This window comes from Phalacrocorax aristotelis, chromosome 8, assembly GCF_949628215.1.
Source record: "Phalacrocorax aristotelis chromosome 8, bGulAri2.1, whole genome shotgun sequence".
In the NCBI taxonomy this organism is placed as follows: domain Eukaryota; kingdom Metazoa; phylum Chordata; class Aves; order Suliformes; family Phalacrocoracidae; genus Phalacrocorax; species Phalacrocorax aristotelis.
In genome coordinates this window covers 46,348,930-46,483,738 of record NC_134283.1, presented here as the reverse complement: position 1 = coordinate 46,483,738, position 134,809 = coordinate 46,348,930, and the positions used below count along the sequence as shown (strand labels likewise).

Below are 134,809 nucleotides of genomic sequence, written 5' to 3'. Positions count from 1 at the left end.
GAATTGCTGGTATCTCTGTTTAGACTCTAGGTGGGGATGACAAGTCTGAAAATCTGATAGGTTTACATACATTTATATAGCACCAGCCAACAGATGAAGTTAGCAGATAGCTCTCTGTAAGGGAAGGCTACTCAAATTCTCCCTTTTGGACGTTTTTATGGCAGCTGAGGGTGGCTGTTTTCAGAGAGCGACCAGGGCTAGGATGAATTCTATCCTGCTGCTTTCTGCCACGCCAGCAGTTTGGCATGGGTTCTGAGGCTGTATGTAAGAAGAAAGAGCATTATCAAGGTAAAGAAATACTGATGCCAATAGAGAGTTAATCATCATACACAATGAGCTTGTATTGTCTGCTTTACAGCTAAGCTGTCACCAGAGGTCCTGACAATTAAAAAGGCATGAAATGGGGGTGATGACAGTATAGTTAAAAAAGAAAATACTGCTTTTCTGTTAGAATTCTATTAGCTGCCAGAGTAAAATGAATTGATAGCTGCCAACCTTGTACATTCTAACTTTCTCCTGCGCTTTGAAGTAATAATTTGGCGGCTACGATTCTCAGAAGTTGTGGCCATTTATCGGTTCTTAGCTAACAAAACTAACCTGAGAGCAAGAGAGCCTGAAGATCATGCTCGCTAGGAAGAATGTCACCTTTTCTGCACGTCCTCTGGAGATAGTAGAAATAAACACAGCACTGTCCCTAGCTGTGTTTTCTAGACACTGCTCAGTGTCTGCATAAGAGGTGAGGTGACCGACAGTGCACCCGTGCCGTGCACTGGTGAGGCTCTGTCCCAGGCTTCTGGGCATGGTGTGAAGACAGGACCCACCAGGTGGCACTCCTGCAGCACCACCAGGGACCCCGGCCACAGCCTGGTGCAGCCAATTGCTTTTTCCAGTACATCTCGCTCCCAGGAAAAGGGGATCAGGATTGGTCTCTCCTGAGAGAGAGCACAAACATAAACCACAGAGCCCTGCAGAATATCTAATGTTCCTGAGCTGCCTTAGACCTGCATGAGGGGATTTTTTTTTTGTCATCCCGGGGCATTAGGTGGGCCACAGACTCCAGCATAGCAGCCCCTGTGATGTGTGTTCACTGAGAAGAGATGGTGCTGTACTCCTTTGTGTTACTCCCAGCTATCCTGCCTCCTCAACCATGCGACCTTCTACCGAGCAGGGCCCTGGGGATCTAGCTAGAACATATTCCATTTTATTACAAATTAGCTAGATTGTTGGGGTGAAAGAGGTGCATGAGCGTACCTGTGATAGTGCCTCAGCTATTGGCACAGCTTCCCTTCAGCATGGGTTAGTTAAAATAAAAACAACAACAACACAACAGTGTCTATATACTGCTACTAAAAATAAAAAAGAAATTGCACAGCTTTACTGGTTTGGCTTGCATGCAGACTCTCAAGAGGCAAGCCTCACCTTCTCACCAAACAGCCTTACTGTTCTGGAGCACATTGCGTATGGCACATGGAGTCTCCCTCTACATTTATGCCGACTGACCTTCACCTCTGTATAAAAAAAAACTCAGTTAAAACCTCTTTGAGCAGAGTGAGGTATCCTCCTGTACTGCCAACAGTATCTTTGCTGATAGCTCTTAAGGCAAGTACTTTGCTGGATGCTTAAAAGGAACAGGAGGTACAGGAGGGAAGAGGGGGGTTTCTGAGGACAGGCAAATAAATTAGATATCCTAGAAACCTCGTTGCCAGGGGCAGACCCAGTAGAGAAAGCCTCATCCATCTGGACATAGCAGCTCTCTGTTGTGGTCCAAAGTCCTGCCATGTGGGAGCGGCTCGTATCTGGGTCTTTCCTGGTAGTCTCTAAAGCACCTAATGCTGCTGATAAGATCCCAAGTAAACAGCCCCTGTGCTGCTGCCTTGTGATGTGCCCATCTCTCTTACAAGCAAGGAGGAGAAAATGTACAGGAGTGATTAAAATAAAAACCCACTGCAAGCAGCTGGAGCCTGCTGCCTCCAGTTCTGTCTTCCACAGCACTCAAAGGCAGCGAAGGTGGCAACAGGGTGGGACTGCTGATCTTTGCTGCGTAACGTGCCTTGGAAGTCCTCCGTCTCATGGCTTGAATGAATGGAAACCAAGTCCATTTCACAGTGGAAGGCAGCTGCAGGGCTGCTACTGAATCAAGGAGAAATAATCTATTTTATGTTCGGTAACTTGATTGCTCTCATACCTGTTTAAGTACCTTGCCAGCCTACAGAGCAGTAAAATCTTGCTTTCAGTTCCATTATTTTTCTGTCTGTTATCATGTTCAATATAGTACATGCCCCTGAACAGCTGCTACCGCTGAAGGCCTGGGTCTGTCTTGCCACTGCCCGATCCACATCCTAATTTCGCTTCACTTGAGACAAGCAGAGAGCAAGTAGCTGCTCTAACAATATGCATCACGGATATATCAGGATCAGAACAATGAGCTCACAGTGCATCCCTTAAATATCTTTGAATCAAAATCTAGTGTAATGCATTATTAAAGCTACTTACTTTTTCTATGTTCTTGCCTCTGAAAAAATGTAGACTTAACGTAATAGAGCAGTGCTGTTCCAAGGAGCTCCTCCTTTCTTTTCTTGAAGAAATACTTTGGCTTTCCTTTTGCAAATAATTTTTCTTCTGAGCTGCTCATGACTTGGATTGCTTCTGAATCTGTCATCCAAGCATGCACACGCTAACCATTGCCTTTTCTAGTTGGTGGGAAGGGAATTCTAATCCAAAACCTGCGTGCTAGGCAGTACTACCACCAACGCAAGACCAAGTCAGCTGTGGCTTTTTCTGCAAGTTTGGATACAGACTCCAACACATCTCTGGATAACCTGTTCTAGAACTGCACCAACTTCTTAGCAAAATAGTTTTCATCGTATCCAGCCTGAACAACCCAAGCTACAAATTGGGGCCATCATCACTTCTTATATCGCCTGCCATTGCCAACATGAGTTTGGGTTTGCTGCCTTTGCAACTCACATTCAAGTAGCTGTAGGCCGATAACAGATTGCCTCTGAAGCTCCTCTGCCAAGCAAACAAGCCCAGCTCTGTTAACCTCTTTCCAGGTCAGATGATCCATCTTGGGAGCCCTCCACCACACTCTCTCCTGTTCCTCCACAGCTCTCTTGAACTTCAGGGGTAGGGGACTGTACACAGCAGTCCAGGTGTGGCCACACCACTGCTAAGCAGACAGGAATAGTTTATTTCAGTCTCTGGTCATGTTCTTCCAAATACAGTGTGGTGCGTGGGTTGTCTTATTCAGGATCAGAGTCTACTGGTATCCATGGCAACTTCCAGGTCCTTTCAGAGGGGCTGCTCCTCAGCCAGTCAGTCCCCACCCGGAACAGGCGCATGGGGTAACTGCGCCCTCTTGCAGACCACCACTCTCCTTCACTAGGTGCCTCTTGACCCAGCCTGCTCATTTCTCAGCATCCCTCTGGATTGAAGCTCTGTTGTTCTGCTTGTCAATTCCTCAGCCTAAACAGTTGTCATCGTAAATTTGCTAGTTCCTTTTTCCTGTAGGATGACTTATAGACAGTTATTCTCACCAAAGATAGAGTCTATCCATTAAGCTATATAACTTTGTCCCTATCCAGACAGACACCTAAATGTCTCTGATCTTCCTGCTGTGAACCACACTGAGGCTAAAATACAGGAGCAGCTTTGAATGCTTTATTCACAGGAACAAAAGGATAAAACTATCTGAGCCAGAAGTGGCCAAATACCATGGACACTGAAGCAGAAAACTATGGGTAGCTGCTTTGGATGTCAAACTCCTGAAACTTCTTCGGCAATGAGCAGCCAGGACTGTTTAGGACACTAGCAGTCATGCTAGGAAATGAAAGGGGTTTTTATTTGGTTTTCTATGAATATAGACATTAACTTCTGCTGGACTGTTTGCATTAGGTTAATATTTCTGTAGTGTACAGGTGTTAATATGAGCCGTGTCTGCTGTCTGTCTCTAGCCCTGTAAAGAGCGGAGTGTGGTGCTGTAAATATTAGCCCAGGCAGAGAAGTGTTTGCACAGCCCTCCTCTGTGCTGCCTCCTGCAGCAGTACTCTGATAGTACTCCTTACAGATGCCCCAGGCTCAGCTGTCAGAGCGTCAGCATTTTCTGTATTGTGCAGTAACATGCTCTGGCCTTGACTCGAGAAGGGTTGTAGTGGTCAAATCCTGCAAAATGCAGCAGAAGCACCAGTGTGCTGTATCTTCATGAGTACTACACAAAATAAGGTACATCTAAGTAACTCGGCACATACTGCAAACAAAATATTTGCTGGGTCAAACCCACACTTCACTGGCTCTGGCAGTTGCAGATGTAGAGAAGAAATGCCTAGCATGTCACTGGAGATGCTGCTTGCTTTAATGTAGTGATACACAGTCATTTCAGAGGGAAACTAATGATTTGTGCTCCTGGTTTGTTCAGAAGGGCTCCCCAGTAATGGAAACGACTGTCCATTGCTGTTAATTTGAAGAGAAGAGGACCTCCTGCAGATACTGTAGGGATCTCCCTGCCACCAAAGAGATGAATAACTAATGAAGGAACAGCACCGGCATGGTGAATGGAATCTTTGTTCCACTGTGTGCACCTCACACAGTCTATGATAAGACATAAGATAGATGTGGCCTGCCATGTGTCCAGATCTGCTGAATGAGTTCTTAATGTGTTAAAGGAAAAACTTGCATGCACTGTATCAAGTACTTCATAGCCTGAAAGCAATATGAAGATGATGAATTGTGATGGCTCCAATGAATGTCAAGAATATGAGGTTTGGTGCTAATATTTCCCATTAGAGGCAGATGGATTGTGATCTGCACTGCAAGGACCAGAGGATCCAGACTCATGAATGATAAAACAAAAATGAAAAGCAAAGTAAGGCAGTATTCCAGGGAGCGGAGATGGGGTGGTAAAGGGAGGAAATGTGCAAAGCTATACTGGTCATGCTGCCTGTAGTGTACTGGCTTGGAGAGAAAGTGCCTACAACAGCTGTAAAAGCGGTTGCTCTCTTTGGCTGATGAATTTCAGTGTAACAGTCAAAACCATACAACCTCCATGAGGATGAAATAAGGATGAAACAGGCAATGCAAACCTGATGTCGGATCACCTTGCATACAGCTGTTGTCTTCAATCTCGGTGCACATCAGGAAGAGCAGCGTTTACCTCAGAGAATAAAAGCAGAAGATGGTTCACTCCAGACTCAGAGCGCAAATTCTGTCTTCATGAGATTCAGCAGAAATGAACTGCAGCTCTGTAATAACGTTGGCTCTGGTTCTGTAAGGTAACTGATTGCCTACCTGACCATGAGGGGCTACTTCACTGAATGTTTCCCTCGGCTCTTTTGAAGTGACAGCTCATCGCTCATATATGTGCAGGGATGACACCCTCCAATCAGCTGCTGAGAAGCAAGCTCTCTTTACAGGCTATGAAAAGAGTGTGACCACATGAATGTGACTGCATACCTCTGGACTCAAGGAATTCGCATGCAAATTGGCTTCCTTGAGGAGTTTGGGCAACTCTGTGCCTCCAGGGCTCATGGTTAAATGGCAACAATTTTCACGAGCTTATGTTTAAATGAATGTGTTTAACTACTTAAGTGATGATACACTGTCCAGGTACTGCTTAGCCTTATGAACAGAATGGTGCTTACTGCAGTAGGTGTTGACAAGACGCTATGGACAAATCTGCCAGGGCAAGGGGGAAATGAACAAGATGTCCAGTTTTTGCATGTGTTTAACCCCTGTGCAACCTTGATGCACAAGGTTAACATTTCAGTTTTGGGTAAAACAAAACACTGGCGAAGATCTGACAAGACTTTACTTGCTATAAGCCTTAGTCACATACCTGTTTCATCACAGGACCTGCTGACATCGCTATCCCCAAATCAGCCCAGGACCCTTATGAACCTGCAAAGATCAACAAAGATAACATAAACCAGGGAACTCATGCTGAAAGCTGAAGCAATCAGATCAGAGCTGATCACTGTTCTTGCAGCTCTTTGAGAAGGTCAAAGGCCTGGACCTTGCATGGAATTAGAGAAACTGATTCTTGAGATATTATACATTACGCTGGTAGATGACCCCCATAGGTCAGAGTTGGCCTATACAATTTCAAAAGGAAAGAGCGATGAAAGCTCTGGTCATGAGAGATTGGTAATTATCCAACTCTCTGAGACCTGTAATGAGGTTACAGTGCTGCTCTGCACGTGTGCAGCAGGGGAATAACCAAATAACCTTGTCCGTCATGGGTCCCAGGCAAAGACACATGTAAGTATGCAAAAATCAAGACAGGGACCATTTCGCTGCAGTCATAGGCTGTGCTGACTAGTGAAGTGTAGTGAATTGGCCAGCCCTCCACCAGACGTTGAGTCAGGTTCCTCTACTTGGCCACTTGCCAAGGCAAACTTGAAAACACGGCTACAGCATTCAGCTTTAACATGGAAAGAAGAATTTTCCCTTTGCCTTTTTATCTACTGCAAAGCATAATTCAAAGCTGAGTTAATGAATCATTTCAGTGGGCTTTTGGTGAAGATTTGTAATCACAGAATCAGAGAAACAATCTGTAAAGCAACTTGAAAGATCCTCTGAAGTATTCTCTTGTACCAAGCTGACTGAGCTGTCTAGAGGTGTTCTTAAAGATCCCCAGTACATACTATCTCTTCTTTTTTTTCCCTCCCCACAAAAGTTGTTATCCTGTTGGAGAAGAAATTGTATTGGTCTTTGACAAATCCATCTGGGAGACAAATAGCAAGGCTGTTATTTTCCACACACTAACAGATTGTTTATGTGTTCCAGAATTTTCTTAGAGCTTGTAGTTAAGTTTAATTGTTTATGTTCTTTCGTTTCTCAAGGCACATACACTGTTTAATCTTTTTCAGGCTTTTTTTCCTGTGAGATGTTGACTAACAATTCACTGAGTTTACTGAACTCTGCCTTCGCTTAGAAGTGTAAAAACAGCAAAATAGAAACGACAGACTAAGGATCAAAGACTGACAACCACTACCATCCAAATTTCCCTTTACATTCATATTCTCAAAGAAGCTGTACCTGTCAGCTACAATCAGGTCCAGCAGAGCTTCCTCTCCTGTAGTTGTCATCACCTTCTGTACCAAGAAGGTAACATGTTCCACAAACTTCCTGTGCCACCGGCACTCCTGTAATGGATGCCTGGGCAGCTACAACCTCCCGCTGCTGTGCACTGGATGATTCTGCGTGGTTTTACAGCCAGGCATCCTGGAACATAAATGGTAGTGCCCAGTTTCCTTCCATTTTAACAATCAGTCAAATTGCTTAGAGAAGCTTCTCCTACAGTCTCAAAGCAAGTATACAAATCCTTGAAATAGAGGGCAACCTCTCCTGTTCTTCTCCTGCCTGTTACTCCTCACAAGTTGCACACCACTGTATTAATATTCCAGCCATAGTAATCATCCAAACAGGTCCCTACCGTGCCACAGTTACAACGGAGATCATGATTAAAAACTTTCAGCTCCACTTGTTTATTCTTATAATTTCTCACGAAAACCATAGAGAATTTCACAGGACCAACCCACTTCTTGTTTTTTTCACATGTTGTCATTATAAGTAAACCTCTTTGCTCCTGGCTTTAGTTCAGTCTAACTTCTCTGCTTCCTCCTCCTGAATGGTAACTGCAAACAGCTCACTACAAAGCTAAAAACACTCTGTCCCACCCACCATTTTCCCTAAGCTCCTCCAACCGTTAGACTTTGATTAGCCTTTGAGCCGTGGTGAGAATGATTTTTCATTCCTCCAGTGTTTGTGGACAACTTGTTCACATTCAGAAGAATTTTCTCACAGCAGCTCCCTGCAGTAAGCAGGACTAATCTTTTCCAAAACCCAGGAGGAGGAAGGCACCACTGAATTGGATTGTGAATACTTGATGTGTTTGCACAATTACTGCTTTTTGGGGAAGATGCGGTAGGTCTCTCTACTTGTGCAAGCGATCAACCTACAAAAGGTTTGCCTCATTTTCATATAGTAACGTTTGATGCGCACATGTTGGATTGTTACTTTTTCGCATTCGTTAATTTGACCTGAGGGTGCTAACTAAAAAGATGGATCTGTTCAAAAAAGAAGCACAGCTGCCTAAACGCCAGGCGGAGACTCAGAAATGCGTTGCTTAGCCTGGATACAGACATATAGCTCAATCTAGGCAGAGCCAGCAACGGGTAAGATACTGAAACAAGACCCTTCACGATAAAGCCAAAAGGAAGGAGCCAGAGGTTCACCCATCTCTCCTGCAGACCAAAGAAGCACCGAGATCACTTATTCAAAAGGTAGCCGGCGTCTGTCCCCTCCAAGAACACTCCCTCCGTTTAAGACTTACTTTCTTTTATCAAAGCACACCCCCGAGGGCGCTCCGCACTGAGCAATCACAGCTTCACCCTCAGTCCTGGGTTGTACTGCGAATCGAAAACCAAGCAGAAGTCTTCCACAACTCCTTTCAAAAGCGCCCCTTTCGTAACGTCCTTGCAGGTCTTGCCCGGGAAGCACGTCCCCGCACTGCCTGCGTCGCGGGGCCCAGCAGCTCCCCCGGCCGCTCCGGGGGCGGCTGCAAGGGACTGCCCCGCAGCTCCGCCCGCCCCGCCACCCACCCGCTGCCCGCCCGACGGCCGCCCCCCGCCCCGGGCCGGCTCCCCGGGGTGGGCCGGGCCGCGGGGCGGCGCTCGCCGCCCGCTGCGCGACGGGGCGGGCCGCTCGGGGCCGGACGGGCGCGCAGAGCCGCGCAGAGCCCAGCGGAGCCGCGGCCGCTCTCACGCCGGCGGGCTGCGCGCAGCATGTGAGCTGCGGCCCCAGCGCTCGGAGCGACCACCGCCGGCGCCGGGCGGCAGCATGGGGCTCGCCCTGCTCCTGGGGCTGCTCCTCTCCCGAGCCGGTAACAGCGCCCGGAGCGCGGGGCGGCGGGCGGGGCGGGCGCCGGGCTCGGTCGGGCTGCGGAGCGTGGCGGGGCAGGGCGGCGCGTCCCCGGTCCCTCCGTCGGCGAGCGGGTCCGCGCCGCCGCGCCGGGGGCCACCCGCGTCCCGCGCCCGCCGCGGGCGGCTGCGGCGGCGCCGGGGACCCCCGCTGCTCGCGTTCGGGCGGCCGGCGCCCCCCGAGCCCGGCGCTGCCGGCCGCTGTCCGCCTCTCCTTTCCCCGACCACCGGCTCCGGCTGCCGCCCCGCTGCCCCGGGCACACGCGGCGCGGAGGACCCCGCTTTTCGGACCGGGAAAGGCGTGCTGCTTCTTTGAGCTGAAACGTGAATTGCAAATGCGGCTGTGGAGGGACGCGCTAGGGAGGGGAAACGGTTGTCCTGGAGGCAAGGCTCGAGGGGGGGGGACGGCGGACGCCGGGCTCCTCTCACGCCAGGGGCCGATCCCTCAACGCGGCAGGAAAGGCAAAGCGAGCTTCTGCTCTAGCTGGACCTGCCTTAACAGATCCTTGCTGTACCTCTCTCACGCTGACTCTGCTTAGCGCTTTTCTTGATACCTGCCCTCCACGCACTCCCTCTCTGAAATGCTTCAAGCTGATAGTTTTCTGAGATGAGGCTTAGTTTGCAAAGACCAGTCCAAGGAGCTCCTGCAGAGATGCAGCTGTTCTACTCTGCCTTCTACTACTGCCAAGTCACAAAAGCCGAGGATAGAAAGTATTATTCCTCTTTCCAGTTCATCTCTTATGCAGTCTTCATGGCTGATGTGACTAGAAACACAGAAATTATGGAACTGCTCTGAAGCATTCCCAGACCCTGGCTATGGGATGTCAGTGCTTCACACTCAGAAAAAGCTGCAGCTGCTGAATATTACAATGACTTCTATAAAAACAGGCTGTTGCGCTGAGACCTCAGTGGCACTTGCAGCCACAAGATTGCAGCAGATTTCCCATGATTTTCCATGTCCAAATACCAGTGCTTCTTTGATACCTTTCCTTTATTAAGCACAGTTATTTCCTTCTGCAATCCTCCTCTCTTTCAACAGCATGGTGCACCAGGGGCATAAAGATAATACATATATGTATATGACAGGATGTGGAGCGAAAAGGAAGATGAAAGGGATATTGTATTACTTATCACTTTTTTCTAAGGTATAAATAATCATAGTCTGTGACTTGACTAAAAAAAAAGTTAAAAGGTAATAAACTACAGAAGGACTCCCATACACATGCGTCTTTAACATGTTCTGCAACCTAGACCATAGGTCTAAGAAAGAATTAGCTTTCTCATTTGTTCACATTATTATCTGGAATACTAAGATGGGTTTTAAAAAATGAAACAACTTGTCAAGTATTAGGGCTTCAGACAATGGATAGCTATTAAATGATGTCTGTAGAGGAGGACTGTGTTAAATTTGAGGTTTACAGCATCTTTGCCTGAAGCATCTGGTACAGGCCTGTGGTAGAAACACAGTCTATCCGCTTACACCCAGCTCTGCTTTACCCTGGCAACTATCATACCACTTTAAAGCTTTTAAAATGTCACTTCAAGCTCAGGTGCTTGCTGAGCAGAAGTCTTAAGGCTAAGAAAGAGCATCCTGTCCTTTTATGAACTTCCCACAACAGCTACTGCAAGCCACTGTTGGAGGTGGGATGCTGGGGGAGATGGTACTTTGGTCTGGCCTGGTAGAGCAGATCAGTTCACACGGTTTAGGGTTCCAAAAGCTACTGGAGAGAACGGACCAATTTGCTATTGGGAATTTGCACTGATTGCAACCCTACAGTATGTGATCACACTCGTAACGTTCATTAAGGTTGTGCCTAAGTGTAATGCCTAACCAAAACCCACTGTGCTAGGGTCAAAGCATTTCTGATGAGATACGTGCTTTTCAGGGAGCTTACAAAGTCATATGGTCTCTACGTAACAGCCAGATGAACAAGAAAGTACAGTAAGTTGCTAGAGAAGCAAAGAAATTTGTACAAGTGAGACAGGCATGCCTAGATAGTATTACTGGACTGTAGGAAAAGTAGAAAGTTTGAGAAGCAGACTAACATAGAATTATGCAGCCTACTGCTTACAGGAAATAAACTGATGAAGGCAGCAGAAGTGAAGGAAGTGAGAGAACAAATTCGATGGAGAAGGTGATATACCAGGTCATGTGACCTGTACCAAGATTTTTTTTTCTGATCTGTAGTGAAGGCAGACTGAAATGCTACTACTGCACCTGCTGAATAAGAGAATGATCGGTAAGATCATGTACCCAGAGAACACTGAAGGTAGATGTAAGGCTCAGTACAGTCATTTCTTAAAATCAGCCAAGCAATATTGTCCTAAAGGAAAGAAACAGACTAGCCTATATATAAATATCATTACCAGTCTTGTTCCAGGTCTTCACTGTACTTGTACTGTAAACACAGATTCAAACACTACGGAAATGAAGGAAGAGTACACACTGAATCCACCTACCTGTGACAGCATAATGCTAAGTATTGCCCCCATATTACCCTTAGGAGACAACAGTCCATATAAAAATTTTAAAAGCTGAAAAAGAAGTCTAGTTTCAAAGATTATATTGTTAAAGTGAGACTATTTAGTACTTCCTCTAGGTGGTGCATATGTATATGTGTGTGTGTATATATATATAAAATCATTGCATGTGTTACACAAATACAGACAGACACAGATATAGTCAGAGTTCACAATCAACCGGCAGATGAAAGCTGGCAGACCAAGCCTGCATCCCAGCATTTTTGGCAGCTATTTCAGAGACTGGGTTCTAAATACTTAAACTTATTGCATATCAGCACTTCTGTATGAAGCTACTTGCATCTTACATTAAGGATTTATTCTATTGTGCAAAAAATACGCATTCTTAAGTTTCCAAGTTCGGTAAAGTAGTTGTTTTTACACCCTACAAATGGCTTTCTCAGTTCATCTCTTAATGACCAGCATATACTTTAGCGATGGCAGCAGCGCTGACTCACAGCACACAGTATGGTGTTACTATGTGCTTATTGCACTGCGGTTTTCATTACCCAGATAGAAGAGCTTCTTCAAAGCAGGCTCAGCAACCCTGAGGTTTCCACAGGGATTTACTACTCCATAAAATACAGAGCCATCCCGGATCCTGGCCAAGTTGAAAGAGTTAAGGGTGATTTAAAAAAAGGTTTTATTAAACAAAATTATGTTTGAGACTTTTCTTTAACCTTTTGTTACCTCTTTCATACATTAATACTTATCCTTTTGTTTCTAAATGGAGACAGCTCTTGTTCCTTACTACTCCATATGAAAGACCCGCAGCAGTTCTGCCTCCTGAGAGGAGTCCTTACTGAATATTGGATGCCCACAGAGCAATGACAAGGTGCTTGTGTGGCATTCATCAGGGCTGCAATCCTAACAATCTTTTCCCTACCTGTCCAGGAGACCTCCTGGCTCTGCCGAGGAGCGACTGCATAGCAGCAGAACAGTTGTGCCTCTTGGACTCTACCTGCAATGCCACCTACAGGATCCTGGAAAACTGCGCCCTGGCTCAGACCCGCTTTCTTCCACTGGATCATGATAGTAGGGTCAGGTGTCTAAACGCAGAGCTAGACCTCGGAAACAGCTCTCTGCTGCACTGCAAGTGTCACCGGCGCATGAAGAGACAGGAGCACTGCTTACGTGTTTTCTGGACCGTTCACTCCAGCATGGCAGATGGTGAGATGAAATAATATGAGTTTACAAGGTACTGGTAAGGCTTACCCCTGCCCCACATTGGAAAACAACTGCAAAAGGCCACTTCCCAACACTGCAGGTATCACTTTGGAACCACAGCTCCTAGAAGAGAATTCATTATTGCTCTGTTTGATAAGCAGAGAAAACTGATCTGGTCTGGGACAGTGCCTTCAGAATCACCAGGGACCCTGAGAGACAAAGGTAGCTACTCTGAGGCAGTTAGATTTAGTGCTGTGAGGAGAGACTGCTGTGAAAATCACCTCAAAATGGTCAATGTCTGTCCATTACTGAGAATGGATGTGTGATTATGACACACACTGCAATGGCATCCTTGAGCACGCTGCTTCTTTCCAGCATCAGTGGGATGCTTCTACTTGGCTTCCCGCTAAAGACTGCCCATGCTACACATCTCCTCACTAGTATTGAGGCAGGAAAAAAAAGGAAAAATCAAATGACAACATAGACCAAATTCCAGCCAGTGAAAATTTGATGACAATATGTAATTGCTGTTTTTACACAGTAACACCTTTGCATCTCCAGCAGAACCATTCTTGGCATTTGTCTTTGAGCAGGACAGGGCATCTCTGAACTCCAGCCTGAGGAAACAGCCAGGGACAAATAAGAGGAAAAAAAAAAAATTTAAAAAAAAGAAAGCTGTTCACAAAACGTTTCTCTCACTGCATAAAATATCTTGTATCTTGCCTAGGTTATTTTAATTTGGAGGCCTCTCCCTATGAGAATCCAGCAAATGAAGAACACTGGAAGACAGATTATAATAAACTGGCAGCTCTGTTATCAGGTAAGGATTGTAATGATTACATGATATAATGCTGCCCTTTCTTATCTTTTCGTGGGCTGAAAATTATTAAGAAGAACAATTTGGGGTAATGGCCCATTTAATCAGAGGAATGCCTGCTCTGGATACCTGCCTAAATTTGTCTCCCCTACCAAGTGTAAATACAGCCACAGATTGAGGCCCATGAAACAGGGAGTAACCCACAATGATGCATTTTCTGAAGCAAACTCCCTAACACAAACAGAAAAAAAACCCTGATTTTCTAAGTAGTATAACTACAATGACATACTACAGGCACATAGCAGGACTAATTTTCTTTGTTCTTTTTGATGTTCCCAATCTGATCATCAAATAAGGGCTACCCCTATTTCCACACAGAAAGTCTTCTGGAGACTTGCATCATTGTTCCTGGGTTTCTTTTGGCTTTATAGGCTCACAGTTAGCAGGAGATGCAACAAATCCATGCCTGAAAGCAACTCATGTCTGTAATCTGAGCAAGAAGTGTGTTCGTCTGCGCACAGACTACGCCTCTATCTGCACCAAGGGAGCGGGAAGCGAGGACATGTGTGACCGTCGCAAATGCCACAGAGGGCTAAGGAATTTCTTTGAGAAAGTCCCTGAGGATTTCACCAAAAGGATCCTATTCTGTCCATGTCAAGATGAACTTTGTGGAGAACGGCGCCGGAAGACTATTGTCCCCGACTGTTCCTTCCAATCTAACGCCAAACCCAATTGCCTCTTGCTTCTGGACTCCTGCTTAGAGGACCATATCTGCAAGTAGGTCCAGCAGCAGCAGACATTAGCCAAGAGAAGAAAACAGCATAGACACTGATAGTCTCATTTTCCTTCCTACAGATCCCGACTGGCTGACTTCCAGCAAAATTGTCAACCTGCAGATATGTCTCCAGATGGTTGCTCTCAGCACAGCCATGCTGCATGCCTGCAGGCTTACATGGGCATGATTGGTAAGTGATATCCACAGGAATACACAGGGTGGATGCTTTCAGGCCACAAACTTGCAGGCACACTCTGATGCTGTGAAGGACCATCTTGCTCTCCTGCAGGAGACAGTGCTCAGTATACCAATGAATATGACTCTAGTGCTCCCTCTTGCTTCTGAGGTTAATGCAGCCCAAAGAGAGCTCTTCCATGGCATTTATCCCTCTACTTTGTCCCATCTTCTGCTGTCAAATCAGCAGCACTTGCCTGAGATTTCTGAACGCCTGTTTGCATCATCAGCTGTTGCAAAGTGCTCTAAATACCTGACCAACAGGGCACTCTGGGCCTGTATGAACTAAGTCATCCCTGCTGCGGGAGTTATATCTCATCACAGCAGCGGTTAAACCTGACATTCCCTCTCTGCCTTTTAGACTCCTGATGGTTTGTTACTGTTGTACACACTATCTTCTCAGAGCCAGCCAGAACCTGGCACTGCCAACTATTAGAATGGAGGTTGTCCTTGGTTTTAGACATTCACTGCCAGCCTGCTAATACTTTTTCAGAGTAGCTCAAAAGAAGAGCTGTAAAGAGCAGCAATAGCTCAGAAGCTGTAGATCTACACTATACTTTCTCGTTTTCCAGGTGTCTTTGCTGGTTTTATGCTAAATGAACTCTGACCAAGTGGCACACTACAGGTGTGCAGTATTTGTTTGGCAAAAGGTATTTGGCCATACAGTGTTGCAGCTACACAAGAAGAGTGCCTTTTGCTGCCGTATGCAAGTACTGCAGTTGAGTCCTTGCAGATGCTGCACATCCTTCAATCTAATGCTTGCACCAGCTTCAGTTATCAGTATACCTCACCATCAGATTTCCTGAGTCGGGGTAGCAATCTCCACACTTTCTCACAGCTCAGCAGACTTTACATAGATTCACCAGGCCTGCGTCACCTTGCAGGGCTCCTGACCTCTTCTGTGTAACATGCATATCACAACGGAAGGCTTCTGCCTCTAGGGCAGCATTCCCTTAAGTATAACAGGACTCGTGATGCTTCTTTCATCTGATGAAGTAAATCCTGATTCCAGTTTCTGGGGGTTTGGGACAGGCACACCCATGACACCTAACTATGTCAGTAACGCCAGCGTGGAGGTCTCCCTGTGGTGTACATGTGAGAGCAGCGGCAACCAGAAGGAGAAGTGTGACCAGATACTCGGCATGTTTGAGAACAACAAATGCCTTGGTAAGCATCCATCATACCACAGAGAAACAGCTCAGGGTAGGGAAATTCATATCCTGTTGATTTCGAGGTCCTACTTTGCATTGCTCTTGCGTATAGTTCTTCTAGTTCTTCTGCAGTGTCTCCGTGATCACCTGTCCAACGTCTGGGACCAGCCTGGATCTGCTCTCAGAAGTGTTTCTGTATCTTCTGGCAACACTTCTGTTCACCTCAAACACCACAAAGTTATTTCCAAAGAGCATTCAAATGAAGGGGTTGGCAAAAAAAAAAAAAAAAAAAAAAAAAAAATCACAAGGGGAGGTCAGACATGCTGTAGCCACAGGCTGCTGAGTAAGCACATCAGTGCACCAGGGTTATGGGGTTTGGGTTGCCCACCTCCCCTCACCTTTGGCCCTCACTCAGGCAGGATAAAGTAGCTCCTGACACAGCCCCTGTTATTAGACTCAGCAGCATAGCAGTTACAAAAATCCTGTTACATGCAACTATGTAATCAATCCTAAGTCTGTATTTCTTTCATCTCCCTAGCATTTTAGCAACAGACCTTAATAAGATTTAAATATTTTATGCTTGTAAAAGCTTCCAAAGGGTATCAAAGAAACCAGCATCATTAGATAAACGATTACTATTTAAACCTACCTCCTGCTGTATAGATAAGCCTTACACCCAGCAGTATAGATACACTTACAACCTAAACATCCCATCTGAGATACTACTACCTGCCCCTTACAAAATAAACAACTGGGAAAGTCCCAGAGGGACCCAAAGACCCTCAAGTACCGTGCAAATTGGCTTTGCAGTCTGCTCAACCTCACCAGTAAACCCAGAAACTAACAGGCCATTCACTGAGCACAGAATATGTATTTTCTAAATCAAAGTCACACAGCCTGTGAGTGCATTTCCTAAAATAGCTTCCCTGGGCTTCTGCTCACTAGATTCCAAGGTGTGCACAAGAAAAGCGCAATAAGACTTTTGCTTTACTTTTGTTTGCAGAAAATACCATTTGGTCTCAAATGCACCTGAAGCAGACAACTCTAGAGAGACAGGAAGACTTATTTTATTCGTCCTCCCTAAGCTTCCAAGGAGACAGTGCCAGCACATCTCTGGCTTCAGAAATGTCCCAGGTATGCACTGCTTTGCTGCCTTTGCAAAGCAGCAAGTCACACGGCCTAGAGACAGTAGTTGAAGAACCTTGGATCTGGATGGGCGATTTTGGACATCAAAGTGAGGGATATCACGTGCATGTGGAATCCTGGACCGCTTTGAGCTATTCCTTTGAGAGACAAGCAGAAATAGGAGGCTGTGCTGCCTGGCCACAGGAGTTTTGTATAGTCTCACATTAGTGCTCAGAACTGGAGGCTCTGCATCCAGACGTTTGAGCATAAATGTGTCTAACTGGGATTTTTTCCTCTTTTCTGTTTCCTAGGTGGCTGAAGGGAAGACACAGCGAGACATCTCCGAACACAGCAGTATGCCTATGGCCTCCTCTGTATATTCTGGAGCTGCTATTTCTTGGCCGTCTCTGGCTCTGTTCCTGCCCCTGTTGTTGAGCCCGTGTTAACTTGGTGCAAATGGCATCTTTCCTTCCCATATTATTAATCTAATTCCATATCCAGGCACCTCCCACTAATGGTTTACCTTTGGGAAACAGAAGACTTCCCAAAAAGATGAATGGAACAGCCTTAACCCAGAATGGCAGTCACCGAAAACCTCCCTGCAACTTGTGCCCCACTTTGCCCCAGTTAGTTTGCCCTGGGCTCTGCAGATATGGTACCCACCACTGCTTCTGCCATGTCAGCATTTTGAGTAAGCATCACGCTGATAGTCCAGAACAATATTTTAAAACAAGGATCCAAGTTCTGTCAGAACTTGTACAGGGTTCTGTTTCTGACTGCAGGGGGGGACCTGACACAGTGTGTCCTACCACCCCATGTTCTGGAACCCTTCCTCAGGCATGTGCCTCAGCCTCAATCATTGAATGGCTTGGGTTGGAGGGGACCTTTAAAGATTGTCTACTCCAACCCCCCTGCCATTGACAGGGACATCTTTCACTAGACCAGGTTCCTCAAAGCCTCATCCCACCTGACCTTCAACACTTATAGGGTTGGGGCATCCACAACTTCTCTGGGCCACTTGTTCCAGTGTCTCACCAGCCTCAGAGTAAAGAATTTCTTCCTTATGTCCAATCTAAACCTACCCTCTTTCAGTTTAGAACCGTTGCTCCTTGTCCTGTCATTACAGGCCCTGGTAAAAAGTCTCTCACTGTCTTTCTCACGATCCCCCTTTATATATAGAAAGGCCACAATAAGGTCTCCCTGAAGCCTTCTCTTCTCCTGGCTGAACAAGCCCAACTGCCTCAGCCTTTCTTCATAGGAGAGGTGTTCCAGCCCTCTCATCATTTTCATGACCCTCCTCTGGACCCTCTCCATCAGGGCCATGCCTGTCTTGTGCTGGGCACCTCAGGGCTGGACGCAGGACTCCAGGTGGGGTGGGGTAGGGTAGAGGGGGAGAATCACCTCCCTTGACCTGCTGACCACGCTTCTGTTTATGTAGCCCAGGATATGGTACGGCTTTCTGGGCTGCAGGTGCGCATTGCTGGCTCATATCTAATTTTTCATCCATCAGTAACCCCAAGTCCTTTTCCACAGGGCTGCTCTCAATGCCTTCATCCCTCTGTCTGTATTGATCTTAGGGATTGTCCCAACCCAGGTGCACTTGGCCTGGCTGAACTTCATGAGGGTCACATGGGTCCACTCCTCAAGCCTATCAAGACATCGAGTACAACATACCATCCTGAAGTCTGGAAGTCCATACTCCAGGGTGGGTTGCAAGTAAAGCTCAATAGACATACACATAAAGTTCCTGGTAAACACCAGTTCTGGATTACTTTCAGTTCCCTTTTCAAATCCATTCTTGCACGTATATGAAAAACAACCATCCCAGATCAAGGCCACGATACTACAATGTATATATTCTTGCTTCTTTCTGTTTTGCCCCTTGCAAAATAGGTAGATACAAATATCATCCATTATCGTGGCTAGCAACAGACTTGGGTTTTGTGGGTTAAGATGGATTTCTGTGCTCAACCCCAGTAAATTTGGTCTTATCAAGCAAAGGATAATCTTGCCTGGCCGCAGGAGGAACCTTCTAAGTGATGCTTAGAGAATGCATATAGCTCATTGAAGCTGTATTGACCACAAAACCACTGGGATAGTCAGTTGCACAAATCTCTGGGAGCTGCAACTACCTTGTACCTCTCCACATATTCAGGTTGTCATTGTCCCCTTCCACCCTGCCTGCCCAATCTCCTCCTCTGCCAAGCTCTATTTCATGACCTTTTTATTCTGAATTTAAATGTGTGCACTGTGTAACTGCTGTTATTTTGTACTGCCTTTGCCTGTTAAAATGTGGTGTTAAGTGAATATCGATTTCTGAGCACAGGTTAATAGTCTACAATCAATTGTGTGCAAGTGTTGCCTCATCAGCCATCCTACGCTTTCAGGATAGCTAGAAACTCAGCTCAAAACAGCTCCTCCATGCATAGAACAGGTGGGTATTTCTTTTTACCCTGTGCTTTATCCATTGCCAGGGAAGCACCAGCTAGGTCATATGCTGTGGTTCCCAGTCACTGTCAGACACCTTATTACAGAATCTCACATAGTCATGTGTATTAGGGTAACTGTCCTTCTGCAGTGGTAATATTTCCATTTCAAACTCCAGCCTTCTCTTTACTTCCTGGGCAGGTAGGGCAGGGAAATTGCTGCATGGAGCAGAACCATCTCCTCTGTCACACAGAGAAGCAACATCTTATTTCCATGCAGTAGGAACAAATATAATGTCTTTTTAATAAAGGGGAGTATGAATGCCGGTATTTCCAATTACCTACTGAAATATGTCTACTTGGATCAAGAGACGGCACTGTTCCCATATGTTTGCTACCATTCTTTAATGAAAGCAGAGTCCATGTTAATATCCATTCTAATATCTACATTCAACCATCATCCTTCATATGGTGGGACTAGAAACATGTCAGACTCTTGACTGTAGTGTAACAGCACCTCTCCAGAATTTAGTGGAGAGTGACAGGGAAGAAGAAAATGTTGTTCTTTCCCATATTCCACAAATCAGTGAGGATATTTGTGAGAAAATGGAGCAGGTTTCCCTGAGCGGGCTATACCACACACACACTGTACTGCATTCCTCTTCCACCCATCTGCACTGCAATCCTTCTTCTTTCCCCACTTCAGTGCTCTAAGACAGGTTGATATGGAAAAAGGTATTAGAATTTTGTGGTTCATATTCAGGGCACAGTAGACCTTTAGCCCCTTACCCCTACTAACAAGGTTATTGATTGCGATTGCAGCCTCCTGTCATGTCCTGGATTACACAGGAAAATGCTTGACAGTCTGAAAAATCCAGCTCTAGACTGAAATTCAAGCAAAACATCTCAGTTTGGGTTTTTCTCCAAGTGTCTTCTGTCCCTTTTGCATGTACATACGCACCTTTAATACATGGCTGCTTCTCAGGCTTGTGCATCAATAACTGCAAACAAAATTCACCTCTAAATACACCTGCATTCACAGGCACTCACACTGCTATGTGTACAAACCCATTTTCACCTAGCCTTTTGTAACGCTTGGTCTCCAAGTATCACAGTTATTCAACTACACAGCATACAGGCACACATAAGTGTAATTATGCTAGAAATGTTATGCTAATATCAGCTCAGTTCAGTTCAGTTCTGTTAGCACCACCGATGTTCGAAGACTGGCACAGTTATGTAAACCCATTCAGAACAGTTTTAACTAACCAAATTGCAGATCAATTTACAAGAAACCCTCAGCTTCTATTCCCCAGAAACTAGAACATAAAATCCCATGAGTACCTTTGGTCTAAATACAAAAATGTATCTAATAAAAATTCTCTATCCCAACAGTCTTATGATTGAGCTCTCAGCAAGCATATACAAGGAGAGAACCTTCTAATTGTTGTAATGTAGATTATTTTTAAAAGTGTAAGATAATGCCAAATCTCTCTAATAAAATTTATCTTGCAACTCTAAAAGTCTCCTGCCTTCCTTTGCATTTAACAGAAGCTACACTTGTCGTCTCCTACTGCCGGAGGCATTATGGGAAAGAAATTTAAAGAACAGAGTTAGACAGAATCTCTTACAAAGCAATCTTAACAACTTTTACAGACATCACCCACTGTCAGGTACTTCAGATGTGGCCCTGAATTTGGAAATCCAAAATTATTGTGTCCTTGCCTCATTAAAATCATTCCTACTGCCTCCAAGAAACGCATATGTTCCATAAAGAATCAAGTGGCTGCAAGTTTTCCTTTTAAAGGAGGGCACAATATGCATTGCAGATGAAGAAAAGCTAAGCTTTCCTTCAAATGGTAATTCCTGGCTACAGATCCCTAGCATGCCTCTTAAAATCTGCGGACAATAAAAGGTAACTTCGAGTTCACAACACAACACTACAGGTTCAGCACCTATAAAAAATGAAAGGATCTTTTTCAATACATCCTAAAAATCAAAAGTCACTCTATTTGCTAAAATGGTAGGCAACTTCGCACAAGAACAAGAAGGAAAACTTTCAAAGTAATCTTGGAGGTCTCCATGAACCAGTCAAAGCTTTTGGGGCCAACAGTGGAGAAGCAGGAAACCAACCAGCACTACTGAGCTCAACAGGATCATTCAGCACTGCTACAGAACCGAAACCAGCCACTATTCTCAAGTTGCTTCCCACTTCAGAACAGATACTGGTAAATACGATTGCAGGCTAATCGCTTCTACCTCAGGGATTCTGTGGCCGAACCTTCTTTCAGATGAGGGAGGGTCGGTTGAGGCTGAGCTTGGTTTAGTCTCTAATGGAAGCTCTTCTTATAGGTGACTAGCTCTCCTCCAGGAAGTGACTTGGTGTTTGGGTTTCTTGCAAACCCCAGGGTTAGCAGAGGTCAGGGGATGCAGCACTTTCTCCAAGTGCCTTCATGAAAATAGCCCCACATGCTTTCCATTTACAGCTGATCATCTCCATTATCCCCAGGCTAGGAGGAGATGATCAGCAATTGTTAAGTGCTTGTATCAGACTAATAGCTCACTGCTAATTCCCCCAGTAATGTGAATCTAAATTCCTGGTAAACAAACCGACTGCTTTTCACACACAGGGATGAATGCCAAAAGCCTAATATTAGAGCTCTGGAGCTAAAGCTTTTAGAGCAATCCTGTCCACTCAAAGATGTTTAATGACATTATATTATGTACTAAATAATTAGAAAACGAAGGCCCACTTGGAATCAATGGGTTACTGTCTAATTAAGATGAAGAAGGGGCTCTACCCTGTTTTAAACAAGTTTAGACTAAAATGGTGTACCTGATAAATGGTGCTGATAACAATGGCTTTACCTTTGGGCAGAACAAGGCAGCCATTAAGCGAGCACAAAATAATTGTGTGATTTTTGGCTCATCTCTTTTCTTATTGGTCCCACCTGTTTTCCTGTAAGGCATAAGATTCAGCTGTTCTTCCCCTCCCCCCATCAGATGACAATATTTATGAAGCAACATTCAAATAGTTTATCCTGATAGGGAAAAGATCAGCTTTGCTATTATTTTACTGTGTGGCCAGAATCACAGAGTTCACACTATAGGTGCTTGAAGAGCGAAGAGGTGTAGACTAGACCCTCTAGAAGAACTTTGCAAGACGAATTGCTGGTGATCTTGAGAACAGGGGAGAAGATTACAGTTATCTCTGTGTGTAAATAAAAAAGACTGATAAATGTTCTACTGATTATCTAACTGAATTAAAATTAATTAGTAAATTAGCCATCAACTCAATTCTATCTCGGCAACCTCTGATCAAAATGAAGAGCAAAATTATAGACAAGCACTAGACAGAGTGAGAGCAACCAGAGCTATGTACCTAACAATTTTTATCCTACTTCAACTACACAACACACACACACACTCTGTTGCATATATCATCTCCTTGAAGACAGTGCAAGAGTAGAACAGTTGCATGAGACTTTGGTTTTCTTTCTCCTGCCACAACCATCTAGAGTTCCACGTTCACATCCAAAACTAAAGATTTTGATCTTTATATTCTCATCTTCCTCCTTCCAGTATACTGCTCGGGTAAGGAAAATAGGAGTGTTTTCCCAAAACAATGCCTCTTGGTCTAAACTGTGTCCATTCCTACTCATAACTTCTTGGCATTTGGTCAGGGAGGAATATTACATGGAAACATCTGCATTGCAACACATAGAGAGAGCCAAAATTCAGATTTTGTTTTACAGTGACATATTCAGCAAGAAAAAGCTGCAAGCTGTTTTATAATGCTGGAATTGCTGTTGCAGATAAATTCCCCTGGCATCCTCAAGTGACTAATTTAAACTCCACTGAAATAAAAACATTTATTCCGTTACTGTGAGACATATAAATCATGACACATTTGCTCTCAGAAAAAAAAAAGTATTATGTGACAGATTATATATGAACTTGTGACTGTGATAACAGGAGATTGGTCCTGATGACACAGGAGGTTCCTTGCTTCTTAAGCCCCTAAACAAAGCAAATGAAAACTTCTCAAAACTGTTTTTCACAGTAATTGTCCTATTTTAGTTATTTTGGCTTTGTTCTTATAATATCAGGCATTCCAATGGACTATAGAAAGGCTGATTCCCTCTGGATTTCTTTTAAGACATCTAGCACTCAACAGTTATAAGCAGAACAGAATCAAATGTGTTTTCTCCTAAGACAAGGACACTATTAAAACCAAACTGACTTCAAACCTAAATCCCAGTTTAGAATCTCGCATCAGAGATTTCACCGTGGGCTTTTCAAAAAAATGCCAAGGACTTTCAAGAACTGTGGGGTATCAATTATAATTCAGTGCTTCCTTTTACCCAGGACTGCAGGAAAATGGCACGAGTCAGAATAATGGCAAATGTTTCTTCATAATGGGGCATGTTAGTATTCCAGATTATGCATGCTGGGTAATTCTGTTCTCTATGCACCTATTATTGCTGTAGTCTCTTAAGTGCTTGCAGATTCATACACAACCCGCTCAAGAAATGTTTTAATAAAGAGTGAGCAAAGTGCCACTGAACTCCCCTCCATTTCACTTTTTTCCCCACCAGCCTAGCACTTAAATTACTTTTTCTTCTATTTAAGTTTGCCCATTAGGTACTGTCATTATAGGTCACTGAGCCCCACTGCAAGGAACTGAAATTTCTTTACCCATCTACACACAGTTACTTGTTCTGCATCTTTCCAAACCAGCAGCTTTTTTTTCCCCTCTCCCTAAAGAATCTTTTGATTAACTGAAGTCAATTTTGCTAAGTGCTAGTGGCTCTCAGAAGCTTGTTGTATCAGTGATCCCCAGGGCTCCATTATGTTTTCAGGGCTATAAAGCAGGAATTGCTCAGTCTTTCTGTAGAAATGTGAGATTAGCAGCTAATTCTTCTGGCCTCAAGCTCTTTCGATTTCACTCCCATCATTCCAAATCAGAGCATGTGTGTCTTTTATGACAGTTCTAGCACAAATTAGTTAAGAGATTTCCGATCTTTTTTTCTCAATTTCAAACCAGCCTTGTGCAAAATTTTTAACGCACAAGTAGTCCAGGCCCTCAAACACACTATGCAACTGATCGCTATTCTACATCTAACTTGGAGCTGCAGTGGTATCACATCAGCAGTGCATTTTTAGTGCACTGAACACTTCATTCTTAATATGCAAATACAAATCACAGTGCAAATGGAACTAATATGCCATGGCAAATCACAGTGCAAATGCAAGTTTATATATAATTTTGAACACAGAAAGGCTCTTAGGCAAAGAGAGATTATGACTTGTCATGACGGAATTTACTAAAAAGTTGGGAGTAAAATCTCAGTTGTTTTATTGATACTGCATAGGACATACCTTCGCTCTACAGGGCTGAAATGCTAACACTAGAAGCTCAAGGCTGGCCTCTGTTCTCAAGCATCACCAAGTTACATCTTCCATCTGGTAAATCAGACACAATAAAATAGTAAGGAAAGGGAAAAGATGATGAGTTAATCAATTTACTAGATTATTATTAATTTCATTTTGATCTTTTGATTAGTTTTGTTTTGATTTGACTAACTTTTGATTAGTTAGCAGATCTCACCACAAATCTTCTACTAGTCATGACAACATAGTACTATTCAGGTATTCATCTGAGTCTGTATTTTAATTCCGATTTTCAGGCATTAACTTTTCATTTCAGAATCCAGTTGCCTATGTTAAGGCGTAACATTTCCAAGACGCAGTCTAACACCCTGTTTTAATACCCAAATATTTTTTCTTCATAGGTCTTTTATGTTTTAGTTCTGATTATGTCCTCAATCAGCAATGCCCCATAGACACAAGTAAAAATGGTCTGCACACTTGGTAATCTAGTAATTCACTTCTGCTCTTGACATGACTAAAGTTCATATTATCTGGTATGTTGTAAAAAAATACCAACACAACTTTTCAAACTAAGCTCAATCATATCACGCCCTGCTACCAGAGAACTTGGCTAACTAAGGAACATGTTCTGTCAAAGGCTGCACAACCTTCTGCAACAGGCTATGGCTATTCTTCAGTATTCCTCAAGTACAAACTCCACTTAAGTAGAAGCAGCATCAGCTGAAGTGCCTTTAGTGTGTCAAGACTTTCCTGCATGTCAGGCCCCTACCCAGCAAAAGCAGCAAAGCTTCCTGAAAGAACAGATCAAAACTCTGTTCCAACAAAACACCTCTCTTGTACTCTTCTGTTCCCAGCTCTTTACTAAAGCCAGATGCCTGAAGGAGGAGAGAGGAATGAAAAAGATCCCTCCCTCTACATGTGAATTAGAGCAGTGATTTTTGGAGAAAAGGCAAACTGAACCGTGGATCTGCATCAATTAGTCTGCAATATTCTCCTTTTAGGCTGCAAGTGTCATCTCTACCAACTGCCCTCATCCCCAGAAGAGGCTGGGCTTTCTAGCTAACTGGAGACTGCATGAGACTCTTTTTTCCTCCCAATTGCTCCATGCCAGCTACTGCAAGTTGCCGTCAGGATTCAGTACACTGGTTTGCCCAGTATCAGCCAGGAACACAAAGGTGGAAACCTCAATTCAGACACTTTCTCTGGCCTGTTTTGTTTGCAATTTAATACTGATGTCTGATTTGCTTTTCCTCTTCACCCCTGAATAGAGTAGTTAATAAGAGAACGGCAAAGCAGATTAGTGAGGCCTAGCGGTTTGGAGGCCCCAGAGCTGGGACCACCAGAATCATGTTTTAACACAAAATCTTAAGATGGATATTTCTCTTCTAACCACTGCTATTGCTCACAGAGCAGAAGTCTTTATTATCTTGGCCATAGTGATACCTGGATCTTTTTAAGTAGTTATAAGCAATATAGAGTCCCACAAGCATGAGTATTCCAATCATTCCTTCTTGTATGCATTCTCTAACACCTGCCAACACCAGATTTGATCTGTAATCGTGTTGCCTACTCCTTCATCTTCATTAGATCCCTTTGATGGCCATGGATCTCAAGCACCCTATCTAATTTTGGGTACTGCTCATCTCCTTGCCAATTATCTCTCTTAAAATTTCTGATAAACCCACGTTTTGGGACTCACTGACATTAACCATTTGCCACTGTGAAAAATTGTTTACTATTCCTCTGTTTTCTGGATTGTGCTATCTCCTCGTTCCTCTATTTGCCACTCACAGCTACTGGCTGAAAAGAAACCAGATTATGCAAAAGCAATGCCATGACCTAGCAGAATATATCATCATTGCTACTACAACATGTACAGACTTTCTATTAACAGAAGGTGACAGCCCTAATTACACATGCAAGCCTCTGGCAAATCAAAAGTGAAGGATCAAGAACTATATGAGGACTGGTTGCATTGCTTCAAGTAAAATTAATTACCCAGTACATGCCTAAGAGCATAACTAGGAATCAATAAGACTTAAAAAATAAAAAGAGGTGTAGGCCAGGTGTTAAGCACAGTTCCCTGAGATCTGCTTGCCAGTGAAATAGAACCAGCAGTCTAGGAAATTCACTTCTGCCCTCTTTCACCAATACTTAGGCACATATTTCATTATTAGTATAATTTAAAAGCCATCCTAGTTGACCTCTCCACACTGAATAACAACCGGAAAATTCATTGTGTATTTGTTTGTCAGCACTGAAGCACTGTTCCATTAACGCTTCAAGGGGAAAAAAAAAAGCCTCCTCTTGGAAAGGAAAATGCCTGCTTTCTGATCAAAGAATTCCAGTTCTCAGACAAGATGGTGACCTTCAGATCCTCATATACTCACGAAGTACAAGCCACTCAGCTTCTGTTGAAATTCTTCTGGAAGACAAAAAGAATTCCAGCATGGAAGTTGGAATGCGATGTTGTTACATCCAGTAATTCTCAGTCTGTGTAAATGAAAATACAACGAAATAACAAGACTGATACGTTACATCCTACTTAACCTGAATTTTCTTGTTTTTACATTATCAGTATACTGAACTTCAGGTACTGATTGTATTTTTGCTCTAGTAACTTTTGTGAAAGGCCATGTGTACTGTGCAGTACAGTAGTTAACTAGTAGAGAGGAAGTAAAGAGAAAGGAGGGGAAAGGCTTGGAATCTGTAGAGTACTGAGGGAGAGAAAGATTATTACTTCCATCATGTAGTTACCTCTCTAAGTACGTCCTGAGATGCACGCTAGGAAAATAATATAAAAATGATGTTGTTGGTTCTTATCAAATACGGTACAATAAGGAAAAAAGAACTTGCTGTGTATAAATACTTAAATTACTGAAAGCTCTACATTTTCTTAGCAGAAACTGGAATAAGACCATAATTTTAGTATAACTAAACCAGAACTAGAATTATTTTATTACACACAGATTAGAGTAAGAATTTTTTTATCATTACATTACTAGAATAACTTAGGAAACAACTTGATCCCTAAGCAAAGGAAATCATGAAACCTGCTTTCACGGATCTATTGTTATCTTTGAAGTAACAGTGTGTGTGCATATATAGAGTTATATATTATACATATATTGTGGGTGGGGTGGTGGTGGTGTATGTATATATAAATAATTATACATACACACACACACCTGCCCTCCCTCCCACCACAAGCCTGTATTCCTAACAATATCCCCCATCAGGCAAGAAACAGAAAATGCTGCAAACCCACTCAGGATGATGTACGTGCTGACCATTAAGTGACATAAGCACATGCTGACTGAAGAAGCTGGTAGCTGCTAGCTAAGTTCTGTCAGAGTCTTCCCTCTCAGCACTGATTTTCATCATAGCTACTAGCTTCAGAAGTGCACAGACACAGAAATCTTTAAACAGTTATTAGCTGTCAAGTTTGGCTGCACAGCCACCAAATGAGCGCTGGAAATGCGATCGTATACACCTCTATTTCTTAGGAGATGGTCTAACCTCACAAACAACATAGAAAAACAAGTGGCTTAAATAGTATTTAAAGGAAGAAAAACAATGCCATTCTATATCCAGAGCAAGAGAAACCAGCTTCCTGCAGTGCCTATCACTGAGTATGAAGCTTCTATAGAGGTAAAAACATAACAGAATCCTGGCTTCACATCATCTTTACTAATGAGACTCACAACCTTCTCCCAAAGCAAATGTGTAAAGACATACGTGGCAACAGCACACGTAACAAAACAAAACAGCTGCTTGTGATGAACTTCTGCATACTAGTGGCTTTAACTTACTAAGTGCTGTACAAACAATTTTGCACTAAAACTTGCATTTTATTTTTCAGATGCTGAAATCACAATTTCCCAATCTGAGAACTGGCAGTTTGTAGATTTGGCAATATGGTTTCTTAAACAGATTACCCCTTTCAATCTAGCAATGTTTTTAGCTTGATTTAGTAATTTACATCTGATGGTTGCTTCATGACCCAATACATACAAAATGCCCCATTTATCCTCAGGTCTTCATACCCCATCTTTATCTAAATTTACACCTTTCTTGGCAGCCTCAAATCAGTCAAAGGAGCAAATAATCTGTCGAGAAGGATTATAAAAGCACCCAGCCAGTGAACCAGCTCTGGCCAGGCTCACCAGCAACATAAGCCCTGGACACGTAGGCAGGAATGTAGACAGAAGAAAGATAAGCTTGCTTTACAAGACACTTAAAGTCAATCCTTTAGACGATCTATTTTGCACAGACTGAGCTAATCTAGACAAAATCTAACATAAAAGGAGGACACATTTCATAACACAAACAGGCGGACAGCTTCAAGCAGGGGGCTCTTGTTCAGCCTAATGCAGATGTCAGTTAATTAGAATAGAAGGTTATATCATTAGCAGCCAAATCGATATAAATGGAATTAAGAGCTTGGACAGCAAGCTCCCTTGCTTTCCAGCACAGCACCCGGGGCTGTGTTTAGCTAAAATTCAATACACATTAGTGAACAATCAATGTAGTCTTGTATGGGGATGTCTTCTTGAAGTACTTTAATTGGACTCTCTAGTGTTATCAGTGCTAAACAAGATGTCAGATTAACATAGAAGGGTTCCCAAATGGGACTGGCAGCCCGCAGTCTGGAGAAGCCACGTTTACTTCACTGGCTTTCCAACATGTATTAATAGTACTATTTTCACAATTACCTTAAGAAAGAGTGACAGAAAATCATCTTTACATACAGATGCTCCATCCTGTAAAAACTCTGCCATCTCCATACCAGCAACAGCAGATCCACCCCTTTTTGCAATTTCGGTCCTATGCTTCATTAACCAAGAACCTGCCAGTCACACTAGACTGACAGTTTCTACCCTGAATTTATAACCTCTGCAGAGAATACAAATCGATACTGAAATTAGCAAGTGTAAAACATTCAACTGACAACTCCCGTAACTGGTATGAAATTTGACACGGCAATATTATACCTAGCAGCATACACTTCCATGACAAAAATTTAAAACACTTTCCATTCTGTATATTCCCTAAGTAAAACTGCAATACTGTCTTATCACCTAACCGGGAAGTTATTTTTTACTCTATTGAACGTTATCTTTGTTTTAAAGGCAGCCCACAGCAGCTATATTACAAATTTCCTGCTCAACAGAGTGGATGCTACAAAAGAAAACCAAAACTTTCCTATGAAATGTTTTATCTCAGTAGGTAAGAAACAAGCAGATCTGTAAGAGGACAGAACTAAAGAACAACTGTACTAAAAGAAACAAGGATCACCTTCACATGACGCACAGGTGTACAACCTAGGGCTTTGACATGTCAAACAGAACAGAAGAAAACTAACTATATCTAAAATGCCACAGAATATTAGTTCAAGTCTTTTCTGAAAAAGAAATTTAAGTTCCATAACCAACTAGGAACAAGCAGTACCGCAGCTAGTACGGACTGGCACTGTAATCTGGCAGGAGCGGTTACAACACCCACAACGCGCTAAGGGAGACTCGTATCTGTAAGGCAGAGAACAGCAGTAATGGAATTTTCATCCTCTCTCTTTAAATGGGTAAGCGTGGTAGCATGGAACATTATAGCAGACTGAGCAACACGTTATCAGAGATATTACAGAATACAAAAATCAGAAATAGAAGTGAACTCAGGAGTCTCACCTACACGTGAGAATTAGTGAGTGCATTCAAAGCAGACACGCCCAATGTCCCAGCCAACTTCTGATCATCTCAGAGCAGAGATTCCTTCAGAAAGAAGGAAGGTCTGATAGATGCCCTTTTCACTATAGAGGGTAAACCAGTTTTGACCATACGGCTTCTACAACCCCATCGTAGAGGTTCTGGGGGAAGACAAAGACATGAACACAGTTCTGGCATCCTACCTCCCTTCTGTCCGTGACACTGCACAATGGGAGGACAGCCTCGAGCACAGTGCTTTGTCTCAGTGATTTGGATACCGCAGGTTTGATTATAAGAGATTCCACTGGGGCAGCCCACCCACACGCTAGTGTTTTGTCAAAAGAAGTGATAAAAAAACCTTCTGATGCTCTAAAAGTAAGTAGGTATCTGTCCCCATGACTGAAATTTTCCTTTCTTCCAGATCGAAGTTTCTTTGCTCCATTTTGTATAGCCTGAGAAACTCAGGTGTCACAAAGGAAATGGACTCTTGACAGCAGATAGTCCTGCAAAGGACTTAAGAATAAATGTAAGTGAACAGGAAAAATTAATTGAACATGTCTTTTCTACAAATGTTGCATGTCACAGTATTTAAAAAAAAACAAAACAAAAAACCCGACAGCCTGAATTAATGAGTCTTCACATCATCCCCCTCAAAACACCCTCCTTCTAAGAACTCTCTAAAACTTAGTGCTTCAGTTAACTTTTTATTGTTTAAAGGTTGTTTCAAGACCTATATACTTAAAATATATGCCTTTTTTTACTTCTCCTCTAACACCCCCCGTTTCCAGAAGCTTATCATAGGACCTTATTATATAGTTTATTTTCTCACATTTCACTCAAGCATAAAATCTTAGGAGGATAATTGAGTTTCTCAAGGTACAGAAAACGAACCAACTGCAGGAAGTTTAACTCTTCCCTCCTCTCTTCTCATACTAAGTCTCCATGCTTCCATGCTTAAAACAGGACATAAAGTTTGCCTCTATTTTTCAGTGTCTTCATCAAAGAGGCTTCTTGAAACTGGCAACTGCTTGTGCAAAAGTATTCATATTACAGCACAGGTAAGTATTTACGTGCCGTAAAAGTTCTACCTTTGGATTACAACTACTACTACAACACACTTTTAATTGGTTTAATATACTGCACTCAAAATTTTTGGATACTGCAGTCTATCCAAACTTTACCAAAATCTGTCCTATTGTCCCACCCCTACACAATTCTTAATAACTTCATTTATAAGAGACTGTAATCTCAAAATACATGCTCTTTCACAAAGTATCATCTTTCCCCAGCCTTAATTTTATGCATGGGGTCAGCATAGTAAGGTGACTTCATGGTCAAAAAACAGCAGAAAGGTTTCATGAGGAAAGCCCACATACTGGAAAACGGAAGGTATGAAGGGTCATTCAAGGTCTGGAGAGAATATGTTAATTACTACGCAGTGTAAAATAGAGCTGTTTTCTATTGGACTTCTTGAAGCCTGTGTACAGGACAGCATCTCTTTAAACGAGCAAAATATTCCTAAAGTAAAGGATCAGCAGTGCTCACTGCACAATGTGACTGTCAGGAGAAGGCAATTTCAGTTGGAAAAAAACCACAGCCTAGTCTAGGAAGAAAACCAACATTCACTCACTGCATGGCACATTATTGCTGTGTAAACTTGAGGGTATTGCTCCGTTAACCCCCAGCTACTACTGTTTTTAAAAATTACACCCCTGAAAAATGCATTGCAAAGATCAGCTTCCCCTTATGCAACTTGTATAGAATACAAAGTACGTAACTGCCCAACAACACAAATATGCAGTGCTCTCGGCTTCCAGCTGCCAAGCAGCACATTCACCCAAGTCCTCTCCATCAAAAAAACCCAAATCACAGAGAAAAAAAAAAGAAAAAAAAAAAGGGAGGGGAAAAAAAAAGGATGACCTGTCTTTCCAGGGAACCATAAAAGTATTTTAACAGACAACATACTATAATACAACAGAGTATGTTAAGGAAGTGTCATGCCTATCAAGACTGGCCATCAAATCACAAAACACACTGACATAAGGAATCAGATTATAAATATATGGCTCCACTACTGACTTTTGTAGTATTTATCAAATGTGATTTTTAAATAACAGTACCCCAAACTCTTCACATGGGCAACCAGAATTTATTGCTTTTTGATGTACATCCAAAACCCAACTCAGCATAATAAAAATTCTGAAGGTTATAGCAATGTAATCTGTGTAGCCTTCAAATGTTACGTAGCACTTTCATACCGTGTCCTGGAAAAACATGAAGCCATTATTTCTCTCCAGTAATAAATCATCTACACAACGTAGTACTTTCTATAATGGACGAGCTACACACTGTCTCTTCCATTACCTTCCAGTTTAATTAAATGTTCCTTGAATAAATCTTGTGCTTACACCCTTGTGACATGCTACCAATGCCGACTTCTCCATTTATAAACTGACTGGATTCAGTCCAATCATCCCTGCTTATTGTACCTGTCACTCACAGAAAACTCCAGGCTCTTACAGTCAGACCTCTCTGGGTCCTTCTTTGCTAGTTACTAATTTGATATGTCTGCAGAACTGAATTAATTATACGAGCTAGGTACCAACAGACCTCTTTTGGATTGCTTATTTAGAGTGGCCAAGAGGCTGAAGGAGGGCAGGACACCAACATTCCTTGAAGTGAAACTACTAGAAAAAATTCAATTTACTAAGGACGAGTACATGCACTTGATTTAGTTTCAGTTTTCAATTAGGCAGAAAAGCATTGCTTCAGGGAGCATGAAAAGCCTCAGCCTCCTCTTTGTCTCTGAATACAGAATCTTCTTACTTATCTACCCTGACAGCATAATAGCAGTATGGGAAGCTGAATTCAGACAAGGTAGAACAATTTTAAAACATGAGTATCCTTCAAATGGCTACACATTTCTAGTCCACTGAAACACCGTGGTGATTTAAGCTACCTGTTTCACTTTCAGTTAGAACGTATGGGAGGAGAACGCATGTTCAGCTGTCACCTATCAGCAGATGAAGGGATATCTTTCAAAGGAGATGCAGTAATAGTTTAAATCACTATTAACTTAATCATTAACAGTCATCTGACCAAATGTTACTATGCAACCTGGGAAGAGAAGGCATCAAGAGCCGTAAAAGTTCTTCCAGATCATGTCAGCACTTAATAAAACAGAATGAGGCTAAGCAGTAAATCACATCCACTGGCAGTAAACCTATTTAAAGTGGTATTTTCCTTTCCTGAACGAGGAGTTACCAGGAATTTTTATAATGTTGTATTTTAATATGCAGTCCATGATGATCAGGAGCCATCCTAACTTTTCACGATAATAAGAAAAACAAGTAATCTAATTTTCATTAAAAACATCCCTACAAATTCCCTTATATTGCGTCTCCATGGTATTAATCTAGTGGGGTTTGTGGGGTTTTTATATTCCTTGCTCTTAAAAGGGAGGAGAAGAGACATCTTCTGTATATATCTTTAAAATAATTTAACAACCTGGGCATCTAGATGAAATTCACAAATCTCTCTCAGAAACTGTTCAAAAGCATGAATTACAGAAATTATTAAATGAAGTACTTCAATGGCTCAAGTTAACATATCAGTGTTGGAGTTAAACCACCAGTTAAAGTGAAGGTCCTTAATTCCCAGTTTCTGTTGACCTGTAGAAAACTGACTGGAAACAAGCTATGCCACAGAAGTCACTATTGTGTTTCTTGGACTTTCTAACCCATCATAACGTGGCTAGCACCAGACAACTCAGATGCACTAAATTCTATTTCAGAACGGCATCACTCTCAATTAAAGAAAATAAAGTCAATTATGTGCAGAACATACTTTAGTAATATTTAACTTCATTTTCCGCAGGATGTCTAATATGATACCCTGTTACATCAAGGAAATAAATTTTGCATTTGTATCAGATCCAGTGACAGCAGAAACCACTTTTGCAGCAATTCATCAACATGGTAGAAGTCTACATGTGCAATACTTTATCTTCCATCTGAATCAGTACAGCTCAGTTAACAAGCTAGGAGTTGTAATCTAATTAGCACAGGTAATAAAAGCCCTGTAACGTAGCGTTGCTGCTTACTTGGATATTCACTCACTCAAGCAAGGCTTACAAATCATTAAGGTCCAGAGGAACTGGTGAAATTCGAGGAGTCATTACAACTATACTGAAAAGCTAATTAAAATCCATTTTATCACCACTACAGTAGAGCCTAACCTGCTAAAAACATTTTTAATTTCATTCTAACACCAGGCCTATGAAGCAGAAAGAAAATTACTGTCTTAATGCATGCACCAATACATGCTGGGGGCCACCCAGCCGGGAATCTGGGTCCTGGTGGACACGAAGCTGAACATGAGCCAACAAGTGTGCCCTTGCCCCACAGAAGGCTAACGGTATCCTGGGTTGTGTTAGGGAAGGCGTTGTCACCAGGCCGAGGGAGGCGATCCTTCCCCTCTGCTCAGCGTGCGGCCAGTTCGGGGCTCCCCAGTGCAGGAGAGACACGGACATACTGGAGAGAGCCCCACAAAGGGCCACAAAGATGATGAAGGGACAAGAATGTCTCTCCTACGAGGAAGGGCTGAGAGAGCCGGGACTGTTGAGCCTGGAGAAGAGAAGGCTCGAAGAGGGATCTTACCAATATGTACAAATACCTGAAGAGAGGGTGCAAAGAGGATGGAGCCAGGCTCTTCTCAGTGGTGCCCAGTGACAGGACAAGAGGTGATGGGCACAAACGGAAACACAGAAGATTCCCTCTGAACATCAGGGAAGACTTTTTTACTGTGAGGGTGACCAAGCACTGGTACAGGTTGCCCAGAGAAGTGGTGGAGTCTTCCACATTGGAGATATTCAAAAGCTACCAAGACATGGTCCTGGGAAAGTGGCTTTAGGTGGACCTGCTTGAGGACTTGCGGAGGTTGGACCAGATGATCTCGGGAAGTCCCTTCCAGTCTTAACCATTCTGTGTGATTCTGTGAATTTTGCACATCTACAGCCACAGCATAAATTAAGCAATTTACCCAAATCCCAACAAGACTATGCACAGAATCAGTACTCAGACTCATGTCCTGTGTTCCAGTCCAGCGCCTGAGCCACATGAGGGATCACACAGGTTTACTCATTCCAGCTACAAAGATTTGTCTACTAGAAAAAAGCTAGACTACTAAAATACCACACTGTGACATGTCTTGCACAACCCCTGCCTTGTTCATCAAGCCTAACTGTTCTCGGATTTTTTTCTGAACCAGAGGTATTTCAGAAATCAAGAAGGTTTTCCTAGTAGTCCAAAGAGCCTTCTAAGGTACCATTTTTGTAACACAAGTTTCTTCCTGTCACATTCTCTTTACTTTTTTCCTGTAGGAGTAAAGGACAACACACAACCTGAAAGTTCTATTTTAAAACTCCTCAACTACTCTCTGTTTTCTTACCTGCTGAACTTTTATTTACTCTGGCTATTAAAAATAAAACCAACTAGACAACAACAACAACAAAAAAACAAACCCCACCCCAAAATGAAAAACAAACCTCAAACCTAGATGAGCTTTTCATTCTATCATCTTGCTCAGACACTACAGTTAAGATTTCTGCTCCTGCGCAGTGATGATGCTTATCAACTCTCACAAGCTGTCCGTAACTGCCAAGATAAGCTATTTTTTCAAGGTAAATTCTACAAGGGTATCCAAAATACTAGTACCTTCAGCATCTTAGGAACTATCACACCCTTTTGACAACTATCCACCTCTGTTTTGTTTTTGTTCTCCAATACATACAGTTCTACTTTGTACTACACCTTCATTAGCCCCACAGAAACTGTTATGCAGAAACCAGTCACAACATTCTTGTGCTTGGAAGTGGGGTTTATAGCAGCTATTTTAAAAACTTTTTTGTCTTAATGAAGTGTGCAGAAACCATTAATCAACACTAAAGTTCAAAAGAATATTAGAGAAATACTGCATTTTATTTAAAAAGATCAAGCTGATGATGACATCCTTCCTATTAAATATATCCTCTCAGTAATACAGATGCAAAACAGCAATGTTACTAAGCATTCGGATTTGGTCGTGCACTGAGCAGCCACAAGTGCCTCTTACAATCAGGAGGAGCTGCGGGTATCGGTCATTTATTTATTTTGTAAGGTCAAAATTACTGCTCCAATTTGTATCAAATGCTGCTGCCTTAAAACATAGCAATGGATTGCTGATCACCATAAAACATTCTCCTCTTTTCTCAAACTGAGAGTAAGTATAGTGAAAAAGCCGGGGGGTTGGGGTGGGTGGGGTGGGAGGGGGACGGAGAATGCCTGAACAGGCCAAATATGAATAAGGATTTGCAGAAAAAACTTTAAAAAGTTTTCTGATGTTAGAAATCTGCACTGACTTGCTCAGTAACAAAGCCCTGACATATAAGGAAATTACCAGCAGCTTTGACCACTGTTTTTCTTCCATGGTCAGTTCCTATGGGGAAGTGAGAAAAAAATCATTGGATATGAATAACTCCTACTTCTTCCAGCATAAACTTTCACCAGTAACAAAAGGGGCACTTCTGCCTTCCCACACTCACTTCCCTCATTCTTATGTTGACTTCAGTGGCCCCATGAAAAAAACAGTACTGGGTTTTCAGCCCAGTTAGTTCTTTCATTACTATCGAGGTGTACAATCATTAGCATCAAAACGAGGATGTATGGTATAGGGCTAACCTCTTCAGCATGCAGCACAGACTTAGGTCAGATAGCAGTGCCAGGGGAACCAAAGCTGCAGTATCTCTGCACTGATTGGGGTGCTCATCAGTCACAGATCACTACTGCAAGGGGAAGACCACCACTCAATATAGTGGCCAGTCTCTCTTCTCCTCAGTGACTTCTAGGGTGCATAGCAGCACACTAAATGCAATCCAATCAACTGATCTAGTTCTTAAAATTCAGCCTAACCATAATTTTTGAAGACTGGTTAAAACAATTGTCTTGGTGTCTTGAAAAGGAGCAAGCCTATTCTCCATTAAGTCAGGAACTGAAGTTTAGCAACAATCTGAAGGCTCTTGAATAACAGAATCCTTAAGAACCTGCAGTTTCACTGTGATAACTAGGGGTCTGAGTGGGCAATATGCTAAGCAAAGAGTGCATGCTCGTTTCCTCAGAGCACTTGGGCTAGTTACGCATGTGTAGCTGATACTGCATTCAAGCTCATCAGAAGGTGCAATTAAATAAAATCTCTTCAAAACAGAAAATATATGGCATGAGTCAATGGATTTCTCAGATATAAAGAAGTGATTCAGACACAGTAAACACTTTTGCTGCATGACTCCAGAGTCCTCAGAGGCATTTTATGTCACTTCATCTCAATTAACCTCCCAAGAAAGCAATTCAGACCTGAGCAAGAGAGAGGAAAAAAAGACATTACTGACAACACACAAAAGCCTACTCTGATGTCATAATGCAGTATTACTTGAGTCATAGGCAGATTTCCTGGAATTCAGTTTTGAAGCAGGAAAGCAGGCAATAAAGAGTATAGAAAGAACAGCACCTACCTGCTGTGAATCAGAGGATAAATTAGTTCAGGTGTCAATGAAGTTGTTATTACAGCTGAACGTTAGAGAAGCTTTCCGAACTGCACCGTAACACATTATTCAGCTTCCAAATGTTCCCCATCTCAATTTTGCACCTACCACAAGCAAAGAATACGATAGTTCTAACTCTCTTACAGTAGCTTCTGGGTCACAAGATGGTCTTCTGTCTCCTTACTTCCAAAAAAGACAATTTACTGTGAACTCATAACTGTCACTACCTGTTCCGACATTGCTGTTCCAGCACCACGCTGTACGTAGCAGCACGGACAGAAATAACTGTCAGTACTCCGCTACATTATTTTAAGACAGTTTTTTCATTATGCTACACTGCATTCCACGGAGACAATTCAGTATTTCCTTTGGAGCAGGAATAGTTTTTGTCTGCATGCAGCTAGCAGTCTGTGATAATGGATCAACAGCAAATCGCAAGGATTGTTGTAGCTACATGCAAAGGCCTGTAAAGCTCTAGCAACATGAGAAATTCTTATTAGTAGAGAGACTACCTTAAACATAAAATACGTTCATCATAAAATGACTAACCTTAACAAAACCAAGCCTTACCGGTGTTTGGACCAAATGATCAAAATACCTAAAGCAATCCAGCATGATAACACCAGCACTTTCAGATAAAATTAAAATAACACTGATGTGATCAGGATACAAAACCACACACATTTCTGCAGTTCTTATACAGATCTTTACAAATAATAATTGTAGGAAGAAAAACATGGTTTTTCATGTCAAACCATTGGGTCAACTCCAGCAGGAAGGTGTTTCAGCTTGACTGCCACCTGGTACCTCTGGCCATAAGACCCCAGCACAGAGGCGTCCACGCTACAAAACTCTCTTCACAGCTAGTGCTGCCTTCTGACTAGCAGATGAAACACACAGATTGCAAACCGCCTGAATGCAAACTAAGCCCAAACTGCTGCTGCAAAGGACAGTCCCATGCTTCCCAGGCACTCCTGTAGCCTTTTTGCCATCAAGTGAGCAGTCCTACAGCCTCCCCACAAGGTGGACAAGGCAATTCAGCTGAAAGCTGAAGTACTGTTTCACTCAAAATTTGTTTAAAGCCAGATCAGTTTCCCAATCCAGTTGATTCTACGGCTGCATAATTCCTACCACCAGCACGGCAGAGGCATTAGGATAACGCAGCCTGGAGTGGATGAAGAAGGATCAGGAAACTGTAGCCTAAGCAACGTGGCAAAGGAAACTAAAGGTGTTCAGATATTTTTAAGGTTTCATTTCAAGATTTTTGCCCACCAGCAATTAAAGAAAGTACTGTCCCTCAACTACTCATTTTACCCTTCTAGAGCAGACAAGCAGAAAAGAACATACACCCACAACTAATCTTTTGCAATATATCTAGCTGCTTAGTCTACCACCAACAGAAGTGTCGCAAGGGGGCAGAGCAAATTTTACCACAGCCACATTAAACCCAGGGCTGTGGTAGCCAACAATTTGTCCTCTTGGTGAATCCCTGTAACACAAAACATGGGTGTATGAAAGCTCGCTGCGCTGCTATGCACGCTATAACATTGTGGACAAGGACTACGTGCTTTCCAGGACTATCTGCACTGTACCTGTCATTTAACTTCTGACGAAAAGAGTAAACAACTGTTGCAGTGAACGATATTATTCTATCATGTCTGTAACGAAGACGTGTCTGTTTTCAATCAGGGCAGTTATAAACTTCCCCTGCAGTGTATTCTATCACCGTTTGTCGCCTAAGGGCAAAGGGTAGATAGCACTGCATCAAACAGCCAGGAAAAAAGATTATATTCTGTGCTCCATTACTCATGTTAACACGGTCTCTGGACATCAGACATTTTAGATTGTACTGGTCAGCGCTATGACTGTGGACTATAATGCAACTTTGTCACATGAGATATCCTGTAGTCAATTCCCCATAATTAATAAATGACTCCCTGGTTTTGTTATGCAGCATATATAATTTACAAGATTAACAATCGGTATATACATGAAGAAATAATGGGGTGGGGGAAAATCCCAAACTGAAGATAGAAAAATCGTATTAAAAAACACGGCTTCTATTCTGCCCAAAGATTGCAAACCCTAATGTCCCTTTTTTCAGTGCATTTCAAGTGTCATTTCACAGCATGGGATGTCTATTTTTTGCCCCAACAATATCACTGTCCACACCAACAAAGTTTTGCTCTGCTTTTTTCATAGCATTCTTAATTTCACATCACTTGTCAGACCTCCAGTTTATAGTAAACAATTCTTCCTCCTCCTGTGGGTTTGTATTCTTTTCACGCTTATTCACAGAGTTCCCACTTTGTCCACTCACAGATCTGTCTTGGAATTAAAAGATTTACACTACCTGAAACAATTGCTAATGACTCTGCCAGTAATCACGTCCAGAACTACTGCGACCAGTGTCAGATTGTCACTTGTCTGCTCTAATAACCAGGTCAGAACCAGTATGAAAGGAAACCCAAACATGTAGGCTTCACCAGGAACACGAAGCTGCCAAGTCAATGGTTCCTGTAGTCCAGTCTCTGCCAGCTGGTGCTGACAACTGTTCCTCAGATTGTAGAAAATCCTACAGTGAGAACTTCCTAATAGCAGATATAGACAGTAGAGATACCTGCTCCAGCTCACTCACTACTTCATATTGACCTTACTGAAAACCCCACAGTACCCCAAAGAAGGACGACAGAAGATGGCGGCTGTTTTCCACATACATGAAACGTCCACTCCGACCTTCCTACCACTCTCCACACCCTGCAAAGTCCCCATCCCAGCTGCTTGGGTCCCCCTAGTCCCATGGTCTAACAGCATTCTGTAAACCTGAGTTGTTTAAGCATTTCTGTACCTTCTGTACCTCCTACCCCTCTCATCTGCCCTGCCCCCATTTTAACATCCATTCTGAAGAAAATGGTGTGGCAATGAGAATTGTGGAGGTTATTGACATCAGAAATGCTCTACAAGTATCTAACCAGGACAAGTGTAGCCAAACCCCACCCCCTGCTAAGATTAAGAGAAAGCTGAGCTGGTAGTGTCGGCACACCCTCTCCCCAGCGGCTCCACTTCTCTGTGGTGCTCCCTCCCTCACAGGCACCGTCTACTGCGATCCAAGAGATCCCACTCCTCTCTGCTCGTGTTGGTCTTACTGACCTTTTGCATATCCTCCCAACTCCCTACCAGCCTCGCTCGCGTTGCCAGTCTTCCCTCTCACATCCCAAGAAAGGCTCTGCTACTTCTCTCCAGTACTGTACCACCCCTAAGCAACTATACCAGCAATTCAAGTATTACCAGTACTCTGCAGAGGAACTAGAGACAGGCTAAAGTGTCCTCTTTCTACACTGACTATTGATAACTTCTAGCCTATACCAGGGCAGACCCACTCCTGCCAGAGAGGCTCCATGCTGCATTTCTTCATCCCAGTACCAAGACTGAGGCGGTGGGGGGCGGGACAGGTAAGAAAAAATAATTTTAAAAAGTCACACCTTGTTAAATGAGGCAGGAGTACAGACAAATCTGAAGTTGGATCTTGCTTTACAGTTGGTTCTACTTTCTGCAGGGGGTTAGACCTGATGACCAAAAAATGCCCTCCAATGTAAATTACTACAATTCGGTGCAAAAGGAACATGTAGCTTAAAGTTGTCAGAACTCTGCTCAGAACAGTTAAAAAGTATGGCAAGTACCTACCAAGTTCTTGTTTTCTAACAGAGAAAGAATTCATACTGCTTTTTTTTTCTCTTTTTGAGCCAAAGGTCATTTAAAGAGGTCTAACATAGCACACACAGAGTCCAGAAATAAAAATGATTGTAATTTCTGGGAGTAATAACACTACTAGAAAGGATAAAGGATACTGGAAAGAAAAGCTTGTCTCCATTAGAAGTTTGACAAGAGTTCACTTAAACAAATAAAAGTAATTCCATGCTCAAGAATTCAGTAACTGCGTCACTGAGCTGATACAAATGTCTGGGTAACCTTCTTCACTTCTGATAGGCAATCTCCTGCCTTTTGAAACTATCCAGCTTGTGAGAATTTATTCCTCAGTCTTGATGTGAATCAAGAATAAATGGTTTCCCTCCCATCTTCGGGTCACATGGTTTCCAGGCTCTAACCTCAATGATGTCCTGGCAGACTGTACAACAAGCAGAAGTAAGAGTTGCATGAACAGTGCTAAATAGAGAACACAACCAACAGTAGAAAAGAAGTTCTTATTATGTCAAATTTCTCAGTGTAAAATTATACAAGAACCTGTGATCACAGCTGATATTTAAACAAGTCTGACAGCATCATCATCATAATTATAAAGAAGTTGAATTCAGATAATGCAAAAGTCTGGATTTTCTCTAACTCTGTCAACAGATGAAATTTCCTGTATTGGCAAGGCACTTGGCTTGGTGAAGGCCACTTATATCAGATTTCATTGGGCATCAGCTGAACGTTTTAAGATCTTAACTTTGGGGGGGAAAAAATCCTTTTAAAGTAACTATCCTTTTAAAGTAACTATCTACACACCCCATTTGTGTGATGGACTTATTTCCCCCGCACTGACCTTCACTGGTTTTGTCACCATGTTTCTGTGAGGGACTAGAGAAGTCACCCAGGTAGCTGTGCAATGACATGGTGAACAAACGCCTGCTCTTCCAACAGCACACAGTTAGTACGGCTAAGTTAATCCATATCTCCCTAAGATATTATCGGTTTTCATGCAGAGACGATATAATTAGTCCCCTGCTCTAAAAACCAGCCCTGGGTGTCACTTAAAAGACGCATGTATTACACAATGGAATGACAGGAAGAATTATGAGTTCTCATTATGAAGCAAGTCTCGAGCAATTGAATTATTGAACTCTCGGCCATCATTAAGTACCCTTTCATCCTCTTCCTGATGCTTCAAGACAGAGCCCAAAGCGCCACCTTCAGCCGAATAGTTGGAATCACAAAGATCAGCAGCCGGCGAGCTGCTGCAGGGACAACTATTCACACACCCAGACCCACCTGGCTGGGTACCAAAAAATAAACGTTTTCTCACTAAACAGCCCAGTATGCCATAGCTGTCAGAACTGCTGCTCTTCTAGAAGAGCAATCGTATGAACAGTTAGAGCACAGCTGCCTGAGCGGCACACATTAGGAACCCCACATAAAGGGTATTTTGCCTAGATTTAAGCAAGCATCCAAATAAGTAGCATTTGGTGCATTTTTGCAGAAGGTTCTGTATTTCTTATTGAAACCTCACAGAGCACCTCAAGCATATTGTCACAGTTTCCAGCCAGGAAAACAGTACGCAATACCCAGTGGGCCCAAAGCTGAAGGTAAACAGACTTTGATAAAATTACTTCACAGACCTCACACCACAGACAAATAAACACTCATTGGATTCTTCAAAACCTGAACGCCCTTAAATTAGAACAATGTAATTATCGAACACAGGATTTAGGAGTACAGAACAGCCCACTCTAACAGCTGATTCCCAGATATAGAGAACACAAAAGAGACTGTAAGGACAAAAAAAAATTTATTTTCAGAAAGAAAAGTTCCAAGTCTCTCTTCATCTGTGTTTTGGGGCAGGGCAAGGAGAGGGAATGAGTCAGGCATTTTTTGTTAACTAGACCCATCTCTGTAATACCAATAACAACAAAGACGTTTTTATTTACATCTTGCACATACAGCCTGGCAGAGTAATGGCAGTATTTCCCGTCAAAGCCACAACCGAGCTTGCAACGTGTTTGCCTAAAATTAAGAGAGGAAAAAACCATGCACTATTAAAACCAAACCTCTAACAATGGGCTAATTTGCTTTGTCTATTTGAAAGACCAAGAAAGACTATAAATAACCCAATATACTGGGCAATTTCTGTCAACCTTGATTTCAGCAGGCTGCTCCAAATTGAATGGTTCCAATAATTCCCGCTCCCCGCTCCAAAAGGAGATACTTCCCGGCAAGGGCCTCGGCCCCCGGGCGACCAGACCGAGACAGGGGACGAAGGAGCCCCAGGAGAGGCCGCTCCTCACGCGGGCCCCGGCGCCCGCTCCCCGTTCCTCAGGCCGCCACCCACGCTCGGGCGGCAGCACCGAGGGCCGCAGCACGGGCCGCGCCGTGCGGCCCGGCAGGACCAGCCGGCCTCAGCCCCGAGAAAGGCCGCGCGGCGCGGTACGGTGCGGTACGGTGCGGGATGGGGCGGGGCGTGCGGCGAGAGGCGGCGGCCGCACGACGCGGCAGCGGCGCGTCGAGGCCCCCCCCCACCCTGAGCGGGCGGATAGGCGGGCGGGGCCGCCGGGCCCTCCGAGCCCCGCTGGGCCGAGGCGAGGCAAGCCCAGCCCAGCCCAGCCCAGCCGGGCCGGGCCGAGTCGAGCCACCGCCCTCCCGGCCCGCAGCGCAGTCCCAGGCTCCGCTATCGCGGCCGCTGCACAGCGCTACGCGGCGAGAGCGCGTCTCCGCGACAACCGGCCAATCAGGCGGCAAGGCTTCAGCGCGCCTCCTTTGATTGGTAGCGAGGCCTCTCGAGCTCGCCCAAGGAGAAGGCTGCGTCTACAGGGCGGAGGGCGCTGAGTGTGCGGGGCTGTGGTTGGCTGGGAGGCGCGCCGGCGGGATGGCGGCGGGGCTGGGCGGCAGCGGCGACTTCTCGGACCTGCGGGAGATCAAGAAGCAGCTGCTGAGCGTGGCGGAGCGGAGCCGCGAGCGCGGCCTGCAGCACAGCGGGAAGTGGTGAGCGCCGCGGGCGGGCCGGGCCCCGCGCCGCGCCCCGCGGGCCCTGGGCTAACGGGTCTCTCTCCTCGCAGGGCCTCCGAGCTGGCCTTTGCCTTGGACCCGCTGCCGCTGAGCGAGCTGCCGCCGCCGCCGGCGCTCACGGAGGTACGGCTGGGGCGGGGTGGGGGCGAGCCCGGCCGAGTGGGGCTGACATGGCCGTGGTTCCCCTTGGAGCGAGCACCGCGGGCCGGCTTTTAACCCTCTCTGCAGCTATTAAGGGAAAAAGGCGACCGTGGTCTTTTTAAAAACGTACGTGCCGGAGGCTGCTCTGAGTGCCGATGGTTCTGTCAGGCGGCGAAGTGCCCTTCCGTCCTGTGTTCGGTGGGGCGGACCGAGCTGGACGTGCTTTCCCAGATGAAAGCATTCCGTTTTACGTGTGCTGTGCCCTAAGTGAGGGACTCTGTAAGCAAAGTTTGAAATCACACTCCTTAATTTAAATTTTTATTCGTCTTTACTAGGGCCAGAATTTCTCGTAATGCAAATTACGTTGTGCCATTAAACTTGTGCTCCTTAGGACACAGGAGGAACAAGTTGTATTGCCATCCCATCTCCGTAGGTGTACAGAGGACTTGGGTTCTATGCCTGTTTTGTTAAATTACAGCAGTGTGACATGTCACAAATGCCTTTCAAGGCATAGTTACCAAGGAAATGTTTGCATTTCACTTAGTGGATTAGTATTGTTTGATATGGAATTCCTGAGTAGGTTTCTCATTTATGGTCATTCATGCTCATTGAACAGCTAATCCACGCCTTCTAGCAGCTTGCTGCATCATGTTTTCTGGAATCTGTTTATTTTAAATGTTTCTAACTAGTTTGTGCTCATTATTTGAGAACTAGGAATTGGATCATGTGAGGGAACGGAAGGACTTCTTTAATGGTACTTAAACCATCTTTGAGGACGAATAAACTACGTTTTTAGCTTTCAGAGCAGTTTCACTGATATGTTTATAACTAGGCGTTTTTCCTAAAGCATGTCAGAGCTTCTGAGGACTTAAACTCTTCTGTGTCCCTGCAGGAGGATGCTCGTGATCTGGATGCCTATACATTAGCCAAGTCTTACTTTGATCTGAAGGAATATGACAGGGCTGCCTATTTTCTACGGGGCTGCAAGAGTCAGAAAGCTTACTTCTTGTATATGTACTCTAGATACCTGGTAAGATAGAAGGAAAAGTTGCCTTTTGGCATTAACCTCCCCTGCTTCCCGCCCCTCCCTGCCATACCTTTTTCTTTGCCTATTCTGTTCCAAATGACCACCTAGAAATCCAAATAATATGTTTGGGGTGGAGGGAGATAGGGGTGTTCATTTTAGAACTGTGATATTTGTGAAGTCTCAGTTTGGCAAACTGCTGCTTAATGATTCTATGATTCTGTAATGAATGTGCTATTGTAATGTAATCTTGGGTTTCCTCTGTTTTCCACAGTCAGGGGAGAAGAAGAAGGACGATGAAACAGTGGATAGTTTGGGTAAGTCTCTGGTGTCAGAGAACACAAGACAATGTAGTGAAGCTTCCCGTAATGCCTCTTCATGTAAATCATCTTGATTTTATGGCTTTCCCCTCAATTTTTGGAAAATAGTGTGCTGTAACACGTTTTCTTTCATGTTCTCTTAGTTCATTGGCTTAATACAGGTTACATATTTTCATCTATTAGTTCTTCTGATTAAGCAGGCGATCAGATGAAGTGATTTTCTTTTAAAAAGAGGAAAATAACCACATACTGGGAGGCCTTGAGGTCACATCAGTGACGATTCTGAATATACCCAACACTTTGTAATTGCTGTGGTAAGAATCTTGATTGAAAGCTAGCTGTTTGACTTTCTCTTCATGTAGGACCTCTGGAAAAAGGTCAGGTGAAAAATGAAGCTCTACGAGAATTGAGAGTTGAGCTCAGCAAGAAACATAAAGCACGGGAACTGGATGGATTTGGCCTTTATCTGTAAGTGTCTGCATGCATTCCTAATGTATTAATGTGTATTTGTGTGGATATGCAGAGTCTTATGATTCTGATTAACCTGATAACTTTACAGGTACGGTGTTGTGCTGCGGAAGCTGGACCTGGTGAAAGAAGCAATAGATGTGTTCGTTGAAGCTGCCCATGTCTTACCTTTGCACTGGGGAGCCTGGCTGGAACTTTGCAACTTGATTACAGATAAAGAGATGGTAAAACTTGGGAGATATCAAGATGCGGTAACAAATTCCAGCATTTAACCTGATTCAGTAACCAATGGTTCAGTTGCCACAAGACTGATGTCGCCCACTGCTTTAATCTGTGAGACTGTTAGGCAAGGCAATCCAAGAAAGTAAATTATGTGGTAAAGCCTCTTTTTCTTCAATTGCTTGCCATACGGTAGCTTGAGAATCTTTATAGAGGTTGGGCTTATTTCTTATCATTCACCTACAAAGTGGTTTAAGAAATGGCTAACTCACATATTCTGAGGTAGTTGTCAGTAGGGTTATTGCCTTATCACATGAAGGAGATCCTTCTAAGATATTTCTCTCTCTCTCTCTCTTTTTTTTTTTTTTTTCCCTTCTTTTAATCTGGTTCTAGTTCCACAGTTATTGAGCATTTTTGGTAGCCTGAAAGGGTATATAGAATCACTGCTTTTAAAACTAAAACACTATGTACTGTTCCCTTTATCAAATGCAAAGCTGCACGTGTGAGATGAACTGCATCAAAGAATTGAACTTACATGTAGAAACAAAATAGACTGTGTTTCTTTATGCATGGGATTTTATGAGACCACTCCTGGAATTCTTCAGTCAATTCTGGCTGGTGGAATATTTTAAAAAGTAGAGGTGGCACAGAAGAGAGCCTTACTGATCTGTGGAAGAAGAGAGATGTGTTTTGATGAGGTTATTTGGAGTCTGTTCACTTAGCTCATGAAAAATAGTGATGTGATATTGAGGTTCAAACATAGGAATAAAGTGCAGTCTTTTGAAGGACTTCTGAATTTAATGGAGAAATAAGGCCAGTGGGTGAACCTGAAGTCAGGTGCTGTCAGATTTAAAAACAATAATTCCTTCAGTGATTGACCAAATGAAATGGGTTCAATTCTTCTACAATTTCAGCAGTCATAGGAATAGATGGGGAGTGAGTAAACAAGAGTTACATGGTCCATATTGTACTGATTTTTTTTAGACTGGATGTCTTGGTGCTTCTTTCCTGTTTCAATAGTCTCAATTTATAGCAATTATTTAGTCTCTCCTTTGGCAGAACCTGATATTAATTCTTAGTCCTAATACTGCTCTTTTGTAGTTGGTGTTACGGTTTAAGAAAGTGATTTCAGGAAAGATTCCTACCTCAAGACCATCTGCTAAATCATGGGAGGGAAGATAATGGATTCTTTGCCACAGGTGGCTGTTAGAATACTGATTGTCATCTCTTCCTCCTCTTCTTTGGTTCTTGCTAGTTGAAGTTCCTGTCCTTGCCAGATACATGGATGAAAGAGTTCTTTCTTGCACACATTTATACAGAGCTGCAGCTGATAGAGGAGGCTCTGCAGAAGTATCAGAGTCTCGTTGATGCAGGATTTTCCAAAAGCACTTACATCATCTCTCAAATTGCAGTTGCCTACCACAATATCCGAGGTCAGTGACACTTACTAGCTAGTAGGAATGATCCTCTTAATGCAAACTTGGTATTTATAGTTCTTGTTGTCTCATCTGCTGTTCTTTCTTCAGATATTGACAAAGCTTTATCCATCTTTAATGAGCTAAGGAAACAAGATCCATACAGGATAGAAAACATGGACACTTTCTCCAACTTGCTATATGTAAGGGTAAGCATTCTTTCAATTGCCTGTCTGTAATGATGGTCTTTATGAGAGGTATGTTAAACACTGGCAAAGCAGCTGATGCCATCTAGCCTTTCTGAATAGAAGCTTCCAGCTTCAGCTTTCCACTTCGCAATGCCATGAAACAGATGAAATGTATGCATTGCTAACTGCCTAGGTTTTCTTTGAAACATGACCATGTTGAAGCACGTACCATGCTCCTTTTCTCGTAACTTTCATTTCCTTGTTTCACTAGAGCATGAAGCCTGAGTTGAGCTATCTGGCTCATAATCTCTGTGAGATAGACAAGTATCGTGTTGAGACCTGCTGTGTAATTGGTGAGAGTCAGCTCTTTTATGTGTTGTTCTTATGCTGTCTGCAGGCAGTGTGAGGAAATCTTAGAAACACTTGTGAAAATGATCAGTCAGCACAGCTATCAAAACCACTTGGTAAACGTGGTTTCAGGCAGTCTAAAAAGCAGACTAAATGATAGAGTACACTCTTCCCTCATTTCTTGCTGAAAGAGGTGCTGTAGTACTGTCTGTGCAGGAAGGACTTGAAGAAATCGTTACGAAGGCCCATGTAGCTCATAGTCCCTTTATTTATAGTCTTGAAACTCCAATGGAAATAATTGTGTGTCAGGACCAGGAAATTGATTGGTTGGATCATGACGTAAGTTTCAAGGCCGGGGGTTGGGATCTTGATTAGTACAACCAGAAATGAATTGACCAAAACACTGAAGAATGGACTGCTATCATGTTTCTTCAGGTTTGAATCACATCTGCCTTTAATAGGACTCTTTATAATTTAAGTTAGGAGGTAGAGGATAATACATCTTCCATCTGTTTTCTGCTTCTCTGCTGGGGTTTTTTTTTTTGTTTGTGGGTTGTTTGAATTTATTTATATATTGTGACTTCTGCTTTAGGGAATTATTATAGCTTGCGTTCCCAGCATGAAAAAGCAGCACTGTATTTCCAGAGGGCCTTGAAACTGAATCCTCGTTATCTGGGAGCCTGGACGCTCATGGGACATGAGTATATGGAAATGAAGAACACATCTGCAGCCATCCAGGCTTACAGGTATCACTTGCGTAGTGCACAAAATGATGTTTGAGTCTGTATACATAAGGATTGAAGTAGTATCCTCTATTTTTTGTTAGTCTTCTGCTGAGTTCTGTCTTGGTTTTGATCCTGACTGCTTTCTGACTAGTTCATCTCCCTTTCTTTGACAGACATGCAATAGAGGTGAACAAAAGGGACTACAGAGCATGGTATGGCTTGGGGCAAACCTATGAAATCCTCAAAATGCCATTTTACTGCCTCTATTACTACAGACGGGCCCACCAGCTCAGGTAGAGTTGAGAATGGAGCCATGTTTATTGGTGTTCGCTCTGATGTTGTTGCTACTAGCTAAGGAATTTACACGGAGGAACTAAGTTTGGGGAAGGGAGAACATCAATGCTATGGGATTTGTGCAGTCTCGCTATTCTAAATCCTCTTAGTTGTATTAGTTAACTATTAACAAAGGCTTTGTCAGTTAAAGCACTTATTGGGAGCATAAGTGATGTTTTGTGTAAGGGAGGATGACAGACACTGCCAGATGTAGATTTCCCCCCACTCCCTTTGAGATCAGCTGGCTGTCCATTAAACTACATGTAGGAATTGCTCTTTTACAGACCAAATGATTCTCGTATGCTGGTTGCTCTAGGAGAATGCTATGAGAAACTCAATCAGTTGGTGGAAGCTAAAAAGGTAAGTGAAAACAGATGTGTGGAGTAAGACTTTAGGGTGTCTCCCAGGACACTAGATGGACTCGCAGCAAAATTGTGGAAATGCAGTGTGTTTGTTAGGAGCTTACTGAAACCATTTCTGTGGCAGTTACAATTGGGAAAGTTTTACTGAGATGTGACTAGAGCAACTGATAAATAAAAAGTCTATAGATGACATGTGTGCCTTTGCAGGAAAGCCACGTTTTCTGTTTCTGACTTGCTTGCATGAGTCATGAGCTGGAGTCGTTTTTGTGATGTACTTGACTGACTTTCCTTCCCTGACAGTGCTATTGGAGAGCTTATGCTGTGGGAGATGTGGAGAAAATGGCACTGGTGAAACTGGCAAAGTGAGTATGTACTATCACTGTCAATATTGTATTACATGGAACGAGCACTTTGATACCTGATGATGAAATACTAAATGGAAAACAAGTGGAATTGCTGTTAGGTAGTATTACTTTTGGAACTGTGTAATAACTGGTGTCTTTAGGTCTGTAGTGACTGAATTCTGGTGTCCAGCTTTAGCTTTAAGCTTCCCTCAGGATGATTAGAGGGAATCATACCATAATGTGGGTTGCAAGGGACCTCCTAATCCTGAGGTGATTTGAGCAGGCAGTGCTAGCAATTGTATTTGTATTGAATCTTAAAGAAATTCATGATGGTAGATGATGTATAACATTGTAGATTGATTGATTCCTGCCCCCTCCCCTTTCCAGTATATGATTTTGACATTGGGAAAGGGTCTAATGTGAAATAAATGTGAACACTCGGATGTCAGCACTAATTTTTGGCAGGGATAAAGTATTACAAAGTGGAAAAGTGAAGGGGAAGGAAATGGGCAAATGAAAGGTGAAACTGCTGTACAAAGACTTTGGGATGTAGCGGGGGAAGAAGGAGCACTGGAGGAAATAGCAGTAAATAGGGTGGCAAAAGTCTGTTGAAAGCTTTAAAGTGTAACAGAATAAGCTACGGTCCCTGCTTTGTTTTTTACTGCTTCTAGCAGTTGGTATCTGACTGGCTCCCTTCCTGGTAATATGAATGTTCTCAACCTGGATCATCTCTTTCCATGAGGGGCAGGACATGGTGCATGTCTTGCAAATTCTGAAGGAAAAGACCTGGCTTTAGTCCATGTCAGGTTGAGTAGGTACTTTCTCATACACCAAAAAGGTCTTTGACAGTGCAGTCTTGTTCCAGTGGCCCATTTTTCTCCTTTTCTAGGCTACATGAACAGCTGAATGAATCTGAACAGGCAGCTCAGTGCTATATCAAATACATCCAGGATATCTATTCCTGTGGGGTAAGATACTTTGGGAATAAAAGAAGTAAACATGGTGTAGAGCTACCTTGGAAGGCACTCAAAGATGATGGTTTTTACCCCTCTTGCTGTAGGAGATAGTGGAACATCTGGAGGTCAGCACTGCCTTCCGTTACCTGGCCCAATACTACTTCAAGTGTAAGCTCTGGGATGAAGCCTCAGCATGTGCTCAGAAATGCTGTGCGTTCAATGATGTGAGTAGTTGTGCAGTCATTGGTGTTTCTTTCTTGGGGGAACTATGACCTTGACCTTGGCTCCCCTCAGAGTAGGAGGAATCCTTTATTGAAGGAATGAGGGCTGTCTACCATGCAGGTCGCATCCTGAGTGGTGGTGTTTATACCTGATCACTAATACTGCTCATGATTGACTAAAATCATGGACATATGGTGTAGATGGTAAAATTAAACCATGCCTTATTGGTATTCATTAAATTAAACAAGTTGAGGCTCCACATGGCTGTCTTAAGACTGCCGAAAATCACGGTGGTGGGGAAGAGGTTAAATGGCCGCAGACTCCCACACACTGTGTAGTGATGGTACTCACATGACTCTTTTTTTCTTGCCTTTCTGTGTGTAGACAATGCAGAGGATATAATAGTACTTGGGTTTTGCATGTTACTCTATACTGAGAGGTTCTGTATCTGTAAGTGGGCAATTCTAGACTTTTAACTTCAGCATAAAGGTAAACAGTAGCCTTGAGTGCAGGGTGTTTGGCCTATCCTTAATGAAGCTGTTTGGAACTCTGGAGAACCTGGATTCAGCTTCTGTGAAGCTTTTCCAATCTACTTTTTGCCAGAATATTTAGACAGTTTCAGCGGTTGATGGTAACACTGTCTGAAATACCCAAGTAACATGCAAATCAGGTTAATAAAATGAGGAAAGGCTAAAAAAAGTGACATACCTTAATGTTTTTAAGTAGAAAAAAGAAATGAGGATGGTTTTTATAGCTTGCGGCCTTATAGAATGACAAACTATAATAACTTATACTGCTTGCATACTGAATTTGACCCATAAACCACCCATCCATAGGTGTATTGTTTTGATTTTTTATTTTTTACAAATTGTTTTCAGACTAGAGAAGAAGGAAAGGCCCTGCTGCGGCAGATCTTACAGCTTCGCAACCAAGGAGAAACCTCGTCCACAGATATTGCTGCTCCCTTTTTCCTCCCCGCGTCGTTGTCGGCCAATAACACTCCCACACGTCGTGTCTCCCCACTCAATCTCTCTTCTGTAACACCATGAACAATGCTGATACTTCTAACCTGTGCATTGAATGTGATATGGCAGATGGGGCTTGCAAGGACTCACTGCTTTCCAGTGAAATTTCTACAGTCGTCGTTGCCTTCACATGAAGGGTAGGAGTTATTAGAGCCCACAGCTGAAGACAGATATGCCCCCGGCAGGCAAAGGTGCAGCTTATGTGAAAGTGCCTATGCTGAGATGTGAGAACCTGCTCTACTTCTCACCAAGTCATTCCAGTTAGAGGGCAGACATGTTCCAATACACACAACTACTAAAGGATTGGGAAGAGCTTGTCTGCTTGAGCTAAAATATATTTGAAGTTTGATTATGCCTTGTTACCTCTGGTCTTTACTGAACTTCTTGGGGTGACCTTTTAGTGGTATCATTGCGGTCTACATCAGAAACTGTTACCTGCCTGGCTACTTCAGGACTTTTGCTTGTCTTGAACTACACAGAAGATGTTCCACTAAAGCAGTAGATGTAGGCATTTAAGAGGTAGCTGCTATGTGTATGTTGGAGGACTGAGAAGTGTCAGCGGAGTTCCAGGTAGCCACAGGTGACAGCTGTTTGCAATTCCATCTGTGGATCTGACAGATACTTTGGCGAGTGGGATAGCACAATTATAAAACTCATGGTTAAGTTACTGTCCTTGGGCTGCTTTATGGTGCAGCTTTCATTTCTACTGTAGCAAATGAAATTGGGTGAACCATAATGGATCATTTTGTTAAGGATTGCCACATCTTGTGGATAGTATGGTGCAGGGGATTCCTCCCCTGCAGGGCTGCTGCTTGTCCCCTTCACACATCCAGCCAATAGTAAAGCTAAGTGAGAATTTCAAAGGTACATGCATATGCCCAGGTACTGCAGACATGACCATCAATGAATAGATTAACATAAACAAGAGGACAGTGCCCTTAGATGCGCTTGCTTAAAACCGAAACTGCAGAAGTGGCCTGATCCTGTTCCCACTTGCTTAAAGTTTGCTAGTGGAACATATGCACATGCTTTCAGTGACTTAACTCAAGTACATGTTCACGTTCTCTGGTCTCTCCAGTCTCTGCCCATAACTTTAAGTCTCTGCGGTATTCATGCCTAGACCTTGGCTATCTTGTTCAGCTTCAACCTGGACCTAGGGTGTCTACAGATTTTGGGTTTTGCCTGTTTGCTGGCTAGTCCTGGTTAGGGTTGCTATTGGAACATACACGTATGTACGCAAACAGTGAGGAGCATGATGATACGGAGAACAGGCACCAATAGTGTTTAATAAAAGTGTAGAACGCACTATGATGATGAGTCGTATGTCTCAGCCAGACAAAGGTTACTGACCAGAAGCCTGCTTGTATGCAGTTGGTAGCTCTGGTGCCCAACCTTACCTGTCAACTCTTTCTCTCACTCCGCACCCCATTTTGCTATGCTTGTTTCTCCCTGACCCATCCTCACCCCTCCCTTGGGGTCTGTGGTCATTCCCCTAGACGTCCTATGATACATTGTATGTGGTCCTGCAATCCGCTTCAGACATCTTGAAATAAATCTGTTCTTGCCTATGAGACCCTGCTTGATAACCAACCATAGTTCTATTTGTTACAAAGCTCCTGCCTGAATCTCTTCAGAGTTACACTTGAGTGGTGCCTTTAATGGCCTCTTGACATGTGTCTTAGAGCTCTAGTATTAGTTAGCTGCTCTCAGACTTTTATGTATACATGTGCTTCACTTATCACCTGTCCTGTTCATTGTCTTGTCTTTTACGTTGAATAGTTGTTAACCAGATACCCTTACACATGTATCCAGTTTGTTCACAACTTCACTGAGGTAACCAAGGGTGGAGGTTAACATCACTGACTTTGACTTGAAATGTCTTGCTCATTGACAATTGGTGCCCTTCAGACAAAGACAGTGTTAAGTTTGGGCTTCATCTGCCTGGGAGGAATGTGATTTCATTTGTTTTGAGCAATGAGTTGTGAAGAACAACCAATGGTTTGGGATATCAGTTTGACCTATGACCTCAGATGACTTCAGCCAAACATCTCGGTGCTATTGAGTTACAACTTGTAAGCTTGATACGACCTTGAAGGTTTTTTAAAAAGTACTTGCGGTTTGTATACATTTTGGGTTATGAATTATGAATACCCAACTATGAACATATTCATATGTTAAGAATAATCTGCAGTTACAAATAATCTGCAGATATTAGTTCTAAACAAGCTCCAGTTTCCTCAGGGCTATCCACTCGTGGGATCTCCCATTGAGTTTTGTAATTGTCTGAAGATTTCCTTAAGAGGAAACAGTCCAATTTTCAGCTCAATGTTTTTTAATGAAGATTACCCAAACTATGGTGCTTATAAAGGTCCTGCGTTAAATCCAGTATCCAGATGTCATTGTGAGAGGCTGTCTGTAAGGATTACCTGTGTTCACCAGATCTGAACAGTGGAATGGCTTTGATCTGATACGATGCACCTTGCCGGCGGAGTTTCAAAGAGGCTATTATCAGGACAATCAGTTAAACTTGGCTTCCCCTGATGTGGAGGATACTTCTTCCAGATACGCCTACTTTCAATAGTCCTCTACAAAAGATGCAGTAGGGTTGAGCCATTATCTCTAAGGTGGGTTGTGAGAACTGCGAGTTCATAGTTTTGTCTCTCCCACCGCTAGCTTAGATAATGGCCCTTAATGCCAAGTTCAGAAACATGTGTTTGATGAAAGTGTGGTGATGGACATGTCTCTAGCTTATGCCAGCTCTGGAAGTGTGATGATCTCTGTTGGTAATGACATCCATTGCACAAGATGGGAGTGATTTGTTAAGAAGAAAACTACGTGTTAAGTAGAGGTTACCTGTGGTCTTAAAACTGAAGATGTAATGGGGCTTCCTCTCTTTTTGTTTTTTTAATACGGCCTATTAGTATATTTAAAATTACAAGCCAGTCTACTAGCTTTCTAGCATCTTATAATATATAACGTGTCACATTTTGTTACGACCATCAGTGACCTACAAAAATCAGTAGTTAGTAATGACAACTGATGATTGATTCTTATGCCACATAAGGTAAATTAAACAATTTATGCAGCAAAACAAATCTAGTTCTGTCTTTCCCTTCTGGTAAAACAAACTTTAGGATAAATAATCATTACACTTATGAGAATATTCTAATACCTGAGGCATTGAAGAAAAACTTTCAAACTCTTCCTGTTTTCTAGGAGCAATCGGTCTTATAGAGAACTATTAACACTGGCTTCTTAATACTTTGAGAAAAAAAGCTTTAAAATGTTCTATTTTGTTACTCCATTGACAGGTCTCTAAAGGAGATGCTGTTTTTTACATCAGTCACACTTGCCAACTAAAATCGTGCACTATAGGGTTAAATTTTGGAAACAAGTTGATTTCTAGACAGATTGGTGTCCTCCAGTGCTGACTTACACAGCCTTCCTTCTATCCTGGTTCAGTCATAGTACTCCACTGTCCATTATTAATTTTTCCTAGAGTCTTTCTGTACTAAACACACTCGCTTGAAAGCACATTAATGAAATCACCAGTACTACTAATAGGTCTAGCTACTCTCTTCAAGCTGTCCTCCTTTGGAGGATCACCCTGTAAAACAAACCAAAAAGACCCATTTGGTTGTTACATTTTTGGAACGCTTTTCCAAAGCTTTAACTGCTATTAGCGGAATTACTTATTCTAAGATTGTTTCAGTCTTTCTTTTAGTATTTCTACCTGATACACTGCAGGATTTGCTGTTTCCAGAATTACAACTGGCCCTTGCCATTTCCTGGGCTATCTACATGGGGTTTCACTGATACCTTGATATGTTACGTGATTTTCTGCATTCCATTCTTTGCAGTTCAGAGTTTTCCAAGTCTCCTACTGTTTTGTATTTGTGGTCTAGCTGTGTCTGACATTTATTTTATTACCATATGTAGCCAGTAATCAGGTAATTTTTTTTGCTACCATTCAGCTGTCAGTCCACCACTGCTGAAGTGCTCTTGTTTCTCAGCCAGTGATTATTATCATGTGAGGAGACAACATACAATGAAGGAACAGAACAGAGAATGGCCTTGGGATACGCAGGAGTTGAGGCAAGATCTTTCAGCAGTCAGAACTTTACGTTGTTACGTTGACAACTCCCCTATTCTATTCTGCTTGAGTACCATAGTAACCAAAGCTTGACTGTTACTTAGGCACTTTTTCCTACATTTTGATATTCTTGGTTGTAAGCCAGTGCCCCTTTTTTGCTACTTCTGGGTACTTACTGTCTTTCTGATTGTAGACATGGATCTGTTCCAGTGACATGAACGGGAACTCGTCCATATTCTGGTTTGTCTTTTCGTAGCATTCCAGTTTGGAATCTGCCTGTCTGTACCCTCCAAATGTTGCTTCAGCAGTGTTTAGATACCTGCAACAGATGTGTATTGCTGCAATCATCTGTTTCTCTCCTGTACATCCGGTCTGTTGCCAAATACCACCATTTGCTGAATCCAGAGTTAAACTATTTCTTCTTGAGAAAGTAATCTCTAAAATGCCTTTCTCTTGTTCAGAATTCTGTGCTAACTGAACACAGCAAATCTCAGGAGTTACCAATTGCACGGTCAGAGTAAAAAGCTGTTCTAAAATCTCCATTTCTTCTTTATGTCGTGTGTGATACAAGCTGCATTTGTTTGGTGATTCTGGAGACCGTCTCCAGGGCTCAGGGCTTTTGCAGTACCCTAATTGAGGCTGTTGTGTCAATAACCATTTTGGGGCAATGTGAATTCCCATTCTCCCCAACTAAAGCTCTTAATTGTTGATCGCCCCTGTAAATCAGAAACCAGCTTAACCAATAGCCCATGAGGGTTTTAGAGTTGGGCACGCCTGTTGTGCAGAACCAAACATACATCTGTCTGAAACAGCCTCTGGCTCCTCTTACATTTGACTGCTGCTGTTTCGTAGTTGTTCTCAAAGGGCATTAGTGGGTGCTTAATTTCAGCATTTTTCATGCTTTCTACTCTTCAGTTTATTTCAAATTAGAGCCCCGTTCTTATATTATTGCTTGCCTGATCTATTGTGATTTCATCCAAGAAACCTCTTGCCATCTCCTTTATCGTGAGATAGTTATCCTATTTATTCCCGGCAGTACCATCACAGGACTTGGTCCTCTGCATTTGCATTGTATGCATATAGCAAAGGGATCCCATTTTCCTAATTCTGGGCACCTCTAGAAATTACTGTGTCTTGAATTATGTTCCTTATCATCTACTGAATGAGCATTTCAACAGGAGATGGGTTGAAGCAGCAAAATGGGATCTTGATGTATTTTAAAAGCACCCCCATAATAATTCCATGCAAGCCTGAGGCTCTGAATGAGACCATTTGCACAACTGTTGTCACCCTTTGCTCCTGGCTTGCCTTCCCTCGCACAGCAGCAAGAGCTTGCTGCTCCATGACACCCTCTGGTCACCTATCTGGGTAATTCAGTCACTATAGAGACCATGCAGTTTTGCTCCTCTTCCTAGAGGCTGCAAGTGCTCTTACTTGCAGGTAGAGATGGTAAAAAGCTAGCTGGAAGAAGCAGCCCAAATATACTTAGTAAGGACAAACTATCCAAAGACTCACTACCAAAATCAAGCTCTTTACTGGGACAAGGAGACTGTGACTTGTCAAAGAATTCTAACTGGTGGAAATAGGGGCAGATATTTATATGAGTGATAAACAGAAGAGGCCTCACAATGCTTGACCACCAATGACTTTTTCTTTAAGTCCCAGTTAAAAATCCTGGGAATGAGGGGACATATAATGCATAGGCAGTGCAGGCAGGGATGCACATCCTGAGGAGGTTATAGGCATACGGCCTGGGAGTGCAGGGAGGGGACCAGGAAAGCCAAGGCAGAGCTGAAGATGTAAAAAGCAATATGAGGGTTTCTTCAGGTACATAGGACACAAAAGGAAGATGAAAGAAACTGTACAAACCTGGTTACAACCGACATAGAGAAGGCTGAGGTACTCAACAACTTTTTTGCCTTGGCCTTCTCCAGCTAGTGCTCTGTCCACACCACCCAATTCACAAAATCCAAAGGCAGGGATGGGGATAATGAAGTACTGCCCACCATTAGAGAAGATCAGGTTTGAGACCACCTAAGGAACCTGAATGTGCACAAGTCCAAGGGACCTGATGAGGTGCATCCACGCGTCCTGAGGGAATGGGCAGATGAAGTTGCTAAGCCACTATCCATCATATTTGAGAGGTCAGTCCAGTGAAGTTCCCACTGACTGGAAGAAAAGAAGCACAACCCCCACTTTTAAAAAGGGAAAAGAGGCAGACCCGGGGAATTACAGGCTAGTCAGTCTCACCTCCGTGCCCGGCAAGATCATGGAGCAGAGCTTCCTGGAAATTATGCTAAGGCACATGGGAAATAAGGTGATCGGTGACAGCCCACATGGCTTCACTAAGGGCAAATCGTGCCTGATGAACTTGTTGGCCTTCTATGATGGTGTTACGGCATTGGAGGGTAAGGGAAGAGCGACTGACATCCTCTACCTGGGCTTGTGCAAAGCATTTGACACTGTCGCACACAGCGTCCTTGTCTCTAAAATCGACTTGATGGGTAGACTGCTTGGTGGTAAGGAATCGGCTGGATGGTTGCGCTCAAAGAGTTGGCGTCAGGGGCTTGGTGTCCAGGTGGAGACCAGTGATGGGTGGCGTGTCTCAGGGGTCCGTATTGGGGCCTGCGCTGTTTAACGTCTTTGTCGGTGATGCAGACAGTGGGATTGAGTGCCCCCTCAGCAAGTTTGTGGACGATGCGAAGCTGAGCAGTGTGGTTGGTACTCTAGAGAGAGGAGATGCCGTCCAGAGGGACCTCGATGGGCTTGAGAGTTGGGCCCGTGCAAACCTCATGAAGTTCAACAGGGCCAAGTTCAAGGTCCCACACCTGGGTTGGGGCAATCCCAAGCACAAACACAGGCTGGGCAGAGAATGATTGAGAGCAGCCCTGCGGATAAGGACTTGGAGGGGTGCTGGTGGATGAAAAACTGAATGTGAGCCAGCAATGTGCGCTTGCAGTGCAGAAAGCCATGTTGTATCCCAGGCTGCATCAAAAGAAGCGTGGCCAGCAGGTGGAGGGAGGTGATTCTCCCCCTCTGCTCCACTCTTCTGAGACCCCACCTGTAGTGCTGCGTTCAGCTCTGGGGCCCCAACATAAGAAGGACATAGATCTGCTCGAGCAGGTCCAGAGGAAGGCCATGATGATGCTCAGGGGGCTAGAGCTCTATGAAGGCAGGCTGAGAAAGCTGGGGCTGTTTAGCCGAAAGAAGAGAAGGCTCCAGGGAGACCTTACTGAGCGGCCTTCAAGTACTTAAAGGGGGTGTACAGGAAAAATGGGAGGGACTTTTTACAAGCGCATGTAGTGATAGGAGGAGGGGTAGTGGTTTTAATCTGAAAGGGGGTATATTTACATTAGATGTAAGGAGGAATTCTTTTTTGTGAGGGTGGTGAGACCCTGGATTGGGTTGCCCAGAGAAGCTGTGGATGCCCCAACCCTGGAAGTGTTCAAGGCCAGTCTGGATGGGGCTTTGGGCAGCCTGGTCTAGTGGAAGGTGTCCCTGCTTGTGGCAGGGGGGTTGGAACTAGGTAATCTTTAAGGTCCTTTCCAATCCAAACCATTCTAAGATACCACAGCCTTGCCTCCTAAGGAGCCTGCAGACAGAAGGAGAGGCCTACAAGCTTTTATGTTGACTCTCTGCCACAGGATCCTCTAGGACACTGAACTGACCCTGACAGAACCTGTTAGGCTAATTTACAGTCTCTTTGTGCCTGCAGTCCCAGAGAAGTCAGGCCATGCTATATGCCTTTAGTATTTTTAACATTTGCTTTTTCCTTTTTCAATATTCCTCAGACTTTCCATTTATGCTGTACAGCCATGTCCTTGTCTTTCAGAAGGCCATTTCCAGAGCTGTGCAATCAGTAACCACAACATGCAACGAAAACATTTAGGCTAGACATACACAGACAGCAGCTTTTAAAAAACAGAACTTTGCTTTATTTTGGGCATTGAAGCTTTTTTCCAGTCATTGAGTGTGTTAACTGCCCAAGGGATATTTCTTATGAAAACACTGTAATTCTATAAAGCCCATTTACAGTGTCTTCCACTTCAGGCTCTTAGAGCTTGTCATATAAATGACAAGTGCTTTTCCTTCTGAAGTGAATTCAGGTGCGTAAGGAAAGAGCTCACAAGGGGTTGAACAGAGGAACCTATTGGACTCCTTGGTGTTAGGCTGTACAATATGCATCTAATGCTCAAGTGGATCCGTTAGTATTATGTTACAGATCCTGCTGAACAAAATGGAAAAAAAAAAGAATTCACTGGATCTCCTACACCACTCAGAGAAAAACTAAATGCCTCCACTTCACAGGTGAGGAAGCTGAAGCCGAGACAAACTGGTCAGCCATGAGTCAGGCATACGGTGAGAGACTCCTTACTCAGATACCTCTGCTTCTAATGCCGGGTTTCCTTCTCCTTTTCTGAAAGGTTTCATGGTAACCCTTTGAAACACTGGCACTTAAAGTAAGGCCTAACAACTAGATACTAAGGGAGATTCTGATGGAATTTGGTGTTCAGGGTGGAAGACTCCAAATCCAGCCTTTGTCACTAGTTTTGTTCTGATTTTGCTACTGACCAGGGAACCACATTATAGAATGGAGATAATCCGCAAATCCAGTACTCCAGTAAACTATCTTTTAGTCTCTATAAATGTTTTTTTCCCTGTGTGTTGCTGTGGTTAGAAGAAACCCCAGACCACAACATTTGTCTTCACTTTGTCCACAAAAAGAAGAGTATTTTTGCAGTAAAACTAACACCTTACCTGACCAGGTCTAATGGTGATATTTACCTTCTCTGTAAAGTGCCAAAAGGGTAATGATTGGAATTCTTGATGTGTTTATTATTGTCAGCCTGCCGACTTCTTCCAAGGATATCGCTGTCACGCTTCAGAAGGAAGGAGATGAGGAAGCTTCTGAAGAACCTGAAGGGCAGAGGCTTCCGTGGTCGTCATTTGCATGACTGCCTCACTAACCTTTGAGCTATGCAGAAGTGTGGCTGCTTATGCAGTTTATTCAGATACATGAACAGCTCCGATTAACTCAGTCTGGGCTGGGCTTGTTCCCTAGCACGTTACGGGACACTTTTCCATTGAGGGTTGTGGCCTTGTGGCATGCCAGACTAACACCTGTCTTGGTGGCTCGTTCCTTCGGGAAGGTGTTTTCTGAGCCTGAGGTACAATTTCAGGTGCGGGGACGTCAGGCCTCTCTCGCCCCTGGCCCACACACGTTTTCTAAGGGAGAGCTCCCAGGTGGCCCCGTGGGGTGCGGGCGCTTCGCGTCGCCCAAGCTCGGCTCTGAGGGCTGAGGCCCGTCGCCCTCGGCGAGCGTCCGCCCCGAGCGGGTCTCCCACCGCCCCGCCGGGGCCGGGCGCGCACGGCGCCCTGACAGACCCCCGGACCCCGCTGGCGGCGGGGTCATCTCCCGGCGGTGGCCGCGGGGCGGCTCGGAGGGCCGCGGGAGCCCCATCCGCGGGCGCTGCCGCCGCCTCCCCCCGGCCAGGCTCCCCTCGCCGCCGCGGCGTTGCCATGGCGGCCGATCGCGCGGCGCTGCGGCGGCGGGGCGGGGCGGGGCCTGCCGCAGACCCCGGCCCGGCAGCGCAGGCCTCCGCCGCGGGGAGGCGGCGGGGCGGGCGCCCGCCCTCAGCGTCGGCGCGCAGGAGGCCGGCGGGGCCGGTGCTGGGCGCTGGAGCCGCCGCGGCGGCGGCGGGAAGATGGATGTGCCGTGCTCGTCCCTCGCCGCTTGGCATCCTCCCCTGGCCGCGGCACGGTGAGCGGCGGCGCCCGGGAGGGTGGCCCAGTCCCCGCGGCGGGGGAACAATGACTTCGGCCGGCGGAGGGGGGCCGGGGCGGCGGCGAGGCGGGCGAGAGGGAGCGATGGAGGGGAGGCGCTGGAGGTGCTGATGGAGGCGAGTGGAGGCAGCGGTGCGGCGGGAGGCAGCCCGCGGCGCCGTGCCGGGAGCCACCTTAGCCTCTCCCGGTGCCGCACTATTGTGCGCCCGGTTGGTCATTGTCTCGCCTGCCCCGAGCCGCGCGCGCTGTGCTGGCGGCGATTGCCTGTCACAAAGGCCGGGGTTTCTGCGGGGCTGACGGCGCCGTGCGGAGGCTGCAGCCGGCGGAGCCTGGGCTGGGCCTCGGTGAGATGGCATCTGGGGCGGGCAGGCAGCGCGGCTCGGCGCAGGGCAGCCGTCACGGCGCTGCCCTCGCTATTTCTGCTCGCGGTGCGTGGCACACGCAGCACCGCACAAGGTTTCTTGCCGAGCGTGTCTTTTTAGAAACGCACCTGTATGTGTCCTGGGGTGCCAGGGTTGGGGGAGCTGTGGATGTGCGTGTGAAGACATGCTTTCTCGCAAACGCAGACACCGCAAGATGCATCTCTTTGTACGTGCAACGTATGCCTTTTTCCCCACGGCCATTAACTGATGGAACACGCCACTTGGGTTGATGTGCACTTAAATTACTGGATTGCCGTCCCTCAACTTTCATGATGGCTGCTTAGGACAGATCTAGATCGTGCGTTTGGTCTATCTTATGGCACTTAATGCTGATTTGTAGTCTGTTTCTATTTTTGCTGTGAATTCAAATACATAAAAGATGCTGACTATACCTTATAGGCTGGGAACGTTGAGAAGTATACATTTTTGAAGTTTAATTTGAATTCTTGTAAGGAAAAAAGAACGAGATGTGTTTTAAAACAATTGCATTCTGATATTGTCCTGCATCGCTGTAAGGTGATATGTTGGAGCCCCATTCTCAGTGTCTCTTATTTGCTGGGTCAAACTCCGCACTGGTGCACATATTGTGTCTGGCCTAGCGGTCTGGGTGGCCCATCAGGAGAATGTTTTGTCCCTTTTCAGGCAATAATGTGAGGGTTATTGCTTCTGCTCTGACTCAGGTTTTGTTTCTATTGATCTGGCCTGCTGCTTTACATACGAATTTTGAATCCAGGCCTGCTGTGCTGTAAATGCTAGCTTTGCTGGCACTTCACCAGGTTCAGATTGGCGCTTGAGTGAGGTAAATATCTGGTGATACTGAGCGGTTCTCTGGGAACGATTATGGTATCGGTGAAGCCTGGGAGCGGTTAGCTGGTAATTGTTGACAGGGTGTGAGGCACAAGTACGCTGTAAGTAGTTCTGTAGCAATCACAAGACACCACGGGCACCTCAATACAAGATGGACATCAGCCTATTAGAGTGTGGCCAAGATGGTGAAGGGTCTCGAGGACAAGACTTAGGAGGAGTGGCTGAGGTCACTGGGGTTGTTCACTTGGAGAAGAGAAGGCTGAGGCATGACCTTATTGCAGTCTACAACTTCCTTGAGGGGGGCAGTGGATGGGGAGGTGCTGATCTCTCTCTGGTGACCAGTGGTAGGACACAAGGAGGTGGAATGAAGCTGCACCAGGGGAAGTTTGAAGACTGGACATTAGGAAAAGGCTCCTCTCTGAGAGGGTGGTTAGTCCCTGGAACAGGCTACCCAGGGAAGCGGTCATGGCACCACGCTGTTGGAGTTCAAGAAGCGTCTGGACAACACTCTTAGTCATGTGGTTTAGTGTTAGGTAGTCCTGCAAGGAGCAGGGAGTTGGACTTGATGATCCCTATGGGTCCCTTCCAACTCAAGAATATTCTGTGATTCTCATCAAGTTAATAGGGTTGCAGCCAGTTCCACCCTTGCTTCCACAGTGAGCAAAATTCCAAGGAGGAGCCTCAGGGAGGAGAGGCTGGAAAGTTTCGGTTGGGATTTCCATAGGAGTTGCCTGGTGGAGTCATTACCAGCAGCTGTTTATGCCCCTTTGGCCTCATCCCTTTCTCAGAACTATGGCAGTGTGGTGGGCTGCTGAGGTTCTCTGGTTGGCAGCAGAGCTCCTAGCTGAAAGGACCAGGCTGCCAGTGACAGATGTTACAGATGCTTTCTGACTTGCTGATCTTGGACTGCCTGGTCTGTTAGTGCCTAAGGTAGAGAAACATGGCCCTCACTTTGGAGATGAATTTGAGCCAGTCTTTTCCACAGTGTCTACCTCAAGCCTAACTCTCTGATATTGCAGATGCTAATGCATTGCCTCAGCCTCCCTTCTGATAACCTTGTCCCTGTCACCTTCTAGGGGCTTCTGATAATCCTTCTGCTTCCAGAGGCCATTCCCAGCTAAATAATCTTCTGAATAGAAACTTTTTTATCCTACTTATTAGGAATTGAACGTAAGGTACAGCTAAAACATGTTTGTCTGTTAAGGAGGTGATTGGCTATTGTAATTTGTAAATGTGTGCTGGGTTCTGCTAGGCCTTTTTATTATTAAGACCTTAATGCAGCTGGAAGGATGCTGCATAATTTCTCTGTCATTACAAAGCATAAGTGACCTCAAGGTATTCAAGTCAGGAAAATGCTGTGAAATGTAACTGGTAAAATGATGCCCAGAATAATTTAAAATTTTGATTCCTATTAATCCATTTGATAGACAGTTAATATTGTGATTTAAAAAGTGTAAAAAAACCCAAAAAGTCCTCCAACAGTAAAGAAAGGTATGGTTTCTACTGTCATAAGGCTGGTATAACTCAGGTGTAACTTGAACAGTTGAAATCCAAGTAGTTTGTTAATGATAACTTTTTTTTTCTTTTTTAACCAAACTGTGGGAGACTGAAGATGCTTACAACTTGGCTTGCACTACTGAGTCATAGTCATTTGTCACCATGGCCAATATTTGTGCTTTCTATTTGCTTTGTGAGTTGTGAGGCAGCAAAATAGTCTTTACCAGATACCTGAATTTTGGGTCACTTTCTAGTCAGTCATTTTTTGTACCTTCTGGGTTCTGTCAGATTTCTCTTTAATCTTTGTGCATGGCAATGTAATATTTCATAGAATCATTAAGGTTGGAAAAGACCTCTAGGATCATTAAGTCCAACTGTCAACCCAACACTACCATATATCCTAAACCATGCCCTGAAAATTTGGGTTGCAAGACTGCAAAACATATGTTTTTGTTTAAAAAAAAAAATAATTATTTTACTTGAATTTACAATGGCACGTTAGCATTATGTGTTTCTAAATCAATAGCTTGCTCAAATTCCCAGCACGTAACCTCTTCAAAGTTCCTCTATAAATCTATATCACTTGAAGATCTGGTCTTTACCAGATTACAATAAATTTATCTTCACATCCTTAGAGATGGATTCTCTGCTGCCTTCTCTTTAGTAACCATCTGCATCTGTGCAATTCTCTGTGTCATCAGTGCTCAAGATCCAGAATCCATGAGGGTAGAAAAATGTAATTTTTATAGTACTTCTAGTTTCTGTATCTTTAAGGTCTGTTTGAATTCCTCCTTTAAAATATGAGGACTAGAAATCTTTGCTCCAGGAGGTGGGGCTCTAAATAGAAAATTCAACAGCATCATGAAAAAGCTCTACAGTCTAGCCACGCTGAACCCTTTCAAGTTAAATGAGCGTAAATACAGCTTCTCTGTAAATGACAGAAAAACAATGTGGATCACAGTCTGCAGTTTGGATTCTAAAACATCCAGTGAACTTTAAAGGGAAAATAATGACGTGCAAGCACTTTCAGGAATTCAGGCTTTCAATGCATCTCACTAAAATTCATGGTGCTGTATGATTTGCTTGCCATGCATTTGGATCACTGGTGGGTAGCTGGGAAACTCTCGCACATCCTGGAAACTTTAGGACCTGTCTGTTATCTGGAAGATCTCATTTGGACATCACAGCCAGATCCCTATGTTAAATAGTCAGAACCAACTATTGTCACAGAAGAAGCAAAGTGAATTCATATATGTGGCCATGCAGACAGCATAGTTAAAGAAGAAAGAGTCAAACATTTTAGTACACAGCTGTATAATGAAATCCTCTTAGTTAACAGTTTAACAAACACCAACAAATAAGGAATACAAATGAAGTCTGGATAGACCACAGATCCATTTCTAACTTTGGATGAAATATAACTCTGTGATGAATAATAAAGCAAACTGATGTACCTGAGAAAATCAGCTGAGTGGTATGGTATGCCGGGTCTTTTATGTTAAAAATGATAGTGCAAAATGTAACATTATCTCAGATTATTTTATCAAAAATAACAAAATTAATGAATTAAGCTGATGCTAAAACGCACATTGCCTCCCATTTTCACTTGATGCATTCCTCCCCTCTACACCTAGGAGGTAATATCTCACAGTTACTGTTTAACACCTGTCAAGCTATTTGTTGAATTTTGTTGAAATTGTTTATTATAATATTATTTTAAGTGTTTAGGGGAAAGCCTTGTTAAACCTTGCATAGCATGGACTGTATACAAAGGTCTAAGTGACATGGAAATTAAAACTGGAAAGAAGACACAGTTGTTGAAAATTACACTGAGGTACCAGGTGGTTTAGGGTAACCAATAATGAGCAAGCAAAAAAAGTTGGGAGAAATGGTGGAGTTAGGGCTTCTGGATTTTTTTTTTCCTGAATGTGTGCTGGTTTGCTAAAACTTACTCAGTTGTTTATCTTTAAAATGGATACAGAAATATTTTTCATTATTCATTTCTATGGTGTATGTAAAATCCTTGGAACTCTTAATGTTACAGGCGATAGACATTAACTAGAATCAATACTGTACTGCTTTGGATGTATTTGGGGTGGGCTTGGTGTACAAATATTTTAATGATGAATTTTAGAAACCCTTAAAATTGTATTAATACATAATATACACTTATATTTTTATGAACATGAATGTTATTTTTGTTCCTGAAGTTCTGTTATTTGTAGATAAGTCATTGGGGTTTTTTACACTGGATTTATTTGTACTTAATATTTAAGGTTCTGCAAGCTGCTATATTCGGTCTCTGTGCGTTGGTGAGGAACAAAACAAGATGCAGTCGTTTTTGAAGAATCAGCTAGGAGAATCTGCTTTAATATACTACAACCCTTAGTAATATCTCCTTTGCATCTCCCTTCTCTGATTTAATCAGTTACAATCAGTCTTAACGAACAAAGAGTGTATGGGGACTGTTGCACTTGAAGAACATTGAGTAATTTACAGGTAAAAGAACAATTGTGTTGGTTACTATTCGGTAGCTTATAACTAAGCAAAAGGTTGCATTAATTAATTTGGAAATGCTTATAAGAATGAACCTGTAAGTTTAAGGGTGCGTCTAATAAGTGTTTCAGAGGCACAGCTGATGCTAATAAACATCCCTGCATCTCTGGTGTGTTACTGACCTAGTGGTATTCAGCCCATGTTTGCAAGGTTCTGTGTCAGCAGATCCCTTTTGAATTGCGTCACATATTTTTGTAGGTCACAGCATGATCTACATGTTGCTGTTTTCCTGGAATAGGTGGTCAGTGTCAGTGATCTGTGTGGTAGCCTGTGTTAGGTCAACTCAGTGAAGATGTAAGCATTGTCCTTGGAAATTGATTTGAAATTATATGCAGTAGCTCAATGCCTATTAAATCTATCTGAAATTACCATATTTTTCTGGTTTCAGATACAGCCTTAATGGATATCTGTGTGTTCAATACAGTATCCTGAATGTCTTATAACTGAAACCTTTCAATTTTTTTGTACTTTGCTACATCATGTATGTAGCTGGGTTTAATGGGTGGCGTTTTGTGCTTACACCTTTGTCAGCTGAGAATCCAACCCATCACCTGCTTACATGGGAGGAGAATGCAGCTCTCCTGATCAATAATAGCTGATGCTTCAATTTTTAAAGCAGCACAGTTCAGCTAAAAATCATCCTGTAAATTTTGGAGGTAGTTTTTAAATAGTAAACTGTAAAGATAAATTCTACAGTTAACATGAGTTTAATTTTGTCCTGGTTGTTTATTTGTTGAGTCCTGTTCTTCCCATTAGGAATAAAGCTACTTAATTCAGCGTTGATGGTGTTACGTTGTATGTTTTAATTTGATTTGTTTTGTGGAGAGAGCAGGGAATGACAGTTACTTGTGCCTCAGCTGATCAGTGCCATTAATGGAAAAGATTTGTAATGTTCCCTTGTGAAAGTCCTGTTTTGGGCCATTGTTAAAAAGCTCACAGGCTCTAGGGTTGTTGAAGGAACCTGTCTTTCAACATATGACAGAAGGGTAAGAATCACAACAATTCTGAAATGAAGACGACCAACTGTGGTCACAGGGTATTCATAAGTGAACAATTCTGTTTCTAGTGAATGTTGCTTGTAATGTTTTTATTTTGAAAGGTGTTTTGACTCTGAAAGATGGATAGAAATGGCTAATAGGATGTTCACATATGTGTTTACATTTTTGCTGAAAAGCTGATGTGAAGAGACAAACTGTAATTCATGTTGGCTTAGTTTTTGCCGAGCTTCCCTGGTAGTGGGAATGTTCAGATTCTTTCTCCCAGAAAATGGAAGGAAGGGGCAAGAGGGGTATAGGACATGGGAAATTAGAGCAGTGTGTACATGAGGTTCTGCAAGGCTTTGCTACTGATACAGTGGGAGAAGAAAATAGATGTTTTGAAGTTATATTGAAATGCAAGCTGATAAGAAACTGCACAAAGGTACTAATCTGGTTGGAAGTAAGGTGTCCAGAAAAGAAAACAACTCATTATATAGACCTACATTGTTAAAAGTGAATGCGGGAGGCCAAAATTCAGATTTTTCCTTGCTCATTCTGACATCAATATCTACCTCTATTGGCTGTAGCAAGAGCAGAGCTAAAAATGGCAAAAAATTCCACAAGTTAACCCTCTTACTTTAAATAGAAAAATTACTTAAATATCTGACAATCTTTAGTAGTGAACATAAAATATCATCCTCTGATGCCTGTAAGCCAATAGATAATCACTGTTATGGCCTTAGAAAGAAAGGAGAGGAAGGGTTTCCAGGAGAAAGGTACGGGCCATGAACTTTCCATTACCAATTGTTGTTTTCTTGTTTATATGCATTTCAGTTAAATAGAAGATGGTTTTGCTGGCTTGTTAAAATCAAAATCAAAGAAAGGAGAGCCTGATATTATAAACTCTGGGAACTACAATGTTTCTCTTTCAGGCTGTATATGTTGTCTCTGGCAGTGGTTTAGTGTGACCCTACCTGCATAAAAAACATTTACAAAAACATCTTTTTAGTAGACTAAGAATGGGCCTTGAATAATGCTCAAAGTATAGAACCACTGAAATGTTTTCTTAGACCCCCATCTTGCAGTAAGCTGGGCAGGTTAATGAAGTTCATCCTTTTCCTGACAATCCTGCCATTCCTAAATAGTGCGTCTAGTCTAATCTGTGTCTGTGTACATCTCATTCTGAGAAATATCGATTCCGGAAAATTTCTGTTCCCTTTCAGGATAGGGCAGGATTTCATATTTTCACTGGTAGCGGTGTTCTCAGTGTGCATTATGTTATGGCAACTTCTAGGGAAATGATTGTATGAAAAGACACAGATGGTGTTTTAGCCACAGAATACTAGAATATTGGTTTAACAAATCTCCTCAGCTTTGCTGCAGATAACAATAATGCTTCTGTCCCCTTTTGACTGTTTCCATGGAGCTGCCAGCAACTTGGATAGGGTTTTTTGGTTCATGTTTTAGAGTAAGGGCCAATGTTAATCGTAGCATGAGCGGCCTAGCAGCACCAGATTCATCCTGTATTCCTGTGCAAAGCCCCAAATCCAAGGGATATTGTGAGCTCAGTTCTGAAGGTATTTTAATATTCCTGAAAATTACTGTGGTATTGATTAAATACTAGGATTTTTGTAAAGTCAAAAGCAGGGGGTGGTTGGGACTTGTTCTGAAGAGCTGTTTATCACCATTTGGTGGAATAAAACACATGTAAACTACTAGCATGTGAAATGTGCCATGTTCTGACTATAAAAAGAAATACAGAACAGCCTTGTATAAACACTGCAAATATTTGCAGTAAGTCTGAGCTGAGCTTTTGGGTTGATCTTGGGATGCCAAATTATGATTTTGTGTTAATATAAATCATACTTTTAATAGGTTTCATTAATCATGTATTCTGTTATGTCACATAACACACAGCATGGAATGCATAATTAGGGCTTGAATTTTATTCTGAAACAGTGCAAAGGATGGGCAAAACCTGGTAAATAAAAGCCAAAGCGAAGGCTTAATTTTGGATTTATTCAAATCCCACTAGTAAAATGAGACAGGCTTTGGAGAGATAATCTCTCTTTGGAGATATATGGCCAATGTTCCCCTTGCAGCTAACAGAATTGTTGCAGTGATGGGAATTGGCTTATGCAGAAATGTTATTTCCTAAAAATATTGCTTGAGACCAGATCAATGGATTCATGCTTGTTCAATCTAGTTACTGGGATGAAACTTCCAGCAGGTGAGCACTGGAACTACGCCTCTAGTTCCAAGGGAATTTTGTCATTTTGTGGGAGTAGAAAATTTCTTTCTCAAAACTGTTGCAGGTTGTTGTAAGAGATAGTGAAGTAAACAAAGGCCGCGAGGATTTCCTGAGGATGAAAAACCTTCACAGTGGTATTTACATTAGTTTTCTTAATTTGCATTAAGGACGTGCAAACCCAGGGAAGAACTACTAAAGGCCACAGGGTTTTGTTTGACTAAAGCTTCCAGAAGAAGCTGTCTTTTGTCTGACATAGGGGCAGATACCCATTTATATCCCTGAACCACCGTCAGAATTCTCTAAATGATGCAAAGGCATAATTGCTTGTTTTGGGTTTTTGACTTGCCATGTTCTGAAGTTCTGGTTGTAGAGTCAGCATTGGGATCTAGAGCCAGGGTGCTTGGATCAGCAGTCTTGATTTGGGGAGAAAAAACCCTGGTGTTAGGTTTACCTAACCTGAATCCCAGAAGCCTTGACTGGTGGAGAGTTGGGTCAGTGGCGTTTTGAATCAGCATGTTAATCATCTTGGCAAGAGTTGAAATGCTAAAATGAGCTAAAACAAGTTTAGAGTTTCTCCTTGTTCACATAGCTAAATCCAGTTCACTGTGGAATGAATGTCACTCTCTCCCTGAGCAGAGCCAAGTGTCTGATAGCAGGGCTTTGGGAGTAGTGCATACATGACTTGTGGTCCCTATCTGCTCTTCCCCGCAGAAAGCAGAAAATTATAGTGTAACTGAAATTGAGGTATGGCCCTGAGAGTGAGCTCAGATGGGGTGAGACCTTTTCTGTGGGCAAGAAAAGTAAAAGCCCCTTTCTTTTAATTACAATTTCAGATGTAAGCAACTTGTTCAGTGGTGATAAAATTACTTGACCATGTGACAAGTTCCTCTTTAGTAGATCATAGATGATTACAAAAATGAGACAGTTCAAGAATTCCTGATGGTCCCTCCCTAATATTTTAGGTGCTGCGTTATCCCCAGTAACATCCTCGTGGGAATTTGTGGATTTTGGAGGGTTTAGTCAGAGAATGGAAAATGGATTCATCTGCTGTGTTACAGGTGATCAGTTGATCCCTTGAAATGGACAGAAGATATGAGCAAGTGCTTGTACCAACATTCTTTCTGAAGTATTTTTTCCTTTGTGGTAGGCACCTCTGAAAAAGGTGAATATCACTTTGAAATACTGGGGGTAAGCAAGCATACTCGGTCACAGGTGCCCTGTTTCTCATTGTTGATAGAACAGGTTGATACTAACATTTCACTGAGCTATTAACTGTTAAATATTGTTGAGTAGCGATTGTCAGTTGTGCTGAACTGCGCGGTGTTTGCTCATGTTGCAGCAGGCTGGCGGACTTGGCGAGGCAAGCTTTAAACTGAAGGACTCAGCGGGGCAGGGTGCAAGGTAGCAATGCTAATGCCATCACATCCAGCGGGGGAATAAGCCAGGCCAGCTAGAGCAGCTCTGGAATTCCCAAGTCCATTGATACTTTTTCCTTTGTGATAAGCGTCACAGAATCAGGTACGCTAGTATGAATAGTGAGCAGATTTGCATTAAGCATCTTACTCTATTGCTACGAGGGGAACATCAGCACTTTCAGAAATGCTGATGAGGTTCTGAACCATAGCCTAGGTTCAGTGAGACCACCGAATACAAACTTGGTGAGGGACTCGCCTGACAGTAAGTCATGGAGGCAGAGTCCTTTCCAGAGCTAGCATGTGATGATGATTTTGTTATGAAACGTATGTTTGGTGACACTGCACAACAGAATCCAACCTAGGTGGATCCAGACCCTAGAAGGGTTTGAAGCTTCTTCGGTCTGCTTTGCTTCTCTGTGAAGGAAGCAAGTCTGTCTTTCAACTCTGTAGATCAGCTTGAGAATGGAAGGTGGAGAAGAGTGGCTGCTATCTATTAAGATTTTTTTATCATTATGCTGTAAAAGCTGTTCTGCCAAACAACTAGTTGATGTCAGATTTGGTAAATAAATCTTCACAAAACTCACAGGTGGTGTTAACTGAAGGAACTCTTTTGCTGGTTTTCAACAACATTTAATTAGTGCTTGGTTTGATGGAGTTGCTTGGTTTTGACACAGCTGTTTAATTTTTAAGTGTGACAGTACATAAATCAAAATAGTATTCTCAACAATGATGCATTGATTTCACAACAGCATGGCAATTTAATAAGGCAGTTTCAACACTTCCCAAAGAGAAATACCAAAGTTTCCATTTCTTTTCTGTTAGGCAGGGAAATTCTTAATTTTCAGGATTTCCCACAAACCAGCTCTAGATTTTAAGACTGTATCATAATCCGCTTAGATTTGACCCCCTTTCTTCCCTCCCCCCATCCTGCAGGACTTCCTAATGTTTTTAATGCTGAGAAGGGAAGAGATTTAGAAATTACACAGAGCAGATTTGTCTTACAGTATTAATCATGATCTGGTCTAGAATGTCATGCCTTCAGATTCAATAGGGTCAGTACAATTTTAGGGACAGATGCAGCACTCCGGTTGATAGGGTCATACTGTGAACTTGTGGGCTCTGAAGATCTTGATGTGGTGTGCAGATAATTGTATTTTCTTTATTGATGATCCTGGGGTCTTTGGGGGGACAAAGAAGTAAATGCTGACCAAGAAAATAAAGCATAACCCTCTTAGATTTGGAAACAAAAATACAAGCCTAATGTTTCTCATCACTTTTAGCAGTATGACAAAATATTTTACTTTTTCTACTGCATGTCAGTAAATATTCTTATGACCATGGACTTCCACGTGGCTTTTTAATGCAAAAATACATGCTTGTCTATTGGTCAACATTTTGTGTTCCTAATTCTAGCCTAACCTATGCTTAACATTACTTCTCTCTTTGTTGATTGTACTCGTGCCATTGCTCATATCTAAACCATTGCTTCCAAAAGTGAACAAGAATGCCTTCTATCTAAAAGGAGTTATACTTTGAAGAACTGCTCATGTTTTTGACTTGTGCGAAGGTGCATAGATGTCTAATGCTCTTTTGCCCTCATGGTAGCGGAACGCACTTTATCATCAGTCAGGAATACATTTCTACCTCCCATGGACACATAGGCCTCTGAGAAGTCTTAGGAGAAGAGCATTTGCCATCAAGTAATTTATGTTATGCTTGTGTTTGAGTTACATTAACCATTGAGAGATGCCGAGGAAGCATAGTTAGTGGCTGCTGAAGCTACTTATTTTTTATTTCTATACAGGCAGATGTGTTTTTAAAAACACCGTATGCACTTAAACTTCCTGGAGGATACAGTCTGGCAGAAGGGCAATATATTGTCCTTTGGTTTTTTAAAAGTGGATGCCTGAATAGAATGTTTACTGGTAAATGGAGGTCATCTATCTATTTCACAACTGTATCAACAGTACATACAAGAGTCCAGTAAGTCTCTCAGATGGCTAATAATGAAAATTTCCTCAATGAAGTGTAGTTTTATATTTGTTAGTGAAGATTTTGATCACTAAAAAGAATTCAAATCTTAACACAGACCATGCTATGCCAGAATAATTTATTAGGGTTGTGCATAGGCTTAAGGTGGAGATGTCGTTGGGGGGGGGAATCTTCTGTGATGTCCTTTGCAGGCAGGAGAGAAAGTTAAATAATAGTTTTTAATTTGTTCATTATTAAAATAACCGTTTCCAAGGACCTGCAAAAAGGAGGTATGGATGGCAGGGAACAGTCAAGGTATTAGCAAGTAACTGAAACATTTGGTCCAGGTCTGGTAAAACATTGTCACTTAAGACTTGACAGAAATAATCTGTGTGGTGCTAAACAAAATGGCATCAAATCCTCCATGTATATATGGGAAGTACCAAACTGTTGCCCAAATTAGAAGTCTGCAAACTCAGTGATTCCACTGGTGAAAAATGCAGCGCTACCAAAGAGTGATCTAGGAAACATGAAAACTTCAGGGAATCTTTTAAAATCTGTCCAGAAAAAAGTAATTATATTCAGGTCATAGGACCATAGAATGGTTTGGGTTGGAGGGGACCTTTAAAGGTCATCTAGTTCCAACGCCCCTGCCATGGACAGGGACGTCTTTCACTAGATCAGGTTGCTCAAAGTTCCATCCCACCTGACCTGGCACACTTCCAGTGATGGGGCATCCACACCCTCTCTGGGCAGCCTGTTCCAGAGTCTTACCCATGCTCCTCATAATAAAAAAAATTTCTTCCTTATGTCCAGTCTAAACCAACCCTCTTTCAGTTTCAAACCATGTGCCTTTCCCATCTTATTACTGCAGTTGCATCTTAGCATCATGGGATATGATAAAATTACATGCGGCACATCTCTGTGTGGGGCTCGAAGTCCAGGAATAAACAGTTCCTCACAATTATGCATATACTTTATTAGAAACTGGAAGCAAATATGATAGTTGGCAATACAGCTAACACTTCACAAAACCCCCCAACACTTTATTTTACTACAGAAGTGGTAAAAAAAAAATTGGCATGCTTTACCTCCTGCATTGGAAAGGCAGAAAATGTGTTAAGTATTTGAAATTCCACCACGTGGAATGAGATCACAGAACTGTGCCTGAGCAGAATTTATTCTATTTAGCAATGTTTTGACCTGCTGCTTTTTGATAAAGCAAACACTGTTGCGCATACCATGTTTAGCTCCAGAAATCAGTACAATATGCCTAAAGCAGCTTGATGTGCCTCATAAAACAGAAACCTGGGGTGATAGAATTATCCAAAATACCTCACTATATATTTTATATGTAGATATATGCTTTTATTTAAAACAAAAGCTACTTTTAAATGTAAATTATAATAATGATTGGCTGTAATTTTTCCCCTTGATAAACTTGCATCATGCAATGAGAAACATAGAATTTCTCAAAAGCAGAGCTCAGCCACTGTGTACCAGCTACAGCCAATACTAGCTATTCGGCAAAAGCTACGCTTAACTTCATAAGGGCAGCACTTGTTTCACTTCTTTTACTTTGAATCCAAAGATATTTCACAGATCTCTTAGCTCAGATGCCTTTTTCCTATCTGGGAAAAGGAATTTCTATTTTGAGAGGAGACTGCTGAGTCTATTCTTGATTTTCACAATAACCCAAGGTGTTTTAGGACTCCCGTGGCTGGGTCTGATAAATGTCTGATTTAAATTGTGGTACAATTATATTAATCTCCCTTAAAGAATGCAACACCTGTTAGTGGGTATTTTCTGTTCTTCTCTCCAGCTTGCCCTGCACAGAGTTTTGTCTACTTTGTTCAAAGTTATTTTAATTTGAATCCTAATCTAGTATGCCAAAGACATCTATGATTACAATATGTGTATTCTAGCATTCAAGTCTGTGGTAAAGGAAGTGGAACAGTACTGAAAAGAGGCTAGTCAGCAGAGATGGGATTTGGGTAGTTGTGCCCATCTTCAATATAAATCTAGAGCAGTTGATACCTATACAGCAAACGGGCCTGTTCAATTTTGTTTTACTTTAAACCTAATTTAATGTTTAAACTTTAATTGGGTTAAATGATGCTTCTCTGGATCTCTCTTGGGAGAGGAAATTAAGATGTGTTATTAGGAATAATCTGAATGCTGGTTAACACTGCTGAAGCATTATTAGTCCAACCAGAGCTGAGTTCTCAGCCTCTCACTATCCACCCACCACTACAGCATTCTCGTACGCGTGTGGCGTTGTTCAAAGAGCAAGAAAAAACATCAGTACATTACTTTATTCATTCATCAAGATGAAAGGCAGTATGGCTGATTAAGAGTCTAAAAGTAAATAAAATCCTGTTTTGTTATTTTTTCCTAGGTCCCCTGGCTCAGCCGTAAGTACATCTTATGAATTTGCTTACCCTGGGAGACACATTGGTCTCCTAATTTCTGCTCCTGTTGCAGTCAATGACAAAGTTCCCTTTTACTTTAGCACTGTACAAATGTACTGGTAAAGCAGTTTTCAGCTGAAGGCACTTTTTCATATTTCAAGTAAGACTTTTTAAACTGCAGTTTGATAGACAAGTGGATAACTATTTGATTGGAACTTCTTGTTACAGGAAGGGAAAATGGAGAGCTCAGTCCACTAGTTTTTCAGTGGTTCTCTGTAAGGTTATTTGACGCAAGTTTTCCTCTGAGTTTTGCTATTTCAGATACCTCTTGTGTTTGGTGGCCCTCATATTAGGCAGCTGTTGCATAATTAGCAGAGTCTTTCTTCTTCCTAGAAATGTATGGCTATATGCATATTCTTCTGAAATGAGGCCTGCTGGGAGATGCATTAATGACAGACTGACTGTGATGGCTGTGGTACAGATGCACACTGTATGGTCAAAGTGGACAGTAGCATCTGGGCTGAGAAAAGGGGTAGGTTTTTCTGACTTTTGGAAAGTACTTTGGCAGTAATTGAGATAGGATTTCTGAACAAGTTGTAAGAATATTGGGGCAGAGACTACATTTTATTTTTTCCTCTGTCTTATCCCTGTGCTATGTAATAACTAACTGAGAAAGCCTTAATTCTGGGGATTCGTTAGTGTGTGAGATCACTGCTCTGGATTTGAACTGAAATATTATTGCTGAAACAGGACCTTTTGTTCTGAAATGCAGGTTTGAATTCCGTAGGTCATATCCATCTCCATACATTAAAAGATTTTTTATTGTATTTTGCCTGCTTTGCTTTGTGATATTGATGGTAAATCCCATTTGATTTTCTAGCTAAACAAGGTCCGTGGTTGCCCTCTGTTATACAAACAGCGCTCTGCAGCTGGAGCATGCCAGGGAATGTGGTCTCAGTTCGCAAGTGACCTTCCTCTATCAGCCTCAGTATCAAGCTGCTATCATAATGTCCTGATGCTATCGTTGTAGCACTTCAGAGAAGAACACAGATGAGTAAAGGGCCACAAGAAATGCTGTACCTTCAAATGAGGGTTCGGTCAGGTTCACTGAAACAGCCTCAAAATTCCCTCTTGGATTAAAACACAGGGAAATGAAGTTCCTTTCTTTCCCTCCCTCCTACTGATGCACGCAAGTTTTTGTTGAGTTAAACAGACTTTTATATTCGTAGGTCTCTTTTTAATTCTATTTGAGCATAGGAGATGACGATTCTGTTTGTTTTGTACTTGAAGTAAGTAGAAATTGAAAATCAATGTGCAGCCTGACAATAACACTGGAAAGCTTGCCTGGAATCTAGCATCAGGGCACTGATTGTTCCTGCAAAGCTTCCCCACTGTTGCTGCAGTGTGTACTAGCCCCTTCTTTTCAGTCTTCATTTTTCAGCACTTTGTCCATCTCCAGATAAGCCAGATCTCTTCCAACACTGCAAACCAGATCTCCAAACATTCTCTTTGCTGGCAGCAAACAAACGGAAATAATAATGCTGTCAGATGAAAGTGATCACAGAGATGACAACGATGTTTGTCTAATGCCCAGGATTTTATTTTATACAGTTAACAACCAGATGTTAAAACCCCAGTGCTTGTGTAATATTGCCATTCCTTGCATCATTTGTAAACTAGGACCTTATACTCCTGAAGGCATAGGCACTCGTTTCTCACCCTGTGGCAGATTGTAAGATACTACACCCTAAAAATAAATCCTTGTGATTTAACATCTTGCATTGCCCATGCCTTAGATTTAGTGGCCAGTATCTTGCTTTATTCTGTAGCTAGAAAGCACAATTTATTTGGAAGCTCGATAGCCTCAGAGGCTTTCTGGAATATAAATAGAATAGTTCAGTTGGAAGGGACCTACAGTGATCGTCTGGTCCAACACCTGACCACTGCAGGGCTGACCAAAAGGTAAAGCCTGTTATTAAAGCCATTGTCCAAATGCCCCTTAAACAGTGACAGGTGTGGGGCACTGACCACCTCTCTAGGAAGCCTGTTCCAGTGTTTGACCACCCTCTCAGGAAAGAAGTGCTTTCTAATGTCCAGCCTGAACAACCCCTGATGCAGCTTTGAGCCGTTCCCAGGTGTCCCGTCCCTGGTCCCAGGGAGAAGAAAGAGCTCAGCACCTCCCTCTGCACGTGCCCTCCTTGGCAAGCTGCAGAGGGCGATGAGGTCGCCCCTCAGCCTCCTTCTCTCCAAACTAGACAAACCCAGAGTCCTCTGCCATTCCTCCCAGGACAGGCCTTCCAGCCCTTCACCTGCTTTGTTGCCTTCCTCTGGCTGCAAGCGAGGACCTCCGCATCCTTCTCAAAAGGTGGGTCCCAGAAGGGCATGCAGTGCTCCGGGTGAGGCCGCACCAGTGCTAGGTGCAGCGGGATACTCCCTTCTCTGGGGTGGCTGGCTATGCTGTGTGTGGTGCTCCCCGGGATGCAGGTTGCCCTCTGGGCTGCCGGGGCACAGCGCTGGCTCCTGTGGAGCCTGCTGCTGACCAGCACCCCCAGATCCCGTTCTGTAGGGCTGCTCTCCAGCCACTCCTCTCCCAGTTCATACTTGTGTTGGGTGTTGCTCCTTCCCGGGGCCGAATCTGGCAGGGTAGATGGGACTAGATGGTCAAAAGTAATACATTTTTGTTACTCGAGCATCTGGCCTGTTACTGAGACATCAGCTGTTAAAACTCCTCTCAAATGTGGACTGGAAAAAAAGAAGCTGCCAAACAGGAGGATGTGGAGGTGATCTGTTGCTGCAGTCTTAGTTATGGCTGGGACATGAACTGGACATTTCTAGTTCTGAAACTTGAGATGTTAAAGTGTAAACCCAGGGATGCAGGACCTGACTATTTTAAATCTACTTAGACTGTTAAGAGTGAAGGCATGACTTGGTGCTATTTTTTCAAAACATGAGGTAAGCATCCCCACTTCACATTGAAGTTAGAGACCAAGCGCTGCAGAGAAGCCCTTGTGAATGTTTTGGCACACTATTACCTTTATAAATCTAGTTGTGCATTCCCACAGATGGAGCTTTGGGGGACTTCTGTTCTCTGTAGATCAGGCACAGAGGGGAAAACAAAATACATACTGAACAGTGGGTTATACTCTATTGCTGCCTGTCAGAGCAAGCAGAGCTCTGATGGATGGGAATTTAAATGCTTTCTATTTTCCCACCACTAATGAGAGAAAATTTTTTTCAACTGATGATGATGATGATGATTTTATTTGTTTAAAGGAAAATATTATAGCTGGAATTTTCATAATGCCTAGGAGAGTCATAAGCCCAAATTCCACTGAATATTTGGATACAAAATATGCAGGAGGAGGCTTCTTAGTCTGATTTTTTGGGTCCATTTCTATTGTGTTTGAAGGCCTGATTTCTCTGCCCTTGCAAAAGGCTGTTATGAGCATGTGTTTGGTTTTAGTTTTGCCTTCACTAGGTGCCTGCCCTGTGGTCTCTACCACTTTGAAGTAGGTTTCCTTGTTCCTCAGGAGGCGCAGCGTATATGTTTGTTCATTCATAGTCAAGGTTATTCCTGTGTTGAGACTTATGGATTTTGTGTGTGGAGGCCAAAGAGCACAACACTTCTTAAGGAGCAAGTGAAAGTTAGCTCACGAGACACTCTGCTGTAAGGAGGGGTTAGGCTTTAGAACATGTTTTAAAGGGATTTTTGTTGATTCTCTAAATTCTATGGAAACTGCCATGTTACTGCTTTTCTAAAACATTACTCTTCAGGCTTGCCCTTGTACCTGCTTGCTAAATACAGGCATAAATACCTGTGCTCTTTGACCTTTGAGTAATGATTCCAACTGGCTTTCAGGGGAGCTCACTGCTACAGCCCTAGATCTAAACAGAAACTTCAGAGCGACCAAACCAAAGATGTGGCTTCCAGTGCTAAAGTGGGCCTGAGGAGCACACTCTGCAGGGCCTCCTCCAGGCACTCCTCAATCCAGAGTCTTTGACTGTTCTTGTTCCCATATCACCCAGATCATTTCCAATTTGCGGCATTTTTTGAAGTATGCCGAGGCCTTATTTCTCCTCTGGCTGTGCTGTGTGGAGATGACCTAGAAAGTGCACACTGCTGCAAAACACCGAACTCGCCTCAGCTCTGCTGGTGGTGTGTAGCCTGTGGTGCCACAGTAGGGCTGTTGCTGGTGAACATTGATGTTCCAGCGCTCTTGCCTTAAGAAGTGACAAAATTTCTAGACAAAATCACCTGTTATTTTGAGAACCATCTATTTCTGATACGGGAAAGGTGCCTGGACGTAGCTACCTTTTGGAACCTGGCCCCTGTGGTCGAAGGACAGCCAGTCACTCGTGGCTGCGTGCAGCGGCCCTGCGCGGTTTGTGGCCTGCGGTACAGCTGTGGATGGCTGCGTGTCTCGCGCGTGGCGGGAAGCTGGGTTCCTGTGGCAGAAGGTACGGCTCCGAGAGCACGAGAGGCTGCGGAGGTCATCGGACACTCCATGCCCTGTATTTTGGAGAGTTGATTGAAGATAGTGAGGTGGGCGCCTGAGAGGAAGCAGCTGAGAGAGAGACAAAAAATGATAGGGGCCTAGATGTGCAGAGGTGTGTATGGGCTTGTGGATAGCTTCTTTCCTCTGGCCGCCTGGGAAGGCTGCAGTGCTCCCGTGTGTGGGCTTTCTTGTTTTGGAAATGCTGAATGGCACTGCCCGTGTTCTCACGGTTGGATGCCTGGGTATATGTGATTAGCAGTTAACTGTCTGCGTGCCTCCCCTCATCCTTCCCTGCCTCCCATCCTATACCAGCTCCCTCGCGCACTGAGGAGGAGGAGCAGCACATGAGGGTGTAGAAGTGATTGGGGCAGAGGGACGGCTGGGCCTGGTGCTTTTTCACTTTTTATTTGAAACTGTTTCCCCATAAGAAAAAAGTTTTTTCTTGGAATCCCAAGGAATTCCCAAAATATAGTAGCAGGTCTTTTTCAACTGAGATGAGAAGGAAACTCTTAAGTCCCAGAGGTACCTATTTGTTATAGTTTCTTTTTATTGTTTCATTCTGTACTAGTGGAAAGTTAGCTCTGTGCCGATAGATTAAAAATGGGATTTGTTATATTCTGTTCTGATTTTTGGCTTCTCTGAGGTCATGTTTTGCAGATTTCAAAACAGCTGTAGGCAAGAGTGATGGGAGTGCAACAAATTTTTTTTTTTAATGGCTTGTTAGGCTGGTCCAGTTCTTCTGAGTCACAAGTTGCCAGTGAAACCTTCCTGCATTGCCCGTAGATATGACAGTTTAAACCTGAGGTCAACAGAGAGAGTAAAGTACATCCTGGTCCCACAGAGGATGACGTGCCTGGGATTATTTCCCTCTTTTAAAGGCTTATTTGAGCTGATATAAGTTTGCACTATTGGCAATGTTTTGAAATTCATAGACAAACTACAGAGTAACTGCTAGGCAGAAAAGGCATAGCCTGAAGTTACGTCATTAGATGTACTCACTTGAAAATAGTTCTGTATGTCTAGCCTTAGATAAAAGGTGTATAACATAGTGTGTTTACTGGGGCGGAAACAAAATTTACATCACACACATTATTTTCTAAGTGTCTGACCTTGACCTTCTTTGCACCCACAACCAAGTTACATCCGCCATGTGTACTATGTTTGCTCCCTACATGAGGTTCATTTTGCACGCACAATTTGGGCATTCCTTTTCAAGTGGATCTTGTATGTAGTTCATGGAAAAAGCAAACCCATGGTTCAGAAGACAAAAATGGTCTGGCTAGATTCCTCTAATGCACTTTATTACAGTAAAACAAGATAAAGTGGTTAAGGTTCTTACTACAAATGGGGAGAGTCAAGCCAAGGTACTCTTGCAACACTGGAAGAGAATGATGGCCTCGGCAATCTTCCTGACAAGCTCTCAATAAATACAGGCTCGCCTGTCACATGTTCAAACTGGAGCGTATATGCTTATGACTGTTTGATTGGTACACGCTCGTGCCTCTCCATACCCTGCTGAGCTTCCCCTGCAAAGGGTGTGTTCTCCTGTGCTTGTGCTGTTACTCCAGTGAGACTGGGAAGGCGTTTTATGCGACTTGTGTCATTCATTGCAGACCAAAATGGAGAAAGGAGCCAATTTGGAGCCTTCACCTCTCATGACAAAGGCCTTCCCTAAAGACAGATTGTTTTGAAAAAGCCTGACCCCAACTTGTCAAATTAACATTCAGTATGATAACAGTGATTTTTACATATGTACAGGGGAAGGCAGCAAGAGGGCTTTCTACTGATACTTTTTTAGAAGGCAGCTCCCACGTAACTATAGAAACCACAGTACAAACACAAAGCGTTTTCTCCAGATTCACCTCTGGACTGCCTTGTATATAAGCCTCTTGCTAAGTCCCCCAGTTCAGGGCTGAGCCTGCCTGGTAGTTACACTAATAAGGGCATCCAGTGAATCGTGTCGGAGTGCAGTTTGCATGAGTTTCTAGCCTTGAAAAGTACGGTGGGAAGGCTTTCATACAGGCTGCTGAACTCCACCCTGCCCAGACTTTCAGGTATCTTTAGTGGGATTGTTTTGTCCTGGATCCTTTTAGTTGAGGGGTATGACATATCTTATCCTGATGTGAACAATCATGTCTCTGAACTGACTGCAAAGGCAGCTTCTGAGGGCAAGCCCAGGTGGGAAACCTGTGTTACCAGATGAATCCTGCCCCTATTAATCTGTCCTTGTTGGCCTCGCTACCTCAGAGGCTGAAGACTGTTTAGCTTAAGATCATGCTAGCCTTTCAGTGTGAGCTTGAGGGAAGCAGTATGCAGTGTATTCAGATCCTGCTCAGGCTTGCAGTAGCAGAGGCAAGTCTGGGGTCTGACTGGCTGTGAGCGTGGCTGCCCGACTGAGGTGGATCTGGGTTCTTTTGGCTGAACCCGGTAGGGTTCAGCTCTCAGCAGCCATCCCGGAGCCACCTCTTCATCTGCCAAGAATTCTGATTGACTACCCGCATGCTGACAGGACACGTCTGTGTCTTGTGTTAAGGAATTGCTCACTCAGAGCGTGGTTAACTCAGCTTTCCTGGGAAAGGGTTGCCTGGCTTAAAAAGAAATTTGAAATGGAGCGATTGTTCCCAAGTCCTTAGTGGCAGGACACAGGCTGCAAGAGGGACCAAAAAGAGTGTTCAAAGCCAGCTGCATTCCCCTGCTTTTTTCACCTTCAGCCTGAAATTAGGTTTTAGGGTGTAATCAATAGGGAAGTAAGTGATACGAGAGGGATTGGACTGTCCTTTGTATTCTTTCCTTCTGAGATCTAGGTGTAACCTGTGGAGGCTTTGTGTCTCCTTACGGAGACTAATATACTTCATAGTCAAGGTGCTAGACATTGTTAACTGTTTTCCTGCTCTGCACAAAATTGTGCAGGGGCAATTTAGCAGAGAATAAAAGAGTGAAAGCTACTGATGAAAATGGTTAACATCCCTGAAGCAGAGGCACAGGGCTTTAATGCTTTGATATCTCCACCTACCCGAGGGTACAGAACCAAGTGATTCCATAGGGTAGAGGCTGTGGTGGTAAAGTGCTCGTTTTTTCCTTCAGAGGTGTTTCTATCCCTAGGTGTCTCTTGTAAAGTTAGAGGAAGGTATTTCTCCACTTCTATAATGTGCAAAGCCTGTTTTTGTAAATAAGCTGTTAATTGGCTTGGAGAAAACAAAGCAACCAATGACTAGAGGAGAAAGGGAGAAAAATGCACTAGCCATAGATTATCATGGGGAGCAATGTTCAGAGCAGATTCCTTTGCCACATCGGATAAAGGATAATGGTGTTATCTGGGAGCACATGTAGGCGTAGTTTTCCTCTGTACTTTTGCTAGCATATTACCAAATGGAAGTATTAACAGGAAGGTAACCTAGAATGCCATGGAAAAGAAAGAACTAGAGCAAATAGCAAGGAAAGGAAAAAAAGAATTTAGAAAGGAAAGCATGGAAGCCAAAAGAAAAGCAACAGCAATGGGTGAAATTTGTAGGAAGGAAGGAAACCAGAAGATTGAAGAGACTAGGTAGGAGAAGCTTCTAGTGGGATTGCTCATGCAGTTGTACTTGTCTTTTTACATTCAGTCTTAAAGATTACAAAGTGCTTTCCTCAAGGCATTTGGTTTTTTATGGCTTGTACTGCCATGGGAAGCAGCGTGCCATTATCTGCACACTCAATGCATGTCATGCTATGAGGCTGATATTTGCTTCAGACCTCTGAGAGTGTGAATATAAATAAACTTCTTCTACCTGCTTATATAATGCAGCTAAGCCTGAACTGATCTTCACAAAAAACAAACCGGAAAACCAAAAAAAACCCCAACAAATGTTGAGTTACAAATGTGCCTTTTCATACACTAGCAGTTCTAAGTGTAGCCATGATCTCTTGCTGATAAATACAGCCTATAGCAATCTGTTACTACTTGTCCTAAAAAGTGTCGCAAATTCTTCAGTGAATTCATTTAGATTTTCATTCAAGATGCATCTCAAAAGCAATGTGTGTAGCTGTTACTTCAGAATTTACTGGATGGATTTTCTGGGGAGAGGGGCAAAATAGAATCTTTCCTTGTGAGCTCCAGACTGAATTTATTGTGCTTTAGTAATGGGTTTAATCCTGCCATCTTGGATGGAAATCTACACATAAGATTTAAAACATAATTTTTTTTTAAGCCCTGTTTTGCTTAACCAGAGGTTCTTGTGTCTCCAGAGGCTCTAACAATAACTCCTACAGATTACAGGGACACGTGCTGGTAGAGGGCAAAGCTGATAGGAGACACTCCAGCTGCTATTGTACTTGCCAGTCATTCATCATCAATAATTCTGCCGGTCTTTTTGCTTACAGACATCTGACAGACACTTCTTGCAATCTCTAAATAGTTGCATTGCCAAATAGACTTACCCAGTTTTGAAATAGTTATTAGGGTGATATTATTCCCACGATCTGGGAATGCTGTGGTGTTTTTAATTTCCTTGAGTTGATATGTCTAATGGCATCAGCACTGTGCCTTGTGTACTTCCTAGAGATGTCTGTATACCAAAGGCTGTGTCCCAGTGAAATCAAGGGAATGTATTTATCTAGGGAACTAAACTGTTTCTTCTCAGACTTAAGATCTAGGGTTTAATTGTGTGTACTGCTGAGAACCAGTATATCTTTTGGCTCCCCTCCTTTCTTTGGAACTGAGAATGCTCAGCGTAGTAAGGACATGGCAGCCAGTGCGATTAGCCTCCTGACTTGCCTATATTTCCACAGACTGCTCTTCAGTAATATAATTAGCACCCTGTGGGGAGTATATGGTATTGCAAGATATCAGGGATTTTTATGAAAGGTATTCCCTCACTGCAGTCTGCAAGGGTCTGTGAGCAAGCATTGGTAAAGCAGATACTTAGAAATACTTTGGCATAAAATTCAAGCTTTATGCATTAAAAGCAGTATGATGGAGAACTGACAAACTCACTGGGCCCTTCTCTCTGAAAAAATGGTAGGCCACCTTGAGAGGTGAAAAGATACAACTTTGGACATCTGAATATCACAATGCTCTTTCAGTGAGAAAGAATTCCACAGATAGAAGGTAATTGTTGCCTAAAATATTAATTTCCTCACAGTAAATGGAAGTTCCATTGAAAAAGCAGTTTCAGGGGATATTTTTTTTGACTAACCTCACTCTACCTATTTAGAGCTGCTCTACATAAAATAGAGTAGTAACATATCTTTACAATTACATATCTCCCCATGTCTCAATGGGATACTCATTCAAATCAATAGACTAAATTTGTAAGGTTGATCTGGTGTGTTATCCCTTGTGTTAGAACAGAATAGTTCAGTTGGAAGGGACCTACAGTGATCGTCTGGTCCAACACCTGACCACTGCAGGGCTGACCAAAAGGTAAAGCCTGTTATTAAAGCCATTGTCCAAATGCCCCTTAAACAGTGACAGGCGTGGGGCACTGACCACCTCTCTAGGAAGCCTGTTCCAGTGTTTGACCACCCTCTCAGGAAAGAAGTCCTTCCTAATGTCCAGTCTAAACTTCCCCTGACACAGCTTTCTTTGTTCTCTTGCTGTGGATTTGGGTACCATTGTGTTGATGTAAGACAGGTGAATTCCTGGGAGCAGTTATTTCAACAGTATTCAAAGAGAAGGAGGAAGCGCTTGTGCCCCTGTGACTCATCTGTTTTCCTTTTTGCTTTAAAATCAGTGTCAGTCCTTGGTTTAGTTATAACTGGTCTAACCAACCCCTGTTTTGCTGTTATTTGGGAAGGAGAGAAGGTTTGTCTATCTACAGAGAGATGTGAAAACTTAGCAATGGAAGCATTGTTTTTGTGTACTGTGCACCTGTCCCAAGATTTTGCATCAGTAAAACTTATTCCACACATCACTTATACTGGGAGGTGTAAGAAAATGGCTGAAAATCTCCACTGGTTGTAGAGCAATACCCTAAATAACTGAGTAGATCTCTTGTTGGATCTAAGGGTAATATTCCCATGCAGGAAGTAATTTTTTTTTCTCTAATTTATATGGTATAACTGGCATCTCTCCATGACTTCAGGGGAATTATTCTGTAGCTACACCAGTGCAAATCATATTGGCATTATCAGAGACATTTTGAGACAGCTGCCAAATGCTTTTATTAAAGCAAAAATTGGGAAAAAAGCTTAAAGCTCTGGTATTGGGCACTGAAAACCACATTCAGACTGCAGAGCAAATGTGCCCCATAGCTTGCTTTGAAGTCTGGTTCTCTGGCCTGATGTCCAGATCAAGAGATGCTATAGGAATATGCTGTGGTCCTCTTACAAACTATGCAGGTTTCCTTTCAATGGAAGCTAAGGTGGGGAAGTGATAACGTGACCTGTGGCTGCTACACTTCTGTGCAGTCATTCCTGTTACTAGATAATTCCCAAATAGAACTGCAGCCAGTCCCATGAGCTGGGACTTCTTGAAATTAATTGCCATTAATACCTGAAGTGCTTTGTTCAGCTCTGGTAACCCAGCTCAAGCTTTCCTCCGTCAGGTAAACTGATACGGGGTGGTGGATGTGCTGTAACTGAAGGACTTGCCATCTTCCAAGGTGTGCATGAGCTTCAGAGGCGTTTAGGGCCTCCCTGCTGTTGCATCAAGGCTCAGGGAGATGTATACATCTAGTTTCAATTGAAGAAACTATTGGAAGATTGAGGACAGTACTACTTGTGGGTTTATTCCTGTTTCCAAGCTCCATTTAATTCTGGCAAATTGAAAGATTTTCTTTGTTTCTGAGAGACAGTTCAGAAAAGGCAGATGGCAGTCTGCAGTGATTTCAGCAGGAATAAGATTGTGGCCCTTTAGGATGCACTGTTTGCACTGACTGCCGAAGAGCAGTTGCACGTTCATCAATCATTCTGCCATCCTTGACATCTGCTTCATCCTTATGCTGTACAGACTTTCTCTTCATTCACCAGGATCGTTGCACGCAACACTGAACTCCCAGTGACATTATTCCCAGCTCTATCACATTCATTCTTTACAAGCCAGGTAGACAGAGTGCGTACCCATGCTTGTAATTTGATTTTTATATGGTTCTGGTGCTTCCTAGTTCTCAGTACTTTGCAGGCTTCAGTTATTAAAGGATGCCTTTTGCTTTCCAGAGCAAATCTTCATGTTTTGACCAATCATCAGTTGTATTAAAGTGCAAACTGCATGCAAAATAACAGAACTCCTGAAGTTGTTATTTATATATTGTTAGCACCGTGTCTGAGAGCTGGACCTGACTAGAAGAGCCTTGAGGATAATATTAAACCTGACAATGCTAGTGGAAGCAATGAACCATGTAGGCTTGCAGTAAGGAAGAAAGGGGACTCATAAGCCAAAAAAAAAATCAACATTCAGTTTCTAAACCATTTTGTTGCTGGTGTTTTGTCACAGGAGAATGAGAATAATTTCATTCTTTATATCCCACTTTTCCTTTTACAGGAGTAGAAAATGTTCTGCTTTGTCTGTTTGTCCTTTCCTGCTTTCCTTGAAGTCTTGTCTACTTAGCTCATGATCCACAGCTCAGCAGCTCTGATTGTCGGTCCTGGGGTGCCACACTCGGTGGTTTCATGGATTGCCTGGAAGAGTCCAAAAGGTTTGGAAAAGAAGAGGGGAATGGAGTGGGCAGTGGAATCTGGGGAGAGCAGAGAGCAATGAGAACAAAGGCAAAGACTATCTAAACCCTCATATTTGGCCATAAGATGCTTGAATTACAAATAAGAAGGATACTTGTTACATTTATGCAGTAAAAAGTCTAATTCAGAACATGGTGCACTGAACACATAGATTTACAGAGTGCTCTCAGCTTCGTGCTTGTGCATTTGTCCCCCAGCTTCTGATTTTAAGAACTTGACCGACATTCACAACTTCAGGATATTCTTCCACTGGGGAAAAGTCACAGGGAATTCTGTTGCTGTTCAACTGTCCCTACATTTTTAAAATAGCAAAAATAGCCACTTTCTTTCCTAAATACCCTTACCCATACTTCCTGTAATGAATCTTCATTCTCTATCATTGAGGCTTCCAGCTGTGTGTGGGGGGCATAAAGCTGATAAACAGCTGTGCCCCTTCAGTGTGTGCACAGAGAAAGGCAGGAAGGCTGTTAGTTAAGCCAGGAAACTCCAGTGGTAGTAAGGCAATCCTAGAGGTACAGTGTGGTCCTGTTTGCCCATGGTGTGCATAACGCTGGTGGTGCAGGCTTTGTAAGTGACAGCATCCAAGGGCTCAAATGAGAGCAGGGCTATACCCTTCCTGCGAGGGCGCCTCAGCCCGTGCTGAGCAGAGCCCTGTAGGACACTGATCTTCAAAAAGGTCTGTGAGAGGTGAAAGCTGGAGAAGTGAGGAAATTTACCAGAGAATTGCAAAGTACTTTTTAGAAAGAAAATACAGATAAGGAAGCAAAAATGGAGATGAAGTACATGACAGCATTCTGAGTTTTACAATATGTTTTGGGCAGTGTTGCAGGCTACAGTGCCCACATTCATTGCTGACAGAGCAATGCTTTGCAAATAGTGGTTTTTTCCAATTAGCTGGAGGGTAACATCTTCTGGGGCTTGTTCTGGAAGAGGAGGCGAAAATGAAGCAGCCTGCTCTTTCTGCTCAAAGGAGTATATGCATACATGTGTGTGCGTGTGTGTGTGTTTAGCTTCATATACATGTTGTATCTGCTGTAACATCAGCTCTATTAATGTATTCTAGGCCTAATATCATCCCCTGGCATCCTGGGAGGTAGTTATTTTCAATAATCGAAGAAGAATAGCACTAGAAGATGGAAGTGACCAATTAGGCCCCTCACTTTTTCCTCTGTGGTACCGTGCTTTTCCTAGGCTTGCAAACACTTCTGTTTCTGTTAAAGCATTTTCCTCTGTCAGGAATGATTCCTGGAGCCCATCTTGCCAGTAACAGAAATTTTGTCTCAGTTCCTTTTTCTTTTTTGGGTGGATAATCTTCCCCTAATACATCCCTATGTGATTACCTTTCTAAATTTCTTTCAGGGGAAAGTAGAAAAGCCTGGCAACAGTAGAGCTGTGGCTGACTACTGACTGATTCCACGTCTGGAAAGAGGCAGCAGAAGTAATCACAAGAATTCCCCAGTAAATAGCATCCAAGTCACATTTGGGCTATATGGCCATGGTGCATTCGTACAAGTTTCTATTATCTCAGCACTACAGCGTATCACCCATGCCTCTAGAATGGCTTTGTATACAAATGCTAAACCTGTGTTTTACATCTGCAGAGAAAAAAATACAAATGCCTGTTTGATTAGCTGTTAGGGAGTAAATTACCCTTTGGTAGAAGCCTGAGAATGTGTTTTTCCGCAGCTCATTCTGGATTTTCCCTTTACTGTGCTCTTTTCCTAACTCAGGTGTGCATGCTCTGTTGCCATCTGACTGAGCTTTTTTGCTGCTGTTCCAGTCTGCGCTGTCCATATGCAGTGGCTGTTTGGGAAGCGCTGCAGTGTTCCGTCTGCAAGGTGATGATATCTGAATTATCTGTCTTTATTCTTTCAAGCCTAAACGTCCAATGTATCTCATTCCTGAATGAAAACATGAATCTTTTATGAACTGCCACTAGGCTCTGGGACGATGACCTGACAGTGGCTCATTGCACGACGTGCCGTGGTGTCTGTGACTGTAGGGCTGCCCTTGGTGCTGTGTGTCAGCTGCAGTGGTATTGAAGGGTGCCAGTTGTGAGGGCAGCCTCAGCCAGCGAGGGCTGCTACGTGTGCTCAAAACCTCTCGTGCCTTCTGCTGAAGAGGTCTCTGGGCCAGAGGAGTCTCTGAAAGTGCTTTCTGCTTTCAGGGTGGTTAAGGATCTTAAACTATACAGCAAAGAAGCATTTCCCCTATGCAGGAGATAATCTGCTGTGATTTTTTTTTAATCTGTTGTCCTTACTGCTTTGCTTATGTATTATTTTCTTTCTCAAAAGCCATGCTTTGCATGATTAATCTGGTGAAAGTGTCATCCCTTGCTCAAACGCAACAAGTCTTCATGTATTAGTATTCATTTGGCATTGACAGCCAAAGATTTCTGCTTTCTTGACCACTTCTGTCCCATCTGGCCTAATTTTTTCCAAGCCAGCACTAAATCAGGTTTGTGTGGGCTGTGTCATGTGATACCTGACAAGAACAAGCCATTTTTATTAACTGCTTTCCAAAGCCCATTTTCTTTCTCTTTCATCTGTACTTAGAGGAGGCTCAGCTCTGATGTTGTACTGTTGCAGCCCTCATGAAAAATTCTTCATGTAACTAGCATGATTAGACCCTTTGTTACCAGTATTGAATATGAGGCACTGTGGGAGATATGGATCAGATCCTGCTCTCATTTGTAGCTGTACATATACAACGCAATGCCAGGATTTCAGAGGTATTGTAACTGGGCACAGCATAAGAAGCCCTGGGTGATACAGGGCAGTGTTTTCAGGATAGCAGGATCAGTATGGCAAGAAGTGAATATGCTTTCTTCAGTTTACAATGACATTCTTTGCTGAGGATTCTGCTATTGTCTCGAAGGATGTGTGGCATTTCTGCAGGTTTTTTGGATGTGGTAAGGATGTCAGCGTGACTGTGTGAACATGAACGTGGCACCACCTGAATTCCTGTTCAGCACTGAGATAGATGGACACGGGCATTTCTAGAGAGCTTATCAAATCCATGTTTATTTTGCAGGTAGACAGAATGCCCCTTTATCTGAGGCTGTCAGTCAGTGCCAATAACGAAGACAAATGCTAAAATAAAATATAAAAATTAAGTTTACAGGACAGAGAGACACTTGTGTTCATAGTGGTATAGAAAAACCCCTTGGCTTCCTGATCTGCTGATGTACTTGCGCGTAAGTTTGCTATATCACTTTGACTTAGGATAGAATTATCCCCCAAAAATTCAGTTGATAGAAACCATTGGTGGATTTATTTTTTTTTTCAAAGGAGGCAGTTTCTAGTCTGATACAGGCTTTTGCATGTTGTTGGTTCTCTGCTTGTGCAGAGACCCAGAATGCTGGTGAGGACTTCAGCACTTCCCCTCTCTTCCTGTGGCAGGTTGTAGGTGTGTTGTGGAAAGCCTTTGAGTTTGGCACAGGATCTTAGGGGGGATCAAGGGTTAGGAAGGGTAGGAGGAAGATACTGTTGGCAGATCCTTGAGACCAAAGTGCCTGCTTTGTGGTTACCTGCGACTGCAAGGCTTGGATGAAATGACCTGTCCATTCTAGCCCTGTGCTCTCAACAGCACTAATCCTTACGGTAAGCAAATTCTTATTTTCATTGTATCATACCCCTCTCTGAGAACAGAAAAAGCACATATATGGAATTTCCACTAGTACACCAGACTTGCAAACAGAAGCCTGATTGTGCTGCTCTCCTTTGCAGGTGTTCAGACAAAGATTGCAGTTATTGGAGAAGTGAGCTGTCTCTTGTGTTCTGTAACCACGTGAGCTGTCATGCTGCAGTGTCCACTGACAAATAATAGTATGTCTTATTTCTCGCAGGGCTTCCAAAGCAGCTGAGTCCAGGACCTTAAGGAATGTCACTCAGTAGGTGCTGAACTAACTGGCACTGAAAGGAACAGAAAAAGATGGCAGTCCATATTTGAAATAAACACGTGGACTCTCGCTTATAAGAAACCATGTCAAAAAAAGGACGTAGTAAGGGCGAAAAGCCTGAGGCACTGATTGTTGCCCTACAGGCTGCCAATGAGGAACTCAGGACCAAGCTAACAGACATTCAAATCGAGCTGCATCAGGAGAAATCTAAGGTGAGTGAGGGTTTGGTTTAAATAAGTGCCTGTGCTGAAGGAAACACATGGAAAAAGTAGTATCACAGCAATCAACACATGCAATGCAACTCCTTCCTAGAAACAGTGGTCTGATTCTTTCCCCACATACAATGTTTTCTTACTGTGGATGTCCTGTTGCTTCCATGGAAAAGACTCTGTTTTACCAAGGTACAAGTTTAAGAAGACTCTTGCCCTCAAATGGAGCAGTATGTCTTTTGTAACATCTTTGGCCGTATTCCAGTTAGTGCATTTCATCCTATCCACTCAGTGTTTAGAAACTGTGTAGTGTTGCTGTTTTTTGAATGGCTGGTATTTCGGGAAGACATGCCTTTATTTCAAAGTTGAAGAATTCCTTAAATGTATAGCATGAGAGTCCATGTGAACCCTTGTAATCCATTTGCAGTGCAGCCAAACTGTATGGTGTACTCTAGGATATGTATATGTTGTTTAAAGCTTGTTCAGGTACTAATGGTCTGCTAGAGTTAGTCTCAGATATGTAAAGTTAGTCTAAAACCAGCTGAGTATTATGCACGCAGGGTATAGCTACGGCACTATACTATAGACATAACTGTGAAGGTCTGAGGTGCCTCCAGTATACTCTAGAAGCCTTTGTTACAACCTCAGGGTTGTGCACTGCGGCTTCAACTCTTGCCTACATCTTCTGCTGAGTTTTTCACTCTTTTCCTGCCTTGTCTATGCTAAGGCAGCCCTTGCAGAACATATATTTCTTTACAGTGCTACAGCTTTTGTAACCTGTAAAAAGGTAATGGGCTGGGTGTTATCTGAGTATAAAATACTGGCTGTTGATTTACACCTATTCTGCACATACGCTGCCCGCATTCTTTTAAAGTCCTTGCAAGCAGCCGGAATTTTCCCACAGGTGATGCTGAAGTGGCTTTGCAAAGAAGTGTACTTTTTGCTCTCCACAGTGTTGCTCCCTCTTCATTTAGAGATGCTTCTAGTGTCAAGCACAATACAGAATCACAGAATGGTAGGGATTGGAAGGGGCCCTCTGGAGATCATCTCATCCAACCCCCCTGCTTGAGCAAGTACACCCAGAGCAGGGTGCACAGGACCACATCCAGGTGGGTTTTGAATATTTCCAGAGAAGGAGACTCCACAACATCTCTAAGCAGCCCCTTCCAGTACTCTGCCACCCTCAAAGTAAAGAAGTTTTTCCTCATATTCAGGTGGAACTCCCTGTGTTCCAACTTGTGCCCATTGGCCCTTGTCCTGTCGTTGGGCACCACTGAAGAGAGTCTAGTCTCATAATTCTGACACCTGCCCTTCAGGTATTTACAAGTATTGATGAGATCCCCCCTTAGGCTTCTCTCCTCCATGCTGAACAAACCCAGATCTCTCAGCCTTTCCTCATAAGAGAGGTGCTCCAGTCCCCTGATGATCTTGGTAGCTTTCTGCTGGACTCTCTCCAGTAGTTCCCTGTCTGTCTTGAACTGGGGAGCCCAGAACTGGATGCTGTACTCCAGATATGGCCTCACTAGGGCAGAGTAGAGGGGGAGGATGACCTGCTGGTCACATTCCTTTTAATGCAGCCCAGGATGGCCTTCTTGGCCACCAGGGCATGTTGCTGGCTCAGGGTCAGCTTGCTGTCCACCAGCACTTCCAGGTTCTTCTCAGCAGAGCTGCTTTCCAGCAGGTCACCCTCAGCCTGTGCTGGTGCGGGGGGTTGTTCCTCCCCAGGTACAGAGCCTTGCACTTGCTGAATTTCATGAGGTTCCTCTTGGCCCAGCTCTGCAGCCTGTCCAGGTCTTGCTGGATGGCAGCACAGCCTTCTGGTGTATCAGCCACTCCTCCCAGCTTGGGATCGTCAGCGAACTTGCTGAGCTGACACTCTATCCCTTCATCCAGATCATTGATGAATATATTGAACGGGGCTGGACCCAGTACAGACCCCTGGGGAACAACACTAGTTACAGCCTCCAACCAGGTTCCACCCCGTTGAGCACGACCCTCTGAGCTCTGCCATTCAGCCAGTTCTCAATCCACCTCACTGTCCTCTCATCTAACCCACACTTCCTTAGCTTGTGTTTTATAGTCAGAGTACAGCTTTTGTGCAATAAACCTGTATGTGGCAAGTGCTAAAGTTCCCTGAACATGAGTGAGACTAGGGCAGTCTTCAAGTTTGGCACTGTGTTCTTTTAAGCAGCGAATACAACGAATGTCTGTTTAATAGCTCCTGGTGAATTCTTATGAAGTGGACTGGAGACAGTGCTAATGCAGTCAGGCATCCCCCACCTGCAGTCTGGTGGCAGCCACATTTCCAAAGGATGATGCCTAGCAATATATTGTTTTTCCAAACGGAATATAATTAAGTCCATCAACCTGTCTCTTTGATTCATTCACAGATAAGCACATATCCTGGGCAAATAAGCCCAGAATGACTTGCCTCTAGCTTCCAAACCTGAATAACCACAAATCCTTCATCCTCTAAGAGGTATTTTTCATAAATTCTTTCTTTTAGGGACAGATGTTCATACCGATATGTCAAGGTTAATCATACTGGTAATCTCAGACAACTATTAGCCAGTGCAATGGAGGTTGGTTTGTATAATTTAGGAGAAGGTAAATGAAAGCAAGAATAGCCAGTTCTGTGTTATCAGATGTTCTGAGAATCTCTGGGGGCATTCTCCCTTCACCTACCAGTGAGATTTATAGCCGTTAATTTGCAACCTTTTAAAATAAACAAGATTTGCAACCTACAACAAAGTGGACATAATCACTCTTTCAAACTCATTCTGCATCCTTTTCTATCATAGATGGTCAATGACAGTCTTGGAAAACAAAAATGTTTTTGATTCTTTTGTTTTCCCTGTAAGCTTTGGCATTCATGTGTTGCACAGAGGCAAGGCTTTTAGTTTTTGTCTTAAGGAGCCACAGGCTGGCTGCCAGAAAACTGATGGGCCAGGGAGCTTCTGTAATGATTTTCACTATATTCTGAGTCTTGCTGCTTTTGTCATCACTACAGCTATGGAATTCCAATATGGAAGTTGCCAGTGCAGATTTTTGTTACTAGAGTCACTTCAAGGGTGGCCCAAAATAATGAGAGTTACAAGAGTAGGAACGTCTTGAAAACTAAACTAAAAAAAGCTTATCTGAAATGTATTTAAATGTGCTTGACTAACACTGGAAAGGAGGTGAGCAGAACGTGAGTGAAATAATGAAATTGCTCGCATGCTTTAGTACCTCTTGGGATGCCCATCCATAGGTGCTCTCGTCCGTACCTGTGACGAAATGGGACTGAGTGCTCAGGGTATTAAAGGAAGTGGCATCATGGAGTAGCGGGGGGCTAAAAACTGCAGTCTCAGGAAGTAGATCATGCTTCTGAATTGTTCCGTGGTTTGGACTGAGAGTAGCAGACATCATTGCAAATTTTATTTTAATCTGGAATTCAGATTTTAGCTCTTTCCTCCTCCAGGTTCAGATTGGACATCTTGGTACAACCACATCTGTAAAATCAGGTTAGAAATAGGATGCCAAACTGGGCAGTCACCCACAACATCAGGGGCTTTAAGAAAGTGTTCATCCTACAAAGGGGTCAAACAAATAGGATCTTTGGACTTTTCCTGTCTCTGCTAGCAGTGAGTTCACTCTACCAATGAATCCAAAGAGGGCAGAAACCTCTGGGCCATTGTGGTCTTTTATTGAACAAGTCTCTCTTCCGTTACTTCAAATGTAATGATCTCTTTCCCACAGGGCTCTCATTCACTTTCCCTTTCATCCCATCAGAATGGTACATCTACAAGTCAGCCTAACATCTGATGCCATTTCAGTTTAATAAACTAGTCAGCCTGGAAACTGACAGCCATAAAACCAGGCATCCCAGAGCTAAGCTGGGATTCTACTCAAGCCCTGGCTGGAGCCATTGTGGATACCCAAACTACTTGGAAAGTTTAGATGTATCTATGTCATGCCAGAATGGATCACTTACAATAACTGCACCTTGTTTTGCAGTACATTCAACTACCTTTTTAATAAACAGGAAGAGATGTGTTACAAGAAAGAAAGAGGGCGTTAGGCTAGTTTTTAGTCACAAGTGTTCAAAATCAAGGATGAACCTAGAATGAAAAGGAGTGAAGGCAAACAAAAAACCTGTCCTAAGGACTTGAGGGCTCGGGGGCTAAGGTTATGTGTGGCTTTCTTTTCAGAAGTGATCTATGTAGTAAAAGCATTCTAACTTTTCACATTAATCATACAGATGTGATTAAGAGAGACTGCTTTTTGGTCACTGGCTGCAAAATCTTCTTGTATGTGACGTATTATTTTGCATAGTTACTGCATCAAAAACCTCTGAAGTCCTCCAGAGAAGTCAGTGGCAGTTGCAAGGACAGACCACCTTTAAAAAATGTGTATTGAATACTTTGCTTTGAAAAATTTTTGTGCATCCTAGAGCCCTGTAGAGGGAGTTCTAGGAGAATCTTTCAGATTTGTTTACCATGGAGCCTTCTGAAGAAAATGTCTCTTATTTTTAGTCTGTTACTTGTCAGAATGACTTTGGCAATTGAAACCAAAGTAAAAGTATGCTTTCAAACTCCTCTAATGGCTTACTTTAGGAAAGGTATGTCTGAAATCAGATGGGGATAGCATGGGAGGGGAAAAAAAAAGTCAATCAGCTCTGCATATAGCCGATAGCACTTCCTACCTTCACTAAATCCTCTCCAAGAAATCAATTAGAATCATAGAATCATTAAGGTGGGAAAAGACCTCTAAGATCAACCCAACACCACCATGCCTCCGAAGCCATTAGGCCTGCAGGCTAGACCATCAATCTCTCTTGGAGGGATTTCAGATGACCTACTACTATATTGACTCTTTTTTTCCTGTTTTTTCTTTCTGAAAGTTTTGCTCTCTCTTCCTTGTTCTTTTTGGCCTTTATTTAGAAAGGAATAATCAAGGAAGGTCTTAAAATCTTTGAAACCCCATTCTTTTCACTGTAAATAACGAACTGACCGAGTTTGCTTTTAACTGACACCATTCCTTGTCTGTTGCTTTCCTTCAGTGTAGGTTTGCACAGGTTTCTGTTGTGGAATTGCTCAGGGGTGTGAAGTTCCACCTAGAGATATATTAGTATAAGTGTACTGAGGAATGGTGGGTTGCTCTAACTTTGATTCCAAAGCTATGGACGAAGAACTTTGAAAACTGTTATTAATGAAGAGTAACAGAGGACATACCTTAAGTAAAGCTAGCTGTTCCGTTAGCGTAATGACCAGTGAGGCGTGCTTTTCTGTAGATATGTGCCTACGAAGGGAATACAAATGCCTGTTAAAGCTCTATGTATGGGTAAGAACATCTGTAAAAGATTAAATGTTTCCTGGACTTTCAGACTTGCACCTTACCTCAGTTGGGATCATACAGAGGCAAGCACTTCTCTTGGCTTGAGTAAAGACAGAGTAAAATCTATGTGAATGCCCCAGGAGCTGGCCCAGATTTTGTTGTAGGAGGGTGGAGAATCATCTAGGGTCTGCAGCAGGGTCTTCCTCAATTTGACATGGCTGTGTGTCTGGGTGGGCTTGTTTTGATAACATTATGTTGGTAGCAGGTGACTTTCATTTTATCTCAATGTAGGTTGCTAAACTTGAAAGAGAGAAGACTCAAGAAACTAAGCGTATCCGTGAGGCGGAGCAGCGCAAGCAGACCGTGCAGATCACGGAGCTAAAAGCCAAACTCCATGAGGAGAAAATGAAGGAGCTGCAGGCCGTGAGGGAGAACCTCATCAAACAGCATGAGCAGGAGATGACACGGATGGTCAAAGTCCGAGACAGCGAAATCCAGCGCCTCAAGTCAGCGCTGTGTGCGCTGCGGGATGGGAGCAGTGATAAAGTAAGGACAGCGCTGACTATTGAGGCTCGTGAAGAGGCCAGAAAACAGTTTGACTCTGAGCGCCTTAAGCTTCTGCAGGAAATTACTGAACTGAAGTCTGCCAAAAAGCAGGTGGATGAGGCCCTTAACAACATGATTCAAGCTGATAAGATCAAGGCAGGGGATCTTCGGAGTGAGCATCAGTCCCACCAGGAAGCCATTTCCAAGATCAAATGGGAGAGTGAAAGGGATATCCGTCGCCTGGTCAGTAACCAAAAGAGTTCATGTGTTGTCTTACAGCGTAGTGAGCTTGTCTGTTGTGCCTCCCAGCTTTTTGTGAATAACAGAACTCTGCAATGTGCCTCAGTTTGCAAAAGTATTAAAACCTCCTCATTGTCATTTCTCAGCGGTAAATAGATCATGGTGAGTCAGCTAGAGCAACCACTGTGATGGCAGCTAACGCCTTAAAGAGAGTGATTGGGCTAGTATGTAAGGATTTGGCTTGCGGAGACGCTAATACATGTGCAATGCAAAGGGTTAGAAAAAGAGTGTTTGCATCTGCACTTGCAGTTTGTTGGTTTCTCTAGCCCTTGTGATGGTTCCCTAAACACGTTCAACCACGGCAGGAGGGGAGATACCTTTTGGTTTGGTCTTGTCACAACCTTCAGTAATTGCTGTGGACAATGAACAAAATGAGGCCCACATCAGCAATGGTGCAAGTTGCCATGTTTCCCTATCATCCAGGGAGCCGGACCTGCTTGCAACAGCAGAAAGTGTGGCTTGAAAACTGGAATTCAAGATTTGACAGTTCAGTAAAAGAAATGGTAATTTAAACTGTCAAGAGTGATCCTTCCTCCCGCCCCCAGTTCAAAGTCTCTGTACTGGAGGTATATTCTTGTATTGCCAAAATGCTCAGTAACGTAGTACAGACTAGTAGTGGTGGATTCTTCATACCTTCCTTGTGAATTGTGACCCTTGTTACTTTGATCCCCATTTGTGGTTCTGTGTAGCCGTGAGGACAAACTACTGGTTTTTTTTTTTTCTCGTCTGAAATTGAGGATTGGATAAAACCGAAACATTTAATTACATTAAGATCACCTCAGGTTCCACACATGTATTGTATGATTTTATCTTTAGCAACTGATGAAAGGCCTTTTTTGAAGGCTGTTTACTCACAGAAGAACCTTGAACAAGTCCAGAATTATTTTTAACTGACTTACGCAAGTGGTTTCCAGATCCTTTGTATTGTTATCAGAGTGACATCTAGTTAATAGAGATCGGAATCTAGCCTTATGCATTTGAAAAATACTTTGGGGAGGAATTCAGTAAGCCTAGAAAGCTACAAGACCAGGAAGTATCTTTGGTATCTTCAGGCAAAACTTAGCATAGCTAAAATTTTTGTTTTCAGGGAATGAGTCATACCATTCCCAGATAATAGTACTTATATTTTGCCAAAGTGACTTGCTGTCGTGGTTCAGCCTCAGCTGGCAACTAAACACCATGAAGCTGCTCGCTCACTCCCCCCGCCCCTGTGGGATGGGGAAGAGAATCAGAAGAGCAAAAGAACTTGTGGGTTGAGATAAGCACAGTTTAATAATGACAATAAAATAATAATTATAATAATGATTATGATAATAATGACAATAATGTTAATATAATAAAATGGAAAAGGAAGGGAAAGGAAAAAAAAGGGGGAAAAAACCACAGAAACACGAACAATACAGCCGCTCACCACCCGCCGACCGACGCTGCCCGTCCCCAAGCCGCGATTGCTCCCTCCCTCCCCCGGCCAGCCCCTCTCAGTAACATACTGGGCATGACGTTACATGATATGGAATATCCCTTTGGTCAGTTTGAATCCGCTCTATTAGCTGTGCCCCCTCCCCTCCCGGCTCCTTGTGCCCCCGGCAGAGCTTGGGAAGCTGGAAATGTCCTTGAGTAGTACAAGCACTGCTCAGCAACAGCCAAAACATCTGTGTGTTATCTCAACATTGTTTTCATGCTAAGTTCAAAGCACAGCACTATGCCAGCTAGAGTGAAGAAAATTAACTCTATCTCAGCTAAAACCATGACACTTGCAAATTCTGGTTCACCAAATTGTCTTGAGCTCAGTGATGTTAGCAGCTCTGTACCGGTTTTTGTGGTTGCAAGGCTCATATGGGGTGATCTTATTCTAAGTTTTAATCTAAAATTTTCCTCTCAGCCATCATTCTTAAAGTTGCTGTGAGGTAAAATAAGAGGCACTTCTTTTGTCTTGGATAGACCTGGGATATTAGGCAGAAATGAAGTAACAATAAAATGAATAGTCTTGAGTTTGCACTCATCAGAAGATTGATAACATGGCAATCAGATTTAAGAACTACTGGGTCTGCACAGATCTTCTGTTTGTGAGAATCAGACTGTAACCTCTACTGTCCTAGCTAATGTATCTCTACTTACACGAGCAAGAGCTAGTGTAAACTTTCTTGGTTTTGTCAGAGTTAATACTTATTTTTCACTAGTATAAGTAACTAACTGACCAAAATGCAATGTGAAAGCCTGAACTCTTCATCCAATTATCCGTTAGCATGTCACATCATGCTCAGTTCCTGGGCTTTACTCTGTATAAGGCTGGTGAACCTACCTCTGTGTCAGTGTATGGTTATGGCTGAAACCTTAAAGTGTATTGTTTTACAAGCCTGGTGCAGTATGATATAGCAGATTGAAGTGGTGGACACCACTATTAAGTAGATCACATACTACTAGACCGGAGAAGGGTGAAATACGGTTGTTGCCTTTACACAGTAATATTGTTGTTCTGGTGTTTCTCTCATTCAGATGGACGAGATTAAGGCTAAAGACAGGATCATATTTTCCTTGGAGAAAGAACTGGAGACACAGACAGGCTATGTGCAGAAGCTGCAGCTGCAGAAGGAAGCTCTGGATGAACAGCTCTTCTTGGTGAAGGAGGCAGAGTGTAACATGAGCAGTCCCAAGAGAGAGATCCCAGGAAGAGCTGGAGACGGTTCGGAGCACTGCAGCAGCCCTGTACGCAGGTTTACTGGCCCCTGCAAAACAGAAACATAGCTGTGTTTCTCTTGCTTAAATGTTTTCTCAGGCTGTGGGATAACATTATTATGAGCATAGATTCTTCAGAGAGAATGCTAGTGGGACAAAGCTTTGTAAGGCTGTTTCCTCAGTCGCTCTATTTACAAATATAAAATATCTTAAATAATTGGCACCTATTTGAAAGAATCATTCCATGAACGTAACTACCTGGATAGCCTGCATCCTCAAAACCAGATAGAATTGGGAAAATGGGCAGGGAAAAGGCTGGGTAGGGAATCCAGGAGACTTAGGAGATCTTCCTCTTTCGCTGTCTTATTCTGCACATATACAGCCCTTGCTGTAATGTACAAAGTGTGCAACTCACTGGTTGTGTGGCTAAATACATGATGTTTACACAACGAATGGCTATATATACACACATTTATACATATGCAGATGAGGAGTAGGAAAGTAAATGCAATTGATACTGAAAGGAGTGTCCTTATTCACCTGAGACAGTGGCTCAGCAAATAGAAGCAATGTTTAGGAAAAGGCAATAAAAATGAGAATCTTTTTGCTTTTTCTTCCCTATAGTAGAAAAATATCAACATCTGTTTGGTTGTTTTCTCTTTATTTTTTTAAACAACTGAAGATTTTCAGTCTTAAAGTATCCCCCAAACAGGTACTTTCTTCCAAAAGAAATATATTTTTTGCCATCATGTTCTATACTGTAAAAATCCATAAATATAATTTATTAATGATGACGGCTTAAGTTGACTGGTGTGTGGTTTTTGAGGATTGTTTTTCCAAGCATATGTTTTGAAAAGAATCAGTAACTGTATTATGTTGTTGCCAACAAACAGGACTTGCGCAGAAACCAGAAGAGGATAGCAGAACTGAATGCCACAATCCGAAAGCTGGAAGACAGGAACACGTTGCTTGTTGATGAACGAAACGAACTGGTGTGTAAGCTTTGCGCTATCAGACAGAGGAGGTCAGGAGCCACAGGGAAAAGGCAAAGAGGAGGATCCAAGAATGATAGCCAGTGATGAATATGCCTTTTCCGTCCATCAGGCTAGTCACTCAGGAGGTTGAAGGTGGTTTTTTAAATCCTAGAATTAAACAGTAATTTCATTGAAGTTATAGGAATACAAAATCACAACGGAAGTTGAGGCAGAGAAGCTTGTAGGTTTCTTTATGAATGCTTATGTTCCCTCCTTGACTTTTTGAGTGTACAACAATGTACGGTGAGACTTACCTTGTGAATGAAGTAACGTCTGTAGTCCAGTATTTGACCAGGTTGAGAACAGTTGAGTATCAGATCTAGTGAGAATGGACAACAGTGAATTGACCCCTTTATCTGATTTACTCCTAGGTGGTGATACTTGTGTGTTGAAGTCAGCACCCTGGCTTTTTAACCGCTCCATATTTCTACTTTTGTGATTAAAGATCAGGGTGGTGAAAGTCAACTCTTGTTGGGTTCTTTGTGGGTGGTTGTGGGGGGGGTTTTTTTGGTTTTTTTTTTGGTTTTTGTTTTGTGTGGTTTTCTTGTGTTAACTGTTTGTGTGGGGTTTTTTTTTCCCCCCCCTTTTAAAATTCCTGACCTAGAAGTCCTAATGCACTCCTTTCATATCACTTTAGCTGGCTTGGTTCCCTGCAATGTTCTTAATGTAGTATTTGCAAAATAATGTCTTATCAAGATTGCGAGTTACAACATGTTCATGTGCGTTTCTTCAGTTATGAAAAGTCTCTACTCCCAAATTTCTGTGATGCTGAATAGCCTGGAGCCTGATAAGTCAGCTTGATTAGCTTTTGCATGTCATTAAATATTCAGCCTATTTTTTCACAAGGAAAAAAAATTTTAAAAGGCTTCTAAGCTGTATCTTGCACAATGTGACTACAATGAACACATTTTGTTAAATGTGAGCAGGAGTACTGCTGGAAATACTATACACTTTAAGATACATTCAGACTAGCAACAACTAACTTTATTCTTAGCATAGGACAAATGGTTGTTTTGCCCACCACTGTGCTGATCAAAGATGTAACCAATTCCCAGCTGTTCCCCACTTTTCTGTCAGCAGAAAGGATCTTCGGGTACCTGCTAACCTGCCTCAGACAAAATCACTGCGTTAGTTTAAATAGCCTAGTAAGATGATGTAAGCAAATGTAGGTAACTGTGCTTAATAGCTACTGAAAATTCTCACAGTCCTTTCCCCAGGGGAACTGGAAGGGGCAGGAACCTCCCAGTGACGAACAGTAATACAGAGCTGGGACAACGTCTTTGTTAGGCAGATCATCTGGGTACAAAGATACTGTCTTTCCATAGTCACACGCCATCTTCCCTGCCCTCCTTCAGAAAAAAAGATTATATCTGTAAAACACTTGGTATTACTGAATGGAACTTATTTTTCAGAGGAAGAGATCCTGGTTAAAACTCTAGTTGTACCAATACTGGAACTTCCAAATATGCCTTAAGATACCTTCCTATCTTAGGGGATTTGTTGTTTAAGTGTTACGTGGTTTGTTGATTAAAACAAAGTTCATTGTGTATGTGCACAAGTATTTCACTCTGTGGCATTAAAAAACAGACTTACAACTATGTTGTTATGGCTGTGATCCAGACTGAACAGGTACCTATTCAAATCTGTCTTTGAATGAGAAAATCAGTGGGTTTCTTGCAGATAAAGCACAGGTCACTTAGGGCTTTTGTATAGCAGTTTTGCAGTTGCCCGACTGTGTTGGGTCACTTCATCTCTATGTCTGAGTTTTCCCATAGGTAAAGCCATCTTTTGGAAACAGATGTGCAGAATTATGCTTTGAGATTTACAGATAAAGTAAGTTATAGAAGCTATAAGCATCAGTTCCGTTAGATGACTTTGGCAATTTACGTAGTCCGACAGGAAGGTAACAAAAATACTTCTAACAAAGGAGGGAGGAAAAAATATCTTTTATTTGGATTATTTACAATTACTGATTGCTTTTATCAATGCAGTTGAAGCGTGTCCGAGAAGCTGAGAAACAATGTAAGCCTCTTCTGGAAAAGAACAAGTGCCTCACGAAGAGAAATGATGAACTTATGCAGTCATTGCAGCGCATGGAAGATAAACTCAAAGCAGTCACTAAAGAAAACATAGAAATGGTTGGTACTGAAGAGCAAAATCAGGATTATTGGACAATCTATGTCTGTTGTGGTGGCCACATCTGCGTAGTGTATGCATGTATATACATAGAGAAAATGTGTTGTACATAGTGTGTAATACCACTGATAAGATATATACAGACCTAAGCATGGCTATAATAGACTTACATACTACAACATTATGCGTACATGTGCAATATATATAAGTGAACGCATAATCACAGTCTTTAATACTATCCCAAAAATTTGAATTTTGAGTTTCAATTTTATTTTTTTTAATAAATACTTCTATCATTGAGTCATATCCCACTGTGCTATTTTGCACAGCTTAAATGAAAGATAATGTCTAATTTTTAATGGAAGAGTGGTGTGTCTGTCTTTTAATTGCTGGATCTTATTTTATGTTTCTTCTTACCACAGAGAGAAAAAATGACATCACATCCTCCTCTAAAGAAACTAAGATCTCTCAATGACCTGGATCAGGCTAATGAGGAACAAGAAACTGAATTCTTAAAGCTTCAGGTCATAGAACAACAGAATATAATTGATGAGTTAACAAGGGTATGTCCAGAGTAGCAGGAAATTGGGAACGATTCCTGTGTACAGTTCACCACTGATAGTGTTTCTTCTTATAACTAGAGGTCCAAGGGTTAATATCTTATCTTATTTTAACACCTGCAAATTTTTAGATGTAGGTCTGCGTGGGTGCAGTTTAACTGAATTTCTAGTGGGGCATCAGCCCCTGCAACTCAAAAGTAAAACTCTTGTGTGTGAATTAAGCCCTAGAAATGAACACAGACTAAGAACTGTGGAGCCTGGGAAGGTACCTATGTGTTCACAAGGCAGGCCTGTGCCAAGCTGTTTTATGATTATAACTAAGATACTATTAAAAAATCTCCTTAACAAGAAGCAGGCACACTGTGCTAGAAAAGTGTTTGCTGCTAGATAGTGGTTTGCTAGTTCTTCTGTCATTTAATACGGACAATCCCTTTTTCAGCTGACTTTGCATTATGATGTTGAGGGGAAGGAGAAAGAGGCTCCAAAACAGGCTGTTGTCTCTTCTAAGACATCATTGCTAGGAGCGGTGAGATCAACACTACCATCATTTAATGACTCTGAGATAGAGCAGTATCTCCTCTGCAGGGAAGGCAGACAGCCTCTCATACAAAGCCCAAACCAGTCCCCTGCAACAGGCCTCCCAGTGATTTTAACTGGAAATGCGTCAGCGCCTGTCATTTGACAGCCTGTCAAGGCAGCTGCACAACAAGGGTTTCTTTCAGATATTCCATCTTCCTTCCTCAAGTGGTTTTCAGGTGGCGTGTGTACAGATTTGGATAGGAATCCTCCCTCCCACTTGGTATCAGCCTGCTGTTTGAACAGACAGTCAGTGGAAGCCCAATGGTTTATTTCCTCTGTAGATTTGGCCTTCTACAACTGCAAACAAGAGAAGAGAGAGTAACTTTTAAATCTTATTTTCCAGGACAGGGAGAAACTCATTCGTCGCAGAAAGCATAAAAGGAGCTCAAAGCCAATTAAGGTAAGAGGAAAAATTGTTTTCAGCTTATAAAAATACGAGCAGGCTCTGTAGGAAAACACACTTTAGCAATCTAATTAACGAGAGCTTTGTGGATTATAACAATCTGCTTTAGTGATTGGCTTTATAAACACCTTAGTTACTTTGGGAGAGCTTTTTAATCCCACTTTGAAATTCAGTTAAGTTTGTATATCTCTTCTATTTTCAGCAAAATGGGGCTTTCCCCCCTCTCTGAGATAGTAATTATCTTCCTTCCATCTGGTTTCTATAAATATTGGTCTCAAGGTCTGTTATTCTGTGATGTACTTATATTTCCAGAGACCCTCCCATCTAGCTTCTGCTATCTATTTTTCACAGCACATATGGGCTAAAACAAAATCCTTGTGCATCTTTATTCTTCAAGTGGAAGTTTCTGCCTGAGAAATTGAGTGGGTTTTTTATTCCTGCTCAGTTCTGCAGCCCTTTGGCTGCCCCTTGTATTACCCTGAATTGGGTTGAGTCCAAAGCTGCTGTAATTTAGAACAATTTTAGAGCTGAGTAGTCCGTAGTGGTTCAGATAGCTCCTTTATTCTTCGCATCTAGCTGATGACTTTGCATTAGCCATGTCCCGCCTCCAGAAAGCAGAAATACAGCGTTGGAAACAGAGCTTGGTTGCTTTTTGTTCTCCAAGGACACCCCTTAATATTTTCAGCCATGTTCTGTGAAAGTAATGCAACGCTTTCCTACACACAGAGAGAATTTCAGACCAGTAAATCCTATGTGTGTCATCATGTTGTTTCTATAGGGGCTTTGAAGCAATACACAGCAGACATAACTGGAAGACAAGGACTAAAAAGTATTTTCAACAGTCAACTTTATTTCTAAGCCAGAGATTGTAACATGGGAGAATATGGCTATTGTCTTTGCTTGGAAAAATAATGAACAAAAGAAGATAATATATGCAAAAGGTTATTGGCATCTTTGGTGCATGGTTTTTGTGTGATTCAAATTCCAGGTTTAGAAGGTTGTAACCTGTCAGCAAAAGTGAAAAATGTTGCAAAGCAGAAGTGCATCTTAAATGCTCGTTGATGACTGCAGCATTATTCATAAGACAAGTATTTGAATGCTCAGACCTGTACCCTGAAACCAAGCCTGCAGGGTCAAGCATCTATACCTTCATAGGATGCGATTCTCAGTTTTCATTGGATTTAATTCTGTTACTGAGGTTGGAGATAATGAAGTGCCAGACTACAACCAAACTGTGTAGTGTGAGCAGTCTCTTACAACACGTGGCAATTACTCTAGTACTGGAAGGATGTGTGAGATAAAAGTTCCTTTACGCTAATTTTGTAGTATAGCTTTCACTCGCTCACTCCAACAGCAATATCAGTGAGAGAAGCACTGAGATATTAAAAATATCAGCAGTGTCTGTGAAAGAAGCAGGGTTCCCTATTCTGCACACATTTCCAGCTCTTTCTGGTGTTACCTTTGCACACCAGTCCGAATGTTGATAGATGTCTTCTGAACAGCTTTGCGGTTAACAAACAGTTCTCCTGCCTTCTTGCAAGGGCAGAGACTTTTCCTTTAGTATGTTGCTGTTCCCATTATTTTTTCCAAATTTTAGACTGAGTAAGATCCTCAGCTCAGAAAAATTAATCAGCAAACTCATTCTCAACCAGCACAAGACCTAATCTTCAATATGATTCCTTTTGGGTTTGTTTGGAGATGATATTTGCAGGGGTAGCCCACTGCTCTTTTTTCATGTCTTGCCTTTTTTCAAGTAACTAAGAAATTATTTTGAACTAACACCACCCCCCCCGCCCCCTTTTCCCCCAATCAGAAACTCATGCTACTTGTTTCCAAGGAGATTCAGAAATGATGTTTTCCCTTCTTTAGAGACATGTGGTGGATACAGTTTTTGGGTATGATGATGATTCCATGGACTCTGAAACATCCTCTGTGGCCTCATATAGAACAGACAGAACACCAGCAACCCCAGATGATGATCTGGATGAGGTAAAATCTGACTCTTTCCATAGGCAAGGACAGGTTTTCAAAAGACTTTGACTTCCATAACAAGTGGCCAGGCTCTTCAAAAACACTTATATTTTTATAGTGCATATTGAGTGATAAGTTCTTCATTAAGTCTGGCCTCAATTTTGGTTACTGGTATACTGAAATACTGAGTGGTTCTTTCAAAATCTAGTCCATAAAGTCGGCAGACTTCTGTGCAATCTGAGATTATTTTTTTCCCCTTCCCCCTTCAAGAAGATATACCTATCTCTTTTCTTATAGCTTAGAGACATAAATGCTATATAAATTCCACATTCTTATTGCTTCATATCACATCAAAAAAGCTATTTGAATCAAGACTTGTAAAATGACTACTGTGCTTAAAAAAGTCACATTTCCATTCTCTGCTTTGGCAGTGCTCTACTCTCTGGTGTTTAGACATGTCTCTTCTCATCAGGGTTTAGCAGCAGAAGAATCAGAGCTGCGGTTTCGACAGCTGACAAAGGAGTACCAGGCCCTGCAGAGAGCGTATGCACTGCTGCAGGAGCAGACAGGAGGCATCATAGATGCTGAAAGAGAAGCCAAGGTTAGTATTTGTTTGAGGGTAAAAGCATTTCATTGCTATCAGGACATACAAACCCCTCAAAGTGACATACAAGGGAATGGAGTTGCATACAACACCCTTACAACTGAGAGATGTCTGTTGCTAAGTACATTTAAAGAGAGTGACAATTAAGAACAGACGCAGTCACTCAGTTTCCAGGGGGCTGTCCTCCACCGGAACCTGAAAACCCTGCAGTCAGGCGGGCATGCCAAAGCAGGCAGTTCTGCAGTTGGGCACAGAAACACAGGGGTTTTCTCATCTTTTGCCCAGGTGTGAAGGAGTTGGGTTTTAAATGTAAATGGAAGCCTGTGGGTTTTCACAAAGGCACACGTTGTACCAACTTTAGGAATATTCACCTAATGTTTCTAACAGAGAAATGCAAATTACATTCAAATTTGAATGTGATGCAGACTACAGTAAACCTTCCAAGGCTAAAAATGTTGTGTCTCTAAAAATCATAGAATTGTTCAGGTTGGAAGGGACCTTAGGCAGTCTGCAGCCCAGAGTCCTGCTCAAAGCAGTGTCAGCTGTGAGATTGCACCAGGGTGTTTAGCATTTTGTTCAGTCGGCTCCTGAAGAGACCCCAGGCAGTTATAATTGCTTCTTTCCACTACCTTTTGCCATTCTCATCTACTAAGCGCTTTCTTCAGTTCGGGGACTGCCCCTTACCCAGGATCTTTGAGCAAAGCATGCTCTTTGAGCTTGTGTTTTGCTGCTGTAATGCAATACATGGTAATAATAGGCTTGGGTGGGGAGAGGGGGCTGATCTACCACTCTGTTCCCTTGTGTCACCTGTTTTGTGCCAATCTGAGGGGTGGCATAAAATGTTGCTGAGCCACAATCTTTGTAATGGTTACTCACTCAGTGGAAGCAACAGCATAAACCCAGACTTTGCTGTCTTTGGTTTCCTTTTAATACCAGTCACATTGCTGTCTTTGATACTGTTTAATGCTGTGCCCAACTTCAACAGGCTCAGGAGCAGCTCCAAGCTGAAGTCCAGAGATATAAAGCCAAAATAGAAGATCTGGAGAAAACTCTGGCACAGAAAGGGCAGGTAAGCACTTCTTGTGTATTTTCTTTCCCTGTTTTGGATCTTGCCTGCTCTGCTTACAAAATACCTAGCACAATTTCAGTGTAGACTTCCATGTGATGTAATGTTGGTGTTCAATAAACAGGCAGGTCTAGCAAATCCAGAAGCCTTGCTACAGCTTGTAGTTGTCCCGTAAATGACAGTTTGTTCCTGTGGGATTGTAAAGCCTGAATGTTATGGCTCCAATTTTCAATAAACGTGCCCAACCTCGTGGAGTTTGATTATTCTGTAACAGTACTGCTTCATCCAACAGGACTCACACTGGGTGGAAGACAAACAGCTTTTCATTAAGAGGAACCAAGAGCTTTTAGACAAGGTATGTTCCCAAGTTTTGTATGTTTGCTCTGAAGGGTAATCTGGATCCTGCGATACACTTTCTAGACATGCAGTCTGGTGCTTATAGGTGTAGTGTAGTGATAGAATGGCATAGATTAATGGGGACAGGATAACGTATGGAAAGACAAGCAAGCCCTCTCTGCTTAACAGCAGTTCTTAGGCACTGTTGTTGCTGGCAGGTGCTGATGTACCAGCTCTGCTGGTAAGCTCCAGCCTGAGAGCTGGAAGCTCTACTTGTCATTCTGGCTCTGAGACACAGACCTTTGCGTTCTAGTAGTGTTGCACTGAAGAGTCTGCTGCTGCACTGGCAGGATGTTTTGAGCTTAGCTTCTGGCTGTGAAACAACAGTGGAAATGCAGTCACCCTCTAACACCAGGACCCTTTCATACTCCTAGTCCCTGTGCATTCTGTATATTTTCTAAGCCCTTAAAGTCATCCCTAGGTCCAGTGGAACTTGTACCGCTCAGTCCCTTGGTACCTTTAGGAGTATCACCTGTTTGTGTGTGTATATATATTTGTATGTATATAAATATTTCTAATCACGGAATATAAGGATACAAAGGAGCTTAACACTGCTTACTTACCACCAACAGTAACAGCAGTGGCCACACACGACTGCCATCAGCAAGAGGCCATAACTCCCAGCACCAGGTCTCCTGCTGTCTTTCACTTCCCCAGATGAGGTTTCTTAGCCTGTGTTTCTCCCTTTCCATAAACGCACCTAATAAGTCTCCAGCCTGTGCCATCCTTCCCCATCCAAAGTGACCCATGGGGGCTCATTTGACCTCAGTCTTACCATGCTCCCTAGCTGTCCTTGTCTGGGCCCTACTCAGAGAACCTGACTGCAGAACACATGCCCTGGCACTGGCTGGAGACTTGCAGAAGAGAGCAGGCTGAGGAGCTAGTGGTGGAGTTGTCCACAACAAGCAAGCTACAGACAATTGGCCAATGGGTGGTATTTCAGCCTATCTGCTAGTTGACGGAACTACTTGTGTGAAGATGCTTGCTGTACAGTTCACACAAGTGCTTGCACGGGCTGGGATGGCTGCTCAGGTAACTGCCTCCACAAAGACATCTCTCCCTGTGTGCCATCTGTGCTTCATGTGCTATGCACTGGGAATCTCTGATCTAGCCCAAGCTTTTCTCCAAGGCAGGCTCAGCTCTTTTTGTGTCATTCCTGATAGACCTTTATCCAACTTGTTCCCAGAGTCCTCCAAAAATGTCTCAACATCCTCACCAGGCAATCTGTTCCTTTACCATGCAAGCAGTGTGTTTAATAGGTAATGCAGACTAATCTAATAGCTGACCTGACACCTCTGTAGAGTTAACTTCCCCGCTGATCTTCCCTAGGATTGGATTCTTTTAGGAAAACCTCCAGCCTAAGCATTTTATGATGTTTAGGAAGTTGATGAGCAGAAGTTCCACCTGTAAACTACTCATGAGGTAAAACAGCAAGTAGTGAATCATCTCTAGAGTTTGGATTTTGCACTGCCTATGCTACCTGAACTACTACTGACCAAATATTCAATGTTTCTTGTAACAGTTACACAGATCCTGAATTTACATATTTCTATTAGATAGAGAAACTGGAAGCAGAAAACAACCGTCTGCAACAGGAGCTGCAGGATGCCCGAGACCAGAATGAGCTGTTGGAGTTCCGCAACCTTGAGTTGGAGGTGATGGATGAGCTCATTATAGTAGAGCTGGTAGCAAATTAAACTAGTGCACTTGCACTGGACACCAACTTTAATCAAGTGTTTACACAAGCACTGTAGTGATATAACAGAGTAACAAATCAGGCCCAGCGTTTTCAATTGTGAGATGAAGTATGTCAGCTCTAATATCCTGGAAATAGTAAGCTCCATACTTGTCTGGTTCATCTCTCTGAGCTAGGTGTCCAGCGTGCATAGACAAGCTTAGCTGATTAATGTCATTGTGGCTCTTAGTTACCACTCCTGCGGATATGGTTCTTCTAGTACTTTGGAGCAGTCTGCTGGCAACATCCTTTGTTCTTATTGCTGGCCTGGGGTGTACTAAAATTGACAGAAATTAATTACACTTAAAGTAATTAAATAAGCAAGGCTTAAGCCCCATCCTCATGCACTTTGCTGAGGGCTGCATCCTGGTTCACAGTTAAGATCTCTCCTGGGAGTACACGTCCAGGGATTTGGGGTTTTTTTGGTTTGGGTTTTTTTGTTTGTTTTGGTTTGGTTTTTATTTCTTTTTTTCATGAACCTGAGCAGGTCTTGGAGGAGAAAGAGATGTTGAGCGTACTTTTATCTCTAATAGCTGAAGAGTAGAGTGTTCCTCTAAGAAGTCAGACACACAGGTACAGTTCCCTCTTCAGGGTCTTCAAAGCCCTATTTTCCCGCTATGAAAATCTTACTTGCTGATGTATAAACTATACCGGCTTTGTTCTTTTCCCCTGTTTCAGCAAGGGTGATGAGACAAGAGTTCAAGTTTCATTGAGAGTGCTGCTATGAGGAGAAGTGCACCTCTCTAGCCCTCTACTTGAAGGACTGGAACTCTTTGAAGTTTAATTCAGCAATGATCGATGAAATTGCATGAGCAGTTGTAAAAGAAAGTATCAGAGCCAGGGCTGTTGTATTCCAGTGCCATACCTATGGGGGTAAAAGGGGGTGGTACCTTGTCCCCTCTGACCCAGTGAATCTTGAATTCTTTTCTCTGTGAGAACTTGACTGTGAGAAGAGAGGGGGACTGTCCTACCCAAACCAATCTGTACTGGGCGATCAGAGCACTCTTTATTGCAGAGGAGAAATGTGCACGTTGGCTCCTGCGGCGTAGGGAGCTGAAGCCAAGCCTGCAACAGCCCGCAGGGCACTCTGGCTCTGCTGGGGTGCGTCTGTGCATCCCTGGGGCTGCTGATGTGGGCTGGGCTCGGGACTGGCAGTGCCAGTGCTGCTGCCCTGCTGTGAGCACCTGAGTATGCCTAGGGTACAGATTCAAGGTGCCCAAGGAACACGGGCTTCTTGGGCAACAGTTTGCAATTACTTCCGTGCTATTGATTCCTAAGGCATGTTTATATTTAATGTCCTTGTACCTCAGTTTCCTGCCACTGCGGTGGGGATGAGATGTTTTATACAGGTTAATGTGGTCTTGCTCCTACAGCCTCTATCATGATTCTCGCCAGTGCTGACATGTGTGAAAAGCCAACGGTGCCTGCCTATGTGCGTGTAGTGTTTGGCCTGGAGTTGTCCGAAGTTGTGTCTGGAGGGTGTAGGCCCTAGCACAATGAATAGTGACAGCCTATCTGCCCACTTGCAAGCACTGTCACTTTTGCAGGCACTGGACACGTTCCCTGTTGAGCAGCTCTCCCCACGACCTGCCTGGTAAGAAGGGTCCCTCAGGCGACACCAGAGATTGATGGAGGAGCTCCAGAGGACTGGGTCGGACCCTGATCTCCCTCTTCCCAGGCTGCCCCTAGTTACAGATTCTTGTTATGAGTGCCAACGAACAAAAACTTCCACCTGGTCTTTTCTCCGGTATAAGCTGGTTTATTTCTCAGTTGTTCTTTTCAGTTGCTGTCCAAGGCCTTATACTTACCATTCAGAGCTTGTAGGTAATATAGAGCCTTTCCTGGCTCTCATGAGTCAGTGCTGTGACAGATTTATCCCTTATTTATAGACTTTCCCCCCAGTTTTACCTGACAGCTGTGTTTCCATATGACATGGAACTGGACTGATCAGGTGAATTACATATTCATAAACAAAAAAAAAGATTTGAAAGTGAAATTTGATCTTAACTTCTGAGCTTGCCTGAATAGCTGAAAGGGATGAGAAATAACATCTTCAAATTTTTATTTTTGTCTTTGGTCCTTTAAAACTGGACAAATATCTGTAGATTTTATGCAAAGTGTATAAATAGCTAAGTTGATCAATTTTTTTGAACTTATTACTTTCCACAGATATTAGAGCATACAATTTGCCAGGATGAGCAAATGTGTAATCTGAGTATCCTAGTAGTCTTAAGTCAAATACCTGTTTCTAAAGGGAGTTTTTACAACAGTATATAGTTGTTCAGCATTTCATGAAGCAAAATACTTAGCCAGGTGACAGCCTTTCCACAGACAGCTTGCAAACTGACATAGTTCATTAAAAAAAAAAAATCTCCTGTAAAATAATTAGCTTGGATCCTATCACACTTGGCACACTGTTTTTCAGACTAGGTCTAAATGTTTCTTTCTTTGACTTGTAAAATGAGCTTGGCTTTGTGTGCATCTCCTTCATTCTGATATGTTCTCTGGCATCTTTTAAATTTATTTTCAGGAAAGAGAGAGACGGTCCCCACCATTTAATCTCCAGATTCACCCATTTTCCGATGGTGTGAGTGCTCTACAGATCTACTGCATGAAGGAAGGGGTTAAGGTAGGTCAGTTTTTTAAAGCAGCACTTCTAACTACAGGAGTGGTGGATGCTGCCCATATAACCCATTATATTAATCTCTGCTAATAACTTCACTAAGCATTAAGCATTTAAACTCAGCCTGATGTAAGTATGTGTGATGACTGACACAACTGACTTGGACTCATAATTTTCACCATAATGATAAAACCTGGCTCAAAGGCCACTGAAATCAGTGTGGGATGCATTTGCATGGGATAAAACGAAATGGTTCATAGAAGGGGTGAATATTGCAGCCGTGATAAAATATGCATGCCATGCCTTTACCTTATTCTCTTTTTGTAGGATGTCAGCATCCCAGACCTCATAAAGCAGTTAGACATCCTAGGTGATAATGGGGTAAGTTAAACTGGGAGATATTTTCCCTTTAAAAGCTGCATTTTGTACAGTAGAGTTAAGTGAAATCTATAATTACCATGACTATTTTCTAAGATCCTTGTTAAATCATGTAGTATCAGAACAATTCATTGTTCTGTAAGTTAAGGATTTGTGAGATCGCAATAGTCAGAGAACTAGTAATGAAGTAGCAGCTTTAACATCTGGTTTGGCAGACTGGGAAGAATGTCCGAAGGCCACTGATATTTGGAACTGGGCCTGAATGCACTCCAGTCATTCAGGAAAGCACGTGAATTAGTTTGGCACGCTGAGCCAACCACACCTTCATCAGGGCTAGATTCCTCTGCAAAGAGTTTCATAAATACACAAGAATCCTTGAATTTTAATTCCTCGAAGAATTATCAAATCTGCTGTGGCTTTCTAAGTGGGCATTCCTGCCCACTTTAGTCATCCATGTAAAAGAGATCATAATGTATCTCTGGCCAACATTAGATGTTTTAAGAAGGTCCATAAGAAAGAAAATATATATTTTAAAAAAAAACAACAAAAAAACAAAACCGAACAAAACCAAACCCAACCCAAAACAAAAAAATGAAGTCCAAGGGACCTGATGAGGTGCATCCACGCATCCTGAGGGAATGGGCAGATGAAGTTGCTAAGCCACTATCCATCATATTTGAGAGGTCAGTCCAGTGAAGTTCCCACTGACTGGAAGAAAAGAAGCACAACCCCCACTTTTAAAAAGGGAAAAGAGGCAGACCCGGGGAATTACAGGCTAGTCAGTCTCACCTCCGTGCCCGGCAAGATCATGGAGCAGAGCTTCCTGGAAATTATGCTAAGGCACATGGGAAATAAGGTGATCGGTGACAGCCCACATGGCTTCACTAAGGGCAAATCGTGCCTGATGAACTTGTTGGCCTTCTATGATGGTGTTACGGCATTGGAGGGTAAGGGAAGAGCGACTGACATCCTCTACCTGGGCTTGTGCAAAGCATTTGACACTGTCGCACACAGCGTCCTTGTCTCTAAAATCGACTTGATGGGTAGACTGCTTGGTGGTAAGGAATCGGCTGGATGGTTGCACTCAAAGAGTTGGCGTCAGGGGCTTGGTGTCCAGGTGGAGACCAGTGATGGGTGTCGTGTCTCAGGGGTCCGTATTGGGGCCTGCGCTGTTTAACGTCTTTGTCGGTGATGCGGACAGTGGGATTGAGTGCCCCCTCAGCAAGTTTGTGGACGATGCGAAGCTGAGCAGTGTGGTTGGTACTCTAGAGAGAGGAGATGCCGTCCAGAGGGACCTCGATGGGCTTGAGAGTTGGGCCCGTGCAAACCTCATGAAGTTCAACAGGGCCAAGTTCAAGGTCCCACACCTGGGTTGGGGCAATCCCAAGCACAAACACAGGCTGGGCAGAGAATGATTGAGAGCAGCCCTGCGGATAAGGACTTGGAGGCGTGCTGGTGGATGAAAAACTGAATGTGAGCCAGCAATGTGCGCTTGCAGTGCAGAAAGCCATGTTGTATCCCAGGCTGCATCAAAAGAAGCGTGGCCAGCAGGTGGAGGGAGGTGATTCTCCCCCTCTGCTCCACTCTTCTGAGACCCCACCTGTAGTGCTGCGTTCAGCTCTGGGGCCCCAACATAAGAAGGACATAGATCTGCTCGAGCAGGTCCAGAGGAAGGCCATGATGATGCTCAGGGGGCTAGAGCTCTATGAAGGCAGGCTGAGAAAGCTGGGGCTGTTTAGCCGAAAGAAGAGAAGGCTCCAGGGAGACCTTACTGAGCGGCCTTCAAGTACTTAAAGGGGGTGTACAGGAAAAATGGGAGGGACTTTTTACAAGCGCATGTAGTGATAGGAGGAGGGGTAGTGGTTTTAATCTGAAAGGGGGTATATTTACATTAGATGTAAGGAGGAATTCTTTTTTGTGAGGGTGGTGAGACCCTGGATTGGGTTGCCCAGAGAAGCTGTGGATGCCCCAACCCTGGAAGTGTTCAAGGCCAGTCTGGATGGGGCTTTGGGCAGCCTGGTCTAGTGGAAGGTGTCCCTGCTTGTGGCAGGGGGGTTGGAACTAGGTAATCTTTAAGGTCCTTTCCAATCCAAACCATTCTATGATGCTATAAAAATTGAGGATCATGATTGTCTTTTCACATGCTGGTGTAAAACTGCATTATTTTTACCAAAGCTTTAATGGAAATTCAGCTTTGTATAAACTAGCATGAAGACAGACAAATGGGACTTATTTTAGTTTACATTTCTCAGAAGATGTAATGCAATGAAAATATAGTTAGTCCATATCATGCAGAAAGGCAAAAAGTGTGTTGTTCTTAATATGTTAACAGACTCTGAATGTTTCAATGGGAATAGAATACCCAGTACTACAGGGACCCCCTGAAAACTGTAGACCTAGCCTGTAGCCTGGGTTATTTTTATTCATGTGGGAAACTGCTGCCATTTTTTTTTTTTTCTTTCTCTCTCTCTTCACAGAATTTAAGAAACGAAGAACAAGTGGCCATAATTCAGGCTTCCACTGTATTGTCCTTGGCAGAAAAGGTAAACTGTGTGTTTGCTTTTCTCATGTGTTATCTAGGGCCTCATCTAACACTGGAAATTTTCTGCTCTGTTGTTCTCTATATTGTCAAACTTTCTAGTGTAGGAAGTAATTCCCTAGATAAAGTAAACTGCCAGCACAGTCCAAAACACCTTGCTAAAGCAGAAAAAATATCAAACTCAGCTGGCCCAAGCTGTCAAGTCAAAACAACTGCAAATACAAAAAGAATGTCAAATGAAACTCGCAATTGTAAACTGAATGAGAAACCGTCAGACACTTAAGCCATAATGAGCTATAGCATGGGATTTCTAGTCCTGATATTTCCATAGCCTCTGAAAGGTATCACGTATGCAGAATTTCCACTGAAAGTATGTGTCGAAGTTCCACGTTTTGGAAATCAAAAAGAAAGCGAGGGTTGGTTAAAATCGCTTTCTGTGGCTCAAATGGAGCACAAATTTTTTCAGCATGACAGCTTCCAGTGATTCTACTAAAAAATTCCTCCTCTGCAAAGAGAATTGCCATCTATCCATCTAAGTTATTTTTATGGTGCTAGAGCCCCATCGTGAGCCCTTATCCATGGGTGAAATGGATTCCCTGTCCATCCAAGGAAATGGACTTTTTCATCTTCAGGGATCCAGTAATGGTGATTCTCTTGCTTCTTCTATGTCAAGTGCTACCTCAGACATTGTGGCTGCCTCTGTCACAGGAGAACAGCGTCAAGGTGGGCCCAGCACTAGCAATAGGTTACTAAAAAATAGACTAACAAGATGCTGTAGGTGTCCCACTTGCCACTGCCCATGTATGTAGAAAAACAGCAGGTTACACCTCTCACTGTCTTCCCTCCAGTGGATCCAGCAGATTGAGGGAGCTGAAGCAGCTCTGCATCAGAAGATGATGGAACTGGAAAGTGATATGGTAAGCCAACTTTCCTTAATACACATTTTAGGGGCAGGACACTGAGTGTGTCACGTTTACTTGGTGCGCCAAAAGATAACAAAAAGGTCTTTTGGCAAATTAAGTACGCAGGCTCTCTCAGATAATCGGTGAATCCATAAAGTTATTACTAGTCTGGTTCATGTGCAACAGCAGAATAACAAAGAAACAGAAATAGTGACGGTTTGAAAACTTCCCTTCCCTTTCCATGAGGATGACTGTTTATTATTAAGTACAGAAGGCTCAAAGGTTGCCCAGTGGTTTTCAGAGATGTAAATGACCACACTCTTTGTCTCATAAGATTCACAGTCTGAACATCAGCTGTTGTTGTATCACGTTTTATTCAATACCAGTATGTGGGAAACTAATGAATTATCACGCTGTTTTCTTTCATTACATTTTAAGCCCATACCATCCTAAAGGCAAAACATTCACAGCTGAACTGAAGTTGCTACAGCACCAGTAAAGTTAGTACCTTACCCTATTCTTATTCTAGTTAATGGAAGTAACCTACAAGATGAACAGGCACAACTACAAGAGTTGGATAGCTGTAGTGGTTTACATTCTGTTCCTATGGTATGTCTGTACTTGAGACAATTCAGCTTCAGGTAGGCTGAGAAGTTAAAGCACAGCAGCTTCCCCCAAATAATGTGAACATGAATATGCCTGTTCAGTTCTTGTTTAGTTTTTGCACCTTCACCCTCTTCTAAAATAAGAGAAAGCACAAAAGGAGTTGTCCAAGACGCCAGAGGAGGTATCTAAAGGAAACCCCTAAATTACACTACTGAAATACCAAGCAAATCACTGAAGTCAACAAAGAGATGATGGATTTAGTTCCATGTAGATTAGATGTATTATCATACAAAAGCAATCGCTTCCTTCTTTCCTAGCTGAGTCAGGTATTAATAACTCTGCAGAGTGTCAGTTGAAGACCAGTCTCCCAGTCCTGCCTGAGTCAGGTATCTGTAGTTGATTTCATAAAATTTCCCAAAGTATTTTGAGTAACTAATTCATTTTTCTGTCCAAATGATCCTTCATTGTAGGAGCAATTTTGCAAAATAAAAGGTTATTTGGAGGAAGAATTAGACTACAGGAAGCAAGCTCTTGACCAAGCATACATGGTATGTACAAAGGAAATTCTACAGCACATATTGGCCAGCACCGTGACAGGACACAGACTCCTTTTAGATCAGGAAGAGAGTTTTTTGCCTTTTTTCTTAATATTTCCCCCCCCCCCCCGCCCCAGTGCACTACCATGCAATCTGCACAGCTTCAACATGACACCTAGCTTTTCCATGTCACAAAAAGGCAGGTCTCCTGAAGTCTGAACTCTTTTGTCACTTAAAGGCAGATATTGCTCATTGATGTTGGCTTTTCCAACTGGAGTCAGTGCAACCAACTGGAACTCAGATCTGAACTCTCGGCCGTTTTAGACGTGTCATAGCAGGAAGACAATATGCCACAAAAAGCAAGAGTTCCTGCTCTAATCACTGCTGTATCAAATACTGATACATAAGTCTGATAACTGGCTGTGCAAATTCATCATGTTTGGTTTGTCAAGTTAATGAGAATGCTCATTGATTAGCAGGATTAAGAGCAAAGTAGTTTGACAGTGACCTTCAATCTTTCCTCTCTTGTCTTTTAGCATAATGGGTCAAAATTTGATAATTGGTGAAATATTAATCTTTACACTTATAGGTATGAAAGTTCTATCCAACTTCTAATCATCTCTGTAACTGCTTAAAAAAGTCAGTGAGGGATTTCTGTGAAAATTAATATTAAAATATTTTTAAAATAAAAGTTCATATCCTTTTGTCAAAAGACTGAACCATTTTGAGTTCTGTTTTTCACATTTTCGCACGCTTGGACACAGGGACCACCTCTCATGTAGGCACCTGAATGTGCCACCAACTCCCCAGTTCCCACTGTGTTTTAAACAATGTTTCATCTCTAATTGGCTTTTGGTATTGCATCAACCAGAGGATCCAGGAGCTTGAAGCCACCTTGTACAATGCTTTGCAGCAAGAAACGGTGATAAAGTTTGGGGAGCTACTCACTGAAAAACAGCAGGAAGAGCTGAGGACAGCAGTAGAAAAGCTAAGACGTCAGATGTTGAGGAAAAGCAGAGAATATGATTGCCAGATTCTTCAGGAGAGGATGGAGCTGCTCCAGCAGGCTCATCAGGTAAGAAAAAGGAACCATGCACATGTGTATCTACTCAGCTTTGCTCTGTAGGAACATAAGCTGAGGTGAAATTCAGGCAAGCTCCAGGCCATGAAGAATGCTGGCATCTAGGTTTTTTGAGTTGTTTAATACTTTGTGTCTTTACTGTGTACACAAACACATGTGATATTAGCTTTGGAGGGTTTGGTATATTTTGAGTCTTAAAATTCCAAACCAAAGTTTTTATCCAGAATTCTGCCTGCATGAATCTAGTTTTGTAATAAAAATGGTCACCCCTGGTTATTGGACTGGGCACAGGAAGAACTGTATGAATGCTTCTAGCTCGTGTTACACAGGAGAGCTATGTGTTTTTCCAGATGCTTCTGCTCTGTCCCCTCCCAAAGCGGGCAGTTGTTACGTTTCACTGCTGAGATATAGTACCACATTTGATGTTCAAAGACCAATGTTTGTCACTTTGCAAGCGGTGAGGTCCCAGAGCAAAATGGCACACAGTCACAGCGTGCTGATGAATGCGACAGTGCACAATTAAACAAAACTTACTCAAACGTTTATGAGAATAAGAGAGAAGGCATATGCCCAGTGGTTAGGGTTTCTGGTTCACAGAAAGACTTTGTTTTCACAGTCCTGCCTGATCCTGAGGTGGGGACTTGAGACTGGGTCTACCCTTACTACTTCTTACCAGGTCTTTGCAGCATGAGGAGCTTCTTGATTTCAGCCATGACCAGTGCCCTGATTAACACTGCCCCAGCAGTTCCGGCTTCTTTAAAGAACTCTTAGCCAGCCTCCATTGCAGGTGGGGTTGGGAAAGGCTGAGAGGCAAGGAAAGGAAGAGGTAGTCTTTGAAAGCTGCCATAAGCTAGTCAGCTCATCTCCAGGCAATGAGGAAGACAGTCACAGCAGTGCTGTCTGCTCTCCAGGTGTCTCCTGCTTTGCCTCTTTGCATCTCTGCTGTTTGCTGGCCAGCTGTCTTATGCCCTTACGATACTGAGATCCATGTAACTCATGTTACTAAATTTTTCTAGAAGTACCTAGCTCTGCTAAAAAATACACCTTGTCTATAAGTGACATATATACTGCTCGCCACAGAATCAATGTTTTCATAGTATTTTATACATTTATCATTTCAGATCTAATAACACTTTAATCCTTTTTCAACACAGCAAACTATGAGAAATCTTAGTGAATCATTATATAATTCTAAAGAGTATGGCCATGATCTTATGCTTTCCATCTATTTAACACAGGATTAATATAAAATAGATAATAATAAACAGATCCATTATTGGTACTAATTTACAGTATTTGAGGATACAGTCATATATGCAGTAGCGTATTTTGAGCAGTTGTACATGTGGTAAAGTTGTGGTTAGGCGGGGTTGGTGGATGGAGTCATGGTACAACACCAGATTATCCCTGCCAAAGAAATGGATTTGTTAATTCCTAGGCTTTTGGAACTTGGAGCATTAAGTTACCTGTTCAGCAGAGCAAATTTTCTGAGAATTTAGTCTAGGTGCTTTTCTTTTCTGATTTCCAGAGGATCCGAGATTTAGAAGATAAAACTGACATTCAAAAGAGACAAATTAAGGATCTGGAGGAAAAGGTTGGTTCTGTTACACTTCTGAAGCATGCTGATCAACTTTTTTTGAAAGTAATGATGTAGTTCTCTTGAAATACATGACCTTTATGTTTAGGTGAATCGGCTGGACCTGTTGGTGGTGTTCTCCTGTGCTTTCTTTACAATTTGTCTTTCAGTGTATACAGACTTTAATCTTAGAGTCTCCTCTGCAACATTTCATTTTAGGAACTAAATGCCAAACACTTTTGATTATGGTGAATGATAGTATACCAAGTGATGAAGCCCTTACTTGGCTGTTAAATGCTGTGTTGGTAGACAGGTAATACTTCTCTTAAAAGCAAGGTAAGGCTAGCAAGTAGGAAGGACTGAGTGAAACTGTCCTTATCTGGTGGGGCTGGGGAACTCGGGTTCTGGTGCTGTCCTCTTTACTGAAGCCTGTAATTAACTATGCAATATAAATATGGTACCAGAATCTTGCCCCTAAACTGAACTGTCAAAGAACTATATGTGCACATTCTTTATATATACTACATACGCACACACTCTCACTCTCTCCAAAATACGCGGTGCATTTTTGTGGTGAATAAGGCCAATTCCGTCACATTGAGTTTTGCCACTTGTAGGTAGGTTAGATAGGATTGTTGAAAAAAGATCATAGCCTAGGCATAGCATACTGCTACCAATACCATCCTTTCTAGAAATGCCAGGCTGGTGTAAGATGCATCTCCAGTGGTAACCCTGCCAATAAATTTCTGTTAGTAAATATCAGTGTCCATGTGTAAACTATAATATGAATTAATGGCTATGTTAGTAGAGTGACAGTAGTCTAATGAGTCCTTTCAGTTTATATGTATATTCCTAAAGTGAAACAAGTGAGCATAATGCAAAACTTGATACCCATAAATCGTTCTGATTTTCTGCCAATATTTTTGTGATACAAGGACTCACTGTCTTCCTGATATATATAACCTGGAAAAATAACAGATGATAATCTGTGATGAAAATAAAAAAAAAAAACACACAAAGCAAAACTTATGCCATGGTCAAATGGAAACCTTGAATAGGGGACTTCTTAGTATCAATTTTCAAAAGAGCTTTCAACTCACAAAAATTCACATCTCAGAAGACAATTTATTCATGATTAAAATGTGACATCCAAAAATTGATTACTAAACATTTAATGGTTAGGGTTTGATTATTATGTGTGTATGCATGTATATACATATATATATACATATACATACATATTTTTTTTATTTTCCCAGGCTATTTCCAGCATGGATTGCAGGCATTTTCTTTTAACGCGCTTAAAAATATTACCCATGCTATTTTGTATATTCAGCTCTGTGACTTCAGTCAGCCCACGGTGGTTCATAGTGACAGTTATACCTCAGGCTTTCAGTATGGTGCTAATTGTAATTCATCACCAGAATTAATGGGACCTGTTTTCTAAGCCTGGGCAGTGGTGTGGTACTTGCAGAAGTAACTAGGGAAATACAGTGGGTTTTGAATACGTCGTTATTCTAGTTGTCCTACAGAGTGCAAAAATAATTGATGCTTGCAGTGCCATGACCTTTAGTTTTTATACCCTCTTCTTTTTCTTCTGCAGTTTCTATTTCTATTCTTGTTCTTCTCTCTTGCCTTTATTCTTTGGCCTTGATGTCATTGTGCCTCTTGGAAAGGTAAGACTATTTATTTCCTCAAAGCTAGCATTTCGTGTGCAGAGCTGAGGAAGACATCCTTGCATGTTCTTGTGTATGTCTGGAGTCAGAAAATTCAGCAGGTTGTTGTCAGTTTGTAATAGCTCACAGTGGAGTGTTGTGACACTGCTCAGTTGCCACAGGGAGTTGCAGCCAGACCAACACTGTCCAACATACTTGTGATTGAGTTGCCAAAGCTTGCTGGTGATACTATGCGATTCAGAGTTCTAAAAATAAAAGCTAACAAGAATTTCACAGTATCAAATAGCCAAGAGAATTGCAGGTGAAATTCAATGTTGATGTTTGCAACCTGATGCAGATGGAAAACAGTTAAAAATCTCCACCATATACACACCATGATGGGCTCAGGAAATAGATCGGGAGGTTATAACAGGTAGAGCTCGGTGCCCAGAAGCAGGAGAGATACAAAAAAGGGCAAGGAAGGATAATCAGCTGCCAAGAGGCAGGAAGAGGGAGACAGAGAGTGGGAAGGATTTTTCTAGCTCAGAAAGCGAGACACTGTTAAATAGAGATATGGGAGAGGTCTAGAAGATTTGTCATAGAGTGAATGGATAGATTGCTGTTGTCCACTGTCTCCTCCAGTACAAGCATTTATCATGTAACAAGTTTAAAGTAAACAAAAATTGGAAGTTAATGATGTAGGACATAACGGAGTCTTTGCCACAGCAGTTAATGATGTTGGATGTAAAGAAGTCTTTGCCACAGCATGCTTAGCAGCTGAAAGTTCAGAGTTCGAAAAGCAACGTGAAGATGGGGAAATAAATTGGGGAACTATAATGTGTGTGGCCTTTTTCCCTCTGTGCCTAGCTACTTTCAGAACCAGGCTGCTGGGTTAGGAGGATCTTTCTTCTGATCCAGGATAGCAGAAGAATGTAGCCTAGATAATGTTATGTTACAGACTCAAGAACATTTAATGACGGGTCAAAATTTTCTGATTTGGGGACAGACCCACAACACTAAATTTTCACTGTATCTCCTGGCTCTGGCTTGAGCTGTGTCAATGAATAAATTCTTCTGCCCTGCACTTGAGGCAAGCTGAGAATACAGTTGTGTGTGAAAGATGTTTTTGCCGTGCCCTTCCACCATTTGTACTAGCTCAGCCTTTGCTTCCAAGCACAATGCAAGGTATTGATTATAACTAAGTGGCATGGGACCAGTTTGGTGGGTTTTCCTTTTCCCTCTAAGGAAAAGCCCCCTACTTTATGCTTCATTTTGTTAGATCAAGGATTTCTTTTGCAGTTTTGTGCTGATGCAGAGATAACTCTCAGAATTAGCCACATCGACTGAAATCCACTGCCTCCTTGGCTGCCAGACCTCAAAATGAATGTTTTCATGGGCTGAGTCAGCAATATACATGAAGGTTGGGCTGAATGGGGAATGAACCATAGGAAAGAATCAGAGGAATGTGAACAGATCAGTGAAGACGGCTCCTGTAAACAATGGCCAATATCATTATAGAGTTGCTGCTGTTTAAAACATACTGCCTTGGTCCAGTGAACGTTAAACAGATTAAGCTATGACTGCATACTTACTAACGTTCCTGCCGCAGGATTTCTGGGAACCATGACACAGCACGGCAGCTATGAGATGTTTTGAGTGGCTGTGACTGGTAAAAATTTGATTTTACAGTTTCTTGCTTATTCATAGTGGGGAAAAAATCAAAAGAGCTTCTGAAACAGCCAAATTATGTATAGCCTAATTATAAGAAGGCAAAACCTTCACAGTACACAGTAATAGCAAAAAAAAAAAAATCTTGCATTTAAGTTGCACCTTGAAAACTCACAGGAACTGATAGTGACATTTGCAAGAACCTGTCTGCATGAGTTTTTCCCAGTTGCCTATACTGTTGTCCTTTTTTCAGTTTCTAGCACAGCTATGATAAAGTCCTTGTGAAGCATAATGAGGAAAAACTGGGGCAATAAGAGCTTCAGAATTTTCTGTATATACAGTTTGCACCTACATTTTCTACCTGTATGGGATTGGTTTTCTATTGAGTATTTTCCTCTTCTAGTGCAGCTACAGAATTGGTAAGAAGTTTATACATCCTAGTTTTACCAATGCTGGTATCAGCTGTGGTGGAAGAAAAATAAGAAACAGCAGGGTTTCTTATTTCTTTGAAAATGTGCCTCAAAATATATCCTTTGCTCAGTTTAGGTCACCCTGATTAAAAAATGCATTCATGACATTAAATTACTGAACAGATTTTCCTAATCCCATCTCTCTTTAAGATGGAGCACCCAGTAAAGACTTTACAGTAGAGCATGCGTCCCGAGAAATGCAAATTAAAATTTTCATTAATATTTGAACTCATCAGGAAATGTTGTCTTCCTCATCTTTTAAATGGTTTTTATTTTTGAAATTTTTTTTCAGAAGCTTAAAAAACCCCTCAGTGGTAGATGCAAATGCCAAAAAGATCCACAAAAATGCATAAAAATATTTTTTGTTTATAGATACACCATTTTTCATTAGAAAAGAAAAAACATGAATCACGTGAAAAATTTAATCCACCTGTAACTGAACTTAAAATAGGAAAACTCTAGTCCCAGGACAAATATGTCAGTGTATGCTTCCTGAGTCTGTAAGCATGGTTTTGGTATGCCAGCACAGAAGAAAAGGATGGTGAACTGAGAATTACAGACATGGCATGGATGAGTCACTTGGCTTTCCAGGAACTGCAGGTATCTGCAGATAGTACCACTGTCTGTTGAAGTAAGCATTTCCCAAAACAGAAAAAAACCCTATTATTCTGACATCAGAATTCCAGCAGCGCTGATTAACTCTGTCTTGGAGCCTGTGAAAATCTCAAGTGCCTTGTAACATTTCAGTGTCTGCATGCGAAGAAAAAATGTGTTTTAACAGCCTCAGGATTAGCTCTACAGCGTATTCAAAGGCAGACTGCGTTCTTTGTTGCAGAGGAGCCATTCCTTCCCTCTTCTCAAAGCAGGAAGGAGAGAAGACATAAAAGGAGAAGAATCAGGACCATCAAAAAAAATATAATAAACCCTCCACATTTGCTGATAACACTTATACCCTTTCGGCCTAATTTGAGGGCAGATTTTTGCTGGTTAGAAAAGCTAGTGGGCTGTTTGAGGTCAGAATTCTACATTCCTCCTAAAATTCTAGCAGATTTATTATTCTTCTTCACTTGCAGTCATTCTTCTACCTGCATGTGGCTGCTGTGTCGTATCTAGCACATGCTCTCTGCTAATTTAATGCACTCCTCACTGGCATGTTCATCGAATAGGACTAATAGTCAAAAGAAGCGTAAGCATTGTCCGTTCCCTTTAGGACTGGCAAGATGGACACAGCTGCAATGAAACCAGAGCAGCATTGAGGCCAATTTCATTGCTGGGGTTTTACATAGATCCCTTAGGGACCATGTCCAGACTTTACTTCCCCCACTCCTCCCCTGGCCCAGCCTCCTTCCATAGGTTTTATGCTTATTTTAAACAACATCTAAGGTTTAGCAGGTGTAAATCCCTGTGGTGTAACTTCACTGAGCCCAGGAAGGCTGCTTTAACTACAGCGCCAACATGAGAAGGGTCTCACTCACTGGATTCACTGTTGCTCCAAAGAGGCTGGCCCTGGGAGCGCACGAGGGTCTAGCTCGAATGACTTGTGTCTCTACTCTCCATAAAGAGGATGGGAAGTATCAGAGAGAGCTGAAATGTGCTGTACCACTCCTAGGACCACCCACCAGAGGAATGATTGTTTTGCCTTTCCCATCCTGCTTTTGCATATTTGGTTATGAATGTCAGGTAGGGAACATGAAGATGGATTACTGTGAGCTGAATGGCAGAGGAAGTAGCCATGACCGTGGTGGAGATACAGTGACATAGAGAAAATCTTAAGGGCGAGGTGTGTGTGTGGATATATAAACACAATGCTTTTTCAAAGGACCTGCATTGCTGTGCACTCCCGTGAACTGTAAAGACAGCTGCAGCAGGCCCAGCGTCACAGCAAGCACGGTCTCAGTAGAGTGTTTTACCAAGGCAAGCCACTCTACAGGAGCAAAGCATCAAGTCTTGTAGCAGTTCCTCCAAAACAAGGCAATGGGAAGCAGCTGTTAGTTCCTCATCCCCTGCCTGATCCCCATCTTCATCCCTTCCATCTCCCTCCATGGGATCCTTACCCCTCAATACCTGAGGGGAAGTCTTGGGACAGAAGCAATACGGGAATGGTGTTGGCAAGATTGAGAGGGATTTTAGCAAGGTCATATTTTCTGAGGCTGAAATACAATGGAATCAGAGAGAATAACATTGATTTTTGTGTTTCCCATTCACTTCAAAAATCACCTGCCTACCCAGGTGACTTTGATGTTTGAAGTAACTCAGCAAGGGTGAGCGTGGCCTGGGGAGTGTGCCATCAGCGTTTCTGGTTCTGAGAACTACTGAGAGATACATCATCAGGGGGAGCTTTGCAAGATTGCTTAACTTGCATCCAGTGGAAGTAAAACAAACTTTGTTAACCTTATCATAAGATACTTCAGACAGATCCTTGATAAAACACAGAAAGCACAATACATCCTTGAAATGTACCTAGGGAGCTGTTTGATGATGAAAGGTCTCTGGTTTTGTTCATGCCTTGCTGCAGTTTATCCTTTACCGACCTTTTAAGTAGCTGAGAGCAAACCACAGTGCAATTGCAGATGATACTTTCTGATTTCTGAGAGAGTTAGCACAGCACTCACTGCTGTACTTTTCAGATCAGGAAGGACAAGCATGAATGTGCAACAATACATAGTATCCCGACCAGCAGCCCGCTAATTCCCGTTTATGTGGAATTTTCCTACCGGCATTTTTTCCCTGTGCTTGTGAATATACACATTCACATGTTTGCGATCACATAAGGAAGCCTGGTCTGCGTGGACTTTGCGCTCAGTGGATTTTACCGCTTAGGCTTGAATCCTGAGAGAACAAAACAAAATATGCCCTTTTTTCCCTAGTTTCAAACCTCAGAACTGCCATTCTTTTCGCTAGGTAGGGAAGGCTTCCTTGGAACAGGAGCAGTCTGTGTTTGCCTCATTGCTGCGTTAGCCAAAGTTCTGGGGTTGCCCTGACACCACAGGCATATCACCTGCTGTCACGTCTCCTGTCACTGGTGAATTTTGGGCAGCTTTGGTTCAAGAGTTACTGAAACTGGTGCGTAATTACTCACCTGAAGATGCCCATGGGGGCTTCTGTGGACCGGGGGGCTGTACTTTGTGGGGTTAAATGGACAGGCTTGGCAAAATCCCAGAATTTTCACAAATTTCTTTCATATGGACAAACAGAAACAGTTTAACACAGGTAACTAAGAACAGACCTTTTCAACTTCGATTGATAGACTGCATCTTGTAACTGGATAGGCAGGCAGAGGAAGTTCTCGCCTATCTGATACAGATGTTCTTTTTTTTTTTATTATTTATTTTTAGAGTGCCCGACCACACAGATAAGTCCTTATAAAGGCAAATGCTTCCACCCCCCTGATGAAGAGAACATTGTTTACACCTATTTTAAAAAGTATAAAAATGAACAACCTGTAGCCAAGACTGCAATCACCTTGTATTTTAAAGCCATCACTCAAGATTTGTTACTGGACAGTTCCTGTCTAAAGCTATGATATATGCTGCATCTAATGAAATTCTCTATGTTGAAATTATAAAATGGGAAGAAAAACAAACTGTGAACTTACATTTCTTAGGAAGAACTTAAAGGGAAGGAGCCGCTTTCAGCTGATCAAGTCAGTGTGTCTTGGGCATGGAACCAAAGTTACAACAGAAGAATCCCTGCTGTGCAGGGCAATTGTTTAAACGTGACACTGTCATCTATGAATGGGTCAAAAGTTAACAGGACAGAGCAGGAGAAACACGAGCTGTGGAGAGATGCTGACAACAAAGCATTCAGTTTGAACTGTCTGGCTTTCTCGCTGCAGGGACTCCTTCTCTCCCTCTTTGGTTTTAACCTCAGGAACAAATGACAGCTGCAATGTGGGGGGAAGAAAGGAAAAACGCAATCTGGTTTATTGCAGGATGGGCAGGACAGGGCACCATGTTTTGCGCTTGAGATCATAATAAAGTACCGCTCTACTCGGCAAAGGAAGGGAAGAAGAGGGTGTCTGGTGTAAGGAGGATTTCTGACAGAATTGTAGCCTTATCTCTTTTCACCCTCCCTCCTTGAAGAACAGCCTCTCTATTGTCGGATACTTTTCATGCTCTTTAAAGACTGCCATTGAGATAATGACTATACTTGGGCTTACTGTTTGAACAATACACAGAGAATCACTGGATTGGCCTTACAGAGTAACTTCTGAGAAAGAAATATGTTGGAGGACAGAGGGGAAAAAACCCAACCCCCTTCTCCGTGTGGTACGATCGACAAAGCGTCAGCTTCCAACTGTTTTGTCCCAGCTTGGAACGAATGTTTTGGTTTGGCTTGTCAGACTGACTTTGTGAGCTGGCTTCCTGATCAATGACACATACACCAAAAATGGGGAAAAGCTGTGTGAACACATCCCTGTTAGAAGTAAGAAGTATCACTAGTCTGTTTAGATTTTTCCACAGTTAAGAATAACTAGAAGTAGTTTGCATTCAAAGTGTTACTTACCCCTCTACTTACAAAGCCCGGAACCCAGTCCCGGCGTCTCCCGAGGCACCACAGGCCCATGCCCCTGTGGTCAGTAAGCAGGGAACCCTGAGGAGTGTCACACCTGCAGCACATGCTGCGAAGGTGCCGTGCCTGCTGGGAGCAAAGCAGCCAGCTGCACCCACCTCCCCGTTTCTCACTGATGTGCTGTGTGAGCTAGGTACGACAATGTACTGCTCTGCGCCTCTGTTTTCATTTCCCTGGAAATGGAGTCATGTCCGTTCAGACTCCAGGTTCCTGTGGCAAGGCTCTTTATTTGAGCTGTGTCCTCCATGATGGAGCCTTAATTTTAGCTGGGAGAAATGGATGCCTGTGTTACAAAATAGAAAACTAAGGGCCAGAATACAGCCTGTGCGTTACTTAACCTTCAAAACAGAGCTCAAGTGTACCATCTTACGCACACAGACTTTGCCCATCAGAAGCTTTAAAAGTGCTTTACAAAGAGTCTCTCCTTTGCTTGTTTATTTTTACAGATGAAGCAACTGAGGCACAAATCAGTGAAGGAACTTGCCACAGCAACTCTGCAGGTCAAAAGCAGTTCCTCAGCCGTAGGAGGGATGAAGTTCCTCTAGTATCGAGGATGCCTGCCCCTCACAGATATTATTTGGCCAGAATAGCTTTTAATTATTAATGTCCATTCACCCAACTGGATTGCAATGCTGGGCTCCATTTCTCCACAAAGACTCCTATCATCCTCATTTCTTGCATGCCCTGAGATTGTTTTAGGCCTTTCATCAAAGGTTGGAAGCTACAAGCAAGTTATTTTTTTCCTGCTCCTTAAAATTCATTTAAATTACAGAATGACCCCATCTCCTTGAAGCAGTGTGTTTCAGTTGGGGGGTTTACTGAATTCTGCACCAGCTGTATGCTTGTCGGTTCATTTTTTTAAAAACAGGCTTGTAGGCAGGTATGTTAAATGAATACAGGTATGTTGCATGCTCTTTGTTCAAATTCTTCCTTCCCCCTCCCTCCCACAGAAGAATCTGTGGATAAGGCTCACCTAAACCTACACGTGCTTTCCAAGAGTGCTGCTAGCAGTTCCGTCCCGAAGCTCTGGAGTCAGGCTCTTTGAGAGTCTCGTCCCACACCTGTGACACCTTGAGATCACTAAGCAACCTTACAACATCTTGTTAGTCTCAAAAAGGAGGGTTTCCTCTCTGGTTATTCCCTCTTCCCCCCCTCACTCTTTTTTCCCCATTGCAGCACCAGTTCATTTCACACCACTTGGCTGCAGTGTGCTGCAAGTAAATATAGGCTGGAATCTGTTTTCCCTAGCATTAGGGCCAGCAATTAAAACATTGAGCTCTTCTCGTGGAATAATGAGCAGCACCTGTTTTCCATGATGGTGCAGTAACTTCCGCCTCTGCTTTGGTTAAAAAAAAACCAAAAACAACAAAAAAAGGAGGACTAGAAATGTTTGTTTCAGGCAGTCACAGGGAGGGTTCATGGCACAGACAGAAATATCTAGTTTCAGAACACACCTGACCTGGTGGCAGGCTTCATCGTTTAGGCCCCGTGAGCCGTGTTGTGCACATCTTATTTCTCTCTTTTGCTTCATTTCCCCTCCCTTACTCTCACGTATACATATGCATGCAGGTGCTCCATTTCCAAGGGCTCGGTGCGGGGTGGAGGGCGGTAGACAGTCCTCAGCTTATCTTGGTCTGCAAACTTTTAAAAGATTGCTCTAGTCCCTCCGGAGAGCTGAACAACAGCTGCTTTCGTCTCCTTGCAGCATAAGCCGTGCCTAAAACACACTTGCTGATAAGAGTAATACAAACTTTCTGCTGTCAGCTAGGTCAAAATGAGTTTGATGTTTGTGTATATATATATACACATGTATCTATATATATGTATATGTACATATATATACATATATATATGCATATATCTATGTATTCCCTGTTGTATATAGTAAATTGTTGCTATAGCTTATGAAAGTATACTTCCAATCTGGGTATGGGGAACTGAATCTAGACTTGTTTGGCTGCCACAACTGGTACACTCCTTGTGGTTTAGTTTTACACCTTGTGGGCAACTAGCTTCTGGACCTGTTTTTCTGGGGTCGCCCCCCTTCTCTGCTATGAAGCTGTTTATCCAGGGCTTTCTGCTGTTCCTGACGTTCGCTGAGGCGAAGTATTGAGAGTCCTCCCTCAAACTAGTCACTGTAGCCAACCTCCCCTCCCCAAAGCCAACCAGCAAGATAAAAACAATTTGTGCAGCCTTTAAGGATGGCAGATATAGCCCTGGATTCCTCCCATCCATCCGTCCTAGGCTGTAGCAGGACTACCAGCACTCCAGGCTACCCACACCATCAAAGCAGTAGATGAGCCCCGTCATGTAGCGCAAGTCAGCTTGACCAAAATCTGACCTGCTGCTTTTCCTCCACAGACCAAGTCAGGAAATTTTGAAGACTGCTCTTCCAGTTTAAGCACTTCAGATGAGGGCCTAGTTAGGTGAGATTAATTTAGGCAGTTGGGGTTGCAGAAGGAAACAGGGCTCCTTGCAGTATCATCAGCCTGGCTCACAGCCCCATCCTCTCCTGTTGATGTGCCTGGAGGACCACGGAGACTTGTTTGCAGATGTGCTTAATTTTCCAGCTCCCTGCCCTTACCTCAGCGGGAAACATCCTCTGGAGCCCCAAAGCTTTCCGTTCCATGGAGCCCTGTGAGGACTGAAGAGGCTGCGCTCTCCTTGCTAGGGCACGGTTCAATAAACAGCCACACAGTTGCTGGTGATTCAAAGGGTTTTTTGTTTTCCCCTGCCCTCCTTCACTTCAGCACCTGTGTGTTTTTATATATACACTTTTTGTTCCCAACTTTTTTGGTGTCTATTCCAGAAGAGAATTGTAAATGACTTAGCAGAACAACCCTTTGATAAACACTGGACATGTATCTGTACTATATGTATTAACGTGTAGAAGAGAATCCTTATTGTATGTAAAGTTTTATGAATGGTTATTTTTTAATTTATGTATTTAATATAGGATTCAATGACCTCTGGTGTTTTAGTTTGTATAAAAAAAATAAAACAGCAGCATTTTTAAAAAAAATAATCTCACTGTGCATTCATGGAGATATTCAGCCTCTGTCTGCAATCTGTTCAGAGGAGCCACGTTAAAGCTGAGCAATGGAGACACCTTCCTTGCCTGCTCTCTCCCTGATGTTCTTGCAACCCAGGGAGGGGCTGGCTGGAGGCTGGCCCATACACAGCACACTCTGCAAGATAAATCTATTAAAAAGCTTTAATGGACATCCTGAACTAATTAGCTGATAAGGGGAAGGCAGTCAGCTTTCCTAGCATGAGCTCAAATCTTATTGTTTTTCTGCTAGGCCTGCGCAGCAAAAAAAAAAAAAAATTAAAAGCTGCCTTCTTTTCACTAGAGTAAGGGGAGAAGAGCACATGGGGGACTGTTATTAGACTCTTGCCCCAGTTTGGAAAGGAAAAGAAAGGCCTCGGAACCTCTTACTGTATTCACAGTCTCCCGATGCCGCTCAGTGCTGGTACGTGCCGTTAGGCGTAAGACGAGGATCAGGGCTGGGCTCGGGCTCAGTTAACTTTGCTGCAGAGAAGCTGCAAAACGCAGCCAGGAAGAGCCGCTCGCAGCGTGCGCTGCACTCGCGCGTTCCCAGCAGCGCCGGCGTCGCGGGCGCGGGACGGGCGCGTGGCCGGGCCGGCGGCCTGCGCTGAGCCCCCGCGGCCCCGCCGCAGCCCCGCCGTGCCGCGCTGGGCTCGTCACCCCCCGGCTGCAGCTACAGCCTGGGCCGCCCGCTGCCACCGCGGCCGGGGCAGCCGCCCCCGCGCTCCCTGCGCGGGCAGGGCGGCGCCTCCCCAGCCGCTCCCCGGGGCGGCCGCGGCG

General features: G+C 43.0%; 3 protein-coding genes across 8 annotated transcripts; all 3 read left to right on the top strand.

Moving 5' to 3' along the window:
* Positions 1–8,693: 8,693 nt before the first annotated feature.
* GFRA3 (GDNF family receptor alpha 3) lies at positions 8,694–20,649 on the top strand. Its single transcript, XM_075103060.1, has 8 exons — positions 8,694–8,878; positions 12,330–12,605; positions 13,330–13,422; positions 13,851–14,196; positions 14,275–14,384; positions 15,461–15,595; positions 16,583–16,713; positions 17,016–20,649. Exons 1-8 carry the CDS (start codon positions 8,836–8,838, stop codon positions 17,148–17,150), a joined length of 1,269 nt encoding a protein of 422 aa, XP_074959161.1. The 5' UTR covers positions 8,694–8,835; the 3' UTR covers positions 17,151–20,649.
* Positions 20,650–44,129: 23,480 nt separating this feature from the next.
* Positions 44,130–52,961, top strand: CDC23 (cell division cycle 23). Its single transcript, XM_075103059.1, has 16 exons — positions 44,130–44,495; positions 44,570–44,642; positions 45,553–45,690; positions 45,959–46,001; positions 46,367–46,472; positions 46,564–46,696; positions 47,947–48,124; positions 48,218–48,315; positions 48,566–48,647; positions 49,235–49,388; positions 49,541–49,660; positions 49,985–50,060; positions 50,363–50,424; positions 51,296–51,374; positions 51,467–51,586; positions 52,463–52,961. Exons 1-16 carry the CDS (start codon positions 44,380–44,382, stop codon positions 52,631–52,633), a joined length of 1,749 nt encoding a protein of 582 aa, XP_074959160.1. The 5' UTR covers positions 44,130–44,379; the 3' UTR covers positions 52,634–52,961.
* A 9,336-nt stretch (positions 52,962–62,297) lies between these two features.
* Positions 62,298–133,987, top strand: JAKMIP2 (janus kinase and microtubule interacting protein 2). Of its 6 annotated transcripts, none has more exons than XM_075103055.1 (22): positions 62,298–62,463; positions 92,790–93,055; positions 98,660–99,157; positions 101,711–101,920; positions 102,784–102,882; positions 104,916–105,062; positions 105,483–105,623; positions 106,543–106,599; positions 108,472–108,591; positions 109,046–109,174; positions 110,163–110,246; positions 110,536–110,598; positions 112,196–112,294; positions 114,905–115,003; positions 115,325–115,378; positions 117,853–117,918; positions 118,763–118,831; positions 119,893–119,970; positions 120,872–121,033; positions 122,568–122,633; positions 124,219–124,291; positions 129,744–133,987. In XM_075103055.1, exons 2-21 carry the CDS (start codon positions 92,927–92,929, stop codon positions 124,267–124,269), a joined length of 2,421 nt encoding a protein of 806 aa, XP_074959156.1. In that variant the 5' UTR covers positions 62,298–62,463; positions 92,790–92,926; the 3' UTR covers positions 124,270–124,291; positions 129,744–133,987. The 6 variants fall into 6 exon arrangements, with proteins under 6 accessions (XP_074959156.1, XP_074959158.1, XP_074959157.1 ...); XM_075103053.1 differs by having other exon boundaries at positions 62,299–62,463; positions 120,830–121,033; XM_075103052.1 differs by lacking the exons at positions 124,219–124,291; positions 129,744–133,987 and adding an exon at positions 122,725–124,212 and having other exon boundaries at positions 62,299–62,463; positions 120,830–121,033.
* Positions 133,988–134,809: the final 822 nt, after the last annotated feature.

What these genes read in the sequence shown, in the direction of transcription:
- CDC23 (XM_075103059.1), top strand. Translation starts at nt 44,380, where the DNA reads ATGGCGGCGGGGCTGGGCGGCAGCGGCGACTTCTCGGACCTGCGGGAG. An exon ending in CTGCAGCACAGCGGGAAGTG is followed by an intron (nt 44,496 to 44,569) that starts GTGAGCGCCGCG and finishes CTCTCCTCGCAG; the next exon opens with GGCCTCCGAGCTGGCCTTTG. An exon ending in TGAGACCTGCTGTGTAATTG is followed by an intron (nt 48,648 to 49,234) that starts GTGAGAGTCAGC and finishes CTTCTGCTTTAG; the next exon opens with GGAATTATTATAGCTTGCGT.
- JAKMIP2 (XM_075103052.1), top strand. Translation starts at nt 92,927, where the DNA reads ATGTCAAAAAAAGGACGTAGTAAGGGCGAAAAGCCTGAGGCACTGATT. An exon ending in TTGATGAACGAAACGAACTG is followed by an intron (nt 102,883 to 104,915) that starts GTGTGTAAGCTT and finishes TTATCAATGCAG; the next exon opens with TTGAAGCGTGTCCGAGAAGC. An exon ending in CTCTGGCACAGAAAGGGCAG is followed by an intron (nt 110,247 to 110,535) that starts GTAAGCACTTCT and finishes TTCATCCAACAG; the next exon opens with GACTCACACTGGGTGGAAGA.
- GFRA3 (XM_075103060.1), top strand. Translation starts at nt 8,836, where the DNA reads ATGGGGCTCGCCCTGCTCCTGGGGCTGCTCCTCTCCCGAGCCG. An exon ending in GCTGCTCCTCTCCCGAGCCG is followed by an intron (nt 8,879 to 12,329) that starts GTAACAGCGCCC and finishes CTACCTGTCCAG; the next exon opens with GAGACCTCCTGGCTCTGCCG. An exon ending in TCACTCCAGCATGGCAGATG is followed by an intron (nt 12,606 to 13,329) that starts GTGAGATGAAAT and finishes TATCTTGCCTAG; the next exon opens with GTTATTTTAATTTGGAGGCC.